At 52.6% G+C, this 142,096-nt stretch overlaps 1 protein-coding gene across 4 annotated transcripts; it reads left to right on the top strand.

The window, feature by feature from the left end:
* The first annotated feature begins 66,595 nt into the window (after positions 1-66,595).
* Positions 66,596-116,043, top strand: CD82 (CD82 molecule). 4 transcript variants are annotated; one of them, XM_025878285.2, is made up of 10 exons: positions 66,619-66,754; positions 86,207-86,281; positions 91,934-92,016; positions 97,227-97,299; positions 101,562-101,686; positions 101,833-101,907; positions 110,800-110,901; positions 114,148-114,354; positions 114,769-114,852; positions 115,126-116,043. In XM_025878285.2, exons 3-10 carry the CDS (start codon positions 91,954-91,956, stop codon positions 115,201-115,203), a joined length of 807 nt encoding a protein of 268 aa, XP_025734070.1. In that variant the 5' UTR covers positions 66,619-66,754; positions 86,207-86,281; positions 91,934-91,953; the 3' UTR covers positions 115,204-116,043. The 4 variants fall into 4 exon arrangements, with proteins under 4 accessions (XP_025734069.1, XP_025734070.1, XP_025734071.1 ...); XM_025878286.1 differs by lacking the exon at positions 66,619-66,754 and adding an exon at positions 83,427-83,445; XM_025878284.2 differs by lacking the exon at positions 86,207-86,281 and having other exon boundaries at positions 66,596-66,754.
* Positions 116,044-142,096: the final 26,053 nt, after the last annotated feature.

The raw sequence follows: 142,096 nt of genomic DNA, 5'->3' as shown, positions 1-142,096 counted from the left end.
CTGCCCACACTTAGCTGTGCTAAGTTAACCCAGTCCTCCTTCAGAGGTACTTCTGGATGCTGTCAAGGACCAGGTATGGGCCAGACAAGGGTAAAAGCCTGGGCTGGGCCATTCCATCTGTCTCAAACTTGGGAAAACAAGTAGAGACCTAGAATTCTGGCTGGGTTACTGGAGTAACCTGGGATTCATGTCAAGTCCTTGGAAAGACATCAGCAACAACATTTAAGCGGGGGGGGGGGGGGGACATCTTATAAAATAGGATTTATAGAGCAATCCTATCTTGGTTATCTTGGTAAACACATGCCTTTCAATGAGTGTTTATGTGTGTGGATCCATATCTCTATCCATATGGACCTGGAGTGGAGCCAAACCTCACAGCTAGAAGGCACAGTCCTCCACATGACTGCCCTCCCTTCAGACACCAACCACAGTTTGGTGGTTCCCAAGGCCACAAGGCCACATTCACCTCAGATCAGTGGTTCCCCTTGGACTCCCTCTGGTTCAATAATTCTCTAGAAAGGTTCACAGAACTCAGAAAAGCACTGTCATTACAATTACCATTTTATTGCAGCAGAAGGATGCAAGTTAGAAGAAATGCACTGGGCTCAGCCTGGGAGGGTTCCAAACCCAGAGCTTCCCTCCTGGCATCTGTGTGTGACAGAGTACTGCCAACCAGAAATGTCGCCAGAGCTTCAGTGTCCAGAGTTTTTAATGAGGCTTCACTCCATTGGCATGATGGACTCAACTCAATCTCTAACCCCCTCCCCGCCTCAGAGGTTGGGCAGATATCACGGAGCTCAAATGTGGGCTGGAGCCTGAGTGGGGCCACTGCTTCAGCACACATTGTCCTGGTCTGTTCCAGACCCCTCCCTGTGCCATGGCTCCGGCCAAGGCACCTGACAGCCCAGGCTCTGGAGGGCTTTGCCACGGGCCTAGGCCTCTAATCCCAGGGTTGGTCTTTCAGGGGTGGCCAGCCCACATCCTGAGTCATCCTGTTAGCATAAACTATCAGGAGTGGTCCGAGGGGCACACCAAGAATAGTAAAGGCACTCCTATTACTCAGGAAATTCCGAGTGCTTAGAGTTTGCCTCCCAAGAATTAGAGACAGAGGCCAGCTGAATGCTCTATTACACAAAATGTACATGGCATAGAAAAAAGAACGGAAGGGGGTTCCTCAAAACATGAATGGTGGTTCTCAGAGCGCCGAAGTTCGGGATGTAGCCGACACCACGATGGGCTCACCAGGACCCATCCCTTCTTCCTGACACAGTTAGACTACATTTCCCATCCTCCCTTGCGGTGCGGATATGGCCATGTGACTGAATTCTGGCCATTGAAATGTTGAGCAGAAATCCTACTTGCCTTTTCCAAGCCTAACCCATAAAACATGCTGCACAATCTTTACTCTGTTTCCACACCCACTGGCTAGAGACAAAGCACCCCTAGAGGATGATGGAGCCACAGATATGAGGATCCTGGGTCCTGAATCATCAAGAGAAAGGCCATGTACCAAATGCTGTCATTGGATTTTTGCATGAAGAAAAATAACCTATTATGTTAAGCCACTGAAATTTGGAGGTTTATTAACAGCAGGTGGCCTACCCTCATTAACGCATGGGCAATCTTCTTTTATCCCCCTTGTGCAAATTTTCTTAACATTCTGTAATAAATACTTATTCTTTTTGTAAGAAGCAAAAGTAAACATCAAAGTTATTTTTTAATGACAACATACAAAACATTAAATTAGACGGCTAGAGCGGAGGGCGCCTGAATAATTTTAAAATGTTTTTGAAGAAAAATTTAATAGAAACATTTGATAGCCCAGGAAAAAAAGCTTTGTTTTTTTTCTCGAATCCCTGGACCCTGAGGAGTTTTCCCATCTCTCAGTGATCCACCCAGCAGGACTTAAAGTAGCTTTTCTCCATAAGCTCCCCTCCCCTCCCGACCCCCACTAAAAATGTGTTCCCCAAGGGACTTTTCCCCAGCCTGATTCTTGGGTTACATCCCTGGAGCTGCTTCTACTCCTACCCTGTCCGCTCTGCCCCTCTGCCTGGCTCAGTGTCCTGCCCAGCACCCCCCCGGGGCATCCACCCTGGTGGGCGCTATGGAAATTTTACAGCCCTAGCCCGTATTATGCCTTACATATAAGGAGACTGAAGCCTAGGGATATAGAAGGCAATTCAGGCTAGGACCCCAGGCTTCTTTCCACCCACAGTGTTTCTCCAAAAGGCAGGTACTTGGGTGTAGAGAAAGGTCTAGGCTCCTTTCAGACATCTCATCAAACTCACTACTTTGACGTTGCCTTCTGCTGAATCCACTGTGGTTTAACCAAGTAACCAGACCCAGGTCTGCCTGCATCCCCCCCCCCCCCCCCCCCCCTAATGACTCCAGGCCTCCCCAGGGTCTGGGGCCCCAAGGGTCTACTGGATACCCTTCCAGTTCAGTTATAAAGAACCCTGCTGAGGACTCCTTCTTTCTCATTTTTCGTCTATGAGGTGGCTGGCACTGGGCATACTTTTCATTATCAATAAACACAGGATCTGTGTTACGGTTCTCCGGAGAAACAGAACCAATAGGATGTGTGTGTATATATACACGAGATATATATATATGAGAGAGAGACAGAGAGACAGATTTATTTGAAGGAATTGGTTCATGCAATTATGGAGGCCAACATGTCCAAAATCTGCAGCACTGATCAGCAGGTTAGAGACCCAGGGACTAGCCATTCTTGCAGTTCGAGTCCAAAGGCTGTCTTGTGGCAGGATTTCCTCTTGCTTGGGGAAGATCCGTCTTTCGTTGTATTCAGGCCTTCAACTGACTGGATGAGGCCCACCCACCTTATAGAAGGCCATCTGCTTTACTCAAACTCCACCAAATTAAATCTTGATTTCATCCAAAAACACCCTCACAGAAACATCTGGAATAATGTTTGGCCAAATATCTGGGCACTGTGGCCCAGTCAATTTGACACATGCAATTAACCATCATAGGATCCTTGAAAAGCCAGGCTTTAGGTCCGTTTCTCTTGACACCTAAGACTGCATACTCCAGGACAGTCTCGGCCCCGGGGCAATCACAGCCACGGGGAACGGACTGGAAGGAGTGGCCACCTGCTGAGTGCTTCTGAGTACTCCTCCCATCGGCATCACCATGTTACTGTTACCACCATTATTATTCCCCCTCTGCTGAGCATGTGCCCGGTGTTCACAGTGACTCTGTGACTCTTCCTACTGTTGCTGGGAGGAGAGAAAACTGGGCTTGAACTCAGACCCGGAACCCAAGCCCATTACGCCATGCTGTCTCTTCAGGCAAACGCAAAAACCTCTACAACACAGTGTGGCACTCTTCTGGGCATCGATAGCCACCGACCCCTGACATCCCTGTGACACCAGTACCTCTAAGCCTCCTTGTAACAAATGGGAAGAACAGAGCATGGGGGGTGGGAAACCTGGCCCTATGGCAGAGCCCATAGCTGGGCCACTGCCCTAGACGGCCTCTCTCCAGTGTCCTCCTACCTCGCCAACCCACACTTCCTTTTATTTTTATTTATTTATTTGAAAGATTGTATTTATTTATTTGAAAGAGAGAATGGGGGGTGGGGGAGGAGCAAGGGGAAGGGAGAGGGACGGGGAAAGAATCTCAAGCAGACTCTGTGCTGAGTGATGCAGGGCTCGATCCCACGACCCTGAGATCCTGACCCGAACTGAAACCAAGAGTCCGACACTCAACTGACGGAGCCACCCAGATGCCCCCACCCCCCACATGCTTTTATTTTGAAAGAAATTCCACAGAACAGAAGAATCCGAGAAGTGTTAGGCCCCGGCTCTCCGCATCCCTCTAAACTCTGAACCTGAGCCTCTAAGACAAATGCTCCCTGTCGTCACTGTGGCCCCCAGCTCTTAGGGGCTCTGCCTTTTGCCCTGTTAACTTCCAGCTTCCTCGTATCCACAGAGTCAACGTGCTGCCCCCTCTGTGGCACGGTGTCTCCCAACTTGTGGATTTCCCCCGGTTGTTTGCCAGCTCCCCTAGGTTGTTGGGGTCACTAAGAAGGAACATCTTCCAAGAGCCAACACCGGGCCAAGCATGGACTCCTTGACCCCTCTGGCAACCCTGTGAGGCAGGCACTTTAGCATCCCCATTACACAGATGAGGCAACCGAGGCCCAGAGCCATGAGGGACGTGGCTAAGGCCGTGCAGCCACCGAGTGTCGCCGAATCCAGGTCTGACTGACTTGACAGTAGGAGCTGGTCCTGGAGCTTGCCAGGTGGACTTTTCTGAGACATCAGCTGAAGTCCTACTGTGTAGCTGGTCTCAGTGTGCGCCGGGAACCCAGATGTGAGTGAGATGCAGGCCCTGCCCTCCTCCGCTCGCAGTCTGGCCAGGCAGCACAAAAATATCTTATCTAATAAGCGAGCAGCTTGCCAGGGCCCCATGTTGCAATCCCTGGCCCGCCTCCAGGTCCTGGCTTCCCAGTCTCAAGCTTGCCGCCCTGTGCCAAGGCCTGGCTTCCACCACAGGGTGGTGGCATCTGCTTCTGGTTTGCTTGGGAAAACAGCTCCATATACAAATATTTGGACTGTGGAACGTGTCTCCTCTCAGTCTCAGCTTGGGCCTCAAGAGGAAACCTTCCTGAAGGGGACCTGGGACAAGGCTACAGACCAGGAAAGGGGAGCTCTCCGTTGAGATCGCCATTTTCTCTAATGGTAACGGCACTCCCAAGCCCCCCAGCTAAGCAGGGCTGCTGGTGGTCTGGAGCCCCAAAGGGGGCAGTATTTCCAGATAGCAGGGCTGAGCTGGTGGGGCTATGCCCACGTTCAGATCCCGGACCCCTCCCCGTGACATCTCAACAAAGGGCCTTCGACTCCCTTTTCCCATAACTCCCTCCCTGTTCTCCCTCCCGCCCTCCGGGTTCTGGCAACCATTCTGGCCCTCCCTAGAGCCCTGCGGCATGGAGAGCAGGTGACCTGGGAGCAAGGGTCTAGCAGCCCAGTGATCAGGATAGTTCTTCCGGAGTCGAGTGCCAGGTATTGCTGGGGCACAGCTGTGTCTCAGCCAGGAGTCTCCCCTGCGGATTCACAGGCAAGAGGCAGAGCAGTTCAAAGTTGCCAAGAGACATTCCTAGCCAATTATTGAGTTCCTACTCGGGGCCAGCTCTGAGCTAAGAGGTGGCCAGAAATCACACTGATGGGTGGAAATTAAAACCAAGAGAAGTGCTGAGGAGAAGAGGAGTCTGATGCTAGGACGCTTGAAACAAAGAACCAGATGGGAGTCTGGGAAGACTCCCTGGAGGAGGTCATGCATAGTCTGCGTTCTATCATATGAGTAGGTGTTGACCAACGGAAGAGGCAGAGGAGTGAGAATCCCGGGTTTGGATGGGCAGGGAGATCTAGAGGAAGTGACCGAAGTTCGGGTAGGTGAGAGGACAGAAATGACGGGGAAGGTCATGAGGGATGGGCTAGAAAACCATGGAGGAAGGATGGGAGAGGCAGACCAGGCTTTGAAAGATGTGTTAAAGATCTGGGTCCTGGCCACTGCGGGACGCCCAAGGTCTTCACCTGGGTCCCTGTGCCTCTTGGGCAACTCGCCTAAGGCCCGGTGTGTCTAATGTCCATTCCTCGTGGGGGAATTTTGACATCCACATAGACTCATTATTTATTTTATTTCTTTTTGGCCATTCTTTAAGGAAATGTTAAATAATTTAGCCAAGTGATGAAAAGTTGTTGAAAAATGTTTCAAAACACAATGCTTTCTTAAAATCCTGTTACTGAGAAAAGTTTAATTATGAAGCCACTATTGAGTCTAACAGCTCAGAGCCGGCAGACTTGGGTTTGAATCCCAGGTCTGTCCTTGGTAAGCGGAGTGTCCACTCCCCCTCTCCCAAATTCTGTTCTCATCAGGAAATGGGAAAGTATCTATTTCACAGGATCATTGATAAATTAATGGAACGAATGTAAGCAAATAGCAAGCACATTGTGTTCAATTAACTGTAGTTGCCATTGTCATTGTTATCATTCAAGAACTTTCCTTTCCTCGCACCAAAAACCTGTTCCAGCCTCTGTTATTTCTCATGTGGAAAAATAACTCCCCTCACCACTTAACTCGTATTGTTCAAGCCAAAAATCCAGGAGTCGCCAGTGAGCGCTCACTTTTTTTTTTTTTTTTTTTGATAGCTCACTTTCTTTACCCTCCAGGGCTGACCCGCGTGCTAATGGCGCCACTTCCTAACGCTGCCGCCATGTTAGCCATGTCTGCATCCCGCCCCCCTTCCAATTCTCCCTCATCACCCCCTCAGCTCACTGCCTGCTTCCTAAGGGGTCTCCCACTTGTTATTGCCTAGAATATAAGTTCCTTGAGGGCAAGGGCCCCTCTAGTCACTATCCCCAGCACATGATAAGAGGTTGGTAAGTATTTGTTAAATGAAGGAGTTAACCTCAATACTGGTCAGACAGAATTAATTTGGAAATGCCTCAGATGTCACCTCCTCTCTGAAGCCATCCCTGATTTCCCAGGGCATTTTTGTGCTGCCCTGTGGTTGAACTGGGTTTAGGCAAGTGGGCCCAGAGCTGCTGGTAGCAGTTGCAGGGTTTCTCTGAGAGAAGAACTGAGCCCTGTTGTCTTATGGCCTGGAAACCCGGCCCAGGAGCAGGCTGGCACCAGCAAGGAGGCTCCCTCCCCACCTTGCAGCTGATGGACCAGGGAGCAATAGGTCAGAGCCAAAAATTAGCAGCAATTTTCAAAAGAGGGAGAAAACTCCAACCTCCGACCACAGTGTCATGAAATGAGAGACCCGCCCAGAGAACATTTGCATTTTAAAAAGTGCGACCTTCCAGGGTTTGGTCTTACCAATTCTGTCTGGCTGCTGACCCGTAACTCAACTCCTTACCCTGTACTTGGGGGTCTGCCCAGAAGGCTCTGCTTGGCCAGTCTGATATACTGGGGGCTGCCTGGAAAGCTGGGAGCCCTTGACTTTTTGGGCTGGATGAGTCAAAGGAGATGCAAAAAAAGAGAAGGCAAACTCTGGTGAATCTGCACTTGGGATTTGGAGGTTATTGTGGGGTTTTGAATAAGGAACAGATTTCTGCTGGGTTTACCCCCATTACTATGGTGGCTATGGGCAATGGATTCTGGAGTCACTGGATTCAAATCTTGGCTCTCCCAACTCTAAGCTGCATGACTGTGGGTAAGTTGCTCAGCCTTTCTGTGTTTCAGTTTCTTCACCTGTGAAACGGGGCTAGCGACGGCATGCACGTCACAGAGATGCCTGGAAGATTCAATGAGACAATGGATATAAAACGCTCAGGCAGGGTCTAGTTTCTGTGTTTGCTTTTATTTATTTTTTTTTCTGTGTTTGCTTTTAGTACTGTCCTTTATCCACACGGACCGATTTCCCATAATACTAAAGCAAATCATGATAAAATTTGATCTCAAGGAACGGCAGATTCACTTTACCACATCGCCATTTCAACGGGCAGGAGGTACTTCTGGATTCCTGTCGGCTCATCTGAAAGTTCCCAGTCCTAATTGAGATTATAAGAAAGAAAACATACTTGATATGAAAGACACAGGGCTAAGGCCCCACCCTGTGTCTCCAACCTCTCCCGCTCCAATTTTTCCTAGACAGTAATCTTTCTGAAGCATAGATCTGGGAGGCAAAAAGATTATTTTCATCTACCTGCAAAGAGCAAGATAATTAATGGAAAAACTATTATAAACAATAGAACAACTTGGTACAATGTATAGTTAGAAAATAAGTATACAAAAATCAGTAGCTTTCTTATATAGCAACAATGACCAGTACAATGGAAATGAAAAAATCCATTCACAAAGGTAAGAATAACGATAATAATAAATGAAATGTTGGGAATAAATTCCATTAAAAACATGCAGGTTTATATGAAATGTATATTTATATATTTATAATATATATATACATGTGTGTATATATGTATATATTGATACATATATTTATAAAATATACATATATATTTATCCATATAAAATATGTAGATATACATATAAACTATACATATATGATTATAATATATATACATGTATATGTATATAAAATCCCCAAAAGTATAGAAGTGAAGACTTGAATAAACAGACACATACTGTAACTTGTTCTTACCCAGAAGGACTCAAAATTATACAAATGTCAATTTTCCTAAAATGTATTGAGCAATTCAACCCAATCCCAACCAAAATTCCAGCACGGTTGTTTATCTCTGGAGCTCCTCGGCATGGTCCTGAGTTTCATCTGGAAGAATAAACAGGAGAGAATAAATGTCTGGAGCAAAATGAGGTAAGAGGGAGGAGCTGCACCAGCAGATACTGAAACACATCACAAAGGTGAAACAAAATGGATGCTTGGATACAGCATCGAACACAGGCAGGTCAGTAGACTAGAGCAGAGAGTGCCTCTTCATTTGGGAGCTCAGGACTCTGGAAGAGACTTCTAATCAGGGGAGAGACATATTATTTAATAGGTGATGTGGGCAAGTGGCTAGCCAATTGGGGGAAAAGAATGGATTCATACTTCTCTCACCAGAATCAATTCCAGATGGAATAAAATTTAAATGTAACAACCCAAACCATAAAAATATTAGAAAAAAAAAACTATGGAAGAATATTTTATGGGGATAAAGCTTTTATAAGTGGCAAATGAGACCCAGAAGCCATAATGGAAAAGATAGCCACTTTGAGGTTTTGCAGGTTTTATAGTAAAATACATTGCAAATGGAGTTGAAAGACAAGCTTTACTTGGGAGAAAATACGACAGAGGTACGTTTACTCCCCACAAGATAGAAAGAGCTGCTACAAATCAATGAGAAAAAAAGCAAGGAGCCCGAATAGCATTCAAAGAGATGATCAATCTCTCTAATAATAAAGGAAATGAAAATTGGAACAATGAAATGTATTATCCCCACATCACACTGACAGTTTGCAAAGATCAAATACACGGAGCTGGCTAAGAGGTTGAGAAATCAGCATTTTCATACACTGCTGGTAGAAGTATAAATTGGTTCAAGCTTTTTGGAGAGAAATTTGGCAATATCAACAGACATTTTAAATGTGCAAAATGTGTAGAATACATGTCTGTCCTCTTTTAGGCTCTTAATACAGATCTTTTCATGTAAGAACAGCTGTGGTATGGTGGACGCTGTGGTGAGCGGAATAGGGCTCCCTCCAGCTACTGAAACGATTGACTTCTGGGAGCTCACACTGCCTCCTGCCCCCAGCCAACCACCCAGGGACAGCTCCGGGCTGCAATAAAACATCTTCCGCCAGGTCATGCCTGCCTCCTGGGGCAGTCTGTATCCAATGACTGGTTAACGGAAGTACAAGAAGACCTAACCCTGTCGCCCCAATCTGGGGTGACTCTGCAGGGTCATTCTAGCTCCAGAACTCCCTGTGGGATGGGCTGAAGCTTCAGGTGTGTCTGCATTGCCGCCCACCCTCTCCCTGTGCCCAGACATGCTTCCTGCACACCCTCTCAGACACTGATGTTGAGAACATCTCCCAAGAAACCTGTCACAAGCAAATCCCTGTCTCGGAGTCTGGTGCGGGGCACCTGACCTGTGATATTGGGCGCCGTGAGTGACCAAGAAGGCAGACTTTAAAGTCGGGTTTGACGTTGGATTATTCACTGCCTGGAGTGGCAGTGGGGACCCCAAGACTGTTGGTTTGTGCAGTGCTGACAATCACTGGACCACAGTAGCGATGACATCACTAGTCTTTGACTAGTGGTGAAATGAGATGACTTGTGAGTGGAAGGGAATGATGATTGGACCATGTAATGGGAGTTTGACAAGTATGGGAGAAGTCATAATTCTAAGGGCAGCAGAATTGAATGACTGTTCCTAGGGGCAATAGATGTGCTGGAGATAGACGAGGACGGGCTGAGGGTGTTGAATCAGCAATGAAAAGCTAAGTGTGAAAGCCAGAGGGCCTCTTTGGCAGCTCAAAGGCCAGAAGCAAGAAAAGTTGAGCATCTGGTCCAGGACTTCTGTGCTTAAGAGCAGAAGAGCTCCAGGGAAGGAATATCTATGAAAAGTCAGAACTTTATGAAGGAGTAGGACCCTGAGATGTGAGATGAGGGTATCTGGGTTGATACACTTGAAAATCTTCTGTCCCCAGATGACCTTGATCTTCTGTCCGTTGCTTGTAGACAATGCAGAGGCCTTTGACTTACAAGGCAATCTATACCTTCCTTAGGATGTGCCTCTACCTCCCCTCCTGACCATCAGACCAATAACTAGGACAGATTCACAACATAATCCAGGCAGGCGGAGACGGGGGGGTTGTTGCTGGACCTGCTGAAGGAGGACAAGGACTGAACTTTGAAGGAGGAGAGCCAGCCAGAGTTGATTAAGAGGAAACAGCATCCCTGGCGTTAGGTGGGTGACCACCAAGGGTATTTCTTATCTACACAATTAAATTAAGGAATGAATAATCAGGAGTCTGAGAAAAGCCACCTAAATAAAAATCATGATCCCTTGACCAGTTTCTGATCCTGAGCCAGTTTCTAGATCTAGAACGCACTGGCTGAAGAAGAGGTTGGGTCTCCAGGAAGAAGAAGCCTGCATTACCAGGGCAGGTAATGTAATAAGGAAATAAGGAACCACCCCCCCAGCCTTTCCACCAGAGGGACCTACAACCATGCACTTGGGTAACTGAACACTGGAGGAAAGGTTTGAGGACTAAACATGTTGAGGACTATGAAGCATAGGGCATGACATTGACATTAATACTCAGGGACTCAGAGCATCATCATGGGCTTTCCATTAGAGTGGGGGCACATGGGAGCCAGGTCCAGCCTACATGGGTCCACTATCGCCTTACTCAGATCATTTGCCTGGCCTCCACATTATTGAAATGTCTATGCTTGGAAGTGGGGAGAACACTTTGGTTCCTTGGCATATGGAGTAAGATCCAAGTGTAAACGTCTGAAACTGACCCCTCACCCTGACCAAGATAGTAAATAATAATAATAATAAAAATTTTATCTCAGTGTTGGGGAATGGGGGTGAGAGATGGCAGCAATCAGTACCACTCTTAAGGTTCTGCCCCCTCATAAAAGCCAGGGAAATCCCCAAGGACAAATCCATGGGACAGGTGCTACGGCATTCTTCACCAAGTGATCACTCCTGGTGCTGCTGTGTCAGATGTGGCTTCTTTGTTAGAACAGATCAGAGTGGGCTCCAGGAAATGATATATGACCGTGGACCCGGTGAATGTGTTATTTTCCATCTGTTAAATAAAAGGGTCAGGAACAGTTTGCATTCACTCAGAAGAAGCCACAGTCTACACGTACTATCTTGCCCCCAGGGCTATGTTAACTCTGCCATAATAGAATCTGCAGGCACAGTGCCCTCTCACAACCTGCAGACCCCTGCATTGGTCTTCCGTGCTGATGGCATCATGTTCATCAGACTAGATGTACAATAAGTAGCAAATACACTGGAAGCCTTGGTACAACGGGTACTCCAGGGAGTGGGAGGGAGTTTGGGAAGATTCAGGAGTCACATTAGTGAAGTTTGGGGGGCCAGTCTGGTCCTGGTCTAGAGCATCCCAGGACATTTCCTCTAAAGTAAAGGTCACATTATTGCGTCTGACACCTGTCACCACTAAAACAGGAGTACAGTGCTCAGTGGGCCTCTTCAGGTTCTAGAGACAGCATATTTCACACGTGTTGTAGCCCATACGTTCAGATGATAGGAAAAGCAGCCAGCTTTGAGCAGAGACCAGAGCAGGATGTGTCTGCAACAGATCCAGACGCTAGTGCAAGAAGCCCAGCTGCTTGGGCCACACAACCCGACAGCCTCTGTGGAATTATTGGAGCTCTCCATGGTGGGAAATAAATGCTGCGTCGATTTTATGGCAAGCTCCAACAGGAAGAATCTCCATGTAGACCTTTGAAGTTCTGGAGCAAGATCGTGCTATCTGCAGTGGAAAATGATACACTTTTCAAAAACAGCGCCAAAAATGATCCTGTGCGCCGGTAGAGGTAGAGCCCCTGACCATGGAACTCAGATCTCTCCGCAGCCAGAGCTGCCCATCGTCAGCCAAGTTCAGACAGTATTGCAAAGCCGTAAGCTTGGGTAGACCCAACAGGGCCAGAGGGTCCAAATAAGCTGACCGAGCTGATAAATCAGATCCCCACACCATCTGTCGCTGTTCCACTGACTCTCAGCTCTCACCCTACGCCCTCTCCCATTTTACCCTCTCACCCTTTGTAAGGGATGAGAGATCCCTTACAAAGAGGGAAAACATTCACAACGGGGGTAACTGGACGTGTGGGTGCAAGCTGCAGATAGATCCCAACTGCACTTGGCCTCTCTCAGAGTTAGCGCTGAAAAGCAGTGCTGTGGGAAACGCTCCCCTGGGGAGTTTGGGGCAGTGACCTGGGGATCCACCCAGTGCAGAAAGAGAAGCGGCCCGTGGACTCTCAGGCCGTGGTGAATGACTTGTCTGGCTGTTCGGGAGCCCGGAAGGAGAAAACTTTGGAAGACTGGGGACAAGGAAGTCTAGGGAAGAAATGTGGAGATGGATTTGAGGGCATAAAGGGTGAAGATCTTTCCATCCCATGTTAATGCCCGCCAGAGGGCATCCTCCTCAGAAGAGGCGATAAACAACCAAGCAGACGGAATGACTCAGCCAGATGATGTCACTACCAGAGTAGTCCCAGTGGCAGGGATGGAGGCTGTGCGTGGGACCCACTTCTCAAGGCTGACCTGGCTGTTGCCACTGCTGAATAGCCAACCTGCCTGCAGTGGGACCAACGCTGAGCCCCTGATGTGGCACCTTCCCTCAAGGTGACCAAACAGCCACTCCATGGCAAGTGACTGCGTTGAATCCCTCTACCCGGGAATGAGCAGATCTGTCTTCACTGAAATTGGCACAAACTCAAAGCATGTTTGTCTTTTCTGCCCACAGGGCTTTAGCCAATACCTACTAGTCTGCAAGTTCTAGCCGTGTGTTCAGGTACCCATGCAGGATCCTGCATAATACTGCATGGGACCAAGGGACCCACTTTATAGCAAAGGAGGTACACCCTCCTTCCTCCACCTTAAGAGTACATCCTTCCTATCTTTGTTTCCACCATCACGTTTCTCCGACTCTGAGCCTCCCACCTTCCTCTTGTAGGGACCCCTGTGACCCTATTGAGCCCACCATGATAATCCAGGATTCTCTCCACTTCTCCAAATCCTTAAGTTAACCACATCTTCAAATTCCCCCTTTGCCATGTACGGCAACATATTCATGACAGCCAAGCATGAAACCCTACCTACAGTTCTTTTACACACTGTGGTTTGAAATCTAGTGAGCTGGTCTACTTGATCTTGGCCAGGACAGAGAAGAGAGCAAGGCCACGTTGACTTTGAGCCATCGAAAGGCTAACGGTTTGTTGAGAGCTGAAGGGTGCTGCTGCCAGCGGTGATGCCGGGCAGGGAGATTAGCCCAGGGTCTCTGCACTGCATAGGGTGTCGATGGAGACTGTGATAAGCAGAACCCGACAGGATGGCGCTGCTGTGTTGGTAAGACAGCCTTCAAGCCAGAGTCCATAAATAGACCCTAGTTGTCTTGCCATCACAATTAGAACACAGGAGAAACCGTTGCTTCCGAGAGCCAAAGTTGCATCAAGGGCCTCGTTCCTTAGCTGGAAAGAAGATGGGGTGATGATAAGGATCCTCCCTCACAGAGTTGTCATGAGCATCCTTGAAGGATAGGTGTAAAGGGCATCACGTGGTGCCAGGGACGCAACGGTGCTCAGGGGGCATGAGCCATTGAGACAGAGGCAACCATCTGTCCGCCAAGATTCATGCTGCCCTCCCAGAGTACAGAGTCATTGTGGGTAAACAGCAGTCCAGCCAGGCTCCACATTTCCCAGCCCCCTTGCATCCGTGTGTGGTCATAGCCTTGTTCTGGTCAATGGAATATGGGGAGAAGTGATGAGTTTCTTCCAGACTCAGCCCATACAATCCCTCTTCCATATCATCTCTCTTGTGTCTGGTGACTGACTGCTGATGCCCAGCATGACCTTTGAACCTAGGGGTTGATGATGGCAGAACTTCCATCCACCCAAGTCCCTGAGCACATAGGGCTAGCATCTTCCTGGTATCTCACTGCCATTGTTCTATTGTTAAACCACTAAGATTTTGGGATGTACTCTTTGTGTACCTTAATTGATACCGTTGTCAATGATTGCTTGGCCATCTGATCATCCTGAAGATCCAACCCAAGAAATAAACTTGGCATGAGGCTCAGAGAGAAACTGCAACAGATCTGTAAATGAAAGGAGGGGGCAGCGCATCAGTTATAACCCTCAGGCACCAGGACTGACCCTGCTGGGCAGTTTGGGGCACACACGCTAAATGCCATGCCTAAGGTAGATGGACCTGTTCATCGTGACAGATCCGAACACTATGCACTTCCTACGTGCTGCTTCTCAGATGCTCTGTGATTTTCTTAAGGTTGCACCACTGGAGAGCAGGGGAGCTGGGATTCAAGTCCAGGGCACGCTCCCTGGGCCAGACCCCCTCCGTGGTTGGCTGGTGGGAGCGAGTTGCCAGACTCATAAGGAGATTTTTAGCTTCAGCAATGTCCAAGACACAGCTAAAGCCATCATATTAAGATGCTTAGAATCAGATCTGTATAATCAACAGCAAAGTCCTCAGGAGAGGGCTTTAGTGTATGATTCTGGGGCCAAGAAGTCTACAAAATTTGGGTTAGAAGATAGAGAAAGAAAGAATGACCTGGCCTGTCTTCCCCTCTCACTTCCTCTGTCTGGCCAACATCATTAATGTTTCTGGCTTTTTTATTCTTGGCTCTTTACTTCAAACAAAACAAAACAAAACAATGAAGCTTATTTATTATATTTTAGATTTTGAGATTTATGGGTTCACAGTTAAATAATCTTATGGGGATTAAGACAAGAGTGAACTCTCATTACAAATGTCAATATCTTTGGGTCCCAGATTCCTGAAGAGCCATCTAAAAGAGTCTGTATTTCATAAGCAAGCATTAGTAATATGGCATGTTAATATCTATATTCATTATCTGTTGCCACAATAATGCTGAGTTATGGCCACAAAGACTCAGAGGCACACACCAATAAGCGTGTATTTGGCTCAAATATCTGTAGGGTTCTGCTGACCTGGGGCAGGCCTGGCTGGGCTTGGCTGACCTTGGCTGCATTCACCCACGCCTTTGCGGCCAGCCGTGGGTTGTCTGGGCAACTCTGACGATCATGGCCGGGCTTGCCCACCAGTCTGGAGTTGGCGGGCTCTCAGCTGATCTGGAATGGACTTTCCTGAGATGCTGGACCGACTCAGCTCTCTTGCACAAGTCACATCCTCCAGCAGGATAGCCCAGACCTAGTCTCATGGCAGGTGCAGAGGAGCAAGAAGAAGAAGTAGCAATATGCAGATGCTTTTCCAAGTGTGTGCCTGTGTCACGTCCGCTAACATCCCGTTGGTCAAAGCCAAGTCCCATGTCCAAGCCACAGTCAGAGAGGAAGGACGCTAAAAAGGTGTATAACAGGACATAGGGAGGGGTAAAGAATTTGGCAGTAGGGGGAGGGGAGGAGGCAGTAACGCCATCGATCTACCACAAAACTGATCATTTATTGTGTATTTACTGTGAGCCAGGTCCTGAGTCAGGTCCTTTATACATATGGCCTTCAGTACTCAGGAGTATTATCATTCTGTCTCTTAGAACCTCAGAGAGGTGGAGTAACTTACCCAGGGCCACACAGCTGGTAAAGAGCAGAGCTGAGATTGGAATTCCAGGTGATCTTTCCATACCACCGTATGGCTTGGGTAGCCCTATGTGCTCAGGGACTTGGGTGGATGGAGGTTCTGCCATCTTCAACCCCTTGGTTCAAAGGTCGTGCTGGGCATGTAGGCATTTTAATTTTTTTTTAAGATTTTATTTATTTATTTGATGGAGAGAGCACAAGCAGGGGGAGATGGAGAAGCAGGCCCCCACTGAGCAAGGAGCCCGATGTGGGACTTGATCCCAGGACCCTGGGATCATGACCTGAGCCGAAGGCAGATGCTTAACCGACCGAGCCACCCACATGCTCCACTGGGTAGAAGTATTTTTATTACGAATTCTGAGGATGTATCACAGCCTAACTGTTCAGATTTCTAACTTAAGCAGAAGATCAATGTAGAGGGTTTGGGCCTTTGCTGGTTTGTTAGTGTGAACACTGTGAATATAAAATTTTAATATAAAATGATTACTCATTGACTCAATGATAACAAAGATAACAAATGATAACAAATGATAAAAAATGATAACAAAACTCAAATGATAACAAGAATAACAGCGGTAGTAATAAAAACTTAACAAGAATTTACCATGTAACAAGCACTAAGAACTGTCCATACATTACGCTTCATTCAGGCCTCATAATTACCTTATCACATGACATCAGTTCTCCCTCACTTTAGAGATGCCGGTAAGAGGCAGGTCTGGGCTGTGACACAGGTAGCATGGTGTCAGAGCTTCTGTTTCGAACCGTCCTGCTCAACACTCCCTTCCTTTGTTAGAGAGAATGTAATGTGTTTGGGAGCTGCTTTGGGGACCGTCAGCCATGGCCCCACAAGCCACTCTGCCTTCACGGTGCGCCTCTTTATCTCAGGTGATCGATCTTCTTGGGCAGGGATGAGCCAAACCCAGGGTGGGGGTGGGGTGGGTGGAGGGGAAGTTTCCAGAACTTCAGCCAGGAAATGGGGGGGGGGGGGGGGGGGATCCTCTGCATGGAGCGCACAGGCGCTGGCCACGGGGACCTGGCTTCTTGGCAGTGTAGCCTCCAAGATGGATGGCCATGGCCTTCGGGGCTGGACAACCTCTTCTCAGGCCTTTGATGCCGAAAGCAGAACAAATGGGAGCCGGCCGCCTGGCCACAGCTGCCTCTCATTAGGGCCTGCTTCCTCCGGCCCAGGACAAGGTGGACCCGCGCGGTAAGCCGGGCCAAACACCAGATGTGTCCACCACAGCCGGCTGCCAAACCTTGCTCTTGACTTCTCGCACCCCTCCCCCGCCGCCCCTCCCCCAGCGTCCCCCGATTCTTCCAGCCGGGTTCTGAAGTCTGAATGGGCCCTCCCTCCCTGCTACCACCACCTCGTCGGCACGCCCCGCCAGCTCGGTTTTCGAAATACGTCCCTGTCGAAACACTCTCTCCCCTCCATCTCCGCCGACATCGCCCGAGCCAGGTCACATGCTGTCCCTCCCGAATGTCGCAGTAGCCTCGTGTGATGCGTTGAAAAAGTCAAGAATTTTAAATTCATATGTTGAAGTCCTAGCTCCCCCGGCCCTCGGAATGTGACCTTATTTGGGAACAGGGTCACTGCAGATGTCACTACTCACGATGAGGTCACCCTGGAGTAGGAGGGGCCCCTAACCCAATATGACTGGTGTCCTTATAAAAAGGGGAAAGTTGGACATGGATGAGCACACAAGGAGAGCACCAGGGGAAGAGGAGGCAGAGATCAGGGTGGCTCTCTGTAAGCCGAGAAACGCCGAGGGTTGCGGGCAAACCACCGGAAGTTAGGGGAGAGGCACGGAACACGTTCTCCCTCCCAGCCTCAGAAGGAACCAGCCCTGCTGACACCTTGATCATGGCTTCCAGCCTCCGGGATAGTGAGACGGTCAATTTCTGTTGTCTGAGCCGCCCCGTCCGGGCTCCTTTGCAGCGACTAGCATCCCTGAATTGCATTCTCTGCTTTCTCTCTTGCTCCTCTCCTCTCCCCCACAGGTGCACTACATCCAGAGAGAATGGATATTTTAGAATTCCAGTTTGGGCCATGACATGCTCCTGCTTAGCCTTCTGCAACAGCCTACTGTGGCCCGCAAGGCCCTGGAAGACATGGACTTCCCGGCTCTGCGACTTCCTCTCTTCCTCCTTCTCCCCGGCCCAGTGCACGCCGCTCACGCCAGCCTCTGTGTCAGTCTTGAGCGTGCCGAGTCTTTCCAGCTAAGGGCCTTTGCACATGCTGCGCCCTCACTCCTGTTCCGAGTCTGCATGGTCACCTTGGCTGAAGAGCCAGGGAGACATGGACACCAGATGCCATCATCATGAGGAGGTGGAGGACGCTGATAGAGAAGGGGAAGGGGCAGGGAAGGGCTCTGATGGAAAGCTGCTCAGCTCAGAGCTCTGAAAGGAGAGTTTTGTTTGCCAGGGATTTTCACCTTTTGATAGGAAGATCCAGACTCTTACCTCCATTCTTCTCTAGGGACTTGTGTAACCTGGTATAGTGAGTCTCCGGTAGAGTGGTGTGGCCTGACTTTACCCATCTGTAAAATGGATCCACGTATGACCTCATTTAATGCTCCCCCAGTGTAAGGTAGGTGATGTCTCCCTCAACAATCAATGCTATTATTATATTCATTTGTAGGAGGAAGGGAAACAGGCTGAGTGACAAAGTAACTTGTCCGGCACGAAGAAAGGCAGAGCTGGGATTTAAACCTGACTGTCCCTGGCTCCAGAGTTCACATCGTTGGTCACCTTGCTCCAGGGCCTCCAAGAAGCTGAGCCTCCGACTGTCCACATCTGTAAAATGGGCAGGTGTCCCCGGAGAGTTATGAGGCACTGGGTGCATCTGTCCAGTGTGACTCCATGCAGCCTTTCTGAAAGGTTAAGTGCCTGCAGGTATAACTCAAGGTGAAAAACCACCCCACAAATGCACCCACAATAGATGACATACACATGGAACACACTGTGTGCTATCTGCTCTGTGGCTTAAAAAGGAGAGAAATCCCAAAGACACAAGCCACACTCTGTGGGCTGTCCCCAAAGACAACAGTCACTGCTCTTAGAGAGAGAGAGGGAGAAGCAGCTGGGGTAGACCTCTGAGATTTTCATCAAGATGGGGATGTTCCCACTGGGACATGGGCTCTATGTTTTCAACCTTATACCAGCTCTGAGCTTAAAAAAAAAAAAGCGTAAGCAATACCACAAAAAATCTTTATGACTGGAGCAAAATTTTAATCTATGTAAACAAGCTGTTCTTAAACATTCCTAATGCAGACTGCATATTATTACTGAGAAGTCCCATAGACAGCTTACCTGTCTCACCTGAGTAGCAGCTACTGACCAGCACGCGGCCTGTGTGGAGGGCCGAGCTGGCTCCCCTGGGGCCCCCACGCAACCTTCGGAGATAAATGGCAATGTTGTTGTACCCATTCTACAGAAAAGGAAACTGAGCTCCAGTGATGGTGGGTAGAGGATCCCTATACTATCATCACACTGGGATTTTGGCAGGCTGAGAAGTCATGTCTTAATTAATGTATTTTTCTATAACTTTACCCCAAAGATATAAATGTAGTAACGTAGGGATCCGAAGGGGCACCCACACCCCAATGTTTATAGCAGCAATGTCCACAACAGCCAAACTGTGGAAAGAGCCCAGATGTCTATCGACAGATGAATGGATAGAGAAGATGTGGTGTGTATACACACACACACACACACACACACACACACACACACACACACACGATGGAATATTACACAGCCATCAAAAAATGAAATCTTGCCATTTGCAACGACATGGATGGAACTAGAGGGTATTATGTTAAGCGAAATAAGTCAATCAGAGAAAGACAAGTATCATATGATCTCAGTCATATGCAGACTTTAAAGAAACAAAACAGAGGAGCATGGGGAAGGGAGGGAAAAATAAAACAAGAGGAAATCAGAGAAGGAAACAAACCATAAGAGACTCTTAATTATAGAAAACAAACTGCGGGTTACTGGAAGGGAGGGGTTGGGGAATGGGGTAACTGGGTGATGGGCATTAAGGAGGGCACGGGATGTAATGAACACTGGGTGTTACACGCAACTGATGAATCACTGACCTCTACCTCTGAAACTATACTACACTATATGTTAATTAATTACATTTAAATTAAAAAAAGAAACAATAAATAAATGAATGAAAGAAAAAATACATATTGTTCTATGACTTTCTTAACTCTTCAACATTCTCTGTGGGGAACTGGCAAAGAGAGGCTGGAAGGAGGCTGAGCTGTCTCTACTGGTACCTGCATGAGGGGTTGACAGCTGAGAGCTGCATCAAAAGGACGGGAGGATGGGGGCAGTGCCCAGAACTGAGGAGTCCCTGCCTCTCGCTTTGGCCCAGTAAGATCCCGAGAAGCTCATTGCTGTCAGTGTGTGGGGGTGACTAAGTTTTATTGCATGGGCAGAATGAGGGCTCCTGGTAAATGAAAGTTTGTCACAGAAAAATGAAGTTTCCTGTCCCCGGACCTCCACCCAGAGGCTCTCCCACCACACTCAGGGCCAAGGGAGACACAGCACCCCTTAGCACACGGGGTTCATAGCCTGTAAAACTTATACCTGCCGGATTGGTCCATCTCATGCTATGAGTTGGTTCCTGCTAGGCTGTCCAGCTCTCTGCACACCCACCCAACACACACACACACACACACACTCAGGAGGGTCTCTCCCTGACCCTGTGTGATAGGCAGAAAATGCCCCCCTCCCCGGGGAAGAAGGAGGGGGAGTAAGTCAGAGGGGGAGACGAACCACGAGAGACGGTGGACTCTGAAAAACACACTGAGGGTTCTAGAGGGGAGGAGGGTAGGGGGATGGGTTAGCCTGGTGATGGGTATCAAAGAGGGCACGTTCTGCATGGAGCACCGGGTGTTATGCACAAACAATGAATCATGGAACACTACATCAAAAACTAATGATGTAATGTATGGTGATTAACATAACAATAAAAAAATTTTAAAAAAAGAAAATGCCCCCCTCCCCACATATGTCCACGTCCTAATTCCCAGAACCCGTGCTGTGCTATGTTCCATGATGGGGGAATTAAGGCTTGTCTTAGTTCACGCTGTCACAGAAATACCCTAGGCTGGGGACTTACACAACATGAACTTGTTTCTCATGGTTCTGGCGACTGGGATGTCCAAGATCAAAGCGCCCGCAGGTCCAGTATAGAAGGTTCAGGCCTTTGTTGGACTGTGAGTGTGAACAACTTAAAATAAAACTTTAACATAAAATGATAACTCCCAAATCAAAATAGTAACAGTAAGAAAAACCATGATTTACCAAGAACTTACCGTGGGGACCAGCACTGTGCTGAGAGCTTCCAGTTTCCTGCCTTGAGGCAGTTACCTTCAGCTGTATCTCACTTGGGAGTGAGGGCTAACTTTCTTTCCCTTTCCCTTCTTCTAGGAACACTGATCCCATTGGGGTGGGGGGGGCCTCCATCCTCATGACTTACTTGTGTCCCAAAGACCCCACTACAAATACCATATGAGTTCTCGGAACACAGATGTTCCGTCCATTGCAAGGTTGCAGAAGGAATTAAAGGAGTTATGAGTCCACTAACTTTGAGAGGGGGAGATTAGCCTGGATTATCCACGTGGGTTCAAAGGAATCTCAGGGGGCCTTGCAAGCGAAAGAGGGAGGTGGGAGAGTTAGCAGAGTCCCAGAGAGGTCTGCAGGCAGGCCTGGACTGCCTTTGAAGAGGGAGGAGGGCCCCGGGCCAGGAGCGCGAGGCCTCCAGGGGCTGGAGAGGGCAAGGGAATGCAGCGCTGCCAACACCTTGATTTTAGCCCAGGCAAACCCATTTTGGACTTCTGACCTCCCTAACCATAAAATAAAAATCTGTGCTGCTTTAGCAACCAAGTTGGTAACAGCAGCGATATAGGCAACTGATAGACTGCCTCCTCGGGGCAGCCCTTTCCCTCTGCTTCCCTGCTCCCTGCTGCTGTTCCCCTCAGCCCATCTGACCACCATTCCCTTCTTTCCCTGGCCCCCAAGACAGTTGCTCTCCATTCCTGGACCTCTAACCCAGCCTAGAGCGGGGCCCGCTCCTGGCACTGGGCAGCTCCCCAGTTCCAGTTCCCACAGGGCGAGGTGGGAGTGAGACATCTGGGGCGGAGGCCTGGACCTTCCTGGGCCTCCGTAGTCTTTTCTGAGGCAGGGCCAATCGCCTCCACCCAGGCCAAGGGTGGAAGTGTGGCCGGGGCTCCTGCTGGAATGAATGGCTCAGTGTGGGCCAGGAGCAGGAAAGGGGGCTGGAAGGGCCCCAGGAGGCGAGCAGAGGGGGTGGACGGGAGGGGAGAAGGAGGTCTCTCGAAGGTACCAGAGTGTCTCACACCTCGTAAAACAGTGCACACTGGAGCGTGGAGAGGGACTGGCCTCTGGACTTTTGCCTCCTGTCAGTAAAGCCCGATCAGCACTGAGCCGGGTTTTTGGCTCTTAATTCCAGATGTGGCCCAAGGCCCAGCTGCAGCAAGGCTCCTTTTCCCCTGCCTTCTTCCCACCAAGGCCGAGCAGGGCAATGCTGGGCTGGATGGAGAGGGACAAAGGCCTTTCGGGACCGTGTTCTGGGGTCACGGGAGCCAGGCCAGCCCGGCCAGCCTGGTGGAATGTCACTGATGCAGAGGTTCCTGCCCTGGGAGGCAACAAGGGAGTTGGTGGTGTCTCCCCCAAGAGTGTGGCTGTCCCTGCTGAGATGTGGGGAGGGGGAACACTCTCAGCTGGGTGCTTGGAGGCCTAGACCTTGGAGGTTCAGGTCCTTCTCCTGAATGGCGACCTTGGGCAAGTCAATTTCCTTTTCTGGCCTCAACAGTCTTGGCAAAATGAGGAACTAGCTCTAGCTCCTTGCATTAGTCAATAATTATATGCTAAGTGTGTAGTGCGTGCTGCTATCTGTTTAGTCTCGGGAGACGTAGGAGGACAAAGAGCAGGTCTCTCTGCTCTCATGAATTACCTATTCTCGTGGGCAGAAGCAGTGAATCCCAAATAAACATGCAAAGAAGCACATTACTTAGACCATGAGAAATGCAGTGAAGAAAGGAAACAGGATGGTGTGACAGAGAAAACTTTAGGGGAAGGACCTTCATGAGGAAGGTGGTCAGGGACACTCTCTCTGAAGAGGGGATGTTTGAGGGGAGCCAATGAGAAGACGCAGAGGAACGGCATTCCAGGCTCAAGGAACTGCAGGTGCAAAGTCTCCAAGTGGGAACAAGTTTGGAGCATCAGAGGAACAGGAAAGCCACTAATGCTGGCATGGAGTGAGGGAAAGGGAGAGGTGTAGGAGGTAAGGACAAATGGATAGTCAGGGGTCAGATTCTTTAGTTTTAATTAAGACTAGGTCAGGTGCATGGCAAAGTCTAGAGGTACATAGTTTGGAGCTGGTGTGGCACTACAGTGTCTGTCCCCAGTTCCTTCCGTGTTGCTACTTCTCCACATTCTCAGCATGTGACACACTCCTCATGATCCAAGATGGCTGCTGGAGCTCCAGACATCAAGAGCACTTCCCAGCTATCCAGAAGGAGGAATTAAAAACAAAGGAAGGCAGCCTTTCTCCTGTTTGGGGCACTGTGCGGTAGTCAACACAACACTTTTGCTTACAACTTATTAGCAGGAATGCTGGGAAATATACTCTTTATTCTAGGTGGTTACATACCAGTTGAGAATCAAGGGAGGAAGAGGAGACTAGGTATTGGCTTAGACAACAGGCAACACTGCCACCTGCCAACAAGGTAGAGAGTTCTCATCCAGAGCCCCCCACCCCTGCTGCTTCCACTTCTCCAGCCCACATCCAATAATAAACTAATCACTTACCCCATAAATGTCCCCATCTTAGAAATTGGTACCATCCATCTATTGCCCAAGACAGAAACTTGACAACTGTTCTCCCACCCCTCCCATAGACCCACATCCAACATATCACCAAGATCTGCCCATTCAACCCTTGGAATATATCCTGAATCCATCCTCTTCTCTCCATCCTCCTGTCACCACATTAATCAAAGACCCAGCTCTTCCCTCACCCACTGCAGTGGCCTCCAAATGGTCTTCCTGCTTTGCCACTATCATTTCTCCGCAGAGCAGACATAGTCATCAGTCTAAAAGTCACTGGCTCTGTCTCAAGTCCTTCAGTGGCTTTCAGGATAAAAATAATGAAGTCCCAAATCCATGACATGGCACTGTGATAACCAGACTCTTACCTTGTCTCATCTCTCTCTCTCTCTCTCTCTCTCTCTCCCCCCATTTTCCTCTCCCCCCTGTACACTGGCCTTCTTTCAACTCATCAAAGACCCCAAGCTCCATTCTGTCACAGGGCCTTTGCACATACAGTTGCCTCTGCTGAGAGTACCTCTCCTGCCTCCTTTTTACCTGATTAAATCCTATGTAAGAGGGCCTTCTTACCACCCTACCCTAGAGGAGGGTATTTGCTCCCACACTGCCCTGTATATCTCACAAATAACATTCGACACAACTGCAGATAATCCACTGTTTCAAGGTGGCTCTCCAGCCAGAACATCCGCTCCCAGGGGCAAGGACTGTATCATGTTCACTAAGGGGGTGCACAACAAACATTGGTTCAATGAATACACTGAACCTCTCTGTCAACCTCTGCACTCAGTCCTGCACCAGCTGATGCCCCTCTAAAGAGGGGTACCTAACATCCCAGAGTGGAGAAACAATGATGATGAGCATGCTGCTTCTACTCTCTGGGCCTGCCTCAGTTTCTGAAAAGGGGATGGCTGAACTAGAAGGTCCCCAGAGCCCTTGCAATTAGCTCTCATGTTATAAAAAGAGGAGCCCTTGAGTATCTCTGAAAAACGTAGGAGACTTATTGAAATGTGAATCTAGTCGTCAGGAGAGGTTCAGCTATGCTGGGAGCTGATAAAGCCTGACATCTTGGTGGCTTAGCACATTAACAATGTATTTCTCACACGCTTAATGTCTGCTGTGTGTTAGCTGCGTCATCTGGAACATGTGGCCGCCAAGGTCCAGAGGCAGGGAAGGGAAGGATGAGGGAAGCCACACTGGCTCTAACTGCCTTTGCCTGGAAGGGACAGCACAGTTTCCTTTCAGAGTCCACTGGCCCAAAGAGTCCTGTGGCCCCATCCCAGCTGCAAGAGAGTCTGAGAGATGGGAGGAGCACTTGAACTATTTGGTGGGTTCCAATGATCTCTGACACACTCCATGATGTGATGTCGGGGTGGGGGGACTTTGTGGCCCCTTCCCAGCTCAGGCCCCCAAGCACTCTCTTTGGCTCACATCTGCATTTCAGTGGGCATTCAGAGACCCCGCCTCTCCTCTATACCCATCACCCCTCCGCCGAGCATCCAGCTCCTCAGAAACATCTGGAATCCCTCTTTCCCAGCGGGAGACACGGAGCTGGCCACAGATGGTGTCTCGCCAATTCTGGGGCATCCTTGGTATGACTAAGGGGACATCTGTTCTCCCTTTGTCTGGAGTATGGTCAAAGTGAATGAAAATGGAGAGTGGTCGTTCCACCGAAGAGAACACATCCGACATAGCTAACTTGCTCCGTCTGCCATTCATTCTCCTACCACAGAGCCCACGCACCCATCTATTCAGTTGTTCAGGACTCATTCGTACCAGACACTGGCTGACGCTTTGGAGTGCAGAGCCCCTAACGTGCGCAGGGTAGGGCTGAGGACACACGAGCACAGTACAAGGGACCCGCCCTCAGGAGCAAGTCTAACGGGCTTGGTGAGATGAAGAGTCGGAAAGTAACCATGACGATGACAAGGATGCTGAAGATCACGGTGACAGCTGCCCTTTCCTGAGCGGTTGTGTGCCAGGCCCTGGGGCGCCATGCTGACTGCCTGACAGATAGGATTGCCTTTGCACCTCAAAATGATCCCAGGGGAGCTAGAACTATTATCCCCACTTTCTCAGTAACTTGGTGTCCAAAGGCTGAGATGGTGTATTGTGACAGTGAAGTTTGCGGCTCAAGGGTCTTTGCAGGGAACATGGTGGTGTCTCCATGGACCCGTAATACAGCATGACTGAGAGTGTGGGTCCTCATGGCATGGCCTCTGAGCCTGGTTCTCCAGCCCTTGTCTGTTGAAAGTAGCTACATTTGGTTTCTGTTGCTTGCCACCGGGAGCTCTGTGTAGTTGGCATCAGCCTGCGGGTAAATGCCCCAGGGAATACAGGGAGAAATCCACCAGTCCTTCCAAGGTGCCATCTCATTCCCCCTCTGCCTCTGCCTGGATCCAAGGCCACGTCATCTCTCCCTGGGTTATTGAGATGGTCCCCTATATGGCCTCCTCAGCGGCTCCTCTAGCCATCAGCATACGGCCAGCAGAGGGCACTTTCCCACATGGATGACCCTCCCACCCCAGCTTCCAAGTGTGATGACCTATAGGACAAAGGTTCCCTCTACTACCAGCCTTGAGGGTCCTTCAGATCTGCCACTGCCTGCCTGGGGCCCCGGGTCCAGTCCCGCCGTCTCTTGACGCCTCTGGACTACTTTCCGGATGTGCCCCTGACCCTCAGATTTCTGAGCCCTTCTTCACCCTGCCCTACCCAGAAGATAGTTGTTGAACGTTGAGCCCATGCTGGTCTTATCTGCATCTCCATTGTCTACAGGTTCCGAGTTCCCAGGAAACGGTTGTTGAATTAATTGAATTAAAATGGGATGAGACCCTGAATGATCATCTCATTGAGTGGTTCCAAACAGGCGGCCCACAGGCTAGGTTCAGCCAACATCATGTATTTATTTTATTTCTTTATTTTTTTATTATGCTATGTTAATCGCCATACATTGCATCATTAGTTTTTGATGTCGTGTTCCATGATTCATTGTTTGTGCATAACCCCCAGTGCTCCACGCAGAACGTGCCCTCTTTAATACCCATCACCAGGCTAACCCATCCCCCCACCCCCCTCCCCTCTAGAACCCTCAGTTTGTTTCTCAGAGCCCATCGTCTCTCATGGTTCATCTCCCCCTCCGATTTCCCCCCCTTCATTCTTCCCTTCCTGCTATCTTCTTCTTCTTCTTCTTCTTTTTTAACATATAATGTATTATTTGCTTCAGAGGTACAGATCTGTGATTCAACAGTCTTGCATGCTTCACAGCACTCACCATAGCACATACCCTCCCCAATGTCTATCACCCAGCCACCCCATCCCTCCCACCCCACCACCACTCCAGTAACACTCAGTTTGTTTACTGAGATTAAGAATTCCTCATATCAGTGAGGTCATATGATACATGTCTTTCTCTGATTGACTTATTTCGCTCAGCATAATACCCTCCAGTTCCATCCACATCATTGCAAATGGCAAGATTTCATTCTTTTTGATGGCTGCATAATATTCCATTGTATATATATTCCACAGCTGCTTTATCCACTCATCTGTCAATGGACATCTTGGCTCTTTCCACAGTTTGGTTATTGTGGACATTTCAGCCAGCATTATTTAAAATCCAATGTGAAGCAGTTGTCCTCATTTTTAAAGGGGGAGATCCCACGTAGGAATGAACCCCACTTTCTGACTTCTCTTCAATAAGCAGAAGAGCTGCCCCCCCACACCCCCATCCCAGGACTGACTCTAACAATGATCCCATTGGCTGGAGCTGAGTGATGAGTGCTTCTTACAGCAGGGCAAATGCTCTCCATTCTTCTACAGCTCCTTACCTAGCTTACTTCTGGCATTTATGCAAAATGTGTCCTGGGCTTCTGTAGGCCTTGACATCTTCAGTCCCTGACCCATTTAAAACCTTATTTTACAGATGAACACAGGTGCCTGCAGGGGGTGGTGCAAGGTTGCACTTAGTGGCAAAGGGGGCGAGGACCAAAATCCCTGCCTCACGTTCTCCGTGCACCGTTCCCGGCGGGGTGCAGTTGGCCCACCATGCACCCCACACGTGCTTGGAATCTCCGTTTTGGATTTGCCTTAAGCTCCTTTTGCTACAAGCTTGGGATGTTTTAGAGCCCTCCTAAGTCTACATTGGCTCCTCCCATTACCACCCCCAATGAGATGCTCGGTGCCCCTGAGCTGGGCGTCCAGAGCCACATCCATCATGGACACTGGGCTGTCAGCCCGGCCACGTGCCCCACTCAAAGGCCTGAATCCAGAATGGATTTATCCCGGGGGGAGATCCCCGTATGCTTTTATGTCTTCAATTCATTAGGTTTGCTGTCAGCAGCATAAATCAGGGCTGGACCCTCTTCTTGTACACTTGGGAATGGGGAAGACACGCAGGGAACAGATAGGAAACGCCTGGAGGGCTGGACGTGGCAGATGGTGATTTTACAACCCTTATATTTATCCCCTTGGTTTTTTTTGAAGCGAAAAGAGATCTTAGAGAGATCCTTGGGGGGACAAAGGGAGGATGGATGAGGAGCCTGAGATTAGAATTGTTGCTTTTTCATAATTCTACTAGATTGCCCCCAATTTCTTCCAATAATGTAGTCAAAAAATTTCCCCTTTTTTTCTGCCCAAGCACACCTAAGGGGAGGGGTCGTCAAAACACAAACAAACAAATAAACAAAAGCCCAAATCATGCTCAATTCCTGAGTAGCTCCTCATTGCAATGAGTACAAAATCCAAACTCCCTACCCAATTCACCCAGGACCTCCGTGGTCTGAGCCTCTCCCCCTCCCCATCTCATCGTGTACAACCCTGCCCCTTTGCTTGGTAAATTGCAAAAACCCTCCCACTCAATGAATGTTTAATGAGTATCTGCTAGGTGTCAGATACTTTTTTTTTTTTAAAGATTTTATTTATTTATTTGCGATAGAGAGAGAGTGAAAGCATGAGCCAGGAGACAGAGGGATAGGGAGGAGCCCGATGCAGGACTTGATCCCAGTACCCTGGGATCATGACTTGAGTTGAAGGCAACCACTCAACCGACTGAGCCACTCAGGTGCCCCAGGTGTCAAATACTTTTATAAGCTTTTGGAGTATCGGAGGGAACAAACAGACAAAAGCTCTTGTCCTTACAGAGCTTACATTTTTAGTGTAAGAGAGGAGATATTACAAATAAACAAACACATATAATATGCCAGATTGTGGTAAGTGCTATAAAAAAAAACAGAATAAGGGATAGAACATGAAAGGGGAGACTATTTCAGATGAGGTGACCCAAGGAGACCCAAGGAGGTAGTGCCATCTGGGGAGATTATCAGAGTGAAATGAGGGACAGAAGGAAGGAGAGTTCGCCAGGAAGCCATACAGCAAGTGCAAAGGCCCCGTGGTAGGAGCACGCAAGTTGTTCAAATAAGTACAAGAAGGCCCATGGGGCAGGAGCGAAGTCAGAAGAGGTGGCCAGAAGCTAACTCATGCAGGGACTGTTGGCCATGGTAAGGACTCTGGGTGTATTTTGAGTGTGGTGGGAGCTCTGGGGGTTTCGGCTATAGAGTGACACACTCATCTTTACATTTTAAAAGGATTACTCCGTGTGCTATCTTCTGATGGGACAAACCATGGGAGGGCTGAGGAAGTAATCTGGGCAGGACCTGAGCTAGAGAGAGGAGACTGGGGAGGGAGGAGTGGATGGAGGATTCTTGGCATCAGAAGAATGGAGAATGGAGCTTTTTGCCTTGGGTGTTTACCGGGGCAAGCACTGGGACATCACACTCACACAACCTTTTTATATTATTATTACCTCCACCGAGCAATCCTGCTGTCCAGGAACCCCCATGGGCGTGGACTCTTGTATCATACTCTGACTCTACCTCTCAGGTTTTCACACATCTGCAAAGGTACTAGACTCACCCCAGCATGAAGTCAGACTAGATCGGAGAAATGCCCTTCTAAGGATGGAGAAGGGAAAGGTAGGAATTTTGTTCCTCATATCCCCAGACTCCTTCCCATGTCAGGACCACTGCTTCTAGAAGGTGGGTCCCCCTTTTCCCCAGCACCTTCACCCAGAGCTTCACACTTCCATCCTTCCCATATTCACATGTTGAAGCTCTAACCCCCAGTGTGATTGTATTCAGAGTCAGGGCTTTTAGGAGGTAATTACGGTTAAATGAGGTCGGGAGGATGAGGTCCTAATCCAATAAGGTGGGTGGCCTTGTAAGAGGGGAAGAGACGGAGACAGCTCTCTCCTCCCTGCCCCACCCCCACCACATGCACACAAGGCCATGGGAGGACTCAGGGAGTAGGCAGGTGTCTGTAAGCCAGGAAGAGAGCTCTCACCAGGAGCTGCATGGCCGACACCTTGATCTTGGACTCCTCAGCCTCCAGGACCATGAGAAATAGACATCTGCTATTTAAGCTCCCAGTCTATGGTGTTTTGTTAGGGTAGCCCAAAGCAGACTGAGACAAGGGGTCTCCTAGCTCTTGATCATGTACCTCTCCCCAGCAGTAAAAACCCTGGGCATTACCTCCTGCCCCTGTGATGTATAGCTATTTATAAATTTCATATGTATGCCACATACTCTACCATCAGTCTGTATATGAAACATACAGAAAATGTCAGTTTCTCGTTTTTGCTCTTCTCCTCATGTATCTCATTGGATCCTCTTGACCCCACTTTACTTTGGAGAGATTAGTTTAGCACTCAACCCCTGTTCTTCAGGAAAGTCTTTTCTGACCTACAACTCATGCATCCATCCATTCATTCATTCATTCATTCACTCACTGAACAAATATTCATCAAGGACCTACTAGGAAGGAGTCAGTACATGGACACAGCAAACACACAGGGGTCTGCTCTTGGTAGGCCTCCCAGTAATGCAGTCTCCTCTGTAATTGGCTGCAATTAAGTGTTTAATTACCTGTGTACAAGACAAGACATCCACCTCTCCTACCAGAGGACAGAGGCCGTGACTGACCTCACTCACTGTTGCCTCTTGGGTGCTTGGTGTCAAGTGAGCATTCAATAAATAGCGGATGGATGAACCATGAATGAACCACTGGAGGAAAAGTGAATGACGGCGTTCACTCTCCCTTTTCTCTCCCTTTCCTCAGGTCAGTCTTGCCGTGAAAACATGGAGTAGCTCAGGGGCAGGCGGGCTGGCCTGCGGAGTGGGAGCGGGGTGGGGAGAGAGATTTGTGAGCGGGGGCCAGGTTAGCAGTGGTTCTATTACATCCCATTAAGCATATGGTCATGATTATAATAAGCACATGAGTTACGGCGAGTGACATGTGTTTCTTAAAAAGAAAAAAAAAAAAAAAAGGAGCGAGGAGGAAGAGAGAAAGAAACACAGCAAACCCCAGAAGCTGCCCGGCTGGCTGGGCAGGGGAATGGCCTGCAGGAGGCCTGCCTGCCTGGGGGGTGTTAACCCCTTCACATCCTGGGCGCGGTGCGCCGGGAAAGAGGGACTCCTGGGGGCCAGTCAGGGTCGAGGGCCTCCAAAGGGGATCTTGCCCACTTGACTGAGAGCCACCAGAGGATGGGGATGTGGTCAGCTCAGCTTGGGAGCCTCAGGATCTGGGCTGGGGCCTGGCCCAGAGCAGACACTTGGTGCGGGTGCGAACGGAGGGGGAGAGGGAGGATGGACAGAGGAGAGGAGGAAGGAGGAAAGGAAGGAAAGGATGAAGGAAGGAAAGAGGGAGGAGAGGGAGGAGAATGGAGTTTCTCATCTTTCATTCCTTCAGCAACCGGGCTCCGTGTTGCGCACGGCGTGGTGTAGCTGGGGAGCCCTGGGCTGGGGTCCTCCCCGGGGTGCACCAGGCACATCCTGGGTGGCCACGGGCCAGTCCCTTTCCTTCTCTTTGTCTCATTGGTAGAAGGAGGTGGTCACTCAAGTCTCTCTTGGTTCTGACTTCGTGGGGACTGCAAACCCCTGGGTGGAAGGAGCACCGAGTTGCCGGCCTCCTGCCCCAGCCTCTGGAAGTGCAGACCCAGCCCTTAGCTGGGCAGGTCCTAAAAGATCACCTGCTCGCCTTCTTTCTCACCCATTTTTCAGGAACTGTGGCCTGGGTGCCTGTGTTGCCTGACAATGAACTTGCCAGTTTTCTTCCATCTCCCTTTCCTACCTTCCCCTCACCCCAAGGTCAAAGGGGATTAAAACCAGAGAATTAAAGGCCCAAGCATCTTTAGGCCATCTTCTGTGACAGAGGAGAATTCCACATCTGGGTAGCAGCAGAGGACAAAGGCTCCTGTTCTGGAAAGCTCCACCTCACCCTGTTATCCAGGCTCTGGGAACAGACATCGGTGGCTGTTGATGGAGGATGTGGGTTCGGGGACCTTGACCACCCCAAACCTGGGCTGTCAGGAAGTGCCAAGCCCCATCTCTGAAAATGTGCCCAAGAGCCAGCTCTCACCTCCAGAACTGCTCCTAAACTCACTCAACCGGTTTCACACCCTCTCACCAGATGGGGGCATGAGGTTTGCTCAAAATGTCACAGCAGCTGGTGACAGAGCTCGGCTGGGATCCAGGCCTGCCTGACTCCAAAGCCCGCACAAGCGTCCACCTCCCCAAGGCCTCTACCTCTTCGGAGGAGAGGCTGGCTTCTCCTTGGCCAGAGTGACCGTGGGCAAATCAGGCTCCTCTGTAACACTCGAGGTCCTCACCTGCAGACGGGGAGCACCATCGGAGGAGAGCTGGAGGGGTACTCACAGCGACATCAGGCACAGAGCTGGGGAGGCAGCCGGGGGGGGGGGGGGGGGGGGCTCTGGGCTGGACCAAATTAGAGTTGCCCGGCCTTTTCCCCAAGGAAGGCTGCTTTTACAATCCTGTGTTTTGAAAGATCTTATCTCTTGAACAAACTTTGTTTTAAAGCAATAATTAATTTTTCCCCCCCTTCTTATCCCTCCAACATGTTTGTGGTCATCCTCTGAGGTGACTGCCAAGTCCACACTGGGCTGTCAGATCTCCAACCGCCTCCAAGACAGGACGCTCTCTGTCCGGCCAGGAGTCCCCGAGTGGGGGGCTGTCAGGGCCTCGGATCTGTGGGGCCCCACCGCCAGCACTTCTCCGAGGACCCCCGGCTGAAAGCCCCTGAGAGGTGACAGTGATGACAAATGCAGTCACAGGGCGCCTTGGAGCTCACCTTCTGTGCCAGAGGTGGTTCCAGGAAGTTAGCCCACGGGTTCCATTACTCGTCTCATTCTACACGGGAGGAACCCAAAGTCAGAGACATCAGTCGCCCCTGAGGTCAGGAGCTGGGATGGGGAGAGGCAGGGCTCAAGCCCTCTGAACCCCTTCCCAGGGCTGAGTCTGGGATCCTGTGATTGGGGTGCGGGCGGGGGCTCCCGAGGCACCCTGAGCCTTGCCTGGAGGACCTCCCAGCCTAGCAAAGGCCACCAGACACGAACTGATGTGCCCCAACCTGCAAGGCAGCAAAGCAAAGGCCCCACAAGGCCTTGCATGATTTGGCCAAAGGCTGGCGGTTGGTTCCTGCAGTAAAGCCAGGCAGCCAGGGGAGCCCCGAACTGAGTGGCTTCCTTCTCTCTGCCTCGGTTTCCCCCGGTGTACAGCACAGACGCTCATGCCTCAGAGGGCTCTTGTAAAGCTGCCAAGAGCTAGAGGCCAGAACGCCCGGCCAGTGTGGCCTGTGGCTAACAAGAAGGACCCGGCGGCTGCAGGCCTTCTCTGTGCCTTTTGCCAGGTGGGGGCGGGAAAGGAAGCCGGGGGAGGAGCACATCCTGGGGGCCTGTCCTGAGAACCAGGGCCGCCCCGCGGAGTGATGGTCGCAAGGGGACAGACCCGAAGATAAATAAGAACAGTCCGCGTGAGCCGGGGCTCATCTTAACACTAAGCAGAGGGCCCGAGGCTGGACTTGAAAGCCTCCGGGGGAGATGGATGGGCTGCTGCCGAGGCGGGGGCGGCCGGGCGTGGGGGATGAGTGATGGGGTGTCGGGGCGCTCAGTCCCCGCCAGCCCGAGATGCCGGCCTCTGTCCAGCCGCCGGGACATGTGCGGGGGCCGCCCCTCCCGCCGCCGGCCGGGATTTATGGCTTCGTTAAGGCCCGGAGAGGGGCTGCGGCCAGGCCTGCGGTGGGAGGGTTTGATGTCAGCCCGGCTGCCCCTGCTGGATTTCCGCCCAGCGCAGTGGAGGGGAAACCGGGCCGGGCCCCATGGGGCCGCGGTGACTCGGGTCACAGAGGGAGGGGGCGAGGCCTGGCCTCCTTCCTTATGTCGGCTGGCCCCTGAGGGCTTCAGGGTGGAGAGGCCTGGGGGCCTCCAGGTGACTCCCTCTGTTGCCCCATCCTCAGCCTCTGTGCATCCCCCTGTGGCCTCTGCCCCGAGTGCGGGCTGCTCCGGAGGAGTCCCACCCAGTCCGCCAGCCTTGGCGTCTGTGCCACCTGCTCTTGGAAGGCCTCCTTTGACACCCCCTCTCCAGCCAGGAAGCGTGGGGTTTCCTTCTCAGGGCTCTGCCCCCTCCTAGTCCTCACCGACCTCCTCTACAATCACTGGGTCTTTGTCCCTAAACGACCGTGAGCTTGAGGGCCGGGAGCCCATTTCTCTTCACCGTGACACCTCCAGAATGTACTCAGTGACATCAATCAAACTACCATTTCTTGAGCTCTTACTGGGCTGTGCTAAGTGTTGGACAGGCATGGAGACTGAGGCTCAGAGGATCATTAGCCATGATTCAAACTGAGTCTGTCCGAGGGCAAAACACAAATGATCAGACTCTTCGGCTAAGCACCAGCCTGGGTGGGGTGGGGGGAAGGTGGGAATCAGCAAACAGGGAAGGAGGTTTCTCTTTTCCTCTGAGTGTGCCACCCGACGGCCACTGTTCCCACCTGCATGACTGCCTCACTAGGCCTATATCCTCCCACTGATCCCCACAGCAGTCCTGTGAGGTCAGCATATCATGATCACCCATTTTACAGATTGAAAACACTGAGTTTCAGAGAAGGGACACACCCTGCCAGGGGCACGGCTAGTGGCTGGCTGAGCCTGGGCTATTGGACGTTTCTCTCCTGCCCCAAGCTCGGGGGGCGGGCCAACCTGGAGGCGTGCGGGGACTCTGCAGGTGGACTCTTGGCCCTTCCACTGGGGGAACAGGGGAAACTTCCGAAGTCCAGGCCTTCACTAACACATCCCCACTCTGGGAGGGAGACCTCCCTTTGGTGGAATGAGACCTCTGGCCGGCAGCCAGCCTGTTCTCTCCTGAGTCCGGGATGCTCCCAAGCGGCCCTGACTTCCTGCCCACCCTCAAGCCCTCTGTGCTGGGGATGGAGGCACGGCCCTATTTCCCTTCCTGTCCCGGCCCGCGGCTCCGGGGTCAGCCCAGCTGTGAGGAAGCAGCCTTCTCCCAGCACCTCGGCCTCCCCGTGGGGGTTCTGCTTCAAGCAGGGGTGTGGACGATGGTCCATCAGGGAGCGAAGGGGGCTCAGAGGAGGAAACTGACAAGCCTACAACCTCCTTGGGACAGGAGTTGGGTCTGCCTCCACCATCCCGTCTGTCCACCCGTCCACCCGTCCACCCGTCCACCCGGTGTGTGCGGGGCCCTGTTTGTGGAGCACCTGCTGTGTGAGGCCCCGTTCTGAGCATCGAGATGCCGTCACGAACAAGACAATTTTTGCAGAGCAAAAGACGATTTTCTGGCAGGAAAGACAGACATTAGACAGATCATGAGAGAATAATTAACTCCCGCTGTGATAAATCACTTTCCCCCACAGCTCTGCTCAAATGTCACCTCCTCGGAGAGACTTTCCCTGGCCCCCATGTCTAAAATCCCGCCCTGTCAATCCCCGCCCCATTTCTTGATTACTTAATAGCAGCGTGTGTATTTGGTGCTCCGGTTTCTTCATTTTAGCTATACCTTTCCCACAAGGATGAAGCACCGTGAGAGCGGAGGTGAGGCTGTTTTGTGCTCAGCCTTCACCACCTGGCAGATAGTAAATGTTCAATAAATACCTGTTGAAGCAGCGATGAAGGGATGAATGAGGGCAGGCAGAGGGACGCAGAACCCAGCTCGCCCAAGAGAACAGATAAGGCCCCTTCTGATGTTCTCATAGTCCCTGGAGGCTGTCCGAAGGGCCCTCGGGGCGGGGGTGGCATTTTCCAGCAAGCCTTGGTGCCACAAGAGGTTTTAGATCTTTGGATTAAATCCTTGATCTGCCACCTGCTATATGAGCGATCTTGGGCAAGTGTTTAATCTCTCTGTGTCTCGGTTTCTTCGTCTGCAAAATGGGGATGAATATAGCAGCTACCCTGTGGGGCAATGGTGAGGCGGCATGGAAAGGCAGCTGGGGGTTTTTTCAGACAAGAGCTGCCCCCGGGGTGAGCGTGCAGTGAATCCTGGCTGTGGTCACCCAGTGTGCCTCTCGGGTCCCATGCAAAATTGGGCCCAGGCGTCGAGGAGTTTAAAGAAGTGGGTCCTGGTTGGCTTCAATTTAGGAATGATGGGGTGAAAAGTCGAAAGCCCTGAGTATTAGTCCCGTCCCGGTCTCTCCCTGGAACATATCATCTGCCCCTCAGCCTCAGTGTCCCCATCTGCTCGAGGAGGCGTCAGCCAGCTTCTCTCCAAGGCTGCGGCTCCTCCCCTAGCCCATTCCCAGCCAAGCTCCCTGTTCCCTGAGGCCTTAACTTCCCGTCAGAGACCTCAGGGCCGCGCACAGCCAGGCCTTCACCTCCTGCACGAATATTTCGCACCTTCCCCCAGCCCAGATGTCCTGGAGTCTGGCCTCCTTGGCTCTCTCTGGGCCTGCTCTCTGTCCCTGCTGGCTCCTAGCCAGGAAGTCACTGGCTGCTCCCCATGCCCCATAATGCCTGCCGGGGGGTGCTGCTCTGCCCTGAAAAGCCCCCCAGGACTCCCCCTGGACGCCACATTCCCTAACTCCCATACACCATCTGCGGAGGAGGTCATGCCCATACTTGCAGTAATTCATTTTAGGGGGTTGACTCACAGTGGGGGTTGGGGGTTCCTTGGTCTTAGAAAGGGCCCTATTTGCCCTCTACCTCCTACCCTGGGGAGACATGCCCCAGGAAAGTACACATGCACACACACCCACACCCACACCCACACACACACACGTACATACACACACAGCCTCAGGAGGGCTGCAAAAGCTTTCCCCTGAGACAGAGGGTTTGTTTCAGAAACTCAGGACAGTGGGAAGGGGTGGCCGAGGGGTAGGCTCTGGCAGTGGGCCCAGAACTGTGGTTTCTGACGTTGCCTCTGCCTGGGGGCTGGAGGGGAGCTGGGGAAGGCGGGGGGAGGGACGGAGAGAAAGCGCTGAGTCTGCACTTGAGCAGTGATATGAAACATCTCAGAGGGCAGACACCGGGGCCAGGTGACCCGGCTTCTCCCAGTTTGGAGCCCCCAGGAAAGTCACTGTCCTTCTCTAGGCCTCCTCTCGTCTCTGCAAAATGTCAGTTGCAGACATTAGGCAGTGTGCGGCCATGCAAAGAGCAGGCAGACTCAGGTTGCAGTCCCAGCCCAGGCCACGGGGGCTGTGTGGTCGGCAGTAGAAGCTGTCCCTTACCCTTGCAGAACCGCCATGAGGACAAGAACTGCTATGGGGCCCTTCTTCACAAACTCTGTCCTTCACGGCAGTGACTGCTGTCTGTAATTATATATGTACTTATGGGATGATTGGATGAACGTCCTTCTTCCCCACTAGATTATAAGCTTCTTGAAGGCAGGGACCTGAGCGTGGCACACAGTAGGAGGTCAGGAAACCAGAGCAGGTATTTCAACAGAGGGAATTTAACACAGGATGCTCGTTCTGAAGATGCCAGAAAAGCTGTAGGGCCTGAGCAGGATGGCGAGGCATCCCAGCGACAAGCAGCGGCAGGAGACTGCCACATCCTGGGACCCAGGGGACCAGGGAAGAAGTGATGACAACAGAGCCTGGGAGCCAGGATCAGGGGGGACCCTGGAACCACAGCTGTGCTGGGGCTGCCCACAAGAGCTGGGGCTTGGAGGGAGGGCCCGTCCCCGGGACCTGGAACCACGGAAGTGAGTTCTTGAAGCCACTGCCCAAGATGCCATGAAAGCAGGGGGCTGGGGGTAGAAGTACCCTGGCTCCTGCCCTCTGGTTCCCAACCTGCTCTTCCCATTGGCCCAGGCTAACAGGAAGCCAGTGACAAAGGAGCCTGGGAGATGTAGTTCGTCAGGGTCAGCCCTGAGACAGGGAGTAGAACGGAGAGTAGGGGCCAGATCTGAGAATGAACAGGCAAATGGCAGGCCCTGGCCCCAGGTCCTTTATCTGCTCACAAATGCTTATGTAGTATTTACGAGGCACTGGGCACTGCTCTGCGCTTTCTACAGAGATGAGCTCATTTAATGAGCATCTGTGTAAAGAAGGAACAGGAGACCCGCAGTACATCCCCTGGTCCTTGTTGGCGGCGCTACTGTCGTCACATTGGTCCTGAAGGGCTCGGTCCTGCTATGACTCTGGGATTTTTCTGAATCCAAGACCTCCACCCCTGCCCTGGCCTTCTTGGGCCCAGCAAGCTGCACCCAGGCGCCAGCCTCCCCCGGCTGAGGGCAGAGGAGGAAGGGCAGAGGATGCAGGCCCTGGGGCCCCAGGACCCCCTCCCCCACAGTGGAGCCCCTCCATCTCTGCCCCGGGCTCCGTGGGGAGTCAGCGCTCCCTTTCTGCGCCTGTCAGTCAAACCCAGCCTCTTGGAAGTTCAAGCGTGGCCAAAAGGAAGCAGATTTCAAAACACACCTCTGCTTGCCCCCTCTCCTTCCCCCGCCCCTCATGGCTGCTGATCCGGGCTCCCGGGGGGGGGGGGGGGGGCGGAGGGCTCCCTCGCCCCTGGCCTGTCCCAGGCAGAGCCCAAACCATACGGATCTGGAGCAGAGGCCCAGGGCGGGCTGGCGGGGAGGGAGTGAGGAGGACTGGCTTGGGTCCCATGTCTGGCTGCGGGCTATTCCTAGGGGGTGGGACAGAAACCTGAGGCAGATCAGCTGCCCCTTCTTTAGCAAGGAGAGACTGTGGGGGTGGCAGGGAGAGGGGTCTGACCCCTGAACATCAACGAGGCCGAGGGCCTTGTTGTTTTTATTGCTTTATCCCTGCACCAGCACAAGCCTTGGCTTCTAGAAGATTCTCCATAGGTTTCTGTTGAATAAATGAATGAATGAGTATATCCCCTAAGGAATTCACTTTTTCCAACTAAGAAGTTGGCCTCACATTGACACTGAAGGTAAAAGGAGGGTGTTGGGCTGGAGGGACCTCTCAACTGTCCACCAAGAACCAGAGCCTTTGTCTCGGCAGGGAGAGTTGAGTCAGAGTGCTTGGGACGCCATCTTGACTCTGTTGCCTTCTTGCTGTGTGACATCGGACGCGCCTCAGCTTTCCTCACCTGTAAAATGGGGAGAGGGCTCCCTCCTCCAGAGCAGCTGTGAGGCCCCAAGGGAATGAGGTCTTGCAAATACATCCTAACACAGCCCCCAGTGAGCAGTAAAAGGCTTTACAGAAATCAGTGACCTTTGGACGTTACAGAATGAGCCAGAATATCCTCCTGTGGCGTTGTAAATAGTGTTAAAAGCATGGCCAAGGGCTCTAGCAAATAGCCATTGCTTCTTGTAATTTCTTTGCAAAAGCAGATGAAAATGAAACAGTGCCCAGGCACGGAGGCCAGCTCTAGAATGAGTGCCCTGATGGTAGGAGTCTGCCCTGCTGGGCTGGTGGGTTAGGCTCTTCCTCATCTTCTGTCCCCCGGCACTCCGTCCCTGCTCAAAGCCCAACCAGGAAAGCAGTTTACTGCCCTGTTGTTTTCCATTTGCAAAGTCTTTCTCTAGAACGTGCTTGGAAATTTTAAAGAAGTGAGTTAATATATTGATGATGTTTTTATTGTCAGGACACTTCCTGAATTAGAAATAAAAGGCTCTGCTGAATTCAATAAAATGACATGGGGGGAAACGTCCCCCCCCCCCACCAGAATCAAAGCCCTCTTTTTGTAGCTAGCTCGAGGGGCCAGAGGGTAGGGGGTGGTGGTGAAACCTTCTGAAGTTCAGAGCTTTGCCTGAAGATTCCTTTGATAACTCAGGAACAGGTTGGGCATTGGCTGTTCAGCTTCCCGCAAAGGCAAAGGAGAAATCCCTGCCTTCCCAGGAGCAAAGAGCTGGGCCCATGGGTGACCAAGATGTGGGCTCACTTTCCTGGCCTCGGCAGCCCTCCTCCCTGAGACTCCCCCAGCCTAGAAGTCACCAGGGAGCATGGTGCAGACCCTTCCCTCTGCAAGACTGTGAGGTGACAAAGCCTGCCTTTGGCATCCCACCCCCCTGCAAGGCCCCCTTTCCCTTCCCCAGGCCCCACCAAACTGCGCCCTCATCGCGTGGCCCCAAGGCCCAACCTACCCCCACCTTATTGATCTTTTGAGTCTGAAGTCTGTCCAGGATTCATTAGAAGAGGCAGAGAGCAATGTGGCCTGGAAAGGCAAGGCCCTGGGGTCTCACAGAGATCTGGACTTGAGTCTCCTTGGTCTCTTAGCTGTGTGTGGCCTTGAGCAAGTATCTTCACCTCTCTGTTTCCGTTTTCGCAACAGTGATGTGAACAGCCAGCACAGGGCCTGGTAGAGACTGCTCTACATAGGCACTTCCCAGTGTTGCTATCACTGGGGAACAAACAAGCTGGGGGAGAAGGAGCCTATGGGAAATGGGCAATGCCAAGAGCCAGGCAGCAGAGGTTTCCTCGCAAGGAGAAACAAAGGAGGGGATGGCCTTTTTAACGAACACCCGCTATGCGTCAGGCATACAGCAACCTTATTCTGTAGACTCAGAGAGGTTAAGTTACTTGCCTAAGGTCACACAGTTAACAACAGACTCAGATTCAGACCTGATCTGTCAGACTCCCGGTTCATGCTTAGTGTATTCCACCCTTGAGAATGTCTCCCCAGAAACCCCGCATGAGAAGGAGTCTTGAAAGGCAGACTGTGGTGATCCGTGGATCCATGAGAAGGGCAGCAGAGGAAGCCCCTCGGGGCAGAATCCTGCTGTGAGAGAGGGTGGGGAGGGAGGGCGGGGTTAGGGGAGAGGACCCACAGTCACCCTTCCTCTGGCAGCCCTCGCTGTCCATGATGACGGATTCTGCTTCCCCCTGTACCAGGCAGGTTCTGAGCGGTGCCATTTTTGCCTGAGGGAAACCCCCAGTGTCCTGGGAACAGCTTGTCGACTCAGATGCCTGAGTGGGGTCTGTTTCCCAGGGTCCCAGCATCTCTGATTCCAATTCTCATGTCCTGGTGATGGATTTGCCCATTCATCCTGACCCCAGTCACCCTGAGTCTCTACAGTCTGCCTTCCCGGGCGCCATCTTGGTCCCAGTTAGGCCAAGCACATGGGGGTCCAAGACCCAGAGACAGGAAGCTGGGGAGAACCGCGTTCATTGGCCAGTCTCCTCTGCACGGGGTGGGGGCTCCCATGGTTTGGGACTCCCGGCAGGAAGGAGGCAGTTTGGCTGGATGGGGAGGGAGCCCCAGTCACCCCTGGTCTGCACAGTCCTCAGGGAGCCCCAGGGTCAGACTAAGGAGGGGATACTTTGGCCAAAGTGGCACCTTAGCCAAGGACAAGAGGGGCTTCAGGTCCCAGCACTCCAGCGCAGTCTCATTCCCTCCAGCCACCCTGGGAAGGAACCAAGATACCACTCCCTTTGCTAGGAGTCTACCCAACTGCTGTATTCCTTGAGTGAATGACAGCCCCGCTCTGTGCCTTGTTTTCCCCAAGTGAAAAAAATAGGAGGGATGACACCCTTCCTCATACAGTCCCCACTTTGGGACGGTAGGACCTCCTCCACCTTTATCGTTCGCATCTTCCCCTACAATAGGATGACATCCTGCAGCCTCTTCCCTCTGGCAACCCAGCTCTGTGTTCCATGAAACCTCTAGCCAATCTGAGGAAGGCGTCCTGCGTTCCTGTGCTCACCCATCCTCCCTGAGCGCCTCCCCGCTCCTCTGCGGAAAGGGTCACACCAGTCTCATGGCAATGGCCAGCGCTGTGGTCACATCCCGACTCCCCTGCCCCCGAGCCAGTGCCCTCAGGCAGGGTATCTCATGTTCCCTGTATGTGTGTGACAGCAATCACCACCCCTTGCTCACTGGGCTGTCTGGTGTCAGGTATGAACTGAGCCAGCACACTCGGAGTCACCCTATTGACCCACCTGGCCAGGAGCCAAGAGACCAGCCTTTGGTTTCAGACCTGGTCACTCAGTTGTCGTGACCTGGCATAGGAACTCCACATCCTTGTGCCTTGGTTTCCCCCTCTGAGCCGTGAACGTGTCCCTCCTTCCCTCCGCCCACCTCTCCCATTGTCCCAGACACTCAGAGGCACCAGTGTGGAGCATTTCGGGGGGCTGCCGCCTGGGGAGGAGCTCAGTGGCCCGGCCTGGGGGCCCCTAGGAGGCCGCAGAGGTGGGAGCTGCCGCCCCCTCCCAAGCACTGGCCCCAGGCACATCTGCAGTCCCATCTGGAGTAGCTGGGCCCCACCCGCACACATGGTCCGGCGGCCAGACCTCCAGCACGCCCCCCCACCCCGCCTGGTTGCCTCTCCCGCCGCCCCCGGATTTGTACCCATAATCTGCATATTTAGCAGTTCACCACATTGGAGGCCAAACCATAAATCCTTCTCAGGCGGGGGCCCGGGAAAGAGCGCCCGGAGCTTCCTCAGAGCCCGGAGGCTCGGCTTCTGAGACCCTGCTCCCCGGGTCTCCAGGCAGGCAGGAGGGTCAGCTGTGTCCTCAGGTGTCCCTTGGCCTCCAGAAGCTGAGCCAGGCAGCTGAGAAACCAGAATAATCCAAACAGCTGGAGAAGGACTAAAAGGGAAACAGCCTGCTTTCAGGCACTGAGTGAAACAGACTGGGCCATACCTTTCTGTCCTTCCACAGAGGGGTAAACTGAGGCCCGGGTTCAGTCTTGAGTCATTCAGGGCCAACTCAGCAACCATGCCAGAACAACCTGCATGTCTTGAAGGCCTGGCCAATGCAAGTGCATTTCTAATTCCTGAGTCTGGAAGCAGCTAGGAACTATGGGCAGAACATGGAGTAGGGGACCCCCCTCCAACGCTTGGTTTCCATTTCCAGCTCTGCCCCCAACCAGTCGTGTGGTCATGGCAATGGGTTTGACCCCTCTGAGACTGTTTCTGCCACCTTTTTACTTCTGGGATCTCTCCAGCCTCCTGATTCAGCCTCCTAGCCTCCTGCCTCCCCAGCCCCAAACCCAAAGACAGAGGACCTTTTAGCGTCACTGATTCTCCTCAAAAAAAAAAAAAGGAAACAACACTCTGAGAAAGTTGTTACTAAGAAATGTGCATAGCAGACATCTTGGTGCCCTTAACCTATCCTTGAACCTGAGCTCTACCCTAAAATGCCAGCTATGAGCAATTTCTGAGCTCTGTCTGTGGTCCAAGTGGCACAGTATGCACTCTCTGGGATATTTCTCACTGAGTCCTGATGCCAGCCCCTTGGACAGGCAGGAAGATGATGAAGATGATGAAGAAGATGGTTTCGGCGAGTGAGCGGTGGGACTCCAAGCAGAGCTGTGTCGAGGGGTCTGAGCCTCCTCTCCCTCCCCGCGGATCCCGCGGCCGTGGGTGTCCTTGGCTAGCATGAACCTCCACTTCCCGCTCTTTGCTGTTCCCTGCCACACAGTCAGCCTCATGTGGCCCAAACTTCCCCATGCCGAAGGGTAGGCCACCTACCTTCCACCTCAGCGGTTTCTGGGGCACCTACTTGCAGAGATTTATCCCAACAGGTGACCCCCACTGTCTGACCTGCTGCCGGAGGCTTGGTCTCTCCCACCAGCAGCCCTGGGTGCTCCTCAGAGCAGGACTGCGGGTTCCAGGCCTTCTGTTCTCTGTTCCTTTCATGCCTCTAACAAGGGTTTGTTGAGCTCCTGCCTCTGCCCGGCACCGTTCTGCTGATGGGAATAAAACCTTTTGAAAAACAAGGTCCTCTGTCTTATCACCTTTGTTACAGGCTGCCCCTGGGCCTCCCTTAAGTGTCCACTGAGGGATGGAACTGAGAATTTACAAGAGACTTTACAAGAGAAAAGCCATGCCTGGAATCAGAAGACCAGGGCAGAAGTGCTCACTTGCCATTAACTTGCTGTGTGACCTTGAAAAGGTCTCTTGGCCTCTGGGCCTCAGCTTCTCCATCTGGCAAGTGGGAGATGGGGACTCTAACAGCCCCTTGAATGAGTTGTTCCTGCTGCCCCGTCTCAACTTTTGCCATGCCCACCTACCACTTAGAAGAACTTTATTAACTGAATATTATGCTTTAAATAAAGGTACTTTTTCCCAATTAGATAAATTTATTTTAAAAGGAAATTTTAAATCACTTCCACACATGAAAAAGCTCAGTAGCACTTGCCATGAGAAATAAAAGGTACCCAGAAAAATAAACACAATGAAGACAAAATGATGTCATTAGCGTCATTGGAAATGATTCCCTGCCAAAAGCTGTGGTCGCAGTGCTCTGCTCTCTGCTTTATTCATTCACTCAACAAATGTTCCTTGAGCTCCTTCCCTGTGCCAGGTACTGTTCTGATGCTGGAGATAAAGCATTTAAAAGAAATAGAGAAAGTCCCTGCTTGCCTGGAGCTCCAGGTGCTGGGCGATGGTCGAACACATGCTATGCAAGAAAGCAGACAGAGGAGGGGTGGCTTCCTTACCCAGGAGGGGCAGGGGAGGTCCTGATGTGAAGTGGAGCAATGCTTGGAAGGAAGCAAGGGCTCGAGCCATGAGGGTATCCAAGAAAAGACCATTCAGGTGAGAGAAAACAGCAAGTGCCAAGGTCCTGAGGCAGGAAGGGGCTGGTGTGTCTGGAGCATCACGAGGACCCCAGTGTGGAGTGAGTTGCAAGGGGGGCAGTAGGAGCTGAGATCAGAGAGGCAACAAGGAGGCTGCTGGCAGCAGGGAAAGGTAGGAGGATCCAAGAGGGGCTAAGGGTGGGGATGCGGCACATGGAGACCTTCTCCCTGCCTTGATGAGAAGGAGAGAAAGGAGAAAAGGAACAACTCTCTGTCTGAGCCCATGAGTCACTGCTGTGAACTGCTGGGTCTTTCTAGCCCTGCAGGGATGGCCCACCATGGCACGCATCCCGATTTCCCAGTGAGCTCACCTTGGGGCAATTTGAGGTCTTTCCTGCTCTCGAGGTTCATGATTCCTCATGTTTCTAGGCTGGGCACAAAGCTGCTCAGGGGATGAGATGAAGTCTACTGACACCCAGAAGCCTTCATTTCCACCCCACGCTTCTGTGTCTGCCCTTCATATCTCCTAGCTTCCTGGACAGCCAGCTTCCAGACTAATTCCAAGCAAAGCACCTGGAGACCCTCTCTGCGTCAGAGACTCCGTGAACACCGGGAAGGGGGATGGCCCGTTCACGCTCTTCCTCAGTTGACTCTTGCAGCAACCCCAGACGGGCAGACTGTTACTCCCCCATTTTACGGAAGGGGAAACTGAAGCGTACGGGGGCCAAGACAGGACCACCTGCTAGGAAGTCATGAGAGAGTTGGCCACCCAGGCTGGACCGGTGGGACCCCTAAAGCTCGTCCTTTTCCTCCATCCTGCATGTGTTACCCTGACAACAGTACTGGTAGCGATTTCAGGGCCCCTCTCGTAACCTACCAAACCGGAATCTCAGGGTGGAGGGGCCCAGAAATTCGTATTTTAAGTCTGATGAGGCATCCGGCCTGTGAGCTACTTAGAGCTTTCCAGCTCTAGAGAAAAATGCCAGCCGTGCATGCATGCAGGCGTTCACCCAATAAAGCAACACGTATTTCTTGAGTAGCTAGAGCTGTTCTAGGTTCACAGCCAGCAGGAGGCGGCGGCCGCAGTCCGGCACTCACCGAGCGTCCACCTGATGGTGAGGTGAGAGACAAGAAACAGGGCGAGATGGTTTTAGATGATAAGATCCATGAGGAAGAGACACAGTGGTGGAAGGTGGGAGGGGTAGGGTCCCATTAGCGTCCTTAAAGATGCCTCCTTGAGAAGAGACAGTTGAGCTGACACCTGGATGATGTGACACTCTGGAGGAGGGGTGCTCAGGCTGTGAGAACAGTCGGTGCAAGGGTCCTGGGGCAGGTACAAATCTGGTGCATGGGAGACAGAGAGTGGCCAGTACAGAGATGGAATGTGATGAGGGAGGGTAGGGGAGGAGTAGGTGATAAAGGGGTGAGGAGAGCAGGGCCCGGGGGCGGGGTGGACCTGGGCGAGGTGTTTGGCCAGTTATAGTAGGATGGGATCTTCTTCAACAGATGGCTCTGGGTGCTGGCCGAGAATGGACCGGAAGGTATGCCAAAAGAAGCAGGGAGGCGACTTCGGTTGTCTAGGTGAGAAGTTCTGGTGGCTGGGCTGGAGGTAGGACACATAGGATGGAGGTCTGATCAGGCATCCTTTTGGAGGGAGGGTTGTAGAAGTTTTGGATGGACCTACCTGTGCTCCTGTGGACGGATGTCCTGGGGGGTTTGAGTGATTCAAGGGCAGGATGGGTCTTACTGGCCCCTCCAGAGGCCAGGCCTGATGGGTGTGTAAGAAAGTAACAAAATAGATACAAGCCCAGCAGAGCACAGGTAATTCCCTATGTGTCCGCAAGATGGCAGAATTCCAGCACATAGCTGTCTCCTCCAGGCAGGGGGGCTCCGGATGCTGGACCGATGGGTGGTCCAACTCCAGGGGGAACCCCTCATGCTGCCTTCTATGTGAATGGTGCCTCCTGACAAGGCACAGTGAGCAGCCCGTCCTGGAGTCCAAGTTCTGGTTCACCGGGTGACGCTAACCAGTGAGCGGGGCCTCACCTTCATCCCTGCCCACAGCAACCAGCGCCTCCTAAAAGCCCAGGCTTGAGCTGGCTGGGCTGGGGCTGGGGCCTGGCTCAGCTCAGTACCAGATGTGTGACCCCAGAGGAGCTGCTTCATCTCTCCATGCCTCGGTTTCCTCATCTGTACAAGGGGGCAGATGATAGCACCCACCTCACAGGGTTGCTGGGGCAGATTAAATGAACTGATACACCAAAAGGACTTGAGATAGGGCCCGGCTCCTGTCAGTCCTCGAGACGTGTGAGCATCTGTGATAAATGGTGTTGCCATTACTATTCCTTCCTTTGGGAATTGACCGGGGAGGGAGTTTGGTTCAGGCAGGACAAGGTGTGACGAGGCAGGGCATGAATGCCCTCGGGGAAGGCAGGTGGGAGACAGACACCACCTATGGGCCTGGCCCTGGCTGAGCTGGACGCGGAGGGTGCAGACAGGCCCAGCTTGATTCATTTGTGGCTGAATGGGGCCGGGGCAGGGGGGACTCAGCCAGAGAGAATGTTCTGACCCATCAGGGGGAGTGCCGGTGGAGCAGGCAGCCTATGGGGAACCAGAATGAGCTGGGAGGCCCCTCAGAGCAGACTGGCATGGCCGGGGAGGGACCAGACAAGCGGACAAGAAGAGCGGGGGAGGGAGGGGGACTCTTGATGTGCAGGGAGGTGGGTGGGAGCGGGGAGAACAGCAGGGGCAGAGCGGGTATTTGCTGAAAGAGCAAAGGGACCAGTACTTGAGGGGGGGCATGGGGAAGGTTGGGGAGGAAGGAGAGAAGTTCAGACAGAGGGCCTGGGGCCAGGCCGAAGAGCTTAGAATGCTGAGAAGAGAAATTTCAATTCCTCTCACTGGGAGTCCTTGGATAAAAAATAATAAAATGATCTCCCGATGGCATGTAATGCGTCAGGTGTTTACACACCATCTCATGTCATATTCTGAATGACCCTCTTGTCATCAACAACTAGTAGTGTCTCTGTTAGGGATGAGGACACAGAGGGCCAGAGAGGGGACGTGATTTTCTCAATGTCACGCAGCTGGGAGGGGGTAGAAGCAGGAGCAGAGCCTTGGCCCACCCTCTGGGGTACCCTTCCAAAGGTGGGAAGTGTGGTGTGCTGGGCTGAGAAGTGGGGGCAGGTCTACTGTGGCCTTGGCCTTGCTATGTGACCCTGACTCAGAGCATCTTGCTTCTTCTGTGGGAAACGAAGGGGGAGCTGAAGGAGAGGCGGTTGGGAGCATTGAGAGATGGGCCTGGAGGAGAAGTAAGGGCTGGTGGGGCTGGGCCGTGACCTGGGCAGGCGCCAGAGGCTGGGTTCACCCTTGCTTTGGGGAGCGATGGTCTGGTCAGGGCGAGGTGCCAGCTCAGGAGCCTTCTGGGAGCTGTGGCAGGCCTGGCCTGGAGTTAATTAGCCCCTGGAAGGGGAGTACGCAGGCGGTGACCTTCAGAGGTGGCCGGCCTCCTGCTGGCCCGACACTGGGCCAACACCCACGACATCCGGCCCATGCTTAAGCAGGCCCTAGAGAGGCTCCACGTGAGGGACAGAGGTGGGGTGCGGATTGGTGGAAAGGGCCCAGCTCACACTTGGGAGTCAGGCGACCTGGCTTCCAACCCTGGCTATGCTCCCAGGCTCTGGGGACCTTGGACTACTCCCTGCTCACCTCTTGGCCACTTAGCCACCCACCTATGAAAGACGACGGATGTAGCCATGGACTCCCTTCTGTGGGCCTCCTCCCAAGGCCAGGGCGATGGGAAGTCCCTTGAGGGCGGGGGCTGTCCGGACTGTGGGAGGACCTGCAGAGTCATCAGACTTGCACTGGGAGGAAGGTTCCTTTGAGGAACTGGCCTGTGCTTTGAGCCATTTGAGGTGCTCAGGGTCATGGCAGCGGATGGAGGTTGGAGGGGCCGAGCTCCTGGCCCTGCCCCTCCAGACCCCTGATGGCTTTGCTTTATCTGCTTCCACACCTGACTCCCACAGGAGATGCGGTGTGAAGCAGGCTTCTCCTGCTAAAGTCAGCCCAAGAATTCCTGACCTAGGTCCCTCCCATCTCACAGAGAGAGCAGCCCAGAGAGGGGAAGGGATTTGCTGGAGTCACACAGGCAAGGAGGGGACAGAGGCGAGAGAGGAGCACCAACCCCACCTCCCTTGTCCCGTTTAATTTGAGCATGTTTGCCCCTCAAGAAAGTCCCTTAGTCTATCCAGGTGGGTTCATGCAGGCACAGAAGTCACCCAGAGGTAGGGCCCACCTGGGCCACTGGCTCTCCTGACATCTTTGGGCAACCCAGACCGTCTCATTTATTCCTCATTCTTTGTCCTTTCTTCCTCAGAAATCCAGGCTGGTGAATTTTTCATTTCATTTCCACGTAGAGAGCCAGAATTGGTAATGTAGGGAGGTCTGCACGTGTCCCCAGCCTTCCCCAGCAAATGCAGGGGAAAGGTCAGCTTAAAAACAAGCGACAAGAAAGCAGATCGAACCCTCAGCCACTATCACGGGCGGCCTGCTAACCTACCTGTGTCCTGTCATTGCATTATGGCTCCCACCTGGCGGATGAGGAAACGGGGCTCAAACTGGGCTCAGAGAGGTAAACAGACATTTTATGTTCCCAGCTGGGACCAGAACCCGGGCCTTGAGACTCCACAGTGCATGCCTTCCTGGCTGCACAACCTCCCCACCCCCCGCCCCGGGTGCCCCATCTGCTGGGCCAGCAGCATCCTCAGGTGTCACTTGCCCTTTGGTGAGGCTGGACCGCAGTGCTCAGGGTCCGGGGCTGCCCCATTTCAGAGACACTGGCGACACCTGGTGGGCACTTGTGAGCACGACATGCTGCGGCAAGTTACCGGAGTAACCCTGAAAATGCTCGCGCATGCTCACTCCCACTCTTCCGCCCGCAGTGAATTTTTTGTTGAAGCCCTACTCTGTGCCAGGCACCCAGCCTGAGGTGTCAGGAACATAGAACTAAGTTCCTAAATGTGATCCTTTCTCTCAAGAAATTCCAACGTAAGAGAGCAGTTTCCTTCGAGAAACTTCCAGCATGTAATATTGTTGTATAACAATAATTGCAAAGGATGAAAACCAAGTTTCACATTTTTTTTCCCCTTTTAATCAGAGCAAATGAAATCCTACACGGAAATGTAATTTACTATGATAGCCAACACTTAGTGAGCATTTACTACACGCGGGGCACTGTCCTCAGTGCTTTGTATGAACAAACTCATTTAATTCTCCTGATGACCCTTAGGAGGCAGGCACTATTATCAATTCCATTTTACAGATAGTAAATATATTACTAGCTACACATCACATCATGTACATGGTAATAATATCATCAGCCCCATTTGCACACTGGCGATCAGAGGAGGTGAGTAACCTGGCCAGGGTCACACAGCTCAAGAGATGCAGAATCAGGATTTGAAGTCAAGCTCTAGAAGCCTCACCCTTCATTTCAATGTTATACTGCCTCTGCGTACAGCTGATAGAACTGAGGCTTCTCTGGCTGAAAGGGAGGGGGATGATTTAGGAGCCATGCTTGTTCAGCCCATCTTCTACCTCCTCTGGACAGCCAAGGAGCCCTCAACAGCTGTTGACCTCGGTGTGGAAATCAGTGCATACTTGATGTGGAGACATTGACAGGTTTTAAGTGGAGAGGAGGAACAATTCGATTTTTGTGTTGTAATTTTGGTCTTCCTCCAGAGTGGAGCAAGGGGCTCAGGACTGGAAGCTGTGATCACAGTTACTGGGCTGAACTGAGGCAGTAGCCACGGGAGGAGGGGGCAGGAGGGCAGAGATGGAAAGGTGATCTGTCTTCGTCACAGAACCATGTGGACACAAGCTTTGCTTTTCCTTTACTTGGGAGGGGGGAGAATATGTTTCTAGTTTGCTTCATGAACCAATCGATTCATTCGCAACTACTTATAGAACATCTGCTATGTGTCAGCCATTGTTCTAGATGCTGCGGATAGAGTGGGGAACAAGGATGCAAGGTCTTGCTCTCCTAGAGCTGAGAATATAGCTGGGGAAGTCCAACAATAATCGAGAAAGTAAATAAGATAAATGAAGACGGGTCAGATAAAGCAGGGCAGTGTGCTCAGAGAGGCAATATTTGTAGCAGTTCCAAAGTAGAGACTTTAGAGCCAGACCTGCTGAATTCCCATATTGCCACTTGACTGTGCAGATCTGGAGACAGAGTGTTTCTAGCAGAGGCCCTGAGGTGGGAAGGTGCTTAGGATATTAGAGAAACAAAAGTGTGACTGCAGCATGGGAGGGGAGGTCAGAGAGGTAGGCAAGGGTCAGATCACACACGCGGTAATAGGTTTGGAGTTTGTCCAGGGTGACAGGATACCCTAGGAAAGTTTGGGGCAGGAGCAGGACAGGTTCTGATTAGCATTTTTAAAGAACCACTCTGACTGCTGAGCAGAAAGAGATTATAGGGTAGTAAGAGTGGAAGCAGGGAGTCCAGTTAAGAGGCAATTATTTTCATCCAGGAGGGAGATGAATGATGACTTGGAGTAGAGTGGACATGGCAGAGATCAAGAGAAATGGAAGGATTCAGATGTATTTGGAGATAGAACTGGCTGAGCTTACTGATTGGTTATAAATGACGGGTGCACAGGGAACGGAGGAATCAAAGGTGTGTTCCAGAGGTTGGACCATGGAGGATTGGTGCCATGATTTGCTGAGACAAGGAAGCAGGAGAAACAGGTGTGCAGCAAGAGACTGAGGGGAACATGCGTATGTGTGGTCCTGCAAGAAGAGATGAGGCATAAACACACGGGTGCATGAATCTGGGAACAATTGAACAGATCAGATCTGGAATTATAAATTTGGGTGTCATCTCATTAAGAAAAGGCAAGCCATGGACTGGGGGAAGATCCTCAGAATTCTATGGGCACATACTGAATGAATCAACATCACTATTAATACCACCAATGTCAATACCAGAACACGATCAATGGGAATGTTAGTACATTACAGTCATCAGTGTCATCAACAATCACAACCATCGATGTCACCACCACCATGGCCATCACCACATCACCCTCATCATCACCATCACCGTTATAATCATTGCCGCCATGGCCACCGCCATCAAAACCATCACCATCACCACCACCACTGTCAGCTTCACTATTAACACCACCAGCAACACGACCATCCTGACCACCCTATCGGCATTACTAAAACTATCACTCTAATCGGTTCTGTCTTCAGCGTCCCCACCTGTACCACCACTATCGCCATCACTCTATATGGCACGACTGTGACATATCACCAGCAGCCTATCTCCATACCACCCTTGCCATCAACACCAGCATCTCCAGCATGATCCCCACTACTTCACACCATACCACCACGATCCTCCTCCTCATCACTATAGCCAGTGCCATTACTTTCACCATCATTACACCGTCCCCACCATCCCCACCGTCACCCCCTCCACCACCATCACTGTCATCCTCATCCGTATTAGCGCATGAACGCCATCCTTCTGGTAAAGCCAAAAGCCCTTCACCCGTGACCTCACTCATCTGCCCTATTCCTCAGTGATGATGAGCTCACACTTTCTACTTTGCAGATGGAGGTGAAGGGAGACTCAAGCAGGGGCAGGACCTTATTGAGGACCAGCTGTGGAATAAGAGACAGGTTTTGCCTCCGGCAATGAGGATTTGAGTCAGGGATCCTAGAATTTGAAGACGAGTTCGGGGAAAAGGTTATCCTCAGAATCCATAGACACTGAACAAATCTTTCTTTTTAAAGAGGTGATTTATTTACTTGGCAGAGAGAGACACAGCGAGAGAGGGAACACAAGCAGGGGGAGTGGGAGAGGGAGAAGCAGGCTCCCCACTGAGCAGGGAGCCCGATGCGGGGCTCGATCCCAGGACCCTGGGATCATGACCTGAGCCGAAGGCAGATGCTTAACCAACTGAGCCCTCCAGGTGCCCCTGAACAAATCTTTCTAAGACAAACTTCAATGATATAAATAATCGGCTGCTAGCAGGACTCCAAAATCAGTGGCATCAGCAAGATGGAAATTTATCTCTGTCTTGGGCCAGGCTGGCATGGCTGCCCGAGGTTGAGGGGGACCCAGACTTTCTGTCCCATTTCTCCATCATCCTCAACCTGCAGCTTCCGTTCACAGCCCAAGAAAGCTTCCCCAGTTCTCACTGCTCTGTCCACATTCCAGGCGGTGGAAGTAGGGCATGAGAAGGGCACTCCCATCTCCTGTGGAGACACGATGCAGAAGTTGCACACATCACTTCCCTGCACACCCAATGACAGAGAGAGGGGTCTCTGTCCGCCCAGAACATAATTTGGATTCTTTTAATACTAATTATTATATTAATAAAATCTGCTGCTTATCTGGTAACTACGAAATGTTAAATTTAATGCCAAGAATGTCACATGCACCATTTCTAATCTCGTGCACTAGATACAACTGTCCTTTCTATTGCCTTCATTTTACAGGTGAGAAAAATGCTGTCCAGAAGGCTTAGGCCCATTGTCTCTAACATACCTTCCAGACTCTTCTCTGGAGCAGGGAGCAGGCTGACAGTGAGACATCAGCAACTTGTCTGTTCACTCATCCATCAAATCAAGGTTAAAAGGATCCTCAAGTCAGAAAGCCTAGATTCAAATGCTAATTTGATGACAATAGTAATGGTGATAAAGGTGATGGGAGGGTAGTGGTGGTTGGGAGGGTGGTGGTACTGGATTGTCCTGGTATTGGTGAGAGGTGATGGCGTTGGTAATGACACTGAGGACATCGGTGGTGACACTGTGGACGGTGGTAGTTTTGGTGGTGGTCCTAGTGATGCTGCTGCTAAAACGGATTTCTTTTTTATGTGAACATTCAGGTAGGTGGGCCCAGCTGAGTACACAGTTGAAACCCTGGCACTTTCTGTCTTATTACTCAGCCCCCTCAACATTTGATTGCTATCTTGAGGTCTAAGACATCTGCTGCCTCTCCAGCTATCACGTCTGTATTCTAGCCAAGTGTGAATGCAGCGAGCAGGGACGGGGGGAGGAGAAAAAGGCCCTCAACTCAGACAACATTCTTTTAAATATAGCAATTATGGATAAAGTTTATAACATGGCTATATCCCTATACATAAAGACCTGCAAGCAAATTCCTCTCAGATCCAGAAAAAAAGTCTTTAAAGCTTGTTTTGTTCTGCTTTGTTTGTTTTTAGATTCCAATGTATAAGAGAGATCATACAGAATATGTCTTTCTCTGTCTGACTTATTTTATTTAGCATAATGCCCTCATGGTCCATCTATGCTGTCACCACGGAAACGGCAAATTTTAATTGATTTTTATGGCTGAATACTATACCATTGTGTATATAGACCACATCTTCTTTATCCATTCATCCATCAATGGACACTTAGGTGGTTTCCATATTGTGGCTATTGTAAATAATGCTGTGATAAGCATGGGGAGGCACATATCTTTTTGAATCAGTGTTTTCATTTTCTTCTGATGAATACCCAGAAGTGGAATTTCTGGTTCATGTGGTAATTCTGTTTTTAATTTTTGAGCTACCTCCACACTGTTCTTTCTCCAGAGTGGCTGCACCAGATTGCATTCCCCCCAACAGTGCAAGAGGGTTCCCCTCTCTCCACATCCTTGCCAGCACCCTGTTACCTCTTGTCTTTTTGATGATAGCCATTCTGACAGGTGTGAACGGCTATTTCATTGTGGTTTTGATTTGCATTTCCCTGGTGATGAGTGATGTTGAGCACCTTTTCATATACCCGTTAGCTATCTATGTGTCTTCTTTGGAAAAATGTCTATTCAGATCTGCTCATTTTTAAATCAGATTGTTAAGTTATAATAACATATCATGAGCAACTATATGCCAACAGATTGGGCAATGTGGAAGAAATGGATGCATTCCTAGAGACCTATCAACTACCAAAACTGAACCAGGAAGAAATAGAAAACCTGAACAGACCCATAACTAGCAAGGAAATTGAAGCAGTGATCAAAAATCTGCCAACAAACTAGAGTCCAGGGCCAGATGCTTCCCAGGGGAATTCTACCAAACATTTAAAGAAGATTTAATACCTATTCTTCTGAAGCTGTTTCAAAAAATAGAAATGGAAGGAAAACTTCCAAACTCTTTCTATGAGGCCAGCATTACCTTGATCCCAAAACCAGAGAAAGACCCCACCAAAAAGGAGAATTAAGACCAGTATCCCTGATGAACATGGATGCAAAAATCCTCACCAACATACTAGCCAATAGGATCCAACAGTACATTAAGAGGATTATTCACCATGACCAAATGGGATTTATTCCTGGGCCGGAAGAGTGGTTCAACATCTGCAAATCAATGTGATACACTATATTAATAAAAGGAAGGACAAGAACCATATGATCCTCTCAATAGACACAGAAAAAGTATTTAACCAAGTACAGCATCCTTTCTTCAGTAAAACTCTTCACAGTGTAGGGATAGGGGGAACATACCTCAATATCATAAAAGCCATATACGAAAAGCCCACAGAGAACATCATCCTCAATGGAGAAAAACTGAGAGCTTTTCCCCTAAGGTCAGGAACACAACAGGGATGTCCAGTCTTACCACTGTTGTTCAACACAGTATTAGAAGTCCTAGCCTCAGCAATCAGACAACAAAAAGAGATAAAAGGCATCCAAATGGGCAAAGAAGGAGTCAAACTCTCACTCTTTACAGATGACATGATACTCTATGTGGAAAACCTAAAAGACTCCACCCCAAAATTGCTAGAACTCATGCAGGAATTCAGCAGAGTGGCAGGATATAAAATCAATGTGCAGAAATCAGTTGCGTTTCTATACATCAACAATGAGACAGAAGAAAGAGAAATTAAGGAGTCGATCCCATTTACAACTGCACCAAAAACCATAAGATACCTAGGAATAAACCTAACCAAAGAGGCAAAGGATCTGTACTCTGAAAACTACAGAACACTCATGAAAGAAATTGAGGAAAACGCAAAGAAATGGAAAAACGTTCCACGCTCATGGATTGGAAGAACAAATAATGTTAAAATGTCTATGCTACCTAGAGTAATCTACACATTCAATCCAATCCCTATCAAAATACAATCAACTTTTTTTTCACTTTTTTCACAGAACTGGAACAAATAATCCCAAAATTTGTATGGAACCAGAAAAGATCCTGAATAGCCAAAGGAATGAGAAAAAGAAAACTTAAAGCTGATGGCATCACAATTCCAGACTTCAAGCTATATTATAAACTTGTAATCATCCAGACAGTATGGTAATGGCACAAAAACAGACACATAGATCAATGGAACAGAAAATCAGGAAAGAATACCCAATGGAAAAAAGACAGTCTCTTCAACATTGGGAAAATTGGACAGCCACATGCAGAAGAATGAAACTGGACCACTTCTTACACCATACACAAAAATAGACTCAAGATGAAATCAGAGAGGGAGATAAACCGTAAGAGACTCTTAATCATAGGAAACAAACTAAGGGTTGCTGGAGGGGAGGGGGTGAGTGTGGGGTAGTGAGGTGATGGACATAAAGAAGGGCACACGATATAATGAGCACTGGGTGTTATATAAGACTGACGAATCCCTGAACTCTACCACTGAAACTAGTAATCAACTATATGTTAATTAATTTGATTTAAATAAAAAAGGAGTAAACAAATAATAAAAAAATTGGATTGATTTGCTATTGAGTTGTATGAATTCTTTATATATTTTGGGTGTTAGCCCCTTACCGGATATGTGATTTACAATTATTTTTTCTCATTCAGCAGGTTGCCTTCTCATTTTGTTGACTGGTTTCCTTTGCTGTGCAGAAGTTTTTATTAGTTTGATGTGGTCTCATTTATTTTTGCTTTTGTTGCTTTTGCGTTTGGTGTCAGATTAAAAAGATCATTGCTAAGACCAATGTAAAAGAGTGTACCACCTACGCTTTCTTCTAAGAGTTTTATGGTTTCAGGTCTTACATTCAAATCTTTAATCTATCTTGAGTTAATTTTTGTGTATGGCGTAAGATAGATTCTTTCTTTTGCATGTGGCTGTCCAATTTCCTCAGCATCACCAATTGACAAGGCTGTCCCTCCCACTGCATATTCTTGGATCCTTTGTTATAAATTAATTGGCCATACACACATGGGTTTAATCTGGGCTCTCTACTCTCTTCCTTCGATCTATGTAATCTGCAGCTTTCCTTTCCTGTAATGTCTTTGTCTGGTTTTGGTATTAGGGTAATGCTAGCTTCATAGAATGAGTTAGGAGGTATTCCCTCTGCTTCTATTTTCTTTTACTTTTATTTATGGCAAAATTTAGGACACACACCAATGAATATGAAATTGTATGTGTTCATTATAAGGACAATGTTAGAAACAAGTGTCGGTTTACCCAAGCCAGGAATTGTGACCTTGGGATGATGACTCAACCTCTCGCTTCACTTTCCTCTTGTGTCACCTATCATCAATCATTATAAAAAAAAAAAAAAATCTCACCTACATGCCTGTTTCAAGTGTCAAATAAATTACATGTTAAAGGCTTGGCACAGTGCCTGGGAAAAGGGAAGTACTCATAATATTCATTATCACTAAGACCAGGTCTATAATTTTGTACACAGAAGTATGCCTTAGTGTAAAAATCTAATCCATGCCTGAAGTGTTAGATAGTAAATTTTGCATAGTGAGGCACTGCATTCTTTTTGCTGTAAGTGGGCAAAAGAATGCATTCCTTACCCATCCAAAATTCCTCACCAATTCCCCAAAATGTGATGTGAACATACATAACAATCTACTAAGGATTTTTGTATAACATAAAGCAACTAAAACACCAATTGCCTAATTATTCAGCCTCTAATGGATCCATTAGTCAGTCTGTTTGTCCACAAGGCATGCGCAATGCTGACCTGATGCCCAGGGGCTCCTCGGAGGATGAAGGTTGTGTGTTCACCACTTAACCGATTTCTCAAGGTTTTTCCAAAACACCATGTCATACTCAAGAAATGTGGTAATGCATTCCAGAACCAACTACACTTTTATAATCATCTTTTATTTTCTTATATATGAAAAAATGTAGATGCAGTAGATGGAGGCAAGTGTGTGGCCAAAGGAATGGCTTCATCCTTTTGTTTCCTTCATTACCAGGTTTTTCTATTAGTAGATTAGATTTTCTAGGTCTCTTGGCTCACCTTCTCTCTTCACAGGCTTTTCATCCCTCAAAGAAGACATTTATACTTAATAATGCAGGGACAGGGCGCCTGGGTGGCTCAGTTGGTTAAGCGACTGCCTTCGGCTCAGGTCATAATCCTGGAGTCCCAGGATCGAGTCCCGCATCGGGCTCCCTGCTCGGCAGGGAGTCTGCTTCTCCCTCTGACCCTCACCTGGCTCGTGTACTCTCTCTCTCTCTCAAAATAAATAATAAATAAATCTTTAAAAAAAATAATGCAGGGACAATGATCATGGTGGCTTATGGCCCCTTAGACAGTGTAGACACTGGCTATGGATCCCCGGCAAGAACTGCAGAGATGCAATGGGGACTCACATGAGTCTTCTCACTGGATCTACTCACAGCATAAACATCCTTATGCCACTGTCCTACAGACTCGTTAGAGCAGGCTGTTTGCTCATTAGTCAGAGAATAAATTTGGGGTAAACATTTTTTCAAGTCAGGGTGCGCACACGTGTGTGTGTGTGTGTGTGTGTGTGTGTGTGTGTGTGTGTGTTGCCCTCTCTTCAGAAGAAATCTCATTCTGATACCTACAAAACAGTGGAGAGCAGGGCCGCCAGAGGAAGGGGGTAGTGGGCCCGAAACCCCTCCCCACTGAACCACCGTAGTGGACTCCAGGCACATCCACAAAGACATAAAGGTAATCATCACCATAAAGCTCGTTCCGGAAAACACCGAATCAGATTCTTTCTCTATTTCCAGCATTGCAGTGGCTAAAGTGTGGTCAGTTTTGGGCTCACCTGCCAGAACTGATGTGGAGTTCTGCTGTGTGACTTGCTTTGACCAGTGGAATGTGGGCAGATGGGACACATGCTACATACGAGCAGAAGTTATAGGAGCCATCCTGGGGCATGGCCATGAGAACAGCCTATCCCAAATAGGGGCTGATTTTTCATCTTGAACCTAGGAATGACAAAGACACAAGGAGCAGGGGCCACCTGACCCACAGAAAACTTCAGCAGTCATTCACATTCGGGAGAAACAGATCTTTGCTGTTCTAAGTCAATGAGATGTGCGGGGTTCTTTGTTACTATAGCATAACCTCGCAAAAGCTGACTGATACAGGGCTAAGGGTGGTGGTGCTAGAGAAGTGTTTAGGGTAGATGACCTTTGAAGTCCCTTCTAGGCTCTCATTCTAGACTCCCTGGTTCATTCTCGGTAAATGGGACATGGGTCCTGAAAAAGAAGGCATTTTAATAAAGGGAGGCAATATAGCATATTTATTAAGTTTTGGAGACCGGCAGTCAGTCCCTGGCTTGCCCCCAGGTTTGCCACTTACCAACTGTGGGATCTTTTTCAAATTAATTTAAACTCACTGAACCTTAGCTTTCTCCACCACGAAATGGAGGTGCTAATGTTCTCACCTCAGAGGGGCAGAGTGTGGACAAGATGAGGCTACACCCAGCGTCCGGACCACACTGTACCTTCCATCAGGCAGAGCCGCCTGTTACTCTCACAGCTGCCCTTTGTTTTTTGAATACTCTTCCTACATTTGAGGAAATGCCCACTCGACAAGTTCTACCTCCCAAACTGGGCATCGGAACTCTCCCCCCACCGAGCCTTGGTGCAGCCAGCTCCCCAGCCAGATGCCCCCCTGCAAGGCTCAGCTTCAGAGGGAACGGACTCTGCCAGGGGCCCCCCTGCTTTGCTGGTGTGACTGGGGTAACCTGGCGGGGCATCTCCCAGGGGCTGTGAAGTTGACTTCCTAGAGCCTGGGGGGCATCGGATAGAGCATGGTGACAGTGACAGTTGTCTTATTAGGCTGGTTCTGCAGTGGGGTTTGAGCCTGACTCCCCAGCCAACAGCCCCCCCCTCAACAATTAGGGGGCTTGGCAAGCGACTTTTAGTAAAGTTTTCTACATCAACAACTAGATTCCACTTCTTGTGCTTACAGTGCCTACTATACTTAATATTATTTTGTCACCATTGTTAAACCAGTCACCAGGTCCTCGAGGCCTCCATACACCAGGCTCATTGTAAGCCAGTGAGCATGCGCTCCTAAATCCCACACCTTTCCTTTAGTGGGACGGGTGGAGAGTCCGCTGCTGGGATCTGCTGGGGAGACCTAATTTCATGTCTACCCTCGCCTGGCCCTCATACCAGGGCCCCACTCTGCTCCTGGGGGCCTGACTGAACTGAGGCCAGGAGCAGGTGGGGACACCCCCCCCACACACACACCCAGTCTGTCTCCCACTTCTCTGGATTGGCTGCACTGAGCAGTGTGGACACCAGGGGGCAATACATGCTCATTTTGGAGGGAAGGGTGTGGCGACATCTTGTTTGTTTTTTCTCTCTCCGCTTCTGTTGGTGACAGAAATGACTTGAAGACAACTGGCAAGCCCATGTTACAGCGCTAAGGTAGCTAATGCTGTGTGTGCACCTTACAGGGGAGGAAACAGACCAGGAGAGGTGGAGGGGCGTGCCTCGGATCTCAGGGCTAGGAAGTCTGCAGAGCAGGGACCGGACCTACACCATCCCTCACCGGGCGGGGGGGGGGGGGGGGGGGTAATAAACCCGCCCCTTTTCCCGGGGGGGGGGGGGGGGGGGGGGGGCTGTAATAATCCTGCAGCTTTCATCGGGAGGCGGGTGGAGAGAAGGGGAAAACAGAATGGGGTGTCCTGGACTTCCTCAAAGGTCTCTGTGGTGCTGCCACTACTCAGAAAGCTCTCAGTGTGAACACCAGTTCAACCAGTCTCTGTTGAGCCCGGGGTTGCTAACCAGCTGCCTGCCGAGAGCAGCTTACAGAAACAAGAGAAGCAGGTTGGCTGGGCAACAGGGAGTGGTGGGGACTGCGGTCAGCTCCAGGGTGTATATTATACGTGAAGGGGGCAGCCACACTCAGGCCCAGCCAGTCGTCGCCCTGTGAGAAGGTATATCAGGGTGTTTGGACTTTCCAATTTTTCAACAGAAGTCATCAATATAAATGTTACATGAAATTTCCCAATTTTGAAGTGTTGGTGACAAATTCAAAGCTTTTTCATCTCTCTGAGCCTTGGAATTCTCAACTGTACAATGGGGAGTATGTCTACGCCACTGGCTTCTTGGGCCTCAGGAGTGTTCTCTTTGACCTCAGCCTGATTCAGAGAGGGATCTCACACGGGGTTTGTGCAGCTCCACCCATCGGCAGGTGTAAAATGGCAGTTCCCATCCCTGTTCTGCAACATCTCTCTGTCTAACCTTAGGGACTTGTAAGTATCTGGAGACACTGAAGAAGTGTTGCCCCGAGGAACATGCTCTGTTTTCTGCTCCAACAACTCTTACCTGGGCATGAGTGGGCAAGGAGGCCATGGGTAGCTGGACTCCAGTGTGAGCTACTGGCTTTCAAGGAAAAGATAATGAGAGGCTTATAATTCTTTATAATTATAATTATATAATATAATTTATTTTATTTTTGTATGTATTTAATATTTTAAATGATTTTTGTCTCATATGTTTAAATTTTGTTTCTGTATATGGTTCAAACTATACCAAATGGCTAGCAAAATCGTACATATGTCTCAATAATAAATAAATAAACTAATATATGTTGGGACGTTGGCCCTGGACTGTTTGGGGTGCTCCAACCCCTGCCGCAGGGTTGAGCTGATGCTCAAAAAACCTGGTGTCCAGGGAATTGTGGATGGGGAGACATCACTAAATCATTTCAAACAGTTAAAAAAGGGAAAAAAGCTTTATAATATGTGACATGCTTCACAAATGCTAGTCATCAAATTAGTTAAATATATTCGAAGTCATTTTTTAAATGTCTGGCACACGGTAACAGCTTACCCGAAAAATAAAGGTTGCTTGCTGTTACTGTTGTCCCCTTGCAATCTGCATTGTAAGCCCGCAGTGCACCCCTGTTGATGCATCAGTTTCCCCACTGTGCCAAAAGCTCCTGAGACCAGGGCTGGGTGGCATTAACCCTCAGACCCTGAATGTGGCAGGGGTTTGGGGGGGGCGCAGATCAGAACAGGGGTCTAAATGCTTTTTGAGAAATGACTGAGCCAGGAAGCAATCCGTGGGTCAGTCTCTCCCATGGGAAATTGGGCCCTCCCCCAGCTACAAACCAGCTATAAGGGGCTTAGAGTTCAGATCCTCACGGAGTCCATTGGAGAAGCTAGTAAAAGTCCCCGGCCCTGCTGAGCACATTCAAATGTGCTCAGGTTTGAGAAATTGCTACTAACCACTTCTGAGGACAGAGATTGGAGCAAGCTTATGCCAAGCAAGGGCTATAGCCCAGCATTCCAGCGTTCCAGGGACCAGCATCCTTTCTGCTTCTCAGGCAGGAAGCAGGGTCCCTCCGAGCTTTTTAACCCATTGTAAGCCTTTAGGGATAGCCTGCGTGGCTCAGTGTTGGGTGCTCAGAATCTGGGTATCTGGGTTCTGCCCAACTTGGGCTTCTCTCCTGGGGCTCAGTTTCTGTAACAGCAAACTGGGTTGGTGACAAACTGTCATTTCTCTTTCCTCCATCACCGACTAGTTGTATGACCTTGGGCAAGTTACTTACCTTCTCAGGGTCTCTATTTCCACATCTTGGAAATGGGCATCCTAAGAGATCATCTGTAGCTCATAGAAGTCATTGTTAAGAGGATCAAATGAGTGGTATTTAAATGTACAGCTTTAAAGAGACATTATAGAAGGTGAGGAGAGTGGTCTTAACTCTATTCTGAGGACTCTCTGAAGAAGGAAGCTCCTAAATAACCCAAGCATACAAGACTCATTGTCCCCTGGACTTCTTATTCATCTGTGCACAAGTGCTTATGCAAGAAACATCATACACCTTTCTCTTTAACTCAGCTTAATTCAGACACTCAGTCCCAAGCAGAGGAAATTCTCCACTTATTCTGAGGACTTACTTGGTGCAGATTGTATTTTCCAAAGATGGCTCTGACAATATCTTCTCTTCTGCAATCTTTTCGAGAACTTTGCCACCCCCTCATCAAGAGAGGGAGACTATGTCTCCTCCCCTTGAACGAGGTGGGCCTTTGTGATTGCCTGCACTAATAGAATACAAAGGAAGTGATGCTACATGGCTTCAGATGCTGGGTCATAAAATGCCATGTGCTTCTATCTTGTTCTCTGTTTGCTCTTGAAACCCAGCTGTCTTGCAGTGAGAAAGCCCCAGCAGCCTGCAGGCAGGCCTCATGGAGAGGAACTGAGGTCTTGCTCCACAGCTCTAGCTGAGCTCCCAGCTAGCATCTAGCACCAACTTGCTAGCCATGTGAGTGCACCATCTTGTGAAGGATCCTCCACCTCCAACTGAACCAGCTGATATTGCATAGAACAGAGATAAGCCTTCCCCGATGAACCCACCCCAAATTGCAGATTTATGAGCTACATAAATGATTGGGTGGTTTGTTACATAGCAATAGGAAACAGATACACCACTCTCCTTCCTTTCCTCCTCCCAGAGTTATGTCAAAGTCCTAGGGCCTTACCTAGGCCTGGGTACCCAGGTACCAACAAGACTCTGTCACCTATGTTCTTGACCACAAGGACCTTCAGGTCTCCTGCTCTGCAGCTCCTGTGCCCCCTTTGGGGTGGGAGAATCATCTGAGAGGCTGGGAACCCCATAGCCATACCATACCCCCCCTTTATTTAAGAGAAAGAGCACAAGCAGGGGAGAAAGTGAGGGCAGAGGGAGGGGGAGAGAGAGAATCTCAAACAGGCTCCATGCTCAGCATGGAGCCTGACATGGGGCTCAATGCCATGACCTCAAGATCATGACCTGAGCCAAAACCAAGAATTGGACACTTAACTGACTGAGCCACCCAGATGCCCCAAGCCTTTTAAAGGTCTTGCCATACTACCATCTTCCCTACTTCCAAGCTGTCCATTTGATATCTTCTTCTCAGGTCTTTCTAGAATAGTTCTTCTTGCTCCTTTTCCCACCTCCCAAACCCCTGGCTTCACTTCTGGAATGGCCCGAAGAGGTTCCCGAAAGAAGGAAGTTGTCTCTCACTAGAGGCTGCCCGGCAAAATGCCCGGGGTAAATCATGATAAAGCCTGACCCTGGCTGAAAGAGAGGAAACACTGGGGGGAGCCAAGCCAACGTGACATTTTAGTAAATACTTCAGACACACCTCTCCTCAATGACTTAAGCTTCCAATAGGTAGCAGGCAATGTGCTAGGTGTTGGGGAGACAGAGACAAACAGCGGGGCCACTCATAGACCCAGGCAAGAGGGCCACCTGTGTCAGCTCAGAACCTACACCCTACTGCCTTCTGCAGTCATGCTTCAGATATCCCAAATCCTAGAAATCTCTGCCTAAATGGTCCACATAAGCAGGTCCATCCTTCTGAGAGTACAGGTGCACTCGTAGAGGGGTGAGTGAGCGGCAGCTGTAGGTAAGAAGTGTGGACAGAGTTTGGGCACAAGGGCTGGGGTGTTTATGTGCCTGAGTCCTAGGTCACTTGTATGCACAGGACAGACCATGGGGCTGGGAAGAGAATCTGAGTGGATTGGCTGAGGGGTCAGGGTTAACCCACCCCACACTTCCATGTTCCCACAGAGAATTCTAAAGAGTCCAAGAATTCTCAGTCTGAACATGACCCTCTTGGTCACGATAAAGAATATTTCTCAAGGTAGGAGAATAAACATTTTATTTTACGGTCTGTTGAATGTTTAGATGTAAGCTATGTGGGCCTCAATTTTCATATTAACATGTTAGGGTAGTTCTGTGGAATAGGACCAATAGACTCGGAGCTCCTCTAGAAAGACCCTCTTTGATGGGGCTGTAGAGGGTGGTAGGGGAATATGGCAGAGATTCTAAAATCTGCCTGCAGATGGCCCCTCCATGTTGCCACAGCTGCCAATATCTCTAATCTGGAGTGACAGACCAGAAGGGCTATAGCAGATGGGACTCATGTGATCGAAAGTCAGCCTGGAGGGGAGGGAGAGACTGTGATCCAGCTGTTTTGCCAACCGCCAATCACCGTCACACACCCCCAGCTTGAGGGGAGCGGCATGGAATAGGGTAGAAGAGGAGGGTATTTTATGTCCATTTTGCTTGGGTTGGCTAGGACGCCAGTCCAGGATGGAATAGCACAGTGGTTCTGAAAGTGGCCACTGGACCAGCAGCGTCAACATCATCTGGGAGCTTGTTAAGCTGCTGGCCACTTGCAGGAAAGATGGCGTCCCTCTGTGGGAAGGACGACAGAGTGGACCCTGCTGGGCTTAAAGATCCCCCAGCCCCAGTCTCCCGACTTGGCGTGGAGATTCTATAAAGGAGACTTTTTACTGGAAAGAGAACATTTATTGAGCATGCACAGTGCGTAAGAGTGGGCCGACATTTCATGAACACTACCACACCTAATCCTCAACAGCCACCCTCAAGATTGGTGGTGTTATTATTCCCCTTGTACAGGTTTCTCCCAGAGAAGTTCAGTACCTTGCCTTGCCTTGGGTCACAAGGCTCCTAGGATGCTACCTGGTCTTTGTGATTCTCAGACCACCCTACTTTCTTCACCATTGTGCCCAACAGTGGTTCTCAATCTTGCTTGTGATTCAGAATCACTTAGAGACCTTGTTAAAACAAAATTGCTAGGCTTCTACCCCAGAGTTTCTCATTCAGTCGGTCTGGGATGGGGCTCCAAAACACACATTCCTAACAAGTTCCCAGACGCTGCTGAGGCTGCTGTAGGTCCAAGGACCATGCTTTGGGAACCACCATGCTGGGCTGGGATCCAGCTCCCCACCCTACTCCACCCAGGCACAATGGGCATAATCATACCCTCCCCACAATGGCCTCCTTGTGAGATACTAATGAGATAATAGGAGTTAAAGAGCTTTGTCAGCTGCAAGGTGAATGGTCCTGGTCATAAGAGGAAACCTGCCTGGGGCTGGTCCCTGGGGTCTGGGAGTGCAGAGGGCTGGGATGCAGGTCTGGGCACCACAGCCTTCTGCAGATCTTTGCAGGCCATCTTAATTCTGAGTCACTTCTTAAGGGAGGAAACCAGCTTCTGGGGCTCAGGCCAGCAGACCCTCCTGCTACCTGCCTCATCCGCCCACGCCTCCTCCCTCACCCCAGGCAGCCTGCTGAGCACAGCCCCAACAGCTGGCTGGCCTGGGCCACTTTTCGGGAGCCAGTCCAGGCAAGCTGGGGCAGCATCAAGCTTGTGATTCAGGGCTTGGGGCCGGATCCTGCTCCCCTCCAGCGTGAGACTGAGGCCACGACTTCCCTTCTCTGAGCCTCAGGCCATTCACCGGTAAAATGGGCGCAACGAGAGGACCATCGCATAGAGCTGTGCGAATTTAAGGGCCAGTCCTGTTAACATGGCTTTGGCAGAGAGCCCGGGCCCTGGCGAGGGTCCAGTCAGTGGTGGTTGTATTTTCAAACAGTGCCTGGGCCCAGGCCGCCTGCTGATAAAGGCCCCGACTTGGAACGCAAACCGCTCCCACGCCGTCCCCCGGTCGCACCCGGATACACCCGCCCTGGAATGCCAGCTTGGGGGCCGAGGCCGGCCCGCCCGGGGTTGGGGTTGGCAGGGCAGAACGGGATTAGGGAGGCACTGAGGCGGGGAAGGGCGAGCCTGGGGCGGGGGTTCGCCCGAGGGGGCTAGCCTAGGCCGGGAGGAGAACTTTGACCCCGGCGGGGTGGCGGGAGGGTCTGGCGGGAGGCTGGGACGGACGAGGAAGACCCAGAAGGGGCGGGGCCGTTAGGCAGAGCAGTTAGTGGGGCTTCCCCCACCCCCCAGCAGGGCTCAAGCTTGGGCCCGCCCAGGATAGGGAGGCGGACTTCAGCCGCGCAGGGTCGGGTGGCAGGAGGGGCGCGGAGGAAAGCTCTGAGAAGGCGGGGCGAGGGGGCGGGGCTGGCGGGGTGGATTAAGGAGGCCACAGCGGGCGGGGCGGGGCAAGGGGCACCCCCTCCTTCCCAGGACGGGGGCGGGGCTGGCGGGCATCTCCTAGGGAGGCCTGGTGGGCGGAGCCGGATCGGGCCGGGAGCCAGCAACATTCCCGCAGGGCAGGGGGCGTGCCCAGGGCGTGTCCTCAAGGGGGCGGGGCCTGGCCCAGCCGCTGCGTTTCCCCGACGGCCGCCGGGAGGACTGCCGGGTGAGTGAGCCCAGGGCTGCGCAGTCGGACGCTGACGGGCGCGAGCTGGCGACGCCGGGCTTGCAGCGCCGAGCAGAAAGCAAAGCCAGCAGGTGAGAGGGGCAGGGGGGAGGCCGAACGGACAAAGAGTAGCAAAGTTAGTTTTCGTCCCCACTTCCAGAGCCCGCTTAGGCAGCTTTCTCGGAGCAAGTGACAGAAGCAGCTGGTGGGTGAAAAGGAGCCGAAGTCCCCGAGTCCTGACCCCCAGTTCTCTGGCTGCGTCATCTACCAGCCGTGTGGCCCCGGGCCCGGCCCCCCTCCCCCTGCTCTGGACTTCTCGGGTTCCATAAACGGAGGAGGTTGGACCAGGTGAACTCCGTGCTCCCGTTGCCCTTTCTCACGAAAAGCCCGGAAGGTGAGGGCCGGCAGGTGAGAGCGGGCTGCAGTTCAGCCACAGGTGTTCACAGCGGGCTGCCCAGCTCTCCCTACCCGGTGGCACTGAGCCAAGGGAACTCTCCCGGAGCATTAAGCGAAGTACTTGAAAGTTCACCCCAGTTCCTCGGATGGGGCTTAAGCCCACAAGCCCTGAGGAAGCAGCCTAAAGCAGGGAAATGTCAGTCTTCCCTTGCCCCCGACACTGAGATCCCAGTAAGACTTCAGACCACAACCTCAGCGGGGGCTTTTGTCCCCTTCCTGGGGCATTTCCAGGTGAGCTGGCCCGGGACAAGTTCTTATGGGGGAAGAGAAGGGAAAACCCCGCCAAACTTTGGGCTCAGAGTCAAGCCCAGGGCTCTTGCTGCATGCTCAGGGTTAGTTCACTGGGCTGGAGGTTTCTGTTCCTGGTGCTGGTGGGTGCCCTGTGCCAGGGTCATAGTCGCTGGGCAGCCTAGTTCAGTGGGCAAGATCTTAGGTTCTGGGACCGAACCGATTAGGATTCCACTCACCTCCAAGCTTCAGTTTCCTCATCTGTAGAATGGGAGTCCTGGCAGAACCCAAGGGCAGTAGTGAGGACTAAACAGAATAATTCATATACAGTGGTTAGCAAGGCGCCAGGCACCCAGTGAGCCCTCACTATATAACAGCTGCCCTGACACCGATGGGCAGGTGATGGGCTGGCTTCCTGCCTGGGAATGAGCCTGTTTTCAGAGGGCTGGAAGCTGGTTGCAGCCCCTCCTGACCTTGTGAGGGCCAGAAATTGCCACCTGCCACCTGCATCACTTTGTCCATTTCAGGTTTGGGGAGTGTGTCATCTGGATCAAAGAGTGGCTGCGTTTTCTGTAATAGTGCTGGAAGTTGGTGGTTGTCCAGTTACATAAACCCGAAAATGTTTACTGAGCACCTACTATATATTAGATGGAGCTCAGGGATACAGAGGTGACCTAGCCAGACCTGGGCTCTGCCTTCATTTTGGGTTGCTGACAGTGAGGGCCCCCCACCCCTACCATGCCCCTGCTGGGGCAGATAACGCACACCCAGGGCTTGGGGCCAGATGAGATTTCATGAGTCTGTACTGCTCTGGTGTCTGGAACCCGGCTATTCCACTGAACACTTGGCTTGGGGTGAAGGTGAGAGTCAGTGTGGGCACTTGTTAACCTGTTCAACCAAGGCTGGGGCCCAAAGGAGACTGGGGGTGCTGTATGCCGGTTCCCTGAATGTCCTGGGGAGATGAGCCCTACAATTTGGAACCAGCTAGAAAGTAGCGTGGGAAGAGTCTGACTGAAGGCTGCACTTATAGGGAGGAAACGGTGTGTATGCCTCTGGAAGGGGAGGGTGCTTAGAAGCAGTGAGACACTGGAGAAACCAGGGCAGAGGGTGAGGGGCTTCCTGGAGTTGGTGACACTTGAGCAAGACTTCCTGCCTGGGCTCCCAAGTCCTGATTGGGCTTGGATCAACTTGGGTCAGTAGGTGGGGCCCATGGGGGGTGGGGGGGGAGGAGAAGATGTTCATTTCAAACAGTACTCAGTAAGCAAATACTGGAAGTCTCCCCCAGCACCCCTCCAGCCCACATGATGCATGACGAAGGATGACACACTGCCCCCATCCTCAGTTGCTTACCGTCTGGGAAGGGATACCAGTGACTCTGGTAGGAGATAAATGAAAAAAGTATTACAGGGAATTTGCACGGAGGAGGTGGAATTTGGGGTGGGTCTTAAGCATTGGGAAGGTTTCCTCAGCTACAATGAAAGTTTTGGGCAGAGGAAAATACCTAGGCAAAAGCAGGAGGTCAGAGTGTTCAGGGACTTTTTAAGAACCTGCCCGGTTGATCAGTCTGGCCAAAGAATGGGGATCCTGCAGGGATGTGAAGGGGGAAATGGTGGGTTGGATCAACTCATGGAGGGCCTTCAATGCCAAGGTGAGATGTTTGGATCTGATTTGTAGAAAGTGAGAACCACTGAAGGTTTCTGAGCCAGGGAGTGACATATTCAGAGGGACACTTGAGGAAAGCAGTCTCCAGATGTGCTGGGGTGAGGGACCCAGTGGTCAAGGGAGAAAGATCCCATGGCTGTGGTGATGGGGGAGGAGGGGCCTGCGGGCCTTTGGGGGTGTCTGCTGCTGGGAGTGAAGAAAGAGGCACCATGGGGCGGGGGGAGGGAGAAGGGAAAGGATCCCCATGTATGCCCTGGTTTTCTTCCTATTCCCCCACCCAGCCTCCACCCTCGTGCCTAGCAGGGGCTCAGAGGTGCTGGGGAGGGTGATGCATGCTATGGAGTGATAGGGAGGGAGGCGCCCAGGAGGCCCTGTGCTTGCCCAGGAAGGGGGGTCATCTGGCCAAGTGGTGGGAGCTTGCACCAGTCAGCAGTGGGTTTGAGAGGGAGGGAGTGAGCCTGCGGCACTCCCCCTCCTGGCTACAGCCCAGGGAGGGCTGGGGTGAGAGGTTAGCCAGTGGGGACACAAATTTCCCACATGTGTGGGGGGGGTAGATTTTGGTGGGCTCTTCTGAAGTTTCTGCAGTGTGGGGCAGTCCCCTCTCGAAGCTTCAGACTTTTGAGCCACTGTCTGAAAGCTCCTTCCTCCCCACCCTGGGGACACAACCCCGTTGCACCTGACGACCCGACAGCCCTGTCTGGCCCCGAGGCTGAGCAGACCCAGGCCCTGAGCATTCCTCTGGGTTTGGAGCATCTGGGGCCAGCTGGCATCCCCTGGTTTTGGCTTGGCCCTGCCCTTTACTCCAAACCGTTATAACCACTTCTTCTACCCCATGGGAAGCTCAGAGGGGGCGGTTATGATTTAATCAAGAGCATCAAACAGTCAGGAGTTGGCTCAGTGAGAGGTGGGAGGGAGGCAAGAGCCTGGGCCCCTCTGTGGGACAGGATGGGGCCAGGGCTGGGGGGTCTGTTTCATCTCAGCAGGAACTGCCCTGCCCACCGGCTTTCCCTCCTCTAAGCCTCATCGGAGGAGCCAGGAGGGAAGCCCAGAGGTAAACACAGTGAGCATGTGTTGCCTTCCTCCTCCCCTTGCCCCGTCCTGATGGTGCCTGTGAGGAGGCCAACCACAGGCACAGGGCCTCTGTCACAGGCCCAGTTGGTGTCTGGGGGCTGGCTGGCTCCTGACTCACCCCTGGGGTTCCCCCTACTTGTTGCTTTTCCTGTCAGCAGCTGATTCACTCAATGCTGACATGGAGAAGCAGCTGAGGGGGAGAGAAGAGGCCCTGTGTTCTGGTTCTTGGAATTAGTTCCAACTCCTTTGTTTACAGGCTGTGTGACCTCAGATAAGTTCCTTCTCCTCTCTGGGCTGCCCTTCTCTGTCAGTGCTAATGGCCTCTTCGTTCCTTGGCTTTCAGGAAGTTCTGTGGCCTGGGATCTGTTGTTTGTAAAGCACGTGTGCGCGCGTGCGTGCGTGCACACACACACCCCCCCACACCCCCCCACACCCACACATACTGGGTGAACTGGGCGACTCCTCTCACACGGGCAGTGATGGGCCCACCTCCTCACCCTTGCTTACCCCACCTGAAGCCACCTTACCTACCTTCTGCCTGTCTGCAGATCAGGGAGACGGGAGAGCATGGTGGCGGAAAGCTGGACTCTGGAGCTGGAATCTTGCCTCTGCCCCTTCCTAGCCTTGTGACCCTTTCCGAGCCTCGGTTTCTGAATCTACAAATTGGGTAATGGGAACAACCTCATAGGGTGACATGAGGCCAGAACAGAAAAGTGCCTTCCCCAGGGCATGTGCCTCCCCAGTGTGACCCCAAGCTTTCTGAGGGTTAAGGAAGTCTGAACATGGATGGCAGCTTTTCTCCAAACCCTTCCTTTTCCTCCCCCTTCCTCTGTGCTTGTCTACACTGAGTACTTTCCTCTTCTTGCCCTGTTGTTTTGTGGCATATGGAGTGTCTCTGTGAACCCTCCCAGGCAGAGACTGCCCTGTCCCTCTCTGTATCCTTGACTCCTGGCACAAGGCCTGGCACACGGCAGACTCTCAGGAAATGATGGTTGAATGAATAAGTAAGTGATTCTCCTCGGGGTGGCCCAGCAGGACCCAGCTCTGGTGCCAGATCCTTGGTGACTCCTTGGCAAAGGTGGAGCTGGGAAGCAGGGTCTGGATGCCCGGGCCTTGCCCTTCAGGCCTGCCCATCCTGCTCCTGGAACCTGGGTCCAGGGAGGCGAGATTGGTTTGGCTGGCCTGGGACTGCTTCAGTCAGGGCTTCAGCTTCCTTTGTGAGGCCTGGCCTTTCCTCTCCTGAGAGGGGAACAGCCTGACTTCCTCTAGCTCCAGCCTGGTGAAGGGGCCACTTTGGCCCTTAGTGAACCCTGACTCAGTTCATAGTTATTTGTGGAAGGTGCTACTGTCCTGTGAGGGCACGGGCTGGGGGAATGGGAAGGTGCCCCCTGGGAGGCCCATGCCTGACAGTCTCTTTGCAGGCCACCAGGCATGTCACTCTGGGAGGCCCCTCACTGTCCCCTCTGGCTTCTTCCCCCACGGTAGGGTCTTCTGACTCTTCTTTGGGCCTCGTACCTGACTTTGTTGTGCTGAGGGGGGATCCGGGGATAGAAGTTGTTGTTTCTGGACTTAGGCTTCTAGAGCCAATGTAGGAAAGTGGACAAAGCGCTGGAGTCTGGGTGTTGGGAAGTCTGGGTTCAGATCCTGGCTCGGCTGTGAAATTGCAGAGTGACTTTGTCCAGGGAGGTGACCCTCTAGGTTGATTTTCTTATTTTTGAAGCAGTCAGTGCTCCAGAAGCCTGCCTGGGGTCCAGCTGGGGTGGGCCCAAGTTCGGAAGGAACCATCAGCAATGTCACAAACCAAACTGCCTAAGGATGCTCCTGCTTCTGCTACTTATCTGCTGGGTGAGACCTTGGGCAAGTGTCATAGCCCCTCTGAGCATCTGTTTCAGCATCTAAAATGGAGATCATAGTAGTATTTACCTTTACCTCATAGGGTTGTTGAGAATGATGTGAATTAAAATATATGAAGCACTTATGGCCTGTGCCTGGCACATGATATATATATACATATATATATCAGCTGGTTTTGGTAGTGCTGTTGTTATTAATAGGAAGCAGGATTTAAACCTTTGTGGTGGTGGGGGGAGCAGGAAAGCTTGGTGAATAGCCTGAGCGTGGGGATCAGGAGACCCCAGCCCGTCTTTTACTGGCCATGTGACCTTGGGCAAGTTACAGCCTTTCTTGGGCTGCAGAACTATAAACTATTATCCTGCCTTTGAAAAGTAGATGAATAAGTACATTTCAGTACACAGCAACGGGATTATACAGATCAGATTACAGACCTTTATTTTTTTTACTTTTCCCAATTTTCTGAATCTTCTGCAGGGATTCCATATTCTTATGCTCAAGAAAGAAAGAATACCCCTATACAATAAAGCTATGGAGAAACTTACTGTACATATTTAAACAGAAATGTATTATTTGACCTTGGGATCACATTCTGGTTTTTGTTGTTGATAAATCATACTTTTTTCCCAAAAGGGCGTGGGTGTTGGTTTGAAGTGAGTACCAATTTGCCAAGCCTTTTGTCAAAAGACGGAGGGAGTGGCCATGTCCACTGGCCTCAGAGCCTGGGACACAAGAGTCAGATATGGTTGGGAGCGTCATCCCAACTTCCATCCCGGAGGATACACCCTGAGCGCTGCCTGTTTAGAAAGCTTTTCAACAGTCCCTGACACCAGCGAGCTTAATTTCCTCATGTGTACAATAGGGATGATAATAATAATATCTAATTCAGGGCCGTGCTGTGAGGGTTAAAGGAGCTAGCTCTGTAGTTCATTGAGTCACTCTGATGTTGAGGTTTTAGAGAGAACCCCTCTTCTGAATTCGGAACCCAGTGGAAACAGATGACAGACATGGGGCTCCGACTGGAAGCGTCAGCACCGAGAAGGCTGGCTGGAGAACATGGCTTTAGATCCGGGGCTTTCTAAGCGTCGTCCTCAAACTGGCAGAGTTACCTGTCCGGTCACAGGCAGCGCTGGACAGGGGCCAGCCTCCCTGCAGGAGCAGGTGGCAGCAGCGGAGGACAGCCCAGATGGAAGGCTGCATGCAGGCAGCCGGGCTCTGGGGGAGGCGGGGCCCCACAGAGCATGCCCAGTGCGTCTTCGAGACGAGCCAATCGCATAAGTCTCTGTTGGGGTCCAGGAAGTACAGGAGGGGCGGAGCGAGACCAGAGGTGTTCTCCTGGTAGAGGTCCCTCCTTAGGGAAACAAGTGGAGAGAGGAATATGTGTACCTCGGATAAGTACAAGGCACTTTGATGCCAGGTATGCGTAAGCACTCAATAAATGTTAATCTGTCATTGCTAATAATAATGATAACAATGAATAATTGTACTACAGTTGGAAAATCACTTTCGCACTCACTGTTTTAGGAGATGGTTTATTAGAATGTTGTTGCAGCGGGACCCCATGAGATGCCCTGGTGTGTAGAGGAAATAAACACCCAGTGGGGGGTGCGGGAGGACTGGTTTGTCGGAGGTCCTGAGTAAGTGAGTGGGTGGCCGGTCCTTGGGTCACTGTAGGTCACATCGACAACCCACCTCCCTGACCTCTCAGGACCACACCACGGGGGAGTAACTGCGGCAAGGGACCAAGGGAGGGTGTTTCGGTCTACTTGCCCTGAACTTTTAGAGGCTCTCCGCAAGGCCCTCTGATCCCCTTTCTCTCTGCCCACGCCCTCTCCTGGCAGGGTTGAGCAGCAGGCTCCTCTTTTGCCAGGAGGCCAGATAGCATGCTTTTCAAACCGTTCATATCAGAAACCCCTTGGGGGCAAGCTGCAAGTGGGGGACCTAGGTATGGGTCAGCTCTTCCTCCCACCATCTGCTCATCTTTGGGCAACTTTCTCAACCGTTCAGAACCTTGGTTTCTTTATCCGTGAACTGGGGAATGATAGTGGTAGCTCTCCCTTGGCTTGCCTGCGGGAAGATTAAATGAGGTAATGGATATGGGTGAAATGCTTAGCAGAATGCACCCTCAGGAAAAGCCAGCGAATGATAGGTGAAGGCTACTCCTGCCACTCCTGTGGAGAAATGACAGAGTCCTTCTCCTCAGGGGCAGAGGTCTCTGATGTGGAGTGAAGGAGATTTCCAGGGCTGTTTGGAGCTCTGGGAGTCAGGACAGCCTTAGGCTTCAGGGGGCTTAGCCCTCGATGGGACTGTCTGAGCCCAGCTTTGACCTGGGTGTTCTTGTCTTAGACTGGAAGTTAGGGGCTTGTGTATACACTAATGGGATTATGGTCTTGTGAGTAGCTCTGTAGTTCATTGAGTCACTCTACCTACCCAGGCTACTGGACAGCATCTAGCCTTCGCTGGAGGCTTGGAGAACTCACTATCTTTCAACTCTGCACAGATCTGACTCTTAAAAAAAAATATGGTATAGAATTTGAGCAAACACATCCTCCCTTAGCTTCCACTTAACGGTCCTGACCAGGCTCATTGGGATGATGTCCACATGGAATGTGGACACTCCCTGGGGGAGACCAAGTCCCCCTTGTAGCAGAGGGCACCCCAGGCCAGTGGTTCTGATGTAGGAAGGATATCTCAACCATTTAAAAACGTCATATCCATCTGAACCAAATGGGCGCGCACGCGCGCGCACACACACATGCACACAAACTTTAAAATTATTGAAGAAATATTCTTTTGTGGAAAAATTTAGAGGTTAGGATAGATGTAAAGGAGGCAAGAACCACTCAGAAATAAGTACTGTGAACAGTTTGGTGTTCACACGCGCACACACACACACATGTGCACACACACACACGCACGCACGCACACACACGGTTGGGATTATACCATGTGAACCATTTCCTGTACTGCCACTCTGGGTTAACGTTGTAGAGGGAGGATTGTTCCATGTGATTCAATATTCTTCCTCAGCCCCGTAGTATCACACTCTGTGGATCCACCATGACCCAGTTTGGCATTCTCCTGCTGTTGCACATTTAGGCCATTGTGAATTTTTCATTAGCTTCCACATTGCTAGAGTGACCGCCTTGTCCAGACATGTATCTTGTGCTCACATTCTTATACTCCCCATGGAATGAATTTCTGGAAGAGGCTTTCCAGTCAGGTGGTTTTTAAACTCATGGTCTGAGGACCAGTTCTCAGGGAAGAACCCTTTCCCCTATACCCACCAGAATGTACCCCCAAACTTAGCCCCAGCCCCACTAGAGAGAGAGGGCACTGTGTCCCTAGGTGCTAGGTAGCAAGCGCGTAGAAGGAAGGGGGCCGGTGCTTGGGGTATGTGTGTGTGTGTTGTGGGGAGTGAGACAGAAGGAGAAAGTCAGACAGATATAGGGAGCTTTTTCTCTTCAACTAGATTCTGACTTTTGACCCTCCTGTCTCCCTTCCAGGAGCCTGTGGTGTTATTAACTAATTATGAGATCTCTTTACTTTTTAATGACCTTTCTCCATGGTGACTCCTTCCTTCTCAACAGCCTTCTGGGAGCCGGGGAATGGGAAGATGAGTCCGTGGGAGGAGGTTTGTCTGGAGTAGGAGGTGGGTCATGGAGGGGGGCAGTGGTTCTCAAACTCTGACATAGGGCAGAGTCTCCTGGAGGGTTTAAAGCACAGATAATACCCCTAAGGTTTCTGATTCCCTTGGTCTGGGGTACAGCCAGGGAATGTGCATGTCTTACAGGTTTCTAGGATATGCTGTTGCTGCTGGTCTGGGAACTACAACTGGGGAGCCAATGGAGTCGTGGAATGGCGTCGGGGAGGCTGGGTGGTCAATCTCAGCTCCCGGTGCTGTTCACAGTAGGAACCCTGTCCCATTTGGTAAAGGCTCGTGTGAGGCCTAAACTCACCTTCCCCTTGCCTCCACCTCATCACCTTTTCCAGTGTGTGCTGTTATATATTTATGTGCAAGAGGATAAGATGCTTATCACCATCCCCATTTTACAGAAAGGAAAACTGAGGCTCTGACAGGCAACCTGATATGTCCAACGCGGCCCTGAAAGCATCGGGAGCACCAGTACAGGAACGCTGGCCTTATCACCTCTCCCTGCTCCCCCTCAACACCCCCCCGCCCCCTGAACTCTGTCACACACTCTGGGCTTCTGTCTTGCGGGTCTGGTGCGGGGGCAGAGGTGCCTTCCCTGAGCGCCGTGCTGGCCCCAGGGGACCTCAAGTGAGGGGGCTGGGCAGGCAGCTTCCCCCACACTGTCTCTGAGCCAGGGTCTTGCTCTACTTTTTATTCCCGCCCCCACCCCCACCCCCCGCCCACTAGCCATTCAGTAACGTGACCTTCTTCTAAGATCTAGTGTTCTCCAGGCCAGTTATGTTCCCAGTTATTGTTTGGGGCCTTTCTCTGGCAAGCCGTGGAAGTGTGTGCCTAATCCTGGCTGTCGCCTGGCAGGCACAACGAGGGGAAGAGGAGAGAGCCCTCATCTACCGGGCATCTAAGGTGCCAGGCCCTGCCCTGGGCACTTGGCAGTCACGGCCTCAGTCACCCAGCTGCCCCCATTTTACGGACGAGGACATGGAGGGTCCCAGGGCTGTAGCAACTTGCCCCAAGTCACAGCTGAAGGGCACAGAGCCAGGTTTCCATTCCCAAACTCCCTGGTCTAGAGTGGCAGCGGGTCCTGGACCAAAGGAGCTGGGATTGGGGGGCTGCAGCCTTTCAAAGAGGGTCAGCCAGAGGGGCGCGGCTGCCCTGGGATTCAGAGTCTTGCTGTGGGAGGGCCCTGGCCTAGCCACCAGGAGACCCAGGTCAAATGGTACTCTGCTGCCACCTGGGTGCGTGACCTTGGGGCAGTCACTCCCCTCCTCAGGGTGCTGGAGTTCTCATTTCTGCTAATGATACCTTATGCTTTATAGCTTTTAGCCGTGGACATTTTCTCACGTACTTTTTCCCACAGGCCTCCTCACACCTTGTGAAGTAGGCAGCGAGGGTATTATTTCTGAGCCCATTTTACAGATAATGACAGGCTGTGGGTGACATGCCCAGGATCCTACAGCTAAGGAGGTGCTGGAGCCAGGACTCGACCCCCTGTTGCCTTTGCTCCTCATCCTGAGCCTGGCCCTTCGCCCCAAGCTGCCTCCTTAGCAAGGAAGGAGAACTCTGTTCTCTCTATTCTCAGCCTCAGCACTGGCGATCCCAGGGCCATTAGTTGGGCTGGTGGGTTTTGGGTGCAAGGAGCTCGATGAGAGGACTCGACTGGGATCCTTGCTCTGGGCCAGGAACCTATGGAGGGAAGATAGATGGTTCAGGCTGTCCCTGTTACCGGCTCCTGCTTGGGCATTTGGGGCCCCTGGTGGTGGTGGGCCCCAAATGCCCAGGGAGGTGGGGTCGGGCCCAGCTACCCCTCCTACCTCAGCCCCTGGCTTCCCCTGGGGATTGTGTCTGCCCTCCTGTACCCCTGCACAGTATAGAATTCTCCAGACTCCCAGACTGGGGTAACCGGGCCCCGCAGCTCCGTCTGAATGCCCTCCCCTGCTCCCCTGTCCCCTGACCTGAGTCTTCCTCATTCTTTGAGGCCCGGCTCCGGCTACCGTCTTCCCTGGGGCCAGCCATGGTGCGCTGGCCAAGCTGACTCAGCTGTCTTGGGTCCCGTCCAGCTGGTAATCTAGTTACCTGGGTTAGTTAATTCCCCCACCAAGGCTGTGAGAGCAGGGGCTGTGGCTGCTGTGGGTCTGAGCCCCCCAGGGGTCCGCCAGGCTGGCAGGGCTCAGGGTGCTGGGTCTGTGTGGGCTGGGGATGGCTGACCCCCCTCAGGGTTGGCCTCAGACCTGTGGCTTTCACACTTTGTGACCTCGAGCAAGGCCCCTATCTTCTCTGACCTCTGGCTTCCCTCTCCTAAAAATAAGAACGCCACTCTCCTCGCTGAGCACTTGTGAGGCTTGCATGAGATAAAGTGTGCAAAACACCTACCACTGATGTCTGGTGGGTTCGAGGAGCTCAGGAAATGCCTGTCCCTCCCCTCCCTTGCAATCAGCCCAGGCTTCATTCCGCCTCCACCCACCTAACACCCGAGAGCAGGTGTCTGGTTGGGCCTTGGTCTAGGGCCTGCGTTATATCTGCTCTAGCCTGGGGGTGTTCTAGGCTGATAAAAGGGGACAGATTGGGCAGAGGGATGGAATCAGCTGCAAACAAATGTGTTTAATCAGGCTCTGCTAGTTCCAAGTTGTGACCCTGGGCACGGTACCTCCCTGAGTCTCAGTTTCCCTATCTGTAGAAGGGGGATACCTCTACCTTCTGTGTTCTCGGGATCCTTCCAGAGGCTTCCTGGTAGGGTAGGGGTAGGAATCCTGGTGGCCTGAAGCCCTGAGTGCTGCCTCCCAGGAGCCTTGGGTCCAGCCCGCAGTGGTTGACTTATACATCTGTTTTTCCTACCGCAATGCAAACAGTTCCCCCCTCTCTCTCTGGCCACCCGGAGTCTCACCAGGCCATTAAGCTCTTGGCTCTGGTCCTGGTGTTCTGGGTCGCCTGGGGGAAGCAGCATGTCTGGGGGGCCAGACCTGAGGCCCTAGCTAACTGTCTGAGACCAAGGTGGTGTCACCACACGTCCTATGCTGAGAAGTCTTGGAATGCCATGCCTGGCCCCTGGGGCCCACCGGGGACACAGGCTCTTTCCTGTAGTGCCAGGCACCTTTCCTTTCCATGTCTGTCTGTCTGTGCACCCCTCCTCCCAGTTCCCTGTGGCCCAGAACCTTCTCCTGGTGATAATAATCACATGCTTCCCTTTATTGTGCTAGAGCATTTTTATTCCTCAAATCTCCCACCTCCCTGTAAGGTAGGAACGAACTGTTGTTATCCCAGTGAGGGAAGGGGGCTTGCCAAGGCCCACTGCTGGGACTCATGACCTTGCGACCTTGCGACCCCCCCCCCCATTCCCTGCCTCTCAGCCGTGCTCACGTTCTTCACTAAATTTTGCCTTGCAGAGGCATGCCCCAGCACCTGGGTGTGGGAAGTGGGTTCAGAGGATGTGGAAATGCAGACCCCTAGGTCTCCAGGGTAAAGGGTCCTAGATTCCCACCCCAGGAGATCTAGGAGCTGGCACAGGGCCTGCCCCATTGCACAGATAGGGAAACTAAGGTTTAGGGAAGGGCAGTGATTAGGGAGTAGAGCAAGCTGGGCTCTGTTCTTTTCTTCTTCCACCTCCCCAGGGCCCCGAGGGCTCAAGTTAGGGGACCCCATGGGGCTGTTTGGGACCTGGCTGCTCATTTGGGCTGCGGTCAAGTCCTCTGCCGGCTTCAGCAATCAGAGGGGTCTCTTGAGTGTCTCCCGTGCCCCTTCGGGTGATACAGACCCAGCCTGCTCAGAAGGGGGATCTCGGCGGTGGGGGGGGGCACTTTCCGCCCGCGGCTCTGCCTGGTGCTCCCAGAATCTGGGGGAGGCCAAGGCTGAGGAGGATGTGCTGGGGAGGGGATGGGCCATTGTCGACAGCTGACGGGGGGAGGGCAGTGTGGGTAAGAACGGGGGGGGGGGGGGCCAGTCTCTCAGGGGGGCCGGGGGGAAGGGGGGCTCTTGGCTACAGAAGAAGGTGAGGGGTGAGCATGGGGGAGGCGGAGCTGGGCTGGCTCCCGGGGTAGTATCCAGTCTGGGTTAGCAGGGCCTGCATGCCTGGGTGGGTTTTGCCTTAGTCTCCCCTGGGGGCTTCCTGTGCAGACCAGAGAGGGCCCGAGGCCTGTGGGTTGGAGTCGTGGATGCCCAGGAGTCTCCCTTCACCTGGGATCTCTCTCTGTCCCCTGGCCCTGTCATTCTCTGTCTCTCTTTCCTTACCTCTGGGTCTCTGTGCTCGGCTGCTTCTCTTTTACTCCCCACCCAACAACACCGCCCACCAGTCTACCTCCAGCTGCCCTCCAAGTACCTCTGAAGCCAGAATGCCTCCAGAGGCGCCGAGGCCCGAGGCCACCCTGGCTGAGCCTGCCCAGGCCCTGCTCCTGGGCAATCCCAGAGGACCTGACAGGCCCGGGGCCCTCTCTCCCTGGGGATGGAGCCCTAATGGGCTGTGCCCCAGCTTTCAGGTGTCTGGGCTGGTGGTCCACCCTAGGGCTTGGGCTCTACCTGCCCTATGGGAGGTGCTGCCCTTCATCCCAGTCTCAGAGGCCCTGGATGCCTACAGCCAACTGTGGAAATCGATTTCGCCAGGCCACTCCTCCCTGGAGCTGGCGAGGCTGGAGCCAGGGGCCCGTGTGCTGGCCAGGTTGCCCTGGGACATTCCAGATACCAGATGCTCTCAGGATGCAAGAGGAGGAGACTTGAGAGCTGGTCTTGGACACAGGAGGCGACAGGGTCAAGGGCAAGGCTCAGAAGAAGCCACTGGCAGAGACAGGGACATAGACAGAAGGGAAGAGGCAGGTGCGGGGGAAGGACTTGAAGGAGAGAGAGTGAGAGACCCCAGAGAATCCTGCCCTTTTCTTCTCACCTGGGCTGAGCTGCTTTAGCTGGGTCCCAGCCAGGAACACCTCCTTTTCCCTGCTCTTGGACTTAGAGACCTGCTCCCGCCCTCCACACTTGGCCCCCTCTTTTCTGTGCTTTCACCCAAGGGCCCATGAGAAGGAGAGAGTCCCCCCCTGTACCCGTGTGTGCTCCACTCTTCCTGTACTGTGTCTCACCCCTCCGCCCTCTCTGGCTCTGTCCCTCACTCTTCCCGTCCAGTATCCCTAGAGCCGAGATGGCTCTCAGGCCTTGGGGTGCTGCTGAGAACTATAGCCTCGGGGAGTAGGAAGTATTAGCCCATTTTACAGATGAGGGAACTGAGGCTCAGAAAAGTCAAGTAACGGGGGTAGACAGAGCCAGGGTTGACCCCGCATTTGTCTGATGCCCACCCTCACTACCCACGCCGAGAGAGTTAGGGCTACCAGACAGTGCTCCGGGAGAGTCTTCTGGGAACGCTTCTTGTAGGAGGTGGCATCTCAGCTCCCGTTCTCTCTCTTCCCGAACCCGGTGCCTCGGGGGAGGATGCTGTGACTGAAGAGCTTGCCTGATGCCATGTGGGGTCTCCGGTTAGAGTCCCCTTCCTTCTCCCTAATTGCCTCCCTTGGGCCCACACTTAGCGCCCAGCCTCAGTCTCTTAGGAACCCCAGGCCTGGCCCAGAGGTTAGCCCTTTGTTAACCACCTGCTGCCAGGCTCTGTGTTGGGTGTGCAAGCTGGTCCCTGGTGCCTAGTGTGGTTCCAGAATGTCTTCAGTTGGTTGGGGTCAGAGGCTGGGCTCTAAAACCCAGTGAACGTAGGTTGGGCCTTGGTGAGGCTATTTTAGTGCCCTGTCATTTATAAATTGGTTTCTGCGGGCAGCATAGCGTGACAGCAGAGGGTTGGACTGGTGGGGTTCAACTCCCAGCTTTACGGTCTGTGTGACCTTGGGCAAGTCCCTTTCCCACCCTGAGCCTCACTTTCTTCACACATAAACTGGAGTTCAAAGCAGTCGTCACCTCGTCGGGTCATTGTGAGGATGAACCGAGCCACATGAAGCGCTCAGCACAATCTCTGGCAAGTAGTAACTACAAAAGCATTAGCTCTTGTTATTGTTCAGTACCGGAGTCTATGTTCTAAAGTGCCGGTCTTGTCCCTCAGAGGGAGAGCGGGAGTCTGGGTGCTGCTTGAAGGTGATGCTGGTGTGTAATTGCTCACTTGCGTGGCTCTGTCCCTCCAGACGGGGCACTGAGGGCAGGGATGCGTGGGTTTCATTCATCCTGTTCCCGTGTCCGGCCCAGGGCCCGCCTGGAGCGGAGATTCCACGCACTGCAGTGGGCTTGGCTCAGGACGGAATCTCTTGAGTAGAAGTGGCCACTTGGGAGCCCCTCGGAGGACAGCCCCTCAGGCCTTCTGACCCACGGGCCATTCTCGGTGGGGGGGGTGGCATGCTACCCCCTTTCCGGTTGCCTGTGCCAGTCAGGCCCAGGTTGGTGTCCTGGTGTTTCAGCCTGACCCTGCCCAACCATCGCTGTCACCGCTGGCTCGCGTGGGGTCCGGGTTCTGAAACGCTTGTGCGTGAAGCCTGCAGAGGCCTGGCCCCATCCCTGGTTGCTCTGATTCCATGAGCTCGCGACCCGGGAACTGCCCCTCTTAACGCCGGGCTTCATTGACCCCCGGGTAAGGTTGCTCGGCGGTGGGGAGCAGGATCACAAAGTGGGCAGGACACTGGACTCCAGCGTCAGAGAATCTGGGAGGACGCAAAACTCAGCTGGGCCCCCATCCGCCACGTGACAAGGGCAAGTACCTCCACCTTCCTGAGCGCTGGAGATCCTGCTTATAAAACAGGGATGATGAAGTCCCGCTCTCCACCTCACAGAGTGGTGGGGGATGGGGGGGAGCTCTGGTCTCAAGTCAGAGCTGAATTTTAATCAGGGCTTAGCCACTTAGTTGTGTGGCCTTAGGCGAGTCACTGAACCTCTGAGTCTCAGTTTCTTTATTTGTTAAATGGGGATAACAATATCTGGGGGGCTTGTTACAGAGATTAGATAAGAGACAGTGGGAATGGTGTGATGGAAACTATAAGGTGCTGTTACCCCTCTGTCACAGTCTGGCGGGGTGGGGGGTGGGGGGAGCTGCTGCCTACGTTCCCGTGGTACCCCTGGCCTTCTTCCCTCAAATGCCAGAAGTCAGTCCCAGCTTTAGGTATTAAGGTCCTCAGTAGAACCAGAGCCTGTCCCCCCGGCTAGTGGGATCGTGTGGCAGGAGCTGTTTCTCACTGGGCCCCGGGTTCTGCATCTGTAAGCCAAACAGCAGGGCTTGGGGCTTCAACATCCTGGGACTCCTGGGAGGGTCTGATCTGGGTGAGTGGTCTTCTGACCCAGAGTGGCAGAGGTGGTGCCCCCCGTGTTAGAGATGAGAGTTGGGGCTCAGAGAGATTCAGTAACTCCCTTGCTCAGGGTCACACAGCTAGTCGGAAGCAGAGCTGGGATTCAAACCTAGGTCTTGAAGGAAACAGCCTTTTACTTTTTCTTTTCTTTCCTCTTTTAACAAGAACAACAAGAGTTATGAGCCTGGAATGAAAAATAAGATCATGAAGAGGTCCAAAAGCCAGCCCCCGGAGCTGGCTGAGGTTTCAGGAAACGTATCACCTGTTACACATGAGAACCAACACCGCCACCTGTGGCCAGCCTCTTTTTATGGATGACTGGGACAAAGTCCAGGGGCCTGGCGAGCTGAGTGGCTCAGGGCCAGCTTGCAGGTGCAGAGGCCTGGCGAGCTGAGTTCAGGACCAGCTTGCAGGTGCAGAGCCCCCAGACAGGCGGGCTTCCAGAGCAGAACGTCCAGGCCAGGCTTTCTCATTCCACCTTCTGCCCGAGCAGGCCAGCTGAGCCCATGCGGTGAGATCAGTTGTCAACTCACCAAACTGGCTGGACCTCCAGGCCTCAGGCCGGCCCCTGAGGCACAGCTAGAGGCTCAGAGACAGAGGCTCCGCCCATGCGCAGGTAGGCCGTCCAGCCCCACCCTGCTTAATCCCTACGCTCTGGCCCAGCCCTGCCCTGCTTAACCCCCACCCTCTCACCCTCAGGCATGGAGGTCTCCAGGTCAGGCATATACGTTTGGGGACTGAATCAAACCCCCCCTCACCCACCTTAGGGCTTCAGACTGTTGGTCAGGAAGGCAACAACTTCTGCATAGTAATTGTTATTATTGTAATTGGTAGCAATTATTTGACGTTTCCTGGGTGCCAGGCACTTTGCAGAGACAAGCTCACATAAGCCTTGCCATAATCCCTTAGTAAGTCCATTTTACAGGTGGGGAAGTTGAGGCACCACGATGAAGCGATTGCTGAAGGCCACACAGCTGGTAAAGATGAGGCAGATTTGGCATCTTCAGGCAGGGAGAAAGGGAGGAGTGGCCAGAGTGCCCAGCGTGGATTGAGCCCTCCTGTGCCCTAGCCTGATCGTGGTTCCTCTTCATACCTCTGCAGGGTGGGTGGGTTAGTATCCCCATCTGCTGAGAAAGAGGCAGCTCCGCAGTGCCTCCCAAGGTTATGTGGCCGCTCTGGCAGCTCCGGGGGTGGGGAGCAAAGGTTGTTGTGTGACCCTCCTATACCTGTCTGTGCGGAAGGAAGGCCCGCTGAGCCAGGGCAGGGCAGCAGGTGCACCGGGGATGGCCGAGTCCTCCACTGTGTGCTTGGCCTTGATCTTGCCGTGTGACTTGGCCGGCTCTTGTTCTCGCCATCCCGTCCGAGAGATGCAGTGTTCTCAAAGGTCTTCTGCGGAGTGGATATTGCTCCTGGAGTAAATAACCCCGGAGGGCATGAGCCTCCAGGAAGTTGAGGAAGGAGCAGAGGTGCAGGGAGCTTCATGGGAGATTCTCTCCAGCCAGGCTCTGCTGCCCCAGGGACCCCAGGCCCACCTGCATCCCCCTCGGAGCAGAGGGGCCAGGCCATGCTAGCGGCCAGGCCTATGGCAGTGGGTCTCAACACGTTAGAATCCTCTGGAAAACTTAAAAAGATCCTAATGCCTGGTCTGTACCCCAGACCAATTTAATCAGGATCTCTGGGAGGGGGGCCCAGGCAGGAGCAAGTTGTATAACTCCCAGGGTGGGCGCCTGGGTGGCTCAGTTGGTTAAGCGACTGCCTTCGGCTCAGGTCATGATCCCGGAGTCCCGGGATCGAGTCCCACATCGGGCTCCCAGCTCGGCGGGGAGTCTGCTTCTCCCTCTGACCCTCTTCCCTCTCGTGCTCTCTATCTCTCATTCTCTCTCTCTCAGATAAATAAATAAAAAAATCTTAAAAAAAAAAAAAACTCCCAGGGTAATTCTGACCTATAGCCGAGATTGGGGACCACTACTCAAAGGCAAATGGGGGAAGTAGGAACCTCCTGGCTTTCCAGAATTGGTGACCCCCTGAAACCCAATGGACACACATGCCTGCCTCTCTGCATCTGGGGAGAAGGTCCACAGCTCCCACCAGCTTTTCTGACCCAGAGGAGATCAAAATCCATTCTTGGGAGGAAGCAACCACCCCTTCCCATAAACCAACAGTGTCATTTTTAAGGACTGGAAACCTCCAGTTGCAGGATCAAAGAAATCTTTCCCGACCTTCTCAGACACCTTCTGGTTCCTTCTTTCTGCAAAAACATATCGTGTGCTTAGCACGTGCTTGGCACTGCTCTAGGCTCTGGGATCCAGGGCAAATGAGGCAGACATGGCCCTCCCCTGAAGGAGTCAAGTTCTCACGGGGCTCTAGATGCACTCGTGAATCAATGAGCTAACTGCAGTGAGTGGGCCATGGGACAGGCGCCCCCCTCCACCCCCCAGCCTCCCCGTGTCAAAGGTGCTGTTCCTTACAGTCGGCAGGGGAACCCCCCCTCCCCAGGATTCCGATGACTTGGTCGGGGCAGGGACAGGGTGCTGCGTGTTGGCAGGCTTTGATTCTACTGTGCAGTTGGAGGCAAGGCCTGCTGTGTAGATTCCGTGTTTGGGGAAGGCCTCTGGGAGGAGGGAACTTGGCCTATGGGAAGGGCCTGAGAAGCCAGCAGAGGGCTTTGAAGGGACCACCAGGGCAGAGGCACTGAGCTGGGCAAGGGCCTGGGGTACGGGAACCGCAGAAAAGAGTGGCCTTAGGAATGAGTGTGTGTATGAGGAGGGTTGGGAGTGCTGAGGACAGAGGAGGGGCAGGGCAATCCAGGCAGGGCTCCGTCGGTTCCATAGGAGCCTGGATTTTATGGGAAAACTGTTGGCCATATCACGATTACACGGTTGTAGACAGGGGAGTGACAAAGTCTGGCTTACAGTTTTCAAACCCCTTCCTGTGGTGTGGATAAGGGACTGGGGAGGACGGGAGTGGAACTCGTGACCAGCAGGGAGCTGCCCTGGGCCAGGCAGAAGGTGAGATTTGGCCGGGTGAGGTGCTGGACTGGAGGAGACACTTTTGGGGTATGGGATGAGCGGGAGGAGGGAAAGCGTGGCTCCTAGGTGTTTGGTCTGGGCCATCCCCCACCCCTCCCCTGCCAGGAACCCTGCAGCACTTAAAATCCTTAGCACCGGCCCCCCAGGTACCCTCGAGAGCCTCTGGTCTGGCGTTTCCTAAGAGGTGCTCCATGTGGTGTTGAGGGCTGTTAAGTGAAAAATGGCTTCAGCTCAGCAGTGCTGCTGCTGGGCATCTTGGAGAGGTGAACGGCCTGACGTACGGGTGGCTCTTGGCGAGAAGTGGCACTCCACAGACGGGGTGACAGCAAAACCTTCTGTTCTCAACAGGGCATCTTCTAGGACCCCTGATCTGAGGAGCCACTCCCCAAAACACTGCTCTGGTGCCAGCCCATCATTGGACAGGTGAGGTGGCAGGCCCGCGGAGGGCGGTCACCAGGCCGGGTCTCGTCCCTCGTGTTCTGCCAGAGCAGGGACTGAGCCTGCACCTCCCTACCCGGGGCCTGCAGGTGCCATGCCATCACATAACTCCCTTCCCCCAGGCTGTCTGGGGACACGCAGGTTCTAGGATCAGGCTGGAGGGCTCCTACCCCATCCTTAGGGGAGGGACAAACCAAGCCTCCTACCCTACAGGTGCAAATTCACAGGTGCCCAACAGACAAGGAGTTCTCTTGAAGGCACCAGCTCTTCCCCAGTCCCACGTCCTGTACACAGGGGCTTCTGGGAAGGTGAAGGAGCCTTGGCAGCAGGTCCTGGCCCTCAGAGCTGGCTCAGGGTGCTCACCCCACAAAACCTCCACCCCACCCCTTGGGTGAGGACAGAAGAGGCCTGAAAATAGAGTTTTAGCTGACGCAGGGGCAGTGGGTATGAGACCCCTTTCAGGTGGCTGAGTGTATGAAAGTCCTGGTGTTTCATGTGGAAGTTCCTCCTCCCTTCACCCCTCCCTCCCTGCATCTCTCCATCTCTCCATTCTCCTGTCTACCCATCCCTCCATCCAGCCATCATTCCACCCCTCCATTCCTCTGTCTCTTCATTCCCCATCCATTCATTCTTCCATCCCTCCGTCCATCTGTCCATCATCCCTCCATCCAGCCATTGCTCCATCCATCGCTCCATCCAGCCACCATCCCATCTTTCATTAGGCAGCATTTGCTGGGAGCCTTCTTTGTTCTCCTAAAGAATACGTAGTCTTTCCTCTCAAGGTATCACATTTCACCGGGGAGAATGGGACAGTTAAGTAGAGAATTACTGTATAGCATCAGGGATTAGCATAGTAACCTCCATTTATTGAAAGGCTACCACATGCCAGGCATTTTATTTTATCCACATTATCTAATTTAACCTCTGGACAAATCTTCCAAATCGGTTTTATTTTCCTCCTCTCACAAATGAGTAAGGTGAGGCTCAGAGAGGTTAAGTCGTTTGTCCGAGATCACACAGCTAGGAGGTGAGAGAATTACATTCCCACCCAGGCAGTCTAACGCCCGAGCCTGTTCTGGGAACTGATCCAGTATCCCAAAGCTATTGGAAGGAAGCAGAGAGGGAGCATGGCTAACCGACACGCGTGTGGGCAGGGCCAGCATGACGATGGTGGTAGAGACAAGGCTGGCTGGAGTAGGAGGCTTCCTGGAGGTGATCTCTGAAGTCAGTCTTGAGGGATGAGTGGGAATTAGTAAAATATCAGCACGGTAATTTCATTGTGTGAATTGATTTGGCATAAAATTATATATTTGGTCAATTTAAGTTGTAGCTGCTTAAGAAATGGACAATTTACCTGCTATAAAGTATAACATAAAATCAGAACCTCCTTCCTCTTGCTCAGACAGCTACCAGTGGCTACTCTGGAATTTTCCAATCAGATGTGCATGCGTGTCATTCCCTTGTGTTGTTGGCGGTCTATATAGCTTGCAGGGAAGCAGGGGCAGACCCTCCAGTGTTTACAGAAAGTGTATACCCAGAAGCATAACACCGGGGGACATTCCCTTTGTTTAATTTCATCTGCGGATGAAACCCTCACCCCTTACTTGTTCCACAAGTGCTGAGAAAGGCCTGCCCCAGCCCTGGCCCACCGTGCCCCCGACCGTACCAGCCACCGACCTCACTCTGTGGAGGCGGGTTCAGTTAGGACCCTCACTCTACAGGTGAGGGGATCGGGGACCTGCAAGGCCCTTCCCTATGGCCATGTGCTGGCAGAGCCAGTATTTGACCCCTTACCCCGGGGTCCTTTGTCTTCTGTCTCCCACGTGCAATTCCTTACACTCAGTACCTGCCACCAGCTCGCTTGCCCCCCCAGGATCTCAAGCTAACGGTGGTCCTGACCCTTGCTGCTTCTTACAGACACACGGGTGTATGTCACTGGATCCCCTGCACTGGGGGCTGGCAAACTTGTTCCAGAACAGGCCAGGGAGTAGATGTTCTAGGCTTGTGGGCCCAGTGGCCTCTGTCGTAACGTCCACTCTACTGCCTTAATGCGGGAGCGGCCGGGGGACAAGACATAAGCCAGGGGGTGTGGCAACTTTACTTAGGGCCATGAAAGTGTGACTTTCCTGGGCTACAAAACCTTCTTTTTATTTTTTTCCAACTATTTAAAAATGTGAAATCTGTTCTTAGCTCACAAGTTGTACAAAACACAGGCAGCGGGTTGGATTTGATTTACAGACCCAGTTGGCCACCCCCTGCCCTATACCGGCCCTTATTCCCATCTCATAGATGAGAAGACTGAGGCTCAGATCCTCCCAGGCCCTCTGAATCCAACTTTGGTGGGGGAGGGGGGTCCCTGAAGTTGATGCCACACCCCATCATGGTGTGACCTGGGCATGTTCTCAGCCTGAGCTGACCCCCCGGGCTTCTTGGAACTGCCCATCGTCTGCTCCGTGTTGCTTTGAGGGGGAAACGTCTGTACTTGGAGGGAAGGGAGACTTTGCATCCTTGGGCAGCGTGCCCTGGAGCCGCCATCCCAGGCTCTGGTGCTCAGCACCTTCTCCTCCCCCAGGTGATTCCCAGGTAGCCTCTGGGCCTGCCTGGTTTGGCCAAACGGCCTGCCAGTCATGGGGCTGCCTGGCTCCTGTTCTAGCATCTGAGCTCACCCAGCTGCCTCTTGGAGAGGATGGGGGGGCCCGAGGGGCTAGGCGGCCTGGGTTCCGTCCTTGCTGGTCCATGTACTAGTGATTTGGGGCAAGCTCCTTCACCCCCTCTGTGCCTTAGTTTGCTCATAGGACACTGAATGGCTTCCCCCGATGCCTGGTACAGTTTGTGCAAGTGCCCGAGACCAGCGAGGTTGCTCAGAGTCTGGAGCATCAGGGAATACCAGCTCAGCAGCCTCCGCCTCCTCCTTGCCCACCCGGAAATCCCAGCCATCCCCACCGGTCCCTTTATACCCTCGAGGCCACTCTCTGGAAGGACGCACTTCACAGGGGACAGATCTTGGGCTCTGGAGCCCACCCCTGCTTGCTGGCTGTGTGACTTGGATGAGATCCTTCACCTCTCTGAGCCTTGGCCCCCAGGGATGGGAATACCTCCCTCACCTCCTAGGCACAGGAGGATTGAAGGGGATGACACACGCTGGTGGCCGCCTGGAGTCACTGCCATTCGCTGGCAGCTACTCCTCACTCAGTGGGCCCAGAAATCACTCTCGTCCACAGACTGCCCATTTCTGAGCACCCACAAGCCTGTGAGGCTGCCCTGGCAGGCCAGCCTGAGCAGAGGACGTGGGAGCGGAACATGTAGAAACTCCCTTCCGGAACTCTCTAGAAGCAGGCAACGGTTGCCAAAGACCATTTGCGTACTTTTCCAATTGCACAAGAACCCGGCGCATGCCACTCAGGCCCTTGGCCACTGCTAGAGCGTAGTCGGTGAGGTTCTTCCAGTAAAGGGGTGACCTTTCTGCAGACTGCTTGGGGCTCAGCCTGGGTCACTTACTGGGAGGAGACCCAGCCAGGCAAGCAGGCCCAGGTAGGAATGAAAAAACGTGCCACCGCCGTGTGAGAGTCTTTCCTCCGCTGCTCTTCTGTTCTTCGCAAATTTACGCAGAGCCTCTGGTCTGTCGAGCGCTGTGGTGGAGGGGAACAGTAACGCTCCTTTATGCGGACCATCCCCTGCAGGGCTCCCTCAGGCCAGCCTGGGTCCGGGATCGCAGATCTCTAGACCTCCTGACTCGGGGGAGCCCTTGTTTGCCCTACCCTGGGTCTGAGGTAGGCCCCGGGTGGACTTACCGAGGCCAGACTTCCCTGGCTCCCGAGTCCCTGTTGTCCCTGCATTTCTCAGACCCAAGCTTTGGACGCTGGTGGCCTGGAAGAGCCATTCAGTCTAACCTCCCCATGTAGCACTTGAATCCCCGAAAGTGTTTACTCACACTTGGCTTCCATGCCACTTGTGACGGGGTGTTCATTACCACCCAGACAGCCTTTTCCTTCTTTGGACAGCTTTGGCTTCATGTTGTGCCCCAATCTGACCCGACAGCACGGCAGCTAGAGAAAATTCTCTCGAATTGAGATGGATCCAACACCAAACTGGACCCCCTGGGAGGTAGTGAGCCCTCCCTCTTAAGCCCCCTCCCCTCTCCTTGGAGATATAGAAAGTCAAAGCTGAGCTCCCCCCTGGCAAGGGTGATTGAATGTGATTATTTCCAGAGAAGGCCGAGGGGACCTCCTTATGGACAGGGGATATTCACAAGGCTTAGGACTGCCTTTTACCCTTGGAGGAGGAGGAAGGGGTGAAGCCTACCCCTCCTTCCCTCTGCTCTGTGGCCTGCTCCCCTGCCCCCTCCCGCATAGGGCCTGTGGGAACAGGACTGGGCCCTATGCCTGCTTCCCTGCCCCCAAGGCCAGCTGTCCCATGCAGCTGCCCTGGCCCCAGCTGCCCGGCACTGGTCCTGTCACCCCGCAGGGCCTGAGAGCTGGCTGCTGTCATTCCTGGATTGTATGGCTTTGGGGAGGGGGTGAAGGCAGCAAGCTTCCCTCTTCCTCCTTGAGTCCTGCCCTGGCCTGGGGTCCATCAGTGTGGAGAGACACATCAGTGTGCTCTGTTTCAAAAGCACGAGTGTATCACCCAGAATGACAGTGAAAAATTGGCAACAAAAGTGTGTCTAATCCTAGAGTATTGGTTACATGTGTTGTGATATGTCTGTATCTGGGACTTGAACCCTAGGATCTTTGGGGGCTCCTGAATGGGCTTAATGGGGCCTCTGAACCCCCAGAAATTATATGTAAAATGCTGCCTATACATGAATTTTCTGGAGGAATCCGACCCTCCAAAATGTAAAATGATCTACAGTATGGAATCCTATGCAACATGTGAAGTTATGTTGTAGAGCATTTTACCAGCATACACAGAGAGTATATTGTCGGATGAAAAAAAGCAGGTTACGAATCGCTCTATATAGTAAGAGCCCAGTTTTGTTTAAAACCATCTGTGAAACACACATGCTGCAAGTTTAGCTACTAAAATGATGACAGTTTTTATCTCTGGGGTGAGAGAAAGAATTTTTTTAATTAGTGTTGTTCTGTTGAATGTTCTATCCGTCCGCTGCTCGACAATGCATACTTGTTCCCTTTGTGAGGCGATGGTGCGGGGAGCACTCGGTCCCTTTTCTGAGAGGCTGGAACTCTCTTTCTCCCCCAGCAGCCCCCTGGCCCCAGGGCTGCAGATCCGTGCCACAAGCCACTGTCTCACCTCTGGGGCTCCAGCAGTCACCTGCTAACGTCCTGGCCACCTGACTTTGACCAGCATCCATCTGGGTATTTCCAAAGCCCGTGAGGGTCTTATGTCATTTCCCTGCAGGCCCTGCCTGGTCGAGGGGCCAGTCCAGACTCCCAACTGTCAAACATCAAACAACTGAGATGGCCTGTAGGCCTATACTTTCTAGCTGTGTGGCTTTGGGCCAGTCATCTAACCTCTCTGGGCCTCAGGGTGCCATAAAATGGGACCTCATGTTAGTACCTCCCCCGGGATTGCTGTGAGGACGTGCTGGGATGATTTGGGGCCAGCAGGTCACTGCCTGTCAGCTTTGTTCCCCTTTCCTCTTGGCCTTGACCTACCTGCCTTCTCTCTTTCTGCCAGGGAGCTCCTGGACCGGCAGGATGGGGTCAGCCTGTATCAAAGTCACCAAATACTTTCTCTTCCTCTTCAACTTGCTCTTCTTTGTAAGTATGACCAGCACCAGCCAACCGCCTCCCACGGAGACTCTTCCCTGGGGCAGCGCAGCTGAGACCCTCCAGAGACTCCAGGCCAGGGATGGGGTGGGGGGGGGGCGGTCAGTGGGGGCTGAGGACGGACCATTGGGAATGGAACCATGTGGGGCCAGCCAGGAGATTGCCTGCATTCCAGCTGGTTCTGTGGCGGAGCACTGATGCTTCTCCCAGCTGTCGCCTCTGCTGGGGTCCTGAGGTCTGGGCCAGTCAGGGTTGGAGGTGGGCATGGGTGGGGAAGAGCCCCCAGGGTGTTCCCTAACTCATCAGTAGGGAGTTCTCTGAAATCTTTCTCACGATGTGCTGGCCCCCTACCCTCCTGTGCCCGCTCTGAAGGTCTTGCTGTTAACAGCTGCCCCCGCCACCCGCACCCCCACCGTGGGGGATGTACCCACACACCCCAGAGGGTGTGCAAGAGAGGCAGGCTTGGGGCCAGAGTGGGGACATGGTCCCCCTTCTCCAGACACACCCTGGCAGGCCCCACCTCGGGTCCCTGAGCCATGGGGCTGCCCAGATGTAAGCCCGGTGCACATCTGGAGCTGGTTTTCCTGGGGCCTCAATTGTCCTCTCGGGCCTGGCACTGACTGACTCCTCTTGCTTAGATTTGCCAGGATGATGGTGTGTGTGTGTGTGTGTGTGTGTGGTTGTGTATGTGAGTGAGAGAGTGTGTGTGTGTATGTGTATGAGTGTGTGTGTGTGATGGGGCGAGGGAGAGTGTGATGCATGTGTCAGTGTGCATGTATGTGAATGTGTGTGCATGAGTGTGTTATGGGGCAAGGGGAGAGTGTGATGTGTGTATGAGTGTGTGAATGTGTGTATGCATGAGTGTGTATGTGATGGGACAGGAGTGTTGTGTGTGTGTGAGTATGCATGTGTGTGTGCATGGATGTGTGATGGGGCAGGGGGAATGTGTGTGCATGTGTGTGCATGAGCGTGTGTATGTGTAACTGAGCGTGCACGTGTGCATGCATGAGTGTGTGATGGGGCAGGGGGAGTGTGTGTGAGTGTGCATGTGTATGAATGTGTGTGATGGGGCAGGGGGAGTGTGTGATATGTGGGTGAATGTGCCCGTGTGTGTGTGTATGTGATGGGGCAGGGGGAGCGTGTGTGCATGTGTGAGTGTGCCCGTGTGTGTGTGTGTATGTGTGTGTGTGATGGGGCAGGGGGAGAGGCCTTCTTAGGCGCAGGGAAGTGCTCAGGGCTGTGTCTCCTCTGTTGCTGGTTCACCCTCTACTGTTCAAAAATCAGGCTGAAAAATAAAGATGTTTATTATGACCCAATTTTATTTTTAAAAAGTGCACACATACATGAGTATTTTTGAGAGGAGAAGAAAATGCCTCTGAATGTTCATTTTGGGATTCCTGAGAATTTGGATTTTATTCTTTATGCTTTTCTGCATTTTCCAAATTTCTACAACGGACACGGATTACTGGGGAAAAGACGTTTTACATTACAAGTTACATAGGATCGTAGACAGTTTGGGAAATAATCATTCTAGATTCCCCCTCTTAACTGTACCCCGGCACACAGATACAAGCGTGTTCCCGGCACACGCAAACACACACATGCGTGCGGACCGCTGGGGTGCCGCCTGCCCTGCCGTTGTCCACCCTGGCTCTAGCCCCGGCCCCCTCCTCAAGGATGGTGCTGAGGCCTTGCTGTGGCTCTCCACGTCCTCCACGGATGGCAGCTAGGCCTGGAAGCTACCTGGGGCAGGGCCTGGGCACCTGGGCTTCCCCAGCTAGGACAGGTCCCTCCTGGCTGGACCAGGGCCCTGGAAAACAGTTGGCCACACAGCTGGAGCCCAGCCTTCCCTGGCAAGTGCTTGGCTCCTGGGCCTCAGCCTGGCTTCCAGGGCCAGCTGGCCAGGACTGGGGAACAGGAGGGTCACGGTGCTGTGCTTCTAACCCTGGGGATCCTAGGGATTGGAGAGAGGGGCGTGGGCGACAGCCTAGGAGGTGAGGGGGCTTGTAGTCTAGCGGCCCAGACAGCCCACACACCCCATGCCGCGGGAGGGAGGGGGGGTGGAGACTTCGTGGAGAAAGGAAACAGGGTTGATGGTTTTGGCCACAGGAAAGGAAACAGGGTTGATGGTTTTGGTCCCTTCTCTTCCAGCTCCTTGCCTGCCCGGTGGAGCCAGAGACTGGAAAAGCTTGTCTCTGGCCAGAGCTTTGGGGGCTGGCGGGAGTCCCGTGTTAACCCTCTCTGTGCTGGGGCAGAGATGGCCCATCAGGATGTGGGGAGGGCTGGGCAGGGAGAGGGGGAGCTTTTTATCACAGGAGGGTGAGGGGAAAGGAGAGACTTCCAGGGACAGTGAACATTGGTTCGTCCACTCATTCACTCATCACTCATTCACCGAGTGGGTATTTGACACCTCTGTATGCAGACCCTGGTTGCGGGTGCCAGGCAGACACTCATTGGCAGGAGAGCCATGGTTTCTGCACTGGGGCCTCTGTTCTGGGGGGTGGTGGGCTCCAGTCAAGTACTATTCAAATGGATGATAAAAAGGCAGCTGTTCAGGGTGCTGGGTGTGAAGGTTACGGTCCCCAGGAGAGCAGATAATAAGGCAGCTGATCTTGTGGGGATGGTCAGCGGAAGCTCCCTGGAGTTAGATGAGGTGGGTGGGGAGAGGAGTTCTGGGAGAAGCAGCAAAGTCCAGTGTGGGGAGTGGGGCAGAGTGTGGGGCTCTGGGGTGCTGGCTGTGCCGGCCTTCCAGGAAGGATCCTGCTCTCTGTTTTATGCACATCGGGATGCGGTTATATGATCAGACTTGTGGTTTGGAAAGTTCGCTCTGGTGGCCGTGTGTGCTTGCATATGCGCACACATACACGTGTACATCCTTGCTTGCACCCCCTCCTGGCCCCAAACTTCCCAGAAAATTGCCTCGTCAGCTTTTCTGAGGTTCACAGAAACCCAGGAGCTGCTGATGCTGTGCTGTTCCAGGGGAAGGACGCTGGTGTGAGGGTCCTGGCTCCTGGCTGGGCCCTGTCAGGAGATTCTGGTGGAGCTGGGGGGGGGGGGGGGGGGGGGGGGGGGGGGGGGGGTGCCCATGGTTCCAGTCTTGGTTCACTGAGAAAGAGGGGGCCACAGTGCCTCCCCCGTTCTGGCTGGCCGCCTAGCTGGGCCTCTTCCTGGCTGGCCCACAGCCTCGGGGCTGGTCTAGCCACTCCAGATGGCAGTCTTTGGACATGAGACCCACAGAGGCACTCCTGGGCTGGTGCCGGGGACTTCCTTCGTGGGTGCTTAGAGGTGAGCTGAGGAGATGAGCTGGGCCGTCCCGGGGGGATTTCGATTTCCTTGGGGTTGTGTTTGCCCAGAGGGAATTTTCTGCCCTGCCCAATGAGGGCAGGAGGTGAGCCGGTCAGGGGCTCTGCCACACAGCTCTAAGGTGCGCAGGAGCAGACCATGGGCCCCATGCCTGGCCGTTGGCCATCTGTGCCATGAGCTGCGGGCTCGGGGTGGGCCGGGCCTCAGGAATCTTTGGGAACCAAACTCCCAGGTTCTATAAAGTCCCCCTTCATCTTGGCAAGCTGTGTCGTTCTGAGGCACCCCTACCCGAGGGCGGACCCTTCCCCTCAACAGAGCCTCAAGTAGCCTCCCTGTCCCAAGAAACTGGCTTTCCAGGTGAAGACCCAGGATGGGTCCCAAGTATTCTGCAGCTAGCATGAGCCACCATCTGGCCCGGAGTAATCGTCAGATCTGGCTTCGAGCCCCTGAAGGATGGAATGGATGACCTTCGGTGAGGTCAGGGCCTCTGTGTCCCCATCTGTAACAGGACAATAACAGGGCCCACTGGCAAGGAGGGAGGAGGGGACAGGTGGCCTGCTGGGAGACACTGGGGAAGAATGTAGGGTCATCAGCAGCTGCTGTTGTCTTTAAGGGGGCCCAGACTAGGGTAGGGTGAGTGAGGTCCACGCTTGGGAATGAGAAACAGCATTGCAATGTGCCCTATCAAGGCTCTGCTCCTTTTTAAAAGGAAAAAAAATCACAATACTGATCCCACCTTTATTGAAAAGTTTGATATTTTGTTCATCATGGATTTTTTTAAAAAAAATTAATTTTGGTTTTTAAAACATCATTGCTGTAAATTCTTATTTATCTTGGTTACTGAGTTTTTTCATGTCCCCTTAATTTTTATGCCCAAGGCAAGCGCCCTGTTCACCTTACTCTGGGCCTTACTCTGGGCCCAGTAGAGCAAGGCTGATTGAGCCCCTTGCTCTACCCCACGCTGAAGGCTTTATCAGCAGCTGCTTGCCTTGCAGAGTAGGGGATGATGGCTGAAGTGGGAACCCAGGGCCCATGATAGAGGTGGGTGGTGACATGGTAGGACTGTCAGGGTGGCTCATTCCTCAGGTGGGCTCAGGCCAGGCCCCAGGTGAAGGCCAGTGTTATGGGCTGTGGGTCTTGGCTGGGTTCCAGTTGGGGAGATGGGCTCAGGCTAGGGGCCTTGCAGATGATGGGAGGGGGAAGGAAGCAGGGAATCCCTCGGCCTACCCCAGCCACTTGCTCCACATCTGCCTTTCTGTTCCTGCTTCTCCAGTGGGTTCCTGAGCTCATTCATTTCCTGAACACTCAACCCCTGTGCTATAGGCCCCCCGGGCATATGGAGGAGCTTCTTGCAACCCAGCCCTTGCCCTCAGGGAGCTTGCAGTCCAGCCAGAGAGAGACACACAGTATATTAAAGCCCCTGGGAATGGCTATGAAGGAGGGTCCAAGGGTGGGTGCCACCTTAGTCTGCCTGGGGGAGTCAGGAGGGCTCCCTCGGAAGGTGGCCTCTGAGCTGAGCTCTGAAGGGCAAGTGGGCTTTGATGTTCACGTCCATGCGGGATTTTTCCCAGAGCTTGTTTGGGTTGTCCTCAGCCACTGAGCTGGGCTAGAGTGGAGGCGATGAGCATGGGAGAGGGCTAGGAGGTAAAGTCGGAGGGTACCCCTGGAAGGAGGCTGCACCCCTCAAAGCTAATAGGCTTGGTTTGACCACATGTGGGCATGGGGTAGGGGAGGTGGGAGGCAGAAAGGACTCCCCACACATGGCCCTGCTGTCAGGACTTGGGGTGTGGGGCCTGAGGATGGAGGTGGTGCATGCCCCCGGGTCCTCCTGGCCTGGCTGCAGGGGCAGCTGGGCAGGGCCCTCTCAGGCCCCCACTGACTGTGCCTTCTCTTTCCAGATCCTAGGCGCGGTGATCCTGGGTTTCGGGGTGTGGATCCTGGCTGACAAGAGCAGTTTCATCTCTGTGCTACGTAAGGGCCCCTCCAATCTCCCTGCCCGGCTGGCTCTGGAGCGGTGGGACCAGGGCAACGGGCAGGGCTGCTCCACAAGAACTTGAACCTCACAGCAGGTCACTTTTCAGCTGCCCTCAGGGCCTCACCCAGGTCCTGCGCTGACTGCTCTGCCCTGGGCCCCCTCTGCAGAGGTTTTCGGGAGGAATTTTCCCTTCCTCCCCACACAAAGCTGCTGTTGTCTGGAGAACGCTGGGGGTTGAGGGAGGCTTGCTCTCCCAGCCCGGCCCCTTTCCCTCAGCCCTAACCTCGAGAAAGCCTCTTACAGTCTCTGTCCCTCCATTTGCGAGCTCAGCAAGATGTGGGCCACAGTCCGGCCCCGGTCAGTTCAGAGAAATGTAGGGAAGGGCGGGAAAGACAGGTCGTCAGGAGTCAATGACGTGCCCACTGTGTGCCCAGTGCTGGCTAGATTCGTCGGGCCTCTGGACTGCAGAGGAAGCCACCGGCGCAGCATCCGTGGTCTGTGCTCATTGTGAGGCAGGCACGGGGCCAAGCATTTTGCACGTGAAAATTGCCTTAATCCCTCGATAGCCCTGTGAGGTAGGAACTGTTCTAGTCCTGCCTTACAGGTGAAGAAATGAGGCTCAGAGAAGTGATGTCCCTGGCTCACATTCACAGAGCTTCCAGTGATAGGTGGGAGACTTGAACCCCCAGAGCTTTGGTCCTAAATGCTGCCCGTGGTAGGGTGAACCACAGCATGCAAGCCCCTTCTCTCACCCTTGAAGCAGGAGGAAAGAAGCCCAAGGCACTCCTGCACAGATGATAAGAGCCTCTCCAGGTCTACTTGCAGCCTCCTCCAGGAAGCCTGCCAGGCTTGGCTGCACTGATCTCATGGATGCCCTGAGTGGAAGGGAGGCACAGCTGAGGGCCCCAAGTAGCACAGTGATGCCGCTCCCCTCAGTGAGTGCATCCTTGGCTCACTTCCCTCCCAGCTGCTGCTGAGGCAGCAGGTTTGGACTCAGGCCCACGACAGCTGCTTGATTTGAATAAAGCGGAACCAGGCTAGGATGGGTGATGGAGAGGCCACACCTGTCACTGTGGCCCCAGGGGGCTAGGCCTCCCCTCAGACCTGAAAGGAAGCAAGGATGATCCACCCTCCAGCCACATCCGATGCAGCCTGGGGCTGTTAGCCCTGCCTCCTGCTGGGGTGGAGGGCTGCAGAATGTTCTCCCATTCTGGGGCTAGGGTCTGCATTTCCCACCCCAGCAGGATGCCCATGCTCCCCAGGCCTTTCCAACATGGGACACATCCGCTTCCGCCCTGATTAGGCCCAGGCTTCCTGCTTCTTGGCTGTGGCCAACACCCAGCAGGTACTGCGCCAGGGGGCAAAGTCTCAAGGCCCAGCTCACCCACTGTATCTCTGTCCACTGCACCTTGCCCCAGGCCCCAGGAACCTCCTGCTCCTCCCGCCTCCTCCCTGTTCAGCTCGCAGACTCCCCGAGCCGCCAGAATGCAGAGGTGCCCTAGATGTGCCCAGAGTGTTTTCACAAATACAAAGGCCCCAGGCCCACCCCAAGGGGATCTGACTCCATTGGTGTGTGGGCAGGGGCCTCGAGCATTGTGGTTTTTAAAAAGCTCCCCAGGTGATTCCCAGGCAGCCAGGGTTCAGAAGCACTGATCTAGCAGAGGAAAAAGACTTGCTAAGAATCACACAGCAAGTGAGGGTCAGGGCTGGGACCCAGGGCTCCTGACCTACCATGTACGTTCCAGGCTGGTGTGACAGAGCTCTCCCCTCACCTGAGTCCACGGGGCGAGGTGTTGCTGTGCCCATTTCACAGTGGAGGAAACCAAAGCACAGGAGGGGAGTTAACTTGTCCCAGGAAACACAGCCAGGAGGGGGAGCTGGGATACGAACAGAGGGCATGGCTCCTGAGCCCCCATACCCTGAGCCCCTGTATTGCAGGGTTTCACACTCACCACACAGTCCTGCCTTAACCAGAGCAAGCAAGTGCCGTGGTCAGGAGCACAGACTCTGGAGCCGGGCTGCCATGGTTCGAATCATGGCTCTGCTGCCTCCTAGCTGGGTGATCATGGGCAAGTTAACTTCACTTCTCTGGGCCTCTTCATCTAGAAAATGGGGATAATAATAGAATATATCTCATGAGGTTGTTGTGAGAAATGAAATGAGTTAATATAGGAAAAGCGTTTAGAACTGCTCCTACTAACTAGTCAACCCTACAGAAGTGATGAAGTTGATAATAACATCTTGAAGTAGGATTTAGTTCCATTTCACAGAGAAGGAAATAGAGGCCCAGGCTCAGAGCTCGTTCACAGCAGAGCTGGGATGAGAACCCCTTTCTTGTTGCCTTCGGTCCCTTTCATTTGGGGCCACTTCTACCTTGCTGGTACCTGCCAGGCCCGGCAGGACCCCGATGTTTCTGCCGTGCACAGTGGAGGGCCAGCCCAGAATGTCCACTTGTCCCCTTCCTAAGTCAGGTTGCTCAGACTGGGGCCAGCCTGAGACCCTGGGTGCACTCAGGGACTGGTGTCCACTAGATGTTCTGAGAAGCTGAGACCCCGCAGCTGGGCTGGCCTCCTGCGGGAGAAGCTGAGTTGGGGGGTCTCAGCCCTGGGTCTTGCCTGCTGGGGCCCCCAGGTGGCCTCTTAGACTGCCTGGGCTTCAGGGCTCTTAGGGACAAATCAGGATGTAAATCCACCCTCATGGGCCTGTTGTGGAAATGAAGCAGATGATTCGGATAAAGGGCCTTGTTCAGGCTGGCACGCAGTGGATTCCAGACTGTGCCAAATTTCTTTTCTCTGGGAGTCGTCCCTGGGAGGAACCCAAACCCAGGAAGCTTCGAAAGAGTGGCATTGGATGGCTTCCTCCTGGCTATGCTGGTTGCTGAGAGCAGGGTGCTGAGGGCCTAGAATGAAAATGGGGGCTCAGTGCCAGGAGCCCCCCACACTCACCCCAGCAGGTCCCCACCATGCCCGCCCAGCCTGCCTGGGGGGCTCCAGTGAGGAGCTGGGTGGAGGCAGCCCTGCCCTGGCACCCTGAGAGCAGGGTGGGCTGGCCAGGGCTCTTCCTGAGTTCAGAACATTCTGTCTGTGACCAGGAAGTTGAGCTGAATCGGGCCCTCCTATCCACCCACACTTCAGCTTTGTAGTTACTGCTTAAGGGCACTAAGGCGGCCTGGGTGGCTGGGGGCGGGGTGGTGGATCTCAGCTTCTCCCAAGCCCCCCAGGGAGCCGGCCAGCGTCCTCCCTGCTGATGGCCGCTTGTACCAGCCCTGGCCATGCCCTCCTTAGGAGAGCACATTAAAATGGCAGATTCCAGGTGGTCTCCCAGGAAAGTCTGTCCAGTTGTGACGGACCCAGGAATCTACATCCCTAAGAGGTTCCCCTGATCCACTAATGCACTCCAGGCTGCTCTCCAGCTTTCTGGAAACATCCTGTCTTGGCCGCCTCCCAGAGAGTGCAGGGGCTGTTGTGGGAGGAGTCTGCCGCCCATTGCCAGGGGGAGGCACATCTCCCCTGGCCCTTCCGGCAAGTGACAGCCCTGGGTAGAGGGCATCTGGAGGTGGGTGTGAGCTGTGCTCTGTTCTGGCAGGTGATGTGCTGGGCTTTTAGGGAAATGGTGGTCAAGTGCTCTGATGGAACCCCGACCTCCACCCACGGGGGGTGGGCTCTGTCCGCCCACGGCCCTGAAGAGGGTCTCTTGCCATCAGGCGCCTCTCTCTATGCCTCAAGCATATCACCTGTCAGACTCACACTGGCCCGATCTGTCTCGCCTTCTTCAAATACGTCAGGCTCGCTCCTTCCTCCTTGCTGTTCCCCGCTGCCGGGAATGGCTTCCCCTCACAGATCTTCCCTGGGCTGCTTCTCCATTCTTGTCTCAATGTCAGGCTCAGGCTCAGGCTCAGGTGTCATCTGCTCAGACCAGGCTTCCCCAACCCCCCAACCCATTCGCCACCCCATGGTCGTCTATTGGAGCCAGCCACAGTGTCCCCGTGACTCTCTCCATGACCAGGGCGTCTGGTCATTGTGTGCTGTGTGTTATTGTCCCCACGCCCCACCGCACTGAATGGCAGCTCCTTGCTGTGGGGACCTCAGCAGCCCGACTCCTGTCTCCCTGGCAGCCAGCACAGCGTCTGGTCGGGGCTGACCCCCGAGCTCTGACTCCAGGGGGAGCAGTGCTAGACCTCTGGGCCTTACCCCTGATGGTGTGCTTAACAAGGGTGAGACAGCTGGGCCGAACTAAACGCCATTCTTTCCATCCCCAGAGACCTCCTCCAGCTCGCTCAAGGTGGGGGCCTGCATCTTCGTCGGAGTGGGCGCTGTTACCATGTTCATGGGCTTCCTGGGCTGCATTGGTGCCATCAAGGAGGTCCGCTGCCTTCTGGGGCTGGTGAGTGCCGCTGTCCAGCCGGGTGGGGCCTGCGCGCCCCCCTGGTCCCGACCGTGGGAGCTCGTGCAGAGGTGAGCGGGGTGGGGTCACCCGGGGCGGGGCGGGGGGCGGCTTGCGGCTGACTCCATGCTGCTCTGTGTCCCCAGTACTTTGCCTTCCTCCTCCTGATCCTCATCGTCCAGGTGGCCGCGGGAGCCCTCTTCTATTTCAACATGGGCAAGGTAAGCACCCTCCTGGCCCCCGGCTGGGCTGGGCTGGGCTGGCCCTGCAGGGCGATTGGCCCTGGGGGTAGGGGAGAGACCAGGGGCCTCTCAGCTGTCAGAGACAAACCCAGGAGGTGCCTGGCAGCCTTCTGGGCCTCTGGTCCCTGCGATCTCCTAGCGAGATGTGAGGGGCGGGGGGTGGGGTGGCATCTTGGGCAGAGTCGCCGTGGGCCTGAACACAGCTCTACCCCAGCACCTTGTAGCTGTGGGGTGGTGGGCAAGCCGCTTGCCTCTCTGGGCCTGTCTCACCTTCTGCAAATGGAGGACAATAATAAATTTACCTTCCAAGGTTCTGGCGAGGATTCAGTGAGATTATCTTAGTAAAACACAGCACAGTGCTTGGCATGGTGAGCGCCCAATAAATGTTGTTCTTCTTGTTTTTATTCAAGCGCCTCAGCAAGTACTAAATCCATGCCACTCATCTGCAGATGAGACCCAGGGAAGAGACTGTCAATAAAAAAAAATTAGTTTTGCATCACAGAGAAGGCCCTTAGCTTTAAGGAATAGAAAAACCAGGCTGACTGTGGCTTAAATTCTAAAGATATTGCTGTTGATTAACCAGAAGTCCGGGCTGGAATCAGAGACCGTGCTTCTGGCTGGCTGTTCAGCATCCTCCTCATGCCACTCACTGTATCACATCACTCACCTCATGGTCACAAGATGGCCGCCACAGCACCATCCGTGCTGCTGTAGCCAGAAGAAAGGGACACAGGCAGTGCCAGCGCCGGCCATCCCTTCGATCAGAAAAGCAAGTCCTCCAACAGTCTTCCTCAGACTGGGTCACAAAGGCACCCATGGCTTCAAGGGGACTCTAGAAGACACAGGCACAAGGGAGAAGGGAAGCCAGGAATAGCTGTTGGGTGAGCCAGTCGACTGTGACTGTCAAAGTTAGCACTTATGGAGCACCTACTATGTGCACACAGTATCTTCTAGAAGCTTTACACTCATCATCTCATCCTTTCGGCAGCCATGCGCTGTGTTCCGTTGACAGACAGGGAGACAGGTGTTCGGAGCGGTGTAGGACAATACCATCAGTAATACAGGAACTAGAACCCTTGGCATCCCTGTGGTTGGGTCAGCACACACCGTGTACTACTGGGTACAATGCTGGCCACTTTACTTTCATTCTTTCACTGATGCTCCCCATGCCTTCCCTCTCAGGGTAGTGTGAGAATCCCCATCGACGGGTGAGGGATGAGGGCACCACCCAGCCAGCCAGTGGCCGGGCCAGGTGAGGGCCCAGAGCTCAGCCCAGACCCACTGCACATGGCCCTTGACCCGGATGTCCTCAGGGCCCCCCGCCCTCCTCCAGTGCTACAGTTCTTATCCAACTAGGGAGACAGCTGGTGGCTAGTGGGCTCCTGCATTTCACCACTCTAAGGTCCAGTTGCCTCATATCACTCTGAAAAGGAAGGTGAGAAGACATTACACCGACATCAACAACTAACACTTCGTGGAGCCTAGAACAAGCCCCCCACCCACTGTGGCGTACAGACTGTGCTCACTTAGTTTTTCCTCACTGGGATCCTTCAGGGTCATGGGTGTGATACCCTCATTTTCAGATGTGGAAGCCGAAGCATAGAAATGAGGCACCTTGACCAAAGGTCACACAGCTAGTAAGTGGCAGAGTGAGGATTTGAACCCGGGCAGCCCCAGGTTCATACTGGTGCAATTTCCATTGCAGTGGTTCCTACCCGAGTCTGCTTTACTTCTTTATAATCCACACCCAGCCTGTTCCCCAGGAGAAGTGGAGCTGAGTTCCAACACAGGCACAGGGTAACTAAAATCAAAACAAGAGAGATTGGAACACACACGGGAAGAGGAAAAGCAATGTCCCTGAAGCCAGGGCACTAGATAATGGTAGCTGAGGCCTAACTTGAATGCTGAGCTTCCTGGCAGCCAAGGCAAAAGGGGAAAGTGTGGTTTCAGTAGATGAAAGGAAGCTCGCTTGGCCAACAGACAGGAAGGCAGTGTTTAAAGGAGGGAAACTCTTTTCCCAGTGAAAGGGTTGTGAGATCCGGTCTTTATTTCTGCCCTGTGGCACCTGGGGCTTCTCTGGGACCCAGTCAGTGGCACATTATAATCAGGGTAGATAAGAACTGGGCCCTGGTGAGCTGGTTTCCATGACTCAGAAGCCAGCCGACTCTGCAGGGGTCTTGGGCCGTCCACCTTCTCCCCTTCTGAGTTTCCCCATCACAGTAGTAAAGACGGCGCCCATCTATTGGATGCCAACCACGTGCCAGGAGCTGAGCTAGTAACTTGATACACATTTCAGTTTTACAAGCATTTTCCAGTTTAAGAAACTGAGGCCGGGAACAGCAAGACGACTTCTGGCCACAGCCACACATAGCTTGGAGGCGCCAGAGCGGAGAATTCCACCCCGATCCCTCTGACCCAAGGCCCATGTCTCCCTCTCCAGCATGCTGCCTCCCTGCGGGCTGGTATAGTCCCGGCTTGGCCCACGACCAGCAGCTATGCCTCAGAGGCGTCCCACGGCCCCAGAGCAAGGCTTGTTCGGAGAATCAGGACTCCTGACTCCAGAGTCCAGACTCTGTCCTACCCCACGATTCCTTCCTCTGTGCCCTGCTCCCCCGCCCCACCAGCCTCTGTACCTCATGCCCTCTGGCCCCAGCCCACCTGTCCTGCAAGTGGAGGGACATTTCCTGGCTCTGCTGGGAAGCTTCTGGCAGCACTCTTTCGCCCGAGTGAGAATGAATGATTTATTTTTTCTTTCCCAGCACATTGTAAATCCCGGTGGAAGACTAAACATGTTCTTGATGATGTTTATTCCTGCAGATGAGGCCCAGCTGGGGAGCTGGGCCTTGTTGAGCCTGAAGGAAAAGGCCTTCTAAAGGCAATGGGCTGTCCTTTCCCTCACTCTCCAGGCCTCCTGGACAGGTGGGAGGGACTGAGCCATTGGGGTTCCCCCCCCCGTTCCCCCTCACCCGCCCGAAGTGGTCTCTGGGGATGCCATTGGTCCCTCGGCCCGAGTTCCCAGCAGCCCCTGTTCCCGGGGCAGCCACAGGGGAGGCTGGGGTCCTTGGGCAAGGCACATGGCTTCTCAAGCCCTAGGTTCTGCGTCTATAAGTTAAGGGGAAAGCTGCTGGGCCCCCACTCCCACCCAGGGTTGAAGTGAGCACAGACCTCAACGCTTTTATAAGATAGAATGGTGGCCAAGGCCTCAACTCTGGAACCAAACTGCCTGTGTTGGAATCGCTGCTCTGAGGCCCTCGGCAAGTCACTCAGCCTCTCTCTACTCCACTCGCCTCACCGGTCAAACAGCGGTCATCATACAGGTCCACTCCCCTTAGCAGCAGTTCTGAAATCCAAGAGCCACTTTGGAAAAGCAAAAATGCCCTTCACAGCTCATTCGGTGGCAAAATCAAACCCAAACAGAAGCCAGGCTATTTATGGCCTCTGTGAACCCCATTTCGGGGGCCCTCAGGAATTACGAATGGGAGAGAGAGAGCAGGGTGTGACCCAGACCCCGATCCCTTTCTGAAATTGGAACATTGCTCAGCGCCAGAGCACACGGGCCCCAAGGCTGTCTTGTAGCGCTGGGCTGTGGATTTAAGAGCGTCGCCCATGGGAAGGGCCTTTGCTGGCATCATTGCAAGGGTTCACTATGACGGTCACCATCGTTAACTCCGTTAATGCTTAGGGAGGGCTCAGGAAATGGCAGCCGTTCGTATCGTCGTTGGTGTTAAACCAGTATTAGCAAGAGTCGTGGGGGCCAGGATTTGGGAGTGGAGATTCCTCTGGCTCTTTCCTCATCTGACCATGTAGCCAGCCCCTGTTCAGCGGGCACAGCCCGAGTCTGGGCTGTGTTCTAGGGTGGGCTTTGCCTCTGGTTGCTCCATGGGCTTGGACAACTTGCCCTGCCTCTTGGAGTCTCAGCTGACCTCTAGGGCCTTTCCCAGCTCTGACGCTCTGGGATTCTGGCTTGTTCTCTCCAAGCAGTGGAGAGTGGGAGAGGGTCAGGAGGAAGGACGCGAACACACTATCTGCTGGGATGTGCTGGGCCTTGGCGCACTCACGCAGGCCCCACTGCTCACCCGCCCAACAGCCCACACCGGTGAGGCTGCTGAGGCTTTGGTGGATTACGTCAGGGGGTTGAGCAGAAGGCCTGCGGCCTGAGAGCTTGGAGGGTAAGGGGCTTGAGTGGGCTGGGTGGGCACTGGGGGCTGGGGGTGGTGACAGTGGCCCAGCCACGCTGCTGTGTGCCGCCCCAGGGAGGCTGGTCAGGAGCGCCGTGATGCCCTTCCCCCTCTTGCCCTTTCCTACCTAAGAAGCTCACAAGAGCCAGCGTACGGGTGGTAAGACAGGTTCCCCGAGGACAGTGCCATTCTGTGAGATGCCTGCCCCCTGTGATGGAAACTTCCTGATCCCCTGGCCTGGGTTGCTACCAGCCTTGGGGGTGGGCAGCTGGAGCCAGGACAGAGAGAAGTGACCTTTGTCTTCCCTTTTGGGAAGAAGAAGAAGTGTCCAGGCAGTCCTTCAGGAAGGGGGTCATGAAGAGCAGTGGGATGGAGATGCGATTCTTTTTTTTTAAAGATTTTATTTACTTATTCGAGAGAGAGCACTCACGCTAGCACAAGCAGGGGGAGCCGTAGAGGGTGAGGTAGGAGCAGGCTCCCTGCTGAGCAGGGAGCAGCCTGGGGCTCCATCCCAAGACTCCGGGATCATGACCTGAGTCAAAGGCAGACACTTTACCAACTGAGCCACCCAGGAGCCCTGGGATTAAGATTCTTAAGGTGCCGGTGCCTGCCTGGCTCCATGGCTCTGTGGCTCCAGGGCGGCAGAGGGTGGTGCCTGACTCAGACCCCGCCCTCAAGGAACTTACTGGAGCCTGGGGAGTTCTGGGGCAGCCGGTTACGTACTTTGCAGTCGGCTTTCAGGAAAGAACTCAGGTGGTGCCCAGGAGTAAACACACCATGCCCTCTGCATCCACCATTGCCAAGGGCCCTCATTTCCTATCGGGATCCCCGGCTGAAGCCTCAGACCCGTTGTATCTGAATTCTGGCAAAGCACTTGGCAACATATCCTGTGAGAACCCGGGGAGAGGACAGGAAGATGTGGGTCCGTTTCATTGCGGGGGCGGGGGGGGCATCCCGTTCTCGAGGGCGATTTGATGCCTTAGAATAAAGAGCCCGGAGAGAGGTCTGGACACCATCCAAAGGAGTGTTCGGAGGAGCCAGAGAGGAGGGGGAGAAGGGAGAAGGGCTGGAATATCCAAATGGTTTGTCCTGGGAGAGTGATCTGATTTGTCCTGCACGGTCCCATCAGAGACTTGGGAGGGAGCGGGGAGGAGAACTCGAGCTAATGGGCAGAAGTCACTTGAGCTCCACTTAAAATGAATTGCTTATATCGAGAGCCTCCCCGCCCCTGCAATGTGCCATTCCGTGGGGTGCTGAGCTCCCCATACAGGGAGCATATAAGCAGAGCCCGGGAAAATCTGGGAAGGGCCCTTACATTTGGATGATATGCTAGATTCAGAGGTCTCTTCTAATCCTGCCTCTCTGTGAAAAGTCGCACTGCAAGGTGAAATGAAAGCACAGCGTCGTGGTAGTGGGGAGCCGCCCCGGAGGACAGTGGGATCTGGGGTCGGGGGGAGACAGTGGGTGATTGGCTGTGGTTGAGATCGCAGGCTTCTGGGACTGCACGCATCAGGGTTACAAGTCCTGTCTCTGCTGCCTGCTAGCTGTGTGATCTTGGCAAGTCGTGCCGACGCTCTGAACCCGTTTTCTCTTCTGGGAAATGGGGAAGATGGGACCCGGCAGCGCTCCAGGGCTGGGCCCCTAGGCGTGTGACCCCAGCAGTTACACAGGACCCTCCACTTCAAAGGGTCTGTGCTTGGATTCTTGGACACTCAGCTGGATCCACATTTCCAAAGGCTGCCCCGGGGTCCCTGTCCCTCTCCGTTCCTTGCTCCTGCTCTCCTCCGTTGGCTCCCTTCTCAGGCGGGCAATCCCCAGTGGAGCCTGAGGCGGCCACCAGCAGCACAGGCCCTCATCCTGGCCGGATGAGCGGAAAGAGAAGGTTACCTTGGGTGACATGCCCAGGATGGGGAAGGCGCCCAGGGACAGCGTAGGACTTGCCCGAGGCAGTGAGGGGGCAGGGCTTCCCAGGCTCCTGGAGGGATTGAGGGGTGGTTACCCCTAAGGAAAGGAAGTGCTGTTCCAAGGACGGAGACTCCCGGCCCACAGAGCAGGCAGAAACCACAGAGGTGGCCCCTGCAGGGATGAAGTGAGAGTGGGCATCTTCCCCCTTCCCCTCCCTGCTCTTTCTTATTTCAGGAACTACCTGGTTGTCAGGGTGACCTCCCTGAGCTCCCAGCAGGGCTTCCTGGGCATGGGGATCCCAAGGGATCAGCTCCGAGTGGAACCAGCCCCTGCCGCTGTGGTCCCTGTGGCCCTGGCTAGGTCTCTCAGCTACAGTCTGGGCTGCAGGGTGATGTGGTGTTTCCATGGAAACCACCCAGCCTCAGTGGAAACCCCCGGCTTCCATCACTTTTCTCATTTCAGGGGGCCTGAAATAGGGAAGTCTGGGCTGCTGTGGCAACCACGCTGGGGTATAAATAGAGACTAGGTCTGTGGCGGGGGGTGGGGGGGGGGGGGGGGGGGGGGGGGGGGGGCAGGTAGGACAGCTGTGGGAGAGGTGGCTCTCCATGCAAATGCCTCTGGGGACGCCCCCCTCCTTTCCACGCCTCGGGGATCATCCACCCACTGGGGAGAAGGGGTGGAGCGGAGATGGTCAGAGCAGAGAGACCCAAGACCCACGGGAGCCAGCACCAGCTGTATGACAGGGGCCAGGCACTTAGCGTCTCCGGGCCTTCCTTATCACCGCTCTGACCGCCTTCAAGCCATGGCCATGTGGTTCCAGTGCTGATAGAGCTTCATGGGTCAAAACTTGGGTTCTGGGTCCAAATCCCAGCTCTTCACATGTCAGCTGTGTGACCTTGGCCAACTTAGTCAACCTCTCTGGGCCTCGTTTTCTGCATCTCTTAAATGAGGGAACGAGGTAAATCCCTAGGCCCTAGGTCTGCTCTGAGGATTAAAATGAATTAATGCATGAAGAAAAGTGCTTAGCACGGCTGGTACATAACAAGTGTTTGATAAAACTTAGCCACTGTTACTGCGATTAATTGCCCGTAGGAAAGCTTTGTAAATCGTAAAACTCTGTGTGAGTAAAACGAAGTGTACTGCGCTAGGGGTTCTGTCAAGAGGGAGGGGGGCAGCGGGCAGTCCTGGGGAGTGGGGCTGGTTTCCCAGGGCCAGTGAAGGGAGGGGGCAAGGAGCCAGGGTGGCAGGTCCATCCGGAGGATGTGGGTTCTCCGAATGCTGTGTTTGTGAGCTGCCTGTGGGGAGCTGACGGAAGCCCACTCACTGCGTTGTGAGCCGGGCTCTGAAAACCCCTGCCTGGAAGTACCTGTCCTATATTCTAATACCGCTTTCTCCGGAACTGAGGGGCAGGCTTGTGGCCATCCCCTCGGTGCCCGGGCCCCTCCCCCTGGGCTTCTGTGGTGACAGCAGGTGGCTGTGACTAGCTTATTCATGCTGGCGTGCCGGGAAGGCCCCTGAACAAGGTCCACGGGAGAGGCCAGCAGGGCCAGGCTGGGTCTGGCTCTCGGGGCGGGGCCCTCGCTCCCACCTGGGGCGTGGGGCCCTGCTCTCAGTTCTCAAGGCTGGTTTCAGGTTTGCCTCTCTTTGTATAGGTGACTTGTTCCTGAAAAGCGGCTGTAGTGAGATCGTCTGTTGAGAGCCCCGCTAGAGGGACCGTTGGGGCTGAATCTTTTTGTTCCGTGCACCCCTCATCTGCCTTCTTTGTAAATCACTGTTTTCTTGGTGGGATTAAGGAAAAGGGGGTGCTTCTCTCCCTCACCAAGGGACCCTGAATTCCCAACACAGGCAGGATTTGGATTTTGTGGGGCCGCAGGGCAGGCATGAGGATTAATCAGGAGAGTATGTGAGTACTACCCTGGTGTGGGGCGTATCGTGGTGACTCTACACCCATTCGCCATTCAGGTACACCACACGTCTACCCTGGCCAGGCTTTGCCAGGTACGGTCCTTGCTCCCGTGCATCTGACATTCTGGTGGAGGGGAGAGATAATAAATCCTGAAAACGAATGAGCGTGTAATGACCACGTTGCGAAGGAAAAGACAACATGCCCACCCTTGAGGTTGAGGAGGGCCTGCGAGGGGGTGGTGGAGGGGATAGAGAAGGGCTGTCTTCTGTAGGGTGGTCCAGGAAGGCCTTTCTGAGGAGGTGACGTTTAAACAGAGCCCTGAAGCAAGTGGACAAGTGAGCCATGTTAATATTTGGGGGAAGAGGATAACAGGTGATGGGAAGAGTAAGTGCAAAGGCCCTGAGGCAGCAGTGTGCCTAGCAGAAAGACAGCAAAGGAGACCTGTGTAATTGAAGCAGAAGCAGCAAAAACGGAGAAAATGAGGTTTGGGAAGAGCAAGGGCCAAACAATGCAGGGCCTTGTGGGCCATTGACAGGATGCTGCCATTCTCCCTGAGAGGGATGAGAGACCGCTGGAAGGTTTGCAGCAGTGACCTGCAAAGATCCACATCTAAAGGGTCCCCCCGGCGCTGAGTGCCGAATAGACTCCAGCGCAGGAGTGGTTGGCCCTGCCGGCCCCGGGCTCCGTGTGGTGGCCTGCTGGGGGGCTGACACCCTGGAAGCGCTAGGAGAGTAGTTGGCATGGACAGTGAAGTGCTCTTGAGTGTGAGCATGTCCCCGGGGTGGGGGCGGGGGAGGAGAGAGGCCGTTTAAGTAGATGTGACCAAAGGTGGGGCACGGGTTTCAGGAAATTTGATCTCGACCCTTGTTCTCCCCTCTGCAGCTAAAGCAGGAGATGGGCAACATCGTGACCGAGCTCATTCAGAACTACAAGGACGGACGTGAGGACAGACTGCAGGAGGCCTGGGACTACGTGCAGGCTCAGGTACGGCGGCGGTGGCAGGGGCGGGGTGGCGTGAGGGTCCTGGCCTCATGTGTCTGGGTCTGGGTGTCCATGTGCCTGACAGAATATGCCAGTGAGTTTGTATGTGAGTATGTATCTGTTGGGGGCGAGGGGCCTCTGAGTGGTCCCCCTGCCTGGTACCCCAGCTACCACCACAGTCCCTCACTCAGGGGGCCCAGGGTCTTGGAGGCTTCCAGGGGCTCAAAGAGCTCCAGTCTGTGGCCAGGGTGGGGGACCCTCATCTCAAGCCAGGCTGGGGAGTGTCAGGAGTCCGTCCTGGGGGTTAAGGAACTGGGTGCCAAGGCTGACATGCTGACACGAGTCTTGAGTGGAGCCTACCTCTGGGAGGGTATTGACATGGGATGTGCCCATGGGAACCTTCTGGGGTGAAAGGAGTGTTCTATCCAAATCCTGATCCCATTGGCAGTTATGCCAGTATATGTGTAAAAATTCATCAAGCTGTGCACTTTAGTGTATGTGTTTTCCACCTCAGTGCAAGTGAGAGAGACAGACTGAGCGAGTGAATGATGGAATGACTGAAGGACAGATTAAATGACTGAATGAATGCATGAATGAATGAATGACTAACTGGCAGACAAAATGGCTGGCTAACTGACTGACTGACTGAATGAATGATGGACTAACTGGCAGACAGAATGACTGACTGACTGAATGAATGAATGAATGATGCACTGGCAGACAGAATGACTGACTGATGGAATGAATGAATGAATGACAGACTAACTGAATGGATGAATGACTTTATGAATGAATGACAGAATGACTGACAGACTGACTGAATGAATGCATGAATGATGGACTGGCTGGCAGACAGACTGAATGAATGAATGATGGAATGACTGACAGAATGACTGGCTGGCTGGCTGACTGACAGACAGAATAACTGCCTGGCCCACTGGGTTCCCAGCCCTCCCTGATGGTGAACCAGTCACCAAACACACACGGACCCTGGGGATCAGGTCCCAGGTGCTGTGTGCCCCTGGCTGGGACCCAGCATCTCTGGGCTGCAGCGTCCTCCTGTCTCCCATGGGGCGCCGGCCACACTGGTCCCCGGAGCCTGCCTGTAGCACTGCCTGCTGCCTGGTGGAGGGCTGTGGGGTGCGAGGGGCAGGGGTGGAGGCAGTGGGAGGACTCCATGGCACCAGGAGAGCAGGGTGTCTGGAGATGGGACTGTCCAGACCACACAGGCGCATCCATTTTCTGGGCCGTGAAGAGAGGACGGCAGTGTTTTGTGCCTCCCAATTTTTGGTGAGGACCAGCTGGGGCCATGTTGGGGGGCCTGTGTCGGCTGGGGGGCTCAGTGCACACGGGAAGATGTTTTCCTCCACATTCAGTTTGACCCACAGATGCTGAGGTTCGGGGGACGCTCATGTTCCAGGATGAACACGTGCCTCCTTCAAGGAGCCTGGGGAGAGCTGGGTCTCTTGAGGGATGGTGCGCACCCTACCATGGGAAGCAGTTGACTGGTTCGGGGATTTCTGCCGCAGGCAAGGTCTCTAGATCATTCTGATGTCTGTCCGATGCTGCTTGGCATGGTGGTTAAGAAAGCTGACTGAGTCAGGCCCCTGAGGGCAGGAATACCAACTCTGCCACTTCCTGAGCTGGTTTCCTCATCTAGAAAATGGGGCGATGGATCCGTGCTCGTGTGAGAGGGGTTTATGAAGCCCGTGGCACTTACGCAGAGCTTAGGTGGCATGTTGCTGATGAGGGTTGATTAGTCACGCAGAACCACTGAGACGCAGGGCAGGTGGTGGCTGGGGACAGAGCTTGGCACGAGGCAGGGTCGGGGGCTCTGCCTGGTGTGGTAGCGGGGGCCAAGGAGAGCTGTCTCCTTCTGTTGAGTGTGTGAGGGTCGGGCGGCGGGCGGGGGGGGGTGCCCCTCCGCGGGGCCAGCCTCCCTGCCAGAGGAGGCAGCCGAGTATCTGCATGAGCCGGGAACGGAGGGAGGGAACCTACCCCAGCAGCTGCCTGGAGCCCAAGAAAGCCTGAGCATGCTTGGCTCGCCCCCTGCTGGTCACCAGGCTGCTGGTCAGGGACCGGCCACTCGGAGACCGGAGACTGGAGGGAAGCAGGTGGGGGACCCACACACCCAGCGCAGGGGCACCCAGCCAGTCCACTTAATCCTCCCAGGGACGCTGGCAGAGTGGCTCTTGTCATCCCATTCTCCGCATGAGGAAGCCAGGGCTGGCGGCTTGCCCAGGCCCAGGGTGTGTGCCTGTTGTTCCCCGATGCAGTTCCACCTTCCCCTGGGCCTTTGGAGCACAGGCTTAGCCCCTCAGATCCGAGTCCCGTCAGGGATTCGGGCCAGATGTGATCCACAGCCCCTCAGGGTCCCCTTCGCGAGCCCCATGGACGTGCCTTCTAGCACAGGGAGCCTAGAAGGGCCTTCTTCCCCTCTGGAGCAGGAACATTTTCTCTTCCAAAAGGCAGAATTGACCGTATCTCCTTTTTCGCCTTGGCAACCGGGAAGCTCAGAGCCAAATCGCAACTCCAACATGTACACAGCACCTAAAAGTGGAGCTGGCCTTCCCCCAGCAGCCCCTGTGCTGTCCAGATCGGGGCCGGATGCTCGGCCTGCCTCAGTCCGGGGAGTCCCCCTAACAGCCCTTTGAGTCAGGAACCTTGGTCACACCATTGGCAGATGAGGAGACTGAGGAAAGCACTTTAGCCAAAGTTAAGCCACTGGTAAGTGGCAAAGCTGGGATTTGAACCCAGTAGCCGGACTCTAGACCGCCCCCCCAACACTTTTTTTTTTAATTATCATTTTTTTTTAAGCGGGCTCCCCATCCAGCGCGGGGCTTGAACGCACAACCCAGTGATCAAGAGTTGCGTGCTCCGCGGACCGAGCCCGCCCGGCGCCCTTAGACCCCACACTCTTAACTGGGTGTTGCTTGCCCTTCTTGCGCCCTACTCATCTGTGCTCTTTCTACTTGAGTGTCCCTCCTGTGCTGCTTTATATTTTTACTGCTCCTGATTTTTGGTCCCTTGCTGTTTTAATATTTATGCTATGTGTTCCCTGAAAGCCCCTTTAAATTCCCCGCGGCTCCCAGAAGCCAAGGTGAAACGTAAACTCTCATCCTGGCGGTCTGGGTGGGCCGCGGGGGGCCTGAAAGTGGCCGATCCGAGCCTGCGTCCGGGGAGACGCCACCTCCACGCGGAGGGTGGCCCACCCGAGGGCAGTGGGCACGACAGCTGGTCTGCTGGCAGGTGAAGTGCTGCGGCTGGGTCAGCTTCTACAACTGGACGGACAATGCGGAGCTCAGGAACCGCACCAATATCACCTACCCCTGCTCCTGTGAGGACAGGAAGGAGGCGGACGATGGCTTCCCGGTGAGGAAGGGCTTCTGTGAGGCTTTGGACAGCAACAGCACCGAGAGCGGGAACCACCCCGAGTCCTGGCCCGTGTACCGCGAGGTGTGTGCAAGGCTGTGGGGCCGGGGCTGGGCTTGGGCCACTCTGGGGTTCGGGTTCCCAGGCCACTCAGGCTTGCCTGGGCTGCTCCTTACCTCCCACTTCTTCCCCCCCCCCCCCCCCCCCCCCTCCCCCCCCCCCCCCCTCCTTTCCCTCCTTCCTTCCCTCCCTCCCTCCCTCCCTCCCTCCTTCCTGCTCCACTCCCTTCCTTCACTTAGCTGTTCCTGCGACTCATCTATTTGCTTGTCATTTGTACCTACATCAACATATTCATTCATTTATGCAGTCAGGGAACACGCAGACCGCGCTCTGCAGGCCCTCTGGGCCGGGGCAGGGTGGGGGGCCCTCCCGGTGATTCTACACGGTGGGGTGAGGCGGCATGGCGTGGGGTTTCGTGACCGTGATCTCCCCTTGTAGGGCTGCATGAAGAAGGTGCAGGCTTGGCTGCAGGAGAACGTGGGCATCATCCTAGGCGTGTGTGTGGGCGTCGCTGTCACTGAGGTCTGAACCCCTCCCCCTCCAGCAGCACTCCCCCCCCCCCCCCCCCCCCCCCCCCCCCCCCCCCCGCAGGAGGCCCGGCCTGACCACTGTCCCTCCCTGGGCCCCTCTGCCGCTGGAGCCACAGGCTGGTCACGAGCCTTTAGTTGTGGATCTGTTTCATCCCGCTCAACCCCTGTGACCCTCGCTGACCTGGACAGTGAGATGCTGCCCTGGGGCCTCGGGGGGAGCCGGGCGGCCATGCCTCCCCCTGACTCTTGCCCTCTGCCCCGACAGCTCCTGGGGATGCTCCTGTCCATCTGCTTGTGCCGGCACGTCCATTCTGAAGACTACAGCAAGGTCCCCAAGTACTGAGGCAGCTGCTGTCCCCCCCTCCCTGCCTGTCCCCCCGCCTCAGGGCTCCTCAGGTCTCCGGGCTCTGCTCCAGGCTCACCTCCCACCTCACTCCGCCGTGCTCGTCCGGTGCTGGCTGGAGGCGGGGGGCGGGGGGGCTTTCTGGGGCCTGGGCCCCTCTCCCTACCTTTGTCCCCCAGCTCCTCTCTGGCTCCTTCGCTTACCGCCCGCCGGGATTCTCTTAGCCACGCAGAGAGAATGCTCCCGTGGCGTCCCTGCACAGGTGGGCTGGGTCTCTGTCTGCCTTGGAGCTGTGTATATGGGATGGGGAAAAGTGTACTCAACATTGGGGGTGGGTGGGGGTTGGATAAGGCACCCTGGGCTGTCAGGGGACTGCCCACTGCGTGGGTAAACATTTTTTTCCACTGTAATGCTTATGTCTTTGGTTTTCACATTTTCATTGAAGGTAGTGGGAGAGGGTGGGCTTTACCTGACATTATTAGGAGCAGCAGCCTTCCCCAGGCCAGCTCAAATCAACCGAGGATGATGCCATAAGTGGGGCCGAAGAGGGGCCCTCTGGGTCAGGGAATCTGGACTGGCTCTGGGCTGCTTAGGGAGTCGGGGGGGTGAACCCTGGGGGCCTGACACAGAGCTTGTCCTGCATTCGCCAGGATCCTGAGCTGTCCAGGGAACGGGAAGGATGCTTTCCTCTGGGAGAAGCTAGGTGGGTCTGTCCTTTGGCCCCTAGGGAATGGGCGGGTGAATCTGTGCCTTGTAAGGGAGTAGGGAGGGGCTCTGTGCACAGTTCTGTAAAACATGTCTGAGATTTGACAACTATTAAAGAGGGTTTGTAACAATCCAGCTTGCTGTCTAAGAGATGCTGCTTCTGGCTCTGGAGACCAACTGGAAAGAGGCCCGCCACCCTGAAGTGGGGCCGGAAGGGCAATGGTCGGGAGGTGTTTCCGCAGGGTCCACCAGGTGGCGCTGCTGCCCCAGCCTAGGAGCCTGGCGGAGCTCAAAGTTACTCTGTGGCTTCTCCAGCCCTGTGGGTCTCTTGCTCCAGTGGGAGCGCTGGTGAAAATGCAGATTCCAGGCCTTGGGGATTCTGATACAGCAGATCTGGGTTGGGGACAAAGAATCTGCCTTTTTAGCAGCCCTCCAAGTGATTCCTGAATCATGTTGCTTTTAGATTCTCAGGTCCTGATAAGATGTAGGTACAGATGCTTCCCCGAGAGAGAGGGGGGGGGGGGGGGGGGCAGGCAGGCCAGACAGCCTTGTCTTTAGCGAGGCGGTAAGGGGGCACACGTTAGGGACAGTGCAACTGTTGATCTGAACCTAATTAATTTCTTGCAAGAGACTTTCTGTGGCTGACTCTCTGGCCTTTGGAGGGCACGGGGGACAGCCCCAGGGGCCGAAGAACCCTTGAGCTCCACGGAGCCTGTTCTCTGCAGCAGTCATAGTCAGAGGCTCTCCCCCGAGCTCTCAGCCTGCACAGAGGGCTGAGGGCTCGGAGTGAAGCCATTCCAGCTTATTTTATTTATAATCTGCCTGATTCCACAGGCAAGTACAAGTAATAAAACGTGAAACATACCAGGGAAAATATAAGCCTGTGAGGAAGTGTAGACACCGGTGAAATAAGGCCAGCCGAGTTGCCCAACCTGGTGATGGCGAATCCGTGCTGTGCATATCCCGTGTTCTCCACCACTGTACTTGCAGTGGACATCACCAGTTGATCACCCCTCTTATTTCCTTAGCCCAGAGGCACCCTGGCCATACTCCAAGCTGATGTTACTCACTGCAGCCTCAGAATCCTTCCCAGTTCAGTACTGTCCGTCAATCCAGTTGGCATGAGACATGAAAGCAGTTGCCATCTTTGAGCTCTAGTTGTTTAGTTGAATCAGAGGTAATTTTGCCTCTGAGCTTCCTGGAGGTCAAAGCAAAAAGGGAAACTTTGTCAGTTCTATAGCTCTCATTTCCCAGAGCTTCCTTAGCTTAGCTACTAGGAAGAATGTGTCTGGCTGGAATCCAGAATTCAAGACCACCCTCAAACAAACTGATAGCCCCCTTCATGACTGGAGCAGAAAGCATATACAAGCCTACTGTGTCTCACCTTGTGCTGGTTGTGGGCAGCGAGGACAGAAGCTGTGCATCTGCCGAGGGGGAACCAGGAAGACCCAGCGAATGCATGCAAAGCGATTGAGGGACAATTTTACATAGTAATGGAGGCTTAAACAGCATTTGCACTGTTCTAGTCCCCTTGACGTATGCTAACCGACTTGACTCACTATAATCTTAGGAGGCGCATGTTCATTATGACCCCCAACTGACAGATAAGGACAATGAAAAACACGTCTTCGGCTGCTAGGAGGAGCAGAAGCTACCCCCTGGCCTGCTGGTTGTGTAGCTGGCGCGGCTGCCTAGGGAATCAGGAGCTGCCCCACATGCTGTCTGCCTCCTCTGGCCCGTGGAAGGGACCCACAGGCCACCCTTGCCCCGATGATGGCCTTCTAGGGGGAGAAAGGCTGAGTTAAGAGACAAGGCTTGGTCCCTGGCTGTGGGCAGTTGAGACTCTGGGGCTTCAGGTGGACTCAGAGCTGTGTGGGGTGGGGACACAGTCTGGTTCAGCTCGGAGGTCCCTCGGTGCCCATGCGACAGTCCCACATCAGCAGGTCTCAGGGAGGGCTTCCCTGAGAAGGGCTTGGGCCGTGGGTAGGGCCTACCGGGGTTCAAATGGAGGCTTTGGTGCTTCCTAGCCACGTGACCCCTGGCAAACCCTTTCTCCCCTTGGAACCTGCCTTTCCTCATCTGAACACCAGGATGTTGACAGGGTCGTGTGAGGCTCAGGTGATGGGAAGGAGGTAGAAGCCTCAGCAAGTGCCTGGCTCCCTGAGAACCCTGAACCAGAGCAAGCAATGGTATCCCTTGGCTTTGCCCATCTCACGGTATTCCCAGCTGAGCAGACACCTTTCCAGTCTCTGTCCCAGACTGTGGCAGGAGATGGCTGTGGGTACGGGTGAGGGTCTGCAGGAGGTAGGGGTGAGAAGCACAGGGCATGATGGGGCAGGAGAGTGTAGGTCACCAGATGGTGGGGCTTTCCCGCCCTTCCGTGATGCCCGCAGGGAGTAAGGGAGACTTGAGGTAGCGACTGTCCCAGGCCAGCTGCTGACCCCCAACCTACATGGGACCAGCTGCGGGGTGTCAGCTGCAGATCCCCTCTGTGGCCTTGGGCTGCCTCTCTTGGGCGGGCAGAGTGGAGGAGAAGGTGGAAGATTCTACCTGGCCTATTGTTAAGGGTCCTTTCATCTTAATGGGGTCCCTCGCTACTTTCCCCTCAGGAAGGGTACAGAGAGCTTCTCAGGTTGGCTCTTCAGAAGGGCAGGGAGTCTGGGGACCTGGGTTTGGATCTAGCTGTACCGCTGTCTTCCTGTGTGACCCTGGGCCAGGGAGCAGGGGTGAGCTCAAAACTGTGTTCACAAACTAAAGAAGGCTGAGAAAATGTCAGAAGTTATTAAGAAGATGGGCTGAACCCCCAGCCAGCTTCCTCCTGAGGCTTGTCCCCACGCCTCGCAGCTGGAAAGTGCCCGAGCCAGCGCTGGGACTGCACAGATCTGACTCTAAGACATCCTCTTGCAGGCCTCCTGGGACCCATCCCCCAGGCTGGGCTATGTTGTCAGACTGTGGGCCTAACTTCTGTGACATCTGGTCATTTTGAGCACTGAGCCTGCTGGGCCCCTCACTCCTACCTCCTGGGGAGGAACCAATTTCCTCTGCCCTCCTTCCCCCACAGGCTTCTGAGATTCTGGAGGGAGGGAGCAGAGTCCGGCTTCTCCAATTCCCGAGTTGGCCCCTCTAGCCAGTCATCCATCCTGAGCCCACCTGGGGCTTCCAGCCTTGTTGCCTCCCTCCATGGGCTGCTGGACCAGCTGAGGGGCCATGAGGGCTTCTGTGGGGGGTGGGGGGCACCCGCAGGCTGTCATCTCTGCCATGAAGGTCCCGGCTAAGGGACATGCAGCTCAGATGACTGCCACAGGGGCCCCATGATGGCCTGGTTGCTGAGTCAGAGGGCAGGAGGGTGCGAGGGTGACCCTGGGTAGAGCCCACCCACGACTCCCTGGGACCAGGCGGGAAGCATAGAGGGGAACCAGCTTGCTCTCTGGGTCCTTTGGGGGGTCAATGGCAGTGTCCAGGAAGGGGGCTGTCTGGCACGGACACTGATTATGGGCATGGAAGCCAGATTAGAACAGGAATAAGGTCCTTCTGTGTGGATTGGCAGGAGGTGCAGGGGAGCTTAGGGGGTGGCCTGGGGAGGAGAGAAATATTCCAATATTTTCATAACTGCTATGGCTGCATAGGCAAGTACCCCCGAATATCAGCTCACATGCACACACACACATGCACATGCACACACATGCACACGAATACGCAGGCCCTGCCACCCCTTGAGGGCTCAGTCCATTCCAAGCCGTGAGGGAGCCCGGATCTTCTCCTCAGACTAAGCTGTGGCCAGTGTTGAGCAGGCAGGAAAGGTCAAATGTCTGCCAGCCTGGAATGTTCCAGAGCTGACCTGGCAGACCCCCATCCTGCCTGTTTCCTAGCAGAGCCTCCTCCAGCCCCCTCCCTGGGGTCTTCCAAGTGAGCAAGTTTCCCAGGCTGAGGAGCCACGTGCTGAAGGTGACTAATGTCACACACTGGGGTGTCCAGCCCCCAGGGCCTCTCCCAGGCCAGGACTGCCACCACTTCCTTCTCCCTGCAGACGGACAGAGACCCGACTCGCCACACTGCCTCCGGACAGCTATCTGGCTGCTCTCCGGAGTTTCTGGAACCTGTGGGCTAAGCTTCAGTTGCTCACTGTTTGTTCGTTCACTTGTTCACTCATTTGTTCTTTCCTTCATTCATTCCATGAATGCTTAAATGGGCACTTCCTCTGTGCCAGGCACCGTTCTAGACTCCTGAGAACACAGCAGTGAAGAAAAGCAGGTCCCTGACCGTATGGCACCTGTAGTCTGGTGAACACAAGGGGTCTGGCACACTCTCCCGTACACACCTACACGCCCGGACGTATGCACACATGCCTTCGCCATCACAGCTCAGTCCACGCCGACTGTGGCCGTGGGACCCCTGGGGCCCATCCAGAGCCTCTGGCATCCTGCGGAAGGAAGTAGAATAATGACCAGCGAGTGGACAAACAGGAAAGGGTGCAGAAGCACTCACACTCGGCCCCCTTCCCCTCCAGCCACGCTCTGCAGGAATCAGCAGCCCCGGGCAGCCCCCCTCCCCACGGAAACAAATCACGCAGCTCCTGCCCTGGGACAAGTAGCCTCTCCGACTCCTCCGTGACATGGGCTGTCATTCCAACCTCCCGGGCTTACCGCGTTACCGTGGGAATCGCATGAGGTAACAGACAGCGAGCTGCTTCCCGGGGCAGCCTCTTCCCGTGACCGTGACCAGGCAGGGCTTCAGGGGCATCCCGCATCCCCTGGAGGTGGCCCTCCCCGGACAGGAACAGGCAAGTGGAGAACTTCGGTGCCTCCAAGGCAGGGACTGCAGATTGGTCCAAGAGGCTGGGCACTGGGGCAGGAAGCAATCTGTGCTGGGCCCCTGCCCCGTGGGGCGGAGCCTCGGCGGCGGGGGTGGGGGGGAGGCCTGCCGAGGCCATCTGAGCTGTGAGTACCCACCCCCACCCCCAGCTGCCCCCTCTGAGGTCATTTCCTCCCCCCCCCCCCCACACCTGCCTTCTGGGCTGGGACGATGTCAGTCCCAGAAGCAAGTCCCTCCCCACCCCCCCTTGTCACCTCAGATGCCTCAAGTATGTCCTCTGGGAACAGGAGTGGGCTTCCTGCAGGATGCTGGGGGTGCAGAGCTCAGCAGAAACGGCGGAAAGCTCAGAGCGGCTGCGGGGGAGGGGAGGATGGAAGGTGGGGTCTAGAGAGGCCCCAGCAGCCTCCTGGAGGACTGGGCAGGGTCGGAGGGTGCTGGTGGCAGCTGACAGAAGTGAAGAGGTCTAGCCTCTGCCCCTGCATCACACACCTGCTGAGCCCAGCTTGGGGTTTCCAGGGTGACGGCGACCCCATGTTCCACCCAGCCAGTCGTCTTGGTGCTGGTTTACGGAGGACTCTGGGCCTTGGGGCCAGGAGGCATCCTGTGTTTGGCGGGATGGGAGGAGAGAGCCCCTTCCCCAGAGGGGCCCGGCTCCAAGCCCGAGGGAGCCCACAAGGAGGAGGGAGGGAGCGCCGGAGCGAGAAGGATGCTGTGAACGGGACCCCAGCCAGAGGAGGAGCCACGAGCAGGAGGCGGGCCAGCTCTGCAGGGTGAGGCGTGCCTTGGGCAGGGCCTCCCGAGGAGAGAGGGCCGGAAGCCAGCAGGCACGGGGCCGGTGCATCTCCCTGGACCCTGTCTCCTTCCCAGTCAGCAACATCACGTCCTCTCCGCAGCCATCACGTACACAGTGCTAATTTTTACCCCTCCCCCCAGCAGAGGAGACGCGATTGCCACCCCCACCCCCTGGGGGTTGTGGAAACCAAGGCCTGGAAAAGCTACTTTGTATGCCGCAGGCTGCCGCTCTGCACCAATTGAGGAGGAGCTGTTCACACTGTCGTCTAAATAAGCGGCTCCCCTGGAGTTGGCAACGAACAACCAGAACGACTGTACCTGATGACCACACAGGGGAGACGCTGGGATTGGCCCCTGGAGCCTGTGGCTCTGCGTCCCATGCCTTCTCCACGGGGCTGAGGAGGTGGGCCCTTTTCGAAGAGGCTCGACTCAATGACATCTGACATTTCATCCATCGATCCGTGCAGTAACTATTGGGCGCCCACTGAATGCCAGGCTCCGTGGAGGGAATCCAGGCTCAGCCAGGTGAGCGAAGTCCCTGGTGTCATGGAGCTGGCAGTCTAGAGGGGGGACATGGTCAAGACACACAAACTTAAACCGGAAGACCTTTAAGATTCCGTCTCTACCCACCAGTCAAAGCACAGGACATGACAGAAGCAGCCTGTCCCCAGCCTGGATGTTGTCACTCTCACTGCCTGGGGTACCGTGCAGGCTGCCACTCCACTAGGAGGCTGGCCGGCCCAGGGTCCAGTCAAAGTGTGGATGTAAATGTCACAGCCTCTCGTGGATTCCACGTGGGCAGAAAGCCCTTTCCCAGGCGGCCGAGGGAAACCGTCTGGGGCTGGTGATGGTCTAAGGATCGCCTCGTCGGGATAGTTAGAGATTTACTGAGTGGGCCGCTGGGGCTGCCCTGTGGGGAGGGGTGTCCAGGTGTGTTGGGTGGGCTTCCTTCCGCTGAGGACCGAGGAGGCGCGGTCATGAGGTCCCCATGACTCCATGCGTGGCATGTGCGTGTGGCCGGCCCTGTTTGGACTCTGCTCTCAATCTCCTGAGGCTAAGAGAGTTTGCAGGTGGCAACCTGCCTCTGCCTAAGGGTGGGAAATGGAGCGGTGAAACCATCGGGAGAGTGACAGGCTTTGCTGCTGGTGTCACAGGGCAGAGAGGGCAGCTGAGGTGGGATCACTGCGCTGGGCATCAAGAGACCCGGTCCCTGGCCCGGGTGTCTCCTGTGGTCGCTTGGTCGGTTGTTGGCAGAAATGGTCACTCTAGTCCCCTTCTTGTGTCGATGCCCTCAGCAACGTGGCCGTACAGCCAGCTCCGCCCTGAATTGTGGCTGGCCTTGTGGCCTGCCGTGGCCAGTAGGATGTGGAGAGGGGACAGTGGGCCAATTCTGGGCCCAAGCCTCAAGAGGTGTCGTACGCTTCCACTCTCTCTTTCTCAAAATTCTGCCACTGCCCATGAGGAAGCCCAGGTGAGCCTGCCGGAGGAAGAGAGTCAAGTGGCCCTGTCACCTCATGACCCCAGCCAGCAGCCAGCCCGCCCTGGGACACAGAGCCACCCAGCTCACCTCCGGCCAGCCACAGATGCGAGAGGAGGACCCAAGGACCACCCAGCTGCGCCCAACCTACATTTTCGACATGCAGAATCAGGAGCTAAATAGATGGTGGTTGTTTTGGGGCCCCTACATTTGGGGCTATGTTATTACACAGTAAGAGCTAGCTGATCCAGTGCCGGCCTTAGAGAGTGATGAGGGCGGCTATCATCGGCAGAGGGCCTATGGCCTGCCAGGCCCAGTTCCCAGCTCTCGGCAGAGATCACCTCATTTAACCCTCCCAGAGGTTCTGAGAGTTGGTACTTGGCGTCCTCGCTTTACAGAGAGAAAACAGGGGGTCAGAGCAGTCCCTCATCTACGGCCTCCCGAATAGTCCGAGACAGAGACAAGATCGAAACCTGAGTCCGTCTTCATGGGCTCAGCCCTGAGTCACCTTCGCAGACGAGCCTCAATGTCAGAGCAAGCCAGCAGCACTGAAGGGTGTAATGTATTCTGCCCACAGGGGCTGACGTCACTGAGAATGTTCTCAGCCTTCCGTTCCCCGAGAATTATGCCGCATCCCACCCTGCTCTTGTCTCACCCCCAGCCGGTGGCTCGAATTCCAGTGTGCTTTTACAGAGAAAGACAGAAGCACAGATGTGGGGATCATTTGTCTCTTTTTTCACTCCACCTCCTATTTAATCAGCAAATATTTATTGAGCGCCTGTCATGAGCCCATTTCCATAATGTTCTTTCTCTCGTGACATTCCCGGGGCCCCTCACTCAGCACAGGTAACCCTGCTGGTGATGCCGTGGTCGTCGGGATCACCCCCCACCTCACCGATGGGAAAGCTGAGCTTCCAGAGAAGCACAGTGGCCACGCTGAGGCCGCCTAACCGCTAAGTGGCCAGGACAGGAGTCCACTCTGGGTATGGCTGAATTCAGGCAGGACCTTTGCTTTCCCCGTCACCACAGCGGTGGCTTTTTATAAAGGGATTTTGAAATTTCCACTGGAATCTGTGGATGGCAGGTAGGGGGCTGGAGGGCCCAGAGGAGAAGGGGTGGTGGGGTGTCAGAAAATGTTCCCTGACGCCAAGAGCTGGCCTGGGTAAGGCCGTGGGTGCAGCAGGCCCAGGAAGAGGGAGTGTGTGCTGGGGGTGGAGGGAGAACCACGGGCTCCATCCTGCTCCCCCTGTGTCTAGTGGAGAAGACACCACCATCCTTGGGCCCCGCCCGCCCCCCTCCTCTGCTTCACTGCTGGACCGTGGCCCTCTGTCCTCACCAGGCACTGGGCATGGTGCCCTGCTCCTCCTGGTTGACCTATTTGCAGACGGGGAATTCAGGGACAGTCGGGACTGGAAGGAGGGCAATCCCTGGGGTAAGGGCTTAGCTGTAGGCCTCCCCAGTTTCTCAGAGCCCAGCTGCTGGTGGCTGCGGAGGCTGCCTCCTCCATGCTGGCAGCCGGCCCCACCCAACTGTCCTGGTCAATCAGAATCTAGCTGCAAGGAGCCTTCTGGTGACCCAGAAGCTGCAGCAGGTGTGTCCGTGGGCGCGGGAGGGGTACAGAGGGAAGAGGCTAGGACGCGGGAGGGTCTTCAGGCAATGGGAGGAATCTTATCTCATAACCACACCTGGCTGTCCTCCCCTCCGGGGCAACATGGGGGCTGGAGAGACCCCTGCCCTGGGGGCCCTCATCAGCTGAGAGACCCTAGACGAGTCACACTACCTCTCTGGCCCTCCAGCTCTTCATCGTGAGATGGGACAGAGAATGCTCAGAGCCACAGACCACACAGACACTCGTAACTAATGTTGAGTCTGTGCTTAGCACTTTGCACACATTCGCTTGGTTTTCCCCCCAAACAACACTGCGACCTAAGAATTCTTAGCATCATCCCCGTTTTGCAGATGTGAAACCTGAGGAGGCTCTGAGCCGTTAAGGAGCTTCCCAGGGTCACATAGCTGGTGAGTGGGTAGCCACAGGCTGTTGGAACCCAGCCACCCCAGCTCCCAGCCCAGGGGCTCGGCCGCACGGCTGCTGGCCTCCCTGCTCGGGAAGCTCACGGCAACAGGTGCCTGGACGCCCCTCCTGTTGCCCCAGCTGCTGGCGGGTCCCGATGTCGCAGAGCAAGTTGTCAGCCTCCAACTCCCTCCATGCCCTGAAGTCCTCCGCTGTGCTGTCCCTGTCAGAAACGAGTCTCCCCCAGATCTCCTGGCTAACCCCACTTTTCTCTCCCATCAGCCTTCAGGGAGCTTGCCTGTCATGTCCCATAATGACACGGTGGCTTTGCTGTGCCCTCCCGTGGCCTTCTTTGAGGCAGCAAGAAAGCATGCTTCCTCTCTGCCCACACATGGGCCACGGGTTCGAATCCAGACTCTGCCCGCTCGAGCTGGGCGAGCATCAGCAAGTGGGGCGTTTTCGGTTCCTCCTCTCAGAAATGGGCACGATCATGGGCTCACCTTCACGGTTGCTGCCAAGGCCAAGTAAGTTAGCACACCTGCAGGCTTAGACGGCTGCCGAATGAGCTCTCAGTGCCTGGCTCCCTGCTTCCTTTCCCTGGCAGAGCCTTCTTGACCGTGACTTGTGACCAGGAACGGAAGAAGGACTTACTCCCAAGGACGAATCATAAAGAGACTTCAGGAGACAAGAATACAGTTGCCTTCCACTTCCAGCCCATGAGTTCAGATCAGGCAAGGTGCTGGGTTCAGTCATCATGGGTATGAGTCCGTCCCCCCTCCTAGAATGGGAGCTCTCAGAGGGCAGGCCTTGTCCGAGTCAGCTCCATCCCTCTGGTATCTGGCCACCTGTGGATGTTAATTTCCTCCCTTTCTTCTGCCCGACCGCACGTGCTCAGAAGGGGCACCTAGGAGAGGGTAGCCCAAGTTCTCATGGAAGTGGTTGGAGATTTGGCCCATCCCTGCTGGAGTTTCCAAGTGTCAGTCGTGTAAATCAGACAGCCCGCCAACCCGTGAGGAAAGAAACAGGCCATCAGGCAGTTGAACATCCATCAGGGGATGATTGGACACCAGTCTGGCCAGTCAGACACATAGACCAACCGATGATCACTCTGCATTCAATCTGATGTGGACACCCACTTTCCAGAGTCCCTTCCCAGGACTCTGAGAATGTCTCTCCTCTCCCCAAGCCCCCCCACCCCGCCGCCGCCCCCCGCCCAGGAGGCCTGGTCTCGGATGCTCCTGGCAAGGTGCCCATTCCTGATCAGCAACTTGGCAGCCTCCTGGCTGCTGGCTCCAGTGCTCCCCCTCCTCCTTCCTCTCCTTCCCAAGGTGGGAGCCTCTGGCTCTGCCAAAGCATTACTAAGAGTGGGGGTGACATCATCCTCCTGGTCCCACCCCATCCCTGGCCCTGCTTACCCTTCACCCTTGGCTGCCCCTGAGTATATGACACATTCTGGGTGGGGGCGGGGGCCATCCCCTGGGACAGACGCCCGCAGGTCCTCAGCCCCAGGCTCAACACACTCAGACTGTCCTTTCGCCCTCCCTGTCGTGCTGGAGCAGTCTTGGTCCCAGAGACCAAGCAGACAGATCCAAATGCATACTCAGGATCTTCCAGCTGGGTGGCCCTTGGATGAGGGCCTTTATCTCTTTGGGCTTCATCGCTGAAACAAGGATGAGAATTAGCCCTGCCTCAGAGCAGAGAGGCAAATACAAGGCTTAAGCGAGGTCCTGTCCATCAGGGTCCTGCCCCAGGGAAAGGAACTTCGGTCTATCTTGATCTCCTGTGGGATATTCATTCCTAAGACACACACCTACACATACTACCACCACCAAAAATAAAATAATAGTAGTGAAGGCGTGGGTAGAGTAAATTTGGGAAACGATGTGACAACCCTCCCCTCTTACCCCCCCCCCCATCGGCCCAACCTTACCCCGGCTTTTCACAATGGACACAAGTTTTTATTGGTGTTCTTATTATAAAAATGTAGATGGCTGTAAAAAGCCACAATGGAGGCAAATGTAAAGCTGAAGATGAAGTTCCTCAGCCTACTCAAAAATATACGTAAATACATTCGTAAATTAGTCAAACACAACTGCTAGAAATGAAAAATGTCATCCTTGAAATTGCAGAATTCAAGGTATGAGCCAAATAGATTATGTAAAGCTGGAGACAGAATAAGTAAAATATAAGATAGAGTTGTAGAAATTTATCCTGAGCACAGCTCCAAGAGGAAAAGAATTGAATATAGAGAAGTAAAAAGATGTGGAGGATAGAGTACAAAGATCTAACACGTGTAATTAGGGTACTAGACAGAAAGGAAAGAATATAAGGAAGAGGCAATATTTGAAGAGATCCCAACTGAAAACTTTCAAGAGCTGTTGAAAGACAGCAAACCTTACGTCCAGAAAACCCAGTAATTCCTAAACACTAAAAGTTAAAAGAAATCCACAGCTACACACATTAAAGTAAATCAGCAAATTTACAGGACAGAGAAAGAGGGAGATATTATGAAAGCAGCCAGAGAGACAAAAAATTGCCTCTAATGCGATGGCATTTAAGCAGATGGGGCTGACTTCTCAACAGTAACAGTTTAATCCAAAAGATAGCAGAATGGTATTTCTAGCATATTTGAAATTTATACTGCTGAAATAAAATAGTTGTTTACTTAGAATTCTCCATCGAATGACTCTACTTTTCCAAGAGCAAAGGTGTAATAAAATTGAGAGGGCCCACCACCCACAGACTTGCAGGGACCCTCCTAAAATCAAGAACAAGACAAGGATGTCTGCTCTCACCACTTCTATCGAACATTGTCTTGGAGGCTCTCACCAGAGCGATTAGGCAAGAAGAAGAAACTCAAGGCATCCAGGCTGGAAAGGAAGAAGTAAAACTACCTTTACTTGCAGATAACATACTCTTGTATGTAAAAAATTCTAAAGAATCAACTCAAAAGCTATTAGAACTAATAGACAAATTCAGCAAGTTTGCAGGTTACAGGATCTATGTACAAAAAAAATCATTGTATTTCTACATATTAGCATGAATAACCCAAAAATGGATGTAGGAAAATAATTCCATTTGCAATAGCATAAAAAATAAAACAAAATACTTGGAATACACTTAACAAAAGATAGGCAAAAGCTGGACTTTGAACAATGACACAATAGGGGCGCCTGGGTGGCTCAGATGGTTAAGCATCTGCCTTCGGCTCAGGTCATGATCCCGAGGTCCTGGGATCGAGTCCCGCATCGGGCTCCCTGCTCCTTGGGAGCCTGCTTCTCCCTCTGCTTCTCTCTCTCTCTCTCTCTCTCTTCCCCCCCCGTCTCTCATGAATAAATAAATAAAATCTTTAAACAACAATGACCAAATACTGCTGAGATGAAGTAAGGGAGATTGAGACAAATGGGAGGACAGGGAAGACCGCTGCTGTCCGCGTGTTGAAGCCCTAGTGTTGTTAAGACGGCAATAGGCTCCGAATTGACTTACAAATTCAACACAACCTCTATCGAAAGCCCAGCTGGCTGTTTTGTAAAAGTTGACAAACTGATCCTAAAATGTATATGGAAATTTAAGGAACCTAAAGTCACTAAAACAAATTTGGAAAAGAACAAAGTTGGGGGGCTCACACTTCCTGATTTTAAAACTCCCTACAAAGCTGTAACAATCCAGACAGTGTGGTATTGGTATAAGGACAGGCATATAGACCAATGGAACAGAACTGAAAGTCCAGAAATAAACCAGTACATTTATGGAAAACAGTCCCAAGACGACTCCATGGAGAAAGAATAGTCTTTTCAACAAACAGCGTTGGACAACTGGATATCCACGTGCAAAAGAATGAAGGTGGACCATTTCCTTAATACCATACATGAAAATTAACTTAAATAGATCATAAAACGACATGTAAGAACTGAAACTGTAAAACTCTTAGAAGAAAACATTGATGTAAATCTTAGTGACTGTGGGCTAGACAGAACCTTCTTTGGTACAACAGCAACAAAAAGAAAAATAGATAAATTAGATTTCATCAAAATTTAAAACTTTTGTGCTTGAAAGGACACCATCAAGAAAGTGAAAAGGCAAATACAGAATGGGGCAGTATATTTGCAAATCATACACTGAATAAAGAACTAGTATCCACAATACGTAAAGAACTCTTACAATTCCATATTAAAAAGATACATAACCCAGTTGAGAAACAGGACTTAAATAGACACTTCTCCAGAAAATATATACAAATGGCCAGTTAGTACCTAAAAACATAAGTACGTGCTCAACATAACTAACCATCCAAGGAAATGCAAATCAAAACTACAATGAATACTATTTCACACAAACTCAGATGGCTATAATAAAATCTTTAAAAACGAAGAAAATATGGGTGAGAACTGTAGAAATTAGAACCCTCATTCATTGCTGATGAGAATGTAAAATGTTGCAGCCACTTTGGAAAACAGTTTGGCAATTTCTCAAAATATTACATGTGGAGTTATGTGGAGTTACCACATGACCCAGCAATTCCACTCCTAGATATACACCCCAGAGAAATGAAAACATATATCCATATAAAAAATTATACACAAATGTTTATAGCAGCATTACTCATAATATCTAAAACTGGAAAAAACCCAAATGTCCTTTGGCTAATAAATGGATAAATAAAATGTAGTATATTCATGCAATGGAACATTATTTGGCAATAAAAAGCAATGAAGTACTAATACATGCTACAGTACAATGACCCTTGAAACCATTATGCTAAGTGGAAGAAGCCAGTCACAAAAACCCCACATATAATATGATTCCATTTATGTGAAATGTTCAGAATGGGCAAATCTATAGAGACAGAAAAGAGATTAATGGTTGCCTATGGCTGGAGGATTTCAGGGGAAATGTGGATGGACTGCTAATGGTTACGAGGTTTCTTATTGAGGTGATAAAAATGTTCAAAAATTGACTGTGGTTGCACAACTCTGTGAATGTACTAAAAACCATTGAAATGTTCACTTTAAATGGATGAATTTTATGGTATACAAATTACAACTTAATAAAGCAGGTTTTTTTAATATGTTCTAAACAGAAAGGAAAATATCTGAGTCGGAAGGCCTGAGATGCATAAAAGAACGTTGAGCAAAGATGATGATAAATATGTGGTTAAATTCATAACATAATGACTGTATGACACAACGCCAATAATGTTTAATTTGGGGGAGTCTAGTATAACAAGGTAGAACTTATTTAGCTGTGTTATGCTGAGTTAGAATGTGAAAATATTAAGTGTAACAACCCAAAAAATAAAGAAAACTGCTTAACTAGTAGAGAGAGAAATGGAACTCAATACACATGGAAATCTGAACCTCATCTTATCAGTGGCCATATAAGCAGATCATGAAGCAGCTGTACCTATGGGCAGAGTTTCACAGAGAAGGCAAAGCTTGCCACAAACCAGATAGACCGTCAAGTGCAAGATATAGGGGCATTGGCAGGTAACATTACTTTTTATTCCTATTGTGTGTTTTTTCTCCCATTAATATGTTTTTATGAGGATCAAATCCATTTAAGTGGAAAGAAAGAAAGAAAGAAAGAAAGAAAGAAAGAAAGAAAGAAAGAAAGAAAGAAAAAAGAAAGAAAGAAAGAAAGAAAGAAAAAGAAAGAAAGAGAGAAAGAAAGAAAGAAGAATAGAGGGAGAAAAGAAAAGATGTACAAATAGCACAATACGAAGGTGGGATAAAGCCAAATATATCAGGTAATCCCAATCAATATAAGTGGGCTAAATGTTCTGGTTAAAAGACAAAGTTTTCAGACTAAATTCAAAATTAAATTACAGCTCTAAGCCAGTTATTTTTAATCTTTGAGTCTGCATTTGCTTGTATGTTTGTTTCTTTTTTAAAAATAGCAGCTTTATTCACATCGCACACAATTCACCAATTTAAAGTGTACAATTCAATGGTTTTTAGTATATTCACAGAGTATGCAACCATCAATTTTAAAACACCTTCATCACTCCAAAAAGATACCCCATGCACACTAGCAGTCACTCCCCATTTCCCTCAAAAATTTTCAGCCCTAGGCAATCATTACTTTCTAACTTTTGTCTCTATAGATTTCCCTAATCTGGACATTTCACTTTAATGGAATCACATAGTGTGTGGTGTTTTGTGACTGGCTTATTTCACTTAGCATGATCTCTCCTAGGTTTGCCCATGTTGTAACATGTCTCAGTAATCTATTCCTTTTTATTGCCAAATAATATCCCACTGAATGGATATACATTTTATCTATCCATTCATCAGCCAAAGAACATTTAGTTTCCTTCTACTTTTTGACAATTATGAATAATGCTGCTATGAACATTCATGTACAAGTTTTTGTGTGAACATTGTTTTATTTTTCATACGTTTTATGTGGACCTATGTTTTCTAGGACTAGAATTGTTGGGTCATATGAGGAACTGACTGATTTTTTTAAAGTGGCTGCAACATTTTCCATTCCCATTAGCAACATGTGAGGTTTCCAATTTCTCCACATTCTTTCCAAGGCTTGTTATTATCTGACTTTTTAATTTAACCATTAAATTGACAATGCATTATGGCCAAGTGGGGTTTTATTACAGGAATGTAAGGTTGGCTTAACATTCAAAAATCAATCAAAATAATTCTCTATATTATCAAACTAAAAAAGAAAAGTCATTTGAATGGAATCAATAAAAGCATTTGTCAAATCCAATATCCATTCTTTATAAAAACTCTTTATAAAACTTATAAAACTTATAAAAACTCAGGAATAGACTAGACCAGAATAGAATAGAATAAAATAGAACTTCCTTAACATGATAAAGGGTAACTATTAAAATAAAACCCTACAACTTGATGTTAATGATCATAAAACTGAATGTTTTTCCTCTAAGATCAGGAGCAAGTCAAAGATGTCCACTGTCACCATTTCAATGCAACATTTTAGGGAGGTTCTGGTGCATTCAGGCAAGAAAAAGAAATAGAAGACATCCTTATTTGAAAGAAAGAAGTAAAACTGTCTTTAGTTTGCAGATGACATTATGATCTATGCAACAAATCCTCTGGAATCTACAAAAACACTGCTCTAACTAAATGAATTAAGAGAAGTGGCAGGATATAAGATTAATATACAATAATCAATCATATGTCTAGATTCCAGTCACAGTAGGCAATTGAAACAAAAAAAAATACCACTTACAAATCATATAAAAAAATGAAATACTTAGGGATAAATCTGAGAAAAGATGTGAAAAACCTGTACACTGAAAACTATTGCTAACAGACGTTAAAGAAGATCTAAATATGGAGAGATATATCGTGTTTATGGTTTGGAAGGCTCAATAGTGTTGAGATGTCAATTTTCCCCATATCGATCTGTAGATTCAACTCAATCCCAATCAAAATCCTGGCAAGCTGCTTTTGTAGAGATTCACAAAATGATTCTAACATTCACTTGGACATACAAACAAACTAGAATAGCATAATAGAATAAGAGCAAAGTTGGAGGACTCACACTGCTTCACTTTAAGCCTTAGTATACAGCTATGGTGATCAAAACAGTGTGATATTAGCATCAGAATAAGCAAATAGATCAATGGAACAAAGAGTCTCTAACTAGACCCACATATATATGGTTTGTTGCTTTTGAACAAAGGTACAAAGGCAATTCAGCAGAGAAAGGAGAGTTGCTGAGAATTTAGCTGAGGTACTCCATGGTATTTCTGCTTCAGGCTCGATTTTGTTTGACCTCCAGGGACCTTAAACTGATACTCCCCCCACCCCCCAGTGCAAGTGTGTGCCCTAGATAACAGCCAATGGAGTCACATGCAAATGCCAGCTCTCGATATGACTTTTGCAACTGCCTTTGTGATCATCAGTCTCTCTTGCCTCCAAGGGCCTTTCCCTTGTGTGCCCCTAAATGACCTAAGACCCCCATGGAGCTCACTAAAACCCCATTCTTTTGGTTTGAATTGACCATCCCATCTTAGCCCAGGGAAGTCCAAAGCACTCCACCCACTTACCCTAAGAAAGGCAAATGCCCCAGGTTTTTGCCTTTCTCTCTCTGTCTGCACTCTGCTTTGACTTCCCAGTGTGGCCCCTTGGGGCATAACCTGTACCTCCTCCAGGACTGTGAATAATAAATTATCTCTATTTCAATTTGTCCTGTGGTTTGTTGTTGAATCTTGACTCACCATCTGGCACACTTAAATGTTAATTTAACAAAGTCATAACAATATTCTTATCCATACATGGGGTTGGAACAATTGAATGTCCATATTTTAAAAATTAACTTTGATCCATACCTCACAGCATATATGAAAATTCTCTTAAAATGGATAGCAGACCTAAATGTAAAATATATAGAATTATACAATTTCTGGAAGAATACAAGAGAAGACGTGTAGAAAAAACTGGAAAACTGGACTTCAAAAAATTAAGAATTGTTGTTCTTTAAAAGGCATTGTTAAGAAAATGAAAAGACAATTCACAAACAGGAAGAAAATGTTTGCTAATCACATGTCTGAGAAAGGACTTCTATTCAGAATACATAAAGAATTCTTAAAACTCAAGAAACAAAAATTAGAAATGGGCAAACAACTTGAACAGATAACTTCCCCAAGGGAAATATACAATACAGATGTCAAATAGCACATGAAAATATACCCAACATCATTAATCAAATAGGGAAATGTCTTAGGTAACCAAGAAGATACCATTATATACCTATTAAAATGTCTAAAATGCAAAAGACTGACCATACCAAGTGTTAGGTGAGAATATGTTAGAACTCTCATACACCGCTGGTAGGAATGTGAAATGGTCCAACCACTCTGGAAAATAGTTTGACAGTTTCTTAAAAAGTTAAATACATACCCGCTAAACGACCCAGCCATTCCACGTCTATTTACCAGGAGAAGTAAAGGTATATGTTTCAATCAGAGATTCATAATCAATGTTCATGGCAGCTTTATGTTTATGGTAGCCCAAACTAGTAACAACCTGAATGTCCACTGAAAGTTGAAAGGATAAAAAATTCTGGTGTATTCATACACTGGAATATTACTCAGCAATAAAAAGGAATAAATTATTGATACACATTGCAAAGTAGATGAACTTCAAAATAATGACGCTAAGTGAAAGAAGTCAGAATAGAGTATATATTGTATGATTCTATTTTACAAAATTCTAGAAAATGCAGACAAATGTACAAGGACATAAAGCAGATCATTAGTTACCTACAGGGAAGGTGGGGAGGGAGGAATTATCAAACGGCATGAAGAAACTTTTGGGAAATGATAGACATGCTCACTATCATGAAAGTAGTGACGGCTTCACAGATGTAGACATATTTCAAAACTCATCAAATTGTATGCGTTGTATATGTCAAGTTAATTTATAATAATTACATTTCAATTAAGCTGCTAAAATACTCAGAAGATACCATCAACTTTCTCTAAATACACATTAAAATTATGTGTCATGAATGCTTAGAAAAATAAAACGTAAACATTGGCACCAGAAGAAATATGATGCAAAGAGGTATCCTCTAAAGTTCCCAAAGGACGCCTGATCTGAGAAGCCCTAGAACCACAAAAGAAACCAAATCCAGAGTTTCAGATTCTCCACTGTTGAAAATACCAGGCTCAGACATCTTTACGGGCAAGTTCTATCAGACAAGTTTCAGATAATTCCAGTCTTACACAAACTATTCCAGAGGTGAGAAAAATGAAGATAATCCCCAGTTCATTTTTATGAGATGAGTAAAATCTTAATACCCCCTCCAAACACAGCACAATGAAAAAGAAAACTACCTCAGTCATGAACATAGAGATGAAACTCCAGATAACACGCTAGCAAATGGAATCTTCAAACGAACAAAAATGACAACACATCAGGTCGTGTTCAATGTATCCCAGGAATGCAAAGTCGGTTTGACTTCGGAAGACAGGTGAATGTCATTCAGTGCAATCTGCAAGTCCAAGGAGAGATGCTACATGACAAACTCAACAGATGCAGAAACAGAATGCAATAACTTTCAATGTCCATTCATGAAAAGACTCTCAGGACACTAGGAAGAAAAGAAAAGATATGTTTCTTTAGCCTAATAAGTAGTATCTATGGAAACCCTATCACAGACATTATAAAGCAGGAAGAATGATTGAAAACATTTGCTTTAAAATAGCCCATAAGACAACGGTGCTTACTAATAGCGCTTTTAGTTAATACTACGTTGGAGGTCCCGGCCAGCAGAGCGAGACAGAAAAGTAAAAATGTTTAAAGACAAAAGGATACAAATATTGTAGGGAAAGAAAAAAATAAGAGGTGATTGCAAAAGCTGTGATTGTTTCATGGACGACCCAAAAGAATTCGCAGACAAGAGTACAGCCAACTGAGTGCCAGCCCCCCTTTGCAGTCAAAAATCTGTGGAGAATTTTGACTCCCCCCCAAACTGAACTAATGCCCTACTGCTGACTGGAAGCCTTACTGAGAACACAGTTGATTAACACATATTTTTTGTTTGGATATTTTGTATGGGATGCACATTAAATATTGTATTTTTATAATAAAGGGAGCTAGAGAAAAGAAAATATTACTTAAAAAATCATAAGGAAGAGAAAACACATTTGCAGTCTGGGGCAGTATTTATTGGGGGACAAAATCCCCATGTAAGTGGACCCACGCAGTTCAAACCCGTGTCGTTCAGGGTTGGCTGATTTAAGATTAACGAGAGAATTTAGCAAGGTTACTGGATATGAAAGCAGTGTAGAAAACTCCCTGATGTTCCTCTGTCCCAGGACTCTTAGAAAATGTAAATAAGGAGGGCAGTGTGTATAGTGGTTGCTTCATCTGTGAAAGGTGGATGGGGGTGCCCACCTCGCCGGGTTTGCACCGGGGTTAAGGAGATAAGTAAAGTCCCAGCCAGCGCAGGCTTTCTAAACGAGTAACCGCCAGTTCTCCTTGCTCCTCCCCAGGCCACTGGGTCCAGTACCCTCTGGGGAACACGTGGCAGGACTCAGCTCACATCTTGGCCTCGAGAGCTGCAGGAAGGCAGCATGGCCCTCACCCTAATATCTGTAAGGCAGAACATGATCGGGGCCACAGGACACCAGGCACCCCGGGACCAGCGGCTGGAGAGAGAGGCTTGCCATCTGGAAGCACTTGGAACTTGGAGTGGGCAGAACCGAGAGCCATGGAGAAGGGATAGGAGCGGCCGGTGTGGACAACGGCTAGAGGTGGGAGTGTGGGGAGAGTGCCAGGGGCTGGTGTGGGCGGCAGCCGGCACCATGGCCTCTCTCCTCCTCCCATGCTCTTCCCCGTGCTTTGCCGCTGAGCTCAGCAGGGTCATCCACTTGGTTCTTTGCTCCACCCAGCCCTGGTGGCTCCTGTGGAGCTGGTGGCCTTCCGGCCTAGGAGGGTTAGCGAGAAGCCTCCTGTTTACTGGAGGGAATCTCTGCGAGGTATTTACTGCAGGGACCCAGGAGGACGGCTGCGATCTGGGGCTGAGCTCTGACTGGGGACTTTGGAAGGAAGAGGGAAGGGGCCTGGATGTTTGAACAGCTGCGGTGGATCAGGGGTTGCCATTCCCTGCTCCCTGCTCCCCGCTCCCCTCCCCTCCTTCCAGGCTCAAGTGCCCCTTCCTACCTAGGGTTCTGACTGTCAGTGAACGGAGCTTTCTGGCCGGAGGGCATTTTCTGCCCTCCAGCAGATCATGGGCGCAGGGGTAAGGGGCTCATGAGCTCATAGGCAGAATGGTGATCTGCATTCCCCAGAGAGCTGGGTTGGAGGCCCAGCCAAAACCAAACACACCTAGGGGGTATAGCTCAGGGGTAGAGCATTTGACTGCAAAACCAAACACACCTACACGTAAATCCATCAGAAGTCAGAGCTAACTTAACAAAGGATAAAGTACAAAGGATACCTTCTCAGCGAGGGATACGAGGGATTTCATGCTTCCCATCTCCCAGTTCTCCACAGAGACAGGCCTGGGAGAGTGGCAACTGGGCCTGGGACTTGGGAGCCCCCAGGGAAGGTTTTCCCAGACCCAAGCTCCAATCACACCCTCCCTGCCCTGCCAAAACAAAACAAAACAAAACAAAAAAACACCCGGAATCCCTTCTATGGCTGCAAAAATGGCCTTTCAGAAGCCATGGCTCCTCAATGTAGCATCTCCTAAAACTTAGCACAGTTATCGGTACCTCCAGCATCGTCTTGTTCATCTTTCATGGTTGGATGAGAAGGACTGGGCATCTCTACGGATAGTCACTCTGCCACCACCTGCCAGGGACCGTGGCCCTGAGTTCTCTCCCACATGACAAGGCCTGGGAGGGGCTGACCTCGTGAAGTTCCATGTGGCCCACACAAAACCATGTTCCCGGAGGATCCTCTGCAGCGACCAGAGTCGCTTCCATCGAGAGCCCTCCAATGACATGGGACTCTCCAGGAAATCTCAGAGGTGGTCCAACAGAGTCCCCCAGACATCCTGGGCAGAGAGCCAGGGGAATGAGGGTCACAGCCCCTGTTCCGGGCAAGGTTTTGGGTCCCCCAGCAGAAACGTAGAAGCTGGGACACGTGGGTGGCTCAGTCGGTTAAGCATCTGCCTTGGGCTCCCTGCTCGGTGGGGAGCCTGCTTCTCCCTCTCCCTCTGCCCCTCCCCCAGCTCTTGCTCTCGCTCTCTCTCCCTCAAATAAATTAATTAATTAAAAAAAAAGAACCCTGGAAGCTGGGCTCTCTGTTGTGTTTCTCCCTGGCTGTTTCCCTCTGCTCTCACTCTGTCCCGTTCAATACTCCTCTCCTCCCCTCCCTGGGACACAGTCAGTCATTCATGTCTCAGCGGCGGAGAGATGGCAAAGGAAAATGGAGGGAGCCACTTTCCTCCATTTCCCTCCACTTTCAGCCAAAACCAAACACACCTACACGTAAATCCATCAGAAGTCGGAGCTAACTTACAAAGGATAAAGTACAAAGGATACCTTCTCAGCGAGGGATACGAGGGATTTCAGGCCTCCCATCTCCCAGTTCCCCAGACAGACAGGTCTGGGAGAGTGGCAGGGACTGGGGCTGGGCCTGGGACTATCAATCTGGCTCACCTATATTGCTTGCCCTCTCTGTACATGCTCTGGTATTAGGTGAAGTGTGTATGTTGGGTGGGGGGTGGCAAAGTGACTCAGACGGTAGGTCCCCAACCCACTTAAGGAGCTCAAAAGGAGAAAGCAGACACACAGCCCCCTCACTCAACACATCTTCAGACAAGGCAGATAATATAATGTGTGGGGGGGGGGTCGGAGGGGATGTAAGTAAACTTTTGTGGGAAGAAAGAAAAATGGTTAACTCTTGGGGAAGTTGGTAGAGGTAGGGGCAATCTTAGAAGACATCCTGAGGGAGGCATCCTTGGGGATGAATATTGGAGAGCAGGTAGGATTTCTTCCGGGAGAAGAGGACTAGAGTATTCCAGGGGAAGGGGCAGGGGCAAACCCATCACGCCTTGAAGTGGGGGCTGTGTTTGGGGGAACACAGGATTTGCTGGAGGAAGGATTTACAATAAAAGCCAGAAAAGGCACCACACATTTGATCCCTACTGTGGAACTGATGGTAGGGCAGAGGTGTACTCAGACGTCCTTCCTGCACCAGGGCCTCTGGGCCCAGCTCCTCAGTTGATAAAATGGGGATAAATCCTATCTTCCTCCCAGGACGGCTAAGAGGAAGCACAGAGAGTGGGTAAGCAAGGCTCCTGGTTCACTGTAAGGACTCCTGAAAGCTGGTCCTTCCCGGGCTTCTCTTCCGTCCACCGGCTTCCCAAGCACAGACGGGTCTCGAGTGCTGACTCAGCAGAATTGGAGGTCGCTGTGGACTTAACTCTCGCCGTAGGGTAAGCTTTGGAAGGCAGGGCTGCCATGAGGTCCTGTCAATAAATGCTTATTGACACGTCACAGTACGCAGCATGCTGGTCCCCTCATGGGATACGGAGGTAGTGCCTGGTTCGTGGAGAGCTCTCAGTAAGTGGAGAGAGGAATGGAGAAGTAGATGGACGAGAGAAAGGGTGGGGGGGATGGAGACAGATGGAGGGGTAGATAGAGAGGGCTGGTTGGCTAAATGGAGGGTAGAAGGTGGAGAAAGAGGGAGGGATGGGAGGGTGGAAAGGGGATGGCAGAATAAGGGATGCCGAGATTGAGGGGGGCACAGAGGGAGGGACAGGTGGTTGGCTGGATGGGCGGACGGGGGAGTGGACGGATAGATAGACTGACAGTAGGCTGGATGAGCGGAGGCATGGAGGGATAGAGGGAAAGACGGCCGACTGGCTGGATGAAGGGGTAAAGGGGTGGAAGGATGAGTAGAAGAGGAGAGAGGGAGAAATGGAGAGACAGATGGATGATGCGGTGATGGGTTGTAGAAAAGGGCGGAGAGATGGATGTCTGGTCAACCTCTAAGGAGCGCCCCTTCACCTGTCCCTATAGGTACTGGCAAAGGGTACGAGCCTGTTTGATTTTTGTTTGATTTTAGAGTATGTGTGTTTGCTTAATTGAAACCAATGCATGCGGACCTGCTTTGGAAAGTATGGGGGCCCTGCAAATGCTAGAACACCCCATTTTACCTCCTTCCTGGTCAGGAGGGGGAGGTGCCCTGAGGAAGACAAGGAGGGGAGAGGCAGGGAAGTCTGATGAGGGAGGAAGGGGAGGCCAGCTCAGCTGTTCAGTGTGAACGTCCCACCCCGGTGGCATATGGGGGACATGTGGCCCTGTCCCTCCTGGCACCAGACAAACGTCATGCCGGGAAAGCCGGCAGCCAAGGGCCCAGAGCATTCCAGAGGGAACAGTTGGTGGTTGGGGAGGACGCAAGAGTTTGACGCCACAGCCTGGAGCCTGGCTCTGGAGCAGGGCCCGGCAGACGGCAGGGAGCGGAGGAGAGGTGGGCCCACGGGCTCCCCATCCTCCAGGGCTCTAGGTGTCGTCCCTCCAGGCCTCCAGCAGGGACCAGGCCCCCACGCCCCCAGGCTCTCGGAGCCCACCTTGCTTTAAGGAGTCGGCAGTGCGGAAAGAGCCCCAGACTTGGGCTCTGCTCTGCCACCCGCTTCCCACGGGACCTTGAACTCGTCACTCCTTTCTGGGCCCCAGTTTGCACATAGCTTCTACATCATTCCAAACACCAGCTTGCCTCCTGGAGCTAGTCAGCAACGAGGTCTTTATCGCTAAGGAAGGAAAACAAGCACTTATTAGAGTGAGCTTTCCAAAGGGCACCACGGTTTCCAGGTGCAGAACTGTCCATGATCTTGAAATCATGCCCACCTTCCCCTCACATTTTTGGCATTGAAGAGTGCCGTTTCTTTTAAGAAATAAGGGCTAGTCAAGGTAATCTTGTCAGACAGCCCCCCTTTATTGTATATTATTGGGGGTGTGTGAAACCCCAAATTGTGAGCCACTAAAGCAGATCATTCCTAAAGGACCTTCCAGAGCTGGGTGTAGTTCTTAGATGCAACCCCTCTGCAGCTGGGCTCTGATTTGGAAACTTGATGCCTACAAGTTCCCTCTTGAACCTTCCACCTGTGCCCCAGGAGGCAGCAGTGGTCTTGGGGTCCAGGTGCAGGGGGGCCACTCTGGGCTACTAGCACTGGGTCTTGCCTTCAATAAGCCATCTGAACCCCAATATTTGATGTTCAGTCCACCCTACCCCCAGTGCAGCTCAAGAGAGGGAGGGAGGGAGCCATTCCCTCCTCCACAGCAAGTGCAATCTGATGGCCATTCCCTGTGAACGGGGGAATGTTGCATCCCGAGAGAGCCAGGTTCAAGTTGAGCCAGGGAGCAGCCCAGCTGGGCTAGGTGGCCCAGACCACAGAGGTCAGGACTGCAGACTTGCTGGTCTCAGGACGTGCGGACTGGCTGGGGTGGACCCAGAGTGCTCACAGGCCCGCCAGATGGAGGGTGGGGTCCCTTAGAGGCAGCAGGAGCACCCCAACTCTGCGCAGTCTCTCCCTCCGGCCGACTACAGGAAGGTTGGGGGGCGAGGGAGGCTGCAGACAGGCGGGGCTCTGGCTTCCTGGATCTGAGAGTTTGCACTCATTTATTATTTAGTAAATATGTCTTAATCACTGACTAAGGGATGTGTAAAGCACCCCAGAGGGCGGGGTGGGAGTATGTGTCTGTGTGTACAGCTGTGTCTGTTTGTGTGTATGCGGGTGTGTATGTGTCTGTATGTCTATGTGTGTCTGTGTATGCGTGTGCATGTCTGCATGTATGTGTGTCCCTGTGTGTGTGAGCACGTGCGTGCCTGTGGGGTGGGGGGCTCTGAGATGAATCAGGTGGGACCTCTGTGCTCCAGGAGACCTGACTCCAGCAGGTGCAGGGTGGGGAGGCCGGCGAATCCACGCTCACAGGAGCAAAGGCAGAGGGAGTGGGTGGAAGATTCTGCTATGTGCCAGGCCCTGAGTCAGCATCAGCAGCAAGGCCAACTCCAGGGTAAGTTGTGAGCCTTTGCTTATCTAAGCAGGCTCGCAGCCCCTGGGAGGCGGGACGACGTGGGACGGCTTAAGTTTAATTTTTTTTTAATTTAGCTCTTTAATTGCTAGCACACACAGATACAAAAAAGTGGATAAGTTGGAAGGATGTCAGTGGAAAGTCAGCCTCCCACACCCCCCGCTGTCCAGTTTCTCCCTCCAATGTCACAGGCTCCCCCTGAATCTGCATTCATGGGAAAGGCCATCAGCTCTTATCTCAGGGGTGCAGTCATCCGTGCTAAGGCGTCTCGTCCAGATGGGGAAACTGAGCCATAAGACCCCATGGGGCTCAGGATTCTCTGGGTCAAACTCCTTCTTTCTGCAGACTAGGAGAGAGACAGAGAGAGGTGACGGGGCCTTGAATTGACAAAGCAGGTGAGGCTGGGGGTCGGGGGCTAGGGTTGGAACCCTCAACTCCTGACTCCCACCCAGCATTCTTTCTTCTGAGCGCACTGCTCCCCTAGCTGCTGAGCAGGGACAGGTGGGACCCCTAAGAGGGCCTGGGACATGGTCAGTGCTGGGGCCGTCCCCAGACCAGGGCCATACACTTAGCAAGACTCCTAATCAGCGAAGGCTTTCTGAGTCAGAGCCAAAGC

The sequence above is a fragment of the Callorhinus ursinus genome, unplaced genomic scaffold (genome assembly GCF_003265705.2).
Source record: "Callorhinus ursinus isolate GAN/ISIS: 27379988/994484 unplaced genomic scaffold, GSC_fseal_2.0 scaffold21, whole genome shotgun sequence".
In the NCBI taxonomy this organism is placed as follows: Eukaryota; Metazoa; Chordata; class Mammalia; order Carnivora; family Otariidae; genus Callorhinus; species Callorhinus ursinus.
This window is presented reverse-complemented; position numbering and strand designations above follow the sequence as displayed.

Excerpts from the sequence above, each read along its gene's own strand:
- CD82 (XM_025878284.2), top strand. The coding sequence starts at position 91,954 with ATGGGGTCAGCCTGTATCAAAGTCACCAAATACTTTCTCTTCCTCTTC. Across the intron at positions 92,017-97,226 it reads TCTTCAACTTGCTCTTCTTT|ATCCTAGGCGCGGTGATCCT; the intron begins GTAAGTATGACC and ends TTCTCTTTCCAG. Across the intron at positions 114,355-114,768 it reads CCTGGCCCGTGTACCGCGAG|GGCTGCATGAAGAAGGTGCA; the intron begins GTGTGTGCAAGG and ends CTCCCCTTGTAG.